The sequence below is a fragment of the Phasianus colchicus genome, chromosome 20 (genome assembly GCF_987193195.1).
Source record: "Phasianus colchicus chromosome 20, bPhaCol1.hap1.1, whole genome shotgun sequence".
Classification (NCBI taxonomy): Eukaryota; Metazoa; Chordata; class Aves; order Galliformes; family Phasianidae; genus Phasianus; species Phasianus colchicus.
In genome coordinates, this window is record NC_143455.1 from 2,916,269 (window position 1) to 3,017,476 (window position 101,208).

Here is a 101,208-nt window from a genome sequence, read left to right on the forward strand (position 1 = left end):
AAATGGGTGTCTGAGGGCAGTCTGTTGCTCTGCATGTAGGATGTGGCTCTGCAGTAGGATGGCTCAGTTCTTTGGACAGGCTCTTTAGTAGGGTCTGCTGTGACAGGACAAGGGGAAATGGTTTCAAACCCCATCAGGTTTCCTCATTCCTGCAGGAACAAAGTCACCAGTGAGGCTGCTTTATGGGATGCCCATCACATGGGGTTACCACAGGCACAGCGTGGATCCATGCAACAGCCTGGCTGCTTGAAGCAGAGGCAGTCACACAGCTGAGCATTTCCCTTCCTCCTGCCAGGCAGGCATTGTTCCAAGATTAAATGATTTGCTGAAGATCAGCACAAGGAGCAGAAGCTGTAAGAGGCAGCCATCGTAATGCTACTCAAACACCAGCACATCCTTAAGGGCTGTAGGAGATAATGGGAAAGGGACTGACAGAAACGTGAGCTCGTCCAGCCAGGCAAAATATCATCATCCCCATTTTACAGATAGACTGCATTTCTTAAGCAGAGATCTGGAAAGAATGAAGATTGCTCGAACCTCCGGGCTACTGCTTCATCCACAAAACCATGCTTGGAGTCATACAAAAGGTTTAAAGAGCAAACCGAAGCAAGCTGCACCTCAAGCCACTGGCCCAGATCCTTCTGTAAGCTTCAGCACAAGCTTCTGGACGTGCAGTGCTGACAGTGAGGGATTTCCTTTGCAGAATGCTGTAACAGCATCACCCAGATGGACCATCATTGCAGCTACCAGCAGCACTGCAGTTCTGAGTCTTTACGTAACCAACATTTCAGCTGGGCAAAGTTTTCATTTCTAAAGTATACGCAGCAGAATATACACTGAGCATTTTCTTCAAGTCCCCCCTCCAAAAAGAGGGTATTTTTACCTTCAAATTGCAGATTCACTCATTCTAGCAACAGGCCCTCCCTGCAGGCCGTGCTGCACGGGCGATGGTGATGGTGCAATTCTGTGACCTGCATTTTGCAGACACTCAGCAATGATTACAAAGCTCTCGTCTGGCCTCAAACCTGTGAATGTTACACATTTTGGCCCAAGAAAAGAAGATGGCCACTCTTCAAAACCGAACCACAGGCACGTCCTCAGGCCCTTTAATCACAGCCGAGCCTGGCAGGACAGCACTCCAACCTCACAGGCCATCCCGAGGCTGGGCTGACCATGACCTAGGAGAAAACCACAGCTTCAGCCCCACTTTCTGCCTCTGGCAGCCAAATCCATGGCTTCTGTGAGTTGTCTGCTATTTTCAGGTTCCTCTCTCAGCTAAAGGTTCACCAAATTCTTTGGCTTTGCACAAACTCTTTCCACTCACACACAACCTGCTTTCAGTGTGCTTTTTGCACAACAAACCACCATTTTGCAAGCTGTCCTCGCCCTTAAGGATCAAGAAGAATACTGTTGCAGGGAGAAATGCCACAAAACTATTGTAAAATACCTCTGTGATGAACAGCACCAGAGCTTCAATTATACACAAACTCTTTAAAACAAACAACTTCCAAGCACTCCTCTCTTCCTGTACAGTATGCACTTTATTGCAGAGAAGACCTGATGCATTTTTAAAACGAATGAAGTAGCTGCACAGTTGTACAGTATTGAGATATTCCCACAAAGTGTTCCACCCAGTGACTCAGAACAACGGAGCTGCACAGAGACAGGGAACTCAATCCCAATGCCTGTAGAACAGGTGGCCCTGCTATGCCAGCACCTCTGCCAGCAGTACAGGGGTTAAATGTGCCCTCTGGATTTAAACCAATATAACAGAGTAGAAGTTGGGTGCTTGGCATCCAGGCACACTGAGGTCTGGCACAGCCCTGGATGGGCAGCACAACCACATCAAATCATGTCCAGAAATACATTTTATCTGTCAGCTAATGAAGATGATGCGTTTTCCTAACAAGACCATCCCCATGAGTTTCTTTGGAGAGACACCAGCTGCATCAACAATGTGAATATTATGATATTAGGTACAAATCCTATCGGTTTTTTTTCTGTAAAGTGTTTCCTTCCTGATGACAAACCCCAAGTGAGACCTCTGTGAACCACAGAGGGGTGATACCAAACACAGTTCCAACTGTTGATGCCCAGAGCTCACCTGGAGACACAGCCTGAATGGGCAGCACAAGGCACATCAGCAGAGAAAAGCCTTATAAAGACCAGATTCTGGGGCCTGGCCCTCACATTTTCCAATACCTTTCCAAAGCAATGGTAGTTTTCTTTGTTAGCTGAAGCTCTGCCACATAGGGCTCAAACCTTAGTGATGGGAATGTGCTGTGATGGACATACAGTGAAATGGCTATGGGAGTGTTCCAGTGTGTGCTACGGAACAGTGATCATTGGGAGGCTGTGTAAATGCTGATGTAGCGTGCTGAAAGGCAGCTCTCCTAACTCGTTTAGCATTGTGAAAGCCTCGTGAAAACGATATGAAAGCTACAAATCTACTGGGGTGAATGATAACCTTGGGAAAAGCAACTGATAGAGAAAAGCCTCAGAAGATGAAGGCTTCTGTGTAACAACAGAGCAGGGACAGCAGGGAACAAGACAAAACCAGCTCACCTAACCCACCGTGAGCCTTAAAGCCTAATCTAAGAAGGGTGCTTGGGACAGGGGTGGCAAATCATTCATTTGTCGCTTCCTGACTTCTTTGCCAAGTGTGTGTGCGCTTGTGACATGTCACAGGAGGACCCAGGACCCACAGGGATCTTGGAAGGCCATCTGAAAGCGATGTGCTTCTTGCACAGGCTGCACTGGAATCTGTGAGAGTGAATGGGCCTGTGGCAAATGAAAGCCTGAAACTCTCGTGTCTATTCCCTTTAAGAAGAAAGTAGAAAATTATCATGTGAAGTGGTCACTAGGCACAAATGATTCTTCTTCTAACAGATCCCACAGGTTTCCCCCTTGTAATTACTAAAATATACTATCTGATGTGTCACGAGGATGACAAGTAATTGACATTTAAGGCAATCTAATTTCCATAGCCCTCCCATGACTTCCACTGAGTGCATCACCTTGCTCTTCCTTCTCCAGGAGAGACTTCTTGCAGGAGAACATGACCAGCAGCAGCAGGGGCAAATGCCAGAGGCTGCAGAAGAAGAGCTTCCTGGAGCTGCTGCGGTCTGCATCCCTGTAGAACCGAAAGCCGAGGTAGGAGATGTACAGGTTAAGGGGGAGTGAAATGATGGGGAAAGTCCACGTGGTGATGTCGAGGATGGGAGCCACCGTGCAGAGTCCAATTAAGGCCACGCAGTGACGCAGAGCCACCCGCCTGCACAGCGCCGGGTGGGTCACAGACATCATGCAGTATCCTCCACGTGAGTAATCCTCCCGCAGCCCCCAGCTCAGCGCGTTGAAATGAGGGAACTGCCAGGAATAGAGGATACCTCCCAGCAGCAAAGCACCTGCAGTGGGAAAGAGAGAAGGAAAGAGGCGTTAGAGGGTCCAGCTGGGCCACTGGAAGTGGAGCACCAAGAACTCAGCAGCATGGGGTTCATTTGTCAAAAAAGCAGGGCTACAAACCTGCTGCACTGCTCTGTGCAGAAGACAAGGCTTGCTCTGCCAAACAAGGCATGCTCTGCTTTGAGCAGCTCGTACATAGGGCTGCAGATGGTGGCTCTTCTACTTTTTAAATATTTAATTTGCTCCTTCCTAATGAACTACTGCTAATTGTCTCTACCTGAAAAGGTCAGTGAAACAAAGCTGGGCAAGAGACTTTTGGCAGCCCCTTGCTTCCAATGCCATGCTCCCAAGCTGGGCATTTAGAGAAAGCCAACGGGCAGAGCACTGTGTCCCACCTGTAACAGTGACCAGAAACAGGGCCCTGTTTAAGGAAAGCAGGGATGTCCTGCAGGGAACTGGGGAACCAGCAGCACCCTGGCTGTCCGTTTGTCCATCGCACGAGGGGAAGAGATTGGTTGCTCAAGGACCTCAGGGCCAGCAGAACTGACACAAGTAATCTGACAGCAGATGGAAAACTTTCCTTCAAACCAATTTCAATGTCTTCTAAGCAATTTGATGATCCACCTTTTGTGTTTAAAAAGAAGCAACGACATTTCCCACATTGTCCCAGCTCTCCTCAGGACACAGGGCTCAATAAGCACAGGGCTGATGGAGGCAACAACAGTTCATGCCGACTTCAGTGAGCTTCAGGGAGGCCCTCAGAGCAAACTGCTCACTATTTTTGTCTGCAGATGCAAAAATCCCCCACAACTGATGCACATTAGGAGCATTTCTGGATTTTCTTTTTGTTTCCCAGTTCCCAAGCACTCCATTCCAGCATTAACACTTCCGTTGCATCTTCCTGCCTCCCTGAGTTCACTCTAGGGAAATTACCTCCCCGTTAAAGCCAAGAATCTACCATTTTCTTAATACTTTGACAAAAATAGCAACATTTATCTCTTATTAATGTCCTTCACCTCTTCCCAAAACACTCACTTCTTCCCCAGCATCCGCTTGGGTTGTAACAAGACTGAGCACCACCTCCTCTGATCTGTTCTGCGCTTCATGTCTGCTACCCTGCTGTTCTGGCTTCCTTGGGGCTGGGCACACAGATGTCATCCTAAACTTCCTGAACCACGGCCCCAAAGATGTGCAAATTCTGCTTAAAGCCTTACTTTCAGGGGATGGACGCTCAGCAACTTCTCTATATCAGAACTTTGTACCGTGGTTCAGAATCACACACCCAAAAATTACCTGAATTTTTCACTTCAGAAGATTATGGCCAGTGGCAACAAGAGTAATTCAGTCCCTGAGAAAACAGGGCTTAACTCAGTTCCACTGAAACCGAATGGAGTAGGCTCCATTCCGATCAATGGAAATACAACTTAACCAAGGTTTTCATAGCACCGGGAACAGCAAGTCACAATTATCCACCAGTAGAGGAAATGCAAGTGGCTGGAGCTGGGGCCAGGACTCACAGCAGGGCTGCCCCTGCTTCCCACGGCCGTGGCCCTGCCTGCTTTCTGCCTGGCACGAGCAGCTTCGCTTGTTCCGTTGTTCAGACGTTGTCTGCAGCCAAGCTCCAAACACACCCTAAACCTCAAACACACACAAAAACCTTTAACAGTTCTCAAATTGTAACGCCATTAGAAAAAAAAATAATAAAACAGTCATCTGGAGAAACTTTTAAACACAAACAGACCGACTGAACTACTTGAGGCTGGGTTCCCATTTACAAAGCTCTGGTTTTCACATGCAAGCCTTTGGAATGTAATTGCTTTGATTACATTACAACCATTGAGATAATTGATATTTTACAGAGAAGCTGAACAGTAAAACAATTTAATAGCCCATTATGAGAACTGTAACTGGCCTGGTTCTTTGTTATTTCCCACATGCCCTGGACATCCTGCCATCTCCCTGCCCGGCTGGGATTGCCAGGTTGTTGAAGATTTTCAAGTGTCACATAAGGCCGATAACTTGCAAAGCACAGCACATGGTGAGGGATGATCCAGCACCAAATGAGCCCCAGGAAGGAGTCCTGTCAAGCTCAGAGCAGACACTATAATACCGGCTAATTACTAGATGCATGTTAACTATGTCATAATTAGGTCAGCGGTGTTTTTAAGCAATACTACAGACGTACTCTGGAGAATCACCTGGTTCCAAGCACTGCAGTCTGCTCTGTTTATTCTGTGTAGTTCCCAACAGCTTGAAAGTCAGTTTAATCAATGCAAATCTTTTTCTTCACACAGTTTATAATTAAGTGAAGAACAGATGAGGTCGTTCCCAAGCGATACACAAGGAGCTGGGAAAAACTCAGCTCTGCATTTCTACCGAGAGTTTGCATCCTTGAGCTCCACGGGCTCCTTCATGGCACGTGAAGCACCTGTGCTCCCTCACACCAGTCAGCATGGAACACAAGGAGCATCTTTCAGCTCTTCACAAAGTGTTTATACACTATAGGAATACAAGTGCCTGGCTCTCGGATGACTTCTTGGCCACATTTTGAATAGTGTCGCTTCCAAACTCTTTGCTTCTCCAAGTGAGAGCCTGGGATTGCTGCAAGCAGGCACCGATAAATCCTGGTCACTTGGCAGAGGTGTCCTGTTTGATCTCTGAAAACAAATCAAGTCTATTTAAGGAAACAGGACCCAGCTCTCCAGTATTCTTTCACTGCTGGGTGCAGAATAGTCATTAAGTGTTTTCACATTGAGTTCCTATTGCTGAATTGCTTCGTACCAGCTTAAATCATCTCAGAAGTCAGTCCTGCAGAGAACCAGGCATGTCCCTATACCATATGCAGCGTCAAGGAACAGACTTTACCATTCATCATGAATGTTAAGGTTAAGCTAAATAGTAATAATAGATCTTTTTTTTTTTTTTTAATAAACAAGAACAAGCTGAGATTTTTATTTTAATATCTAAGATAAAGCCAAAATGTCAGCTGGAGTTGAAGAAGGTGGAAAACGGTTATTTCTCTCTGTAAATATATTTTTATCTAGCAAAATACTGGAGCTCTATAAATTGCACTTTTTTCCTAAAACAAACAAAGACACTAAATTCCACAGACATTCGGAAACTGCTTGGCAAGACATTTTAAGGTTCAACAAATCTGAGTAAGCCTTGGAAATAACAGGGAGATGAGACTTCCAAAAGCAACCAGTGATGCTGGGCTTTTGGACCAAAGCAGCTGGCGGTCTGATTTGTAAAATTACAGAAGCAAGAAGCAGCCCCCTCTGAAGTTATGCTTTTCATGGTGTCAAGGCCCTTCAGTACCTCTAAACTCTGATTCAAATCCCATGTCATATTCCTTTGGAAGCAGTTCATGATGACCTCATGTGCTGGATGTCCCCAACTATGCATGTCCTGTAAAGGATACACTGTCCAGTCAAGTCTACACATTGTCTGTTCAAGATACAGCAAACTTTTTTGCCCATTGAGCTAACAGTGCCAAGAGGAATCTTGCTGGAAAAATGCTCTGCATAAACTGTTTCATTCACATAACACAACCTGAGGACTGGAAACCTATTTCCTCATCCACTCCGGGGCAGAAGTAACACCTGGTTACTGTGTGAGCATCCGATGCTGAGGATGCCACTCTCCTGAGTGAAACAAGGCTCCTTCGTGCTGCTGATGCCTTCCAGCCAATGCATGGAGCAGCAGTGATGATTTCACCCACAGCTGAATTAGTTCCATTTGCTACTATAAATAAAGCACAATCCCATTGAAATTCTCCACAGCTTTTTGAAGGTGAATTGTTGCAGGGCAGGAGAGGTCCAGAGCCAAATAGGGTGAGAGGTTGCAGTCTGGTGCCCAGCCCTTTGGGCACACGGCAGTGTGTCTGCCTGCACAAGTGGAACAAACACAGCCAAGGTTATCTGCAAGGCTGCTGCTGCGCTGACATCGTGTTCCTAAAAGCACCAGGGACCACCAGCTGATTGCCTTCTTATCCTTCCTGCTGCTCCATGGAGCACGCACAGTGCGTTCCCTTACGATCTGCACAGCTCTGCTATCGCTTGCAAGCTCTAGACAAGACAAACATCCAGATCCTTCATCAGTAAAACAAAACAAAGCAAAACAAAGCAAAAATAAAGAATGGGAGAGCTGATGCAGAGCATCCATTCAGGAATGGACTCGCCCTTCTGTCTTTTCCTCAGTGCAGTGCATGTAGGACTGGGAAGTGGCCAACCCGGCATTAAAATAAACACAGAATGGTTAAAATATCAGCTCCAAAACAGATGTTGAAATCTTACTGCATTTCCCAAAGCTGGTGTTTACTGCCTTGGCAACCTAAGAATGCTGTTTTGCTTAAAGCACAATTTTAGTAATTCTTCTGCCTTGAATAATGTGAAGGAATTTTAAAATTATTTCCAGACCTCGGTAGCTGCCTTATTAGAGGGAAGCACCGGCCTTTTGTCCCGGGAAGCTGCTCGGGTTTGGCTCCTGTCAGCAGGGGAAGCTCTGGGAGCTTCGCCTCTAAATGGACCGTAGGCAGGAAACAGCCACACACCATCGAGAGCACCCAACTGGTGCTCCTCTGTTAAAGGACGTCGAACAAATTGCTGCTCTTTAATCCAGACAAGGTAGATTAGAGCTCCGAGGCTTGAAGTGGCCCAGCTGTATCCACCTGCTCATGGTAAGCACGCTGTCTCCAACTGTGTTTTTCACCTTTTCTACAGGAAATTTAATGTAACCAGTGCAAAATGTTTCTCTGTGGCCCTGCCTGACTTTTACAGGATGTTACACGAGCAAAAAACATTACCTGACACATCCCCAAAGCTCTTATTTTCTGTCTTTTGTGCATGTTCACAACAGGTCTAGCACAGCAGCCCTCCCTGGAGATCTCTAACTATGCAGCAATTACGGGTGTAAAGGAAAGCTTTGAAGTCTCAACACGACCTCACTGCACATGGCAGATGCCATGCCACGTTAAACACCCAAAGGGCTCTTTGGGGCACTCTGTGCCAATGCTCAGCCTGGTTTGGAGCGTGCAGCAACACTGCCCTGCTGCACAAAGACAGCCTGACAACACAGGGGTTGCAATCTCCGCTTGTGCAGCAGGGTTGGAACTTGTGGTAATTAGGTTCTTTCTTTCAACTTGTTTCAGTGACGGGAAATAACCACTAGGGTAAACCAATTGGCCTCAGATTACACGCATTCAAGATGCTGCCCTGATAAAATCTCCCCGAGGAAACACGTTACCTGCTATTTCATTCTTACCGTTGTCTTTGAGAGCAGCAGTGAGATTAGCAATATAAAATTTACATCTTAATTTGTGATTATGAAGCATTCTCAAAAACAAAGACATTCGGGAATTATCTGCTCACCAACCTTAACAAAACCAATAGAAATTCCCCTGTGTTTTACCACTGCGGAATTTCCTACATTAGCAGCAGAGCAAGACAACGATTGGCACTTCTGCCTCCCCAGGAAAATAAAGCATATGTTACTGCTTGTGTGGGGTGACACGTGAGTGGCTTGGCAGCCTTGAGAAGAAAAAAGGATCAAAGCATTGCTAGGAAAGCCTCGCCCAAGGTCCCTGTGCTGCTGACAATGGCACTCGGTGTGGCTATGGGCACTGCGCTCCTGCCCGGCATTGTGTGCCGCCAAGGTTGTGCACGGGGAACACATTGCAGTGCTGAAAGGCTCATGGTCATGGGTTTGTATAGCTGCTTCTTCGGAAGGATGGCACAAAGGATGCGTGGAACGGGACGGTCGCAGAGCTGCAATGGACTTCTCCATTGGAGCATTTAAAGGGGAGGGATGGTGGGTGTGCACACTGTGAGCAGAACAAAAAGAGCATCCTGGTGCCCACCACTAAGAGGGAATGGGGTTCCTCACCCCTTGGAATGCTCCTGGCTTTAGTGGAAGGAAATCAGGTGACCTCAGGTGTGCTGCCACAAGAAAAAGAGCTGCTTGCATGCCGGTACTGCACCGGCACAAGACACAGGCATTGCATGCAGATGCACACAGACACGCATGCCTTTTGTGCAGCACAAACACATAAGAACAGGTTATGACTGCTGACAGCATTACAGGGAAACGCCTTCCATTATACAGCCACGGTTGCGAAAAGCAACGCTGCAGTGCATAACTTGTCTCTGCTACCCCAGCAACACACATCATAAAACATGTGGGCCTGTTGGGTAAGATGAAATTACCAGAGCGCTCATTTCTGCAGATATGTTCAAGAAGTATTCACCAAAGGACCATGTGCAGCAGAGGATGGAAAACTTCATGGATGCACAGGGGCTCCTGTGTGTCACCCAGGGCTCCAGTGTGGGTATACCTGTGGGTACCACGTGTCCCCCGTGTCCCCAGGCTGGCCATGCAGTCCAGTCACCCCAGCTGCCCCAGGCACAGCACACAGGGCTGGGATGCAGCACTGGGATGCAGTATTGGTGCACTGCCTCTGAACTCTTGGGGCTGCTTCCCCAGGTGTCCCACTGCTGGAGCTGCCACTTCTTTTGTTTCTTTTGAAGATGGAGAGAGGGGGAAAAAAAAAACAAAAAAAACCCCCAGCTCCCTAGCTTTTGTACTAAATTCAGACCAGCTGCTATGCGGCATTGTCCCTCCACCCCACTTTTTGCAGTTTTTACCCACACAAAGCACACTCCTGGGCCCCAGCTTCCAAATCTCAGATGTCGATGACATGAATATCTCTGCTTCCTCCGGAGCAGACCGCAAATCCTGTCGTCTTTCATCTGAGAAGCAAAACCTCGGTGAGCTGCAGGGGGGGGCTGAGGGCTGGAGTTGGGGGCTGCAAACACAGCTCAGAGAGAAGGGACGGGACAGCGAGCTCTCCGAGTTATTTTGCATGCAATTAAGCTGTTGCTTTCCTTTCTTCCTGGCAGACAAGTGGAAGGTATGAGGGACCCCGGCCACTGACAGGTTGGACCAAGGCCCCCCCCTCTCCTATTTTCCTTTTCTTTTTGTGCCTGAAACTATCCATCTGCCAAATGTCACCAGCTGATAAGAACTGCCCATTTCAAATCCCCATTTGTAAATAGATGTTGGCTGACATAATTAATGTCTACCATACAACATAATTTGAATTACAAAGTAAAGGCAATTTAAAAATCAGCCTCCACATGATTACAATTGATACGCAGCCTATAAATTCCATAGCCTCGGGAATTATTTAAATTTCTCAAAATGAATGAAAATCAGTACAAGATGTCTTTCAGGAAAACGAGACCAGAAGTGGAGCATCTGAGATAAACTAAATGGTCTCTTGAGATAAACACTCTTTGGTGCAGTAATACCTATGGCTCCAGGCCACCGCGGGTCTGTAATGTCTGCTGTACTGTCAAGGCTGCTATCTGCTATGCCACCGCCACCTACTCAGAATAAATCCCCTTAACTGATAAGCACATTATGTGGAGGACCCCTGCTTGTCACTTCCATCTATCTGGGTGGCTTACGTGACCGTGGTGGCACTGAGCTCTGCCACAAGGCACTACGCTGCAGGCTGGGATCAGCCATCAGGGATGGCGAGCAGAAGCACAAAATGTACACGGCAAGATATGGGCTGTGGCACTTGGAAACGCTTCCTGCAGATTTGTTCATTTGCTAACTGAAAATAACAAGTTAAGATGAACAACAAATGCTGCTAAGAAGCAAGCAGCAGAATTAGGCTGGGGAGGATGAACAGCAACACGAGAGCAGCTTACAGCATGCAGACGTGTGCCTGCTTGCATGCCAAAATAAATAGCTCTGCTACTTCCTAAAGACATCTGCACTACCAAACACGCCCAGGCTCAATAGCAGCATGGCACAGAGAGCAGTGCTGGGAGCACAGACCTTGCACACACCAGCACTGCTGAGCTATGTCTCTTTCCCCTGTCTTTACACCACAACTTCAGGCTTTAAGAGAATGGCACTGTTTTCCTGCACGGCATTCCTTTGTAAAACGGGGAGAACTGACTTGAGAGAGAGACTCGATTTAACAGAAAAACAAATATCTTTGTAAATAAATCGTGCCACAGAGGAGCGATGAAGCCTGCTTTCAAGGAAGCAAACGTGTTACTGCAGCTCGCAGGCGGGCAGTCAAGTTCTGCATAAACACACCAGAGATGTGGCAGTGATATCTGTGTGATAAATGACGCTTATCACACACCTCTGACCATCTCACCTGCACTCAGCGAGGAAATGTGAACATTCCTGATCTTTCATCGGTTTCAAACAGCTGCCATAAAAAAAAAAAAAAAAAAAAAAAGAAAGCCCACTCCAAACCCACAACAAAGAATTCCCAGAGATAACCTTATCTTTCTCTTTTGAAATGTGAGGTTTTCCCTAAATAGCATCTCCATGAAATCCAGAGTTGGAGGCAGGATGCTCAATCAGACTTAAGAGCACACAATTAAAGACCTATAAGGGAAACAAATGGAAGCAATCACGACTGGGAACCACCATAAGAGGTGCAAATCTGTAGCATAAGAGATATAAACATGTATTCGTATCGTTGGAAATAGAAGGTCACAGATTTTTATCTGCAAAGATGCAATTTTTTTGCTTATCTGTCAAGGAATTACTCTTTGGGATAAGAGAGTTATAAATGAAATGAAGACAAATGACAAGCGAGTGCAGCTCAAATCAGAGATATTTCCTTGTTATGTCTCAAATTAGAAACTGGGAATCACCTTCATCTCTACCAGCTGAGTGAGGGCATCTCATGGCACTACGAACCCGCTGGCAGCATGTCCACAGCATTAGGGGCAAATAAGGGAAGCTTGGCACATAAATACTACAACCAGCAGCATGTACAACAGTGTGACTGCTGTGAGATTGCAGGAAGAGAATATCCATCATAAAATGTCAACTGGAAAGGGCCCAGTAATGTGTTGAGAGCTTTCCTTCTCCCAGTTACATGGTGCGAGCCTTCTTCTCAGTTTTCTAACTCCCTTCTTCCACCTTCCTCTTTGTTACTGAGTTGAATAATCTTTTTTTTTCTTTTTATTTTTTTTTAAACGAGGTCCAAATGCATTTTCAAACCTACAACTAAAATGAGATTAAGGCTCCGAGTTAATTACCCTTTATTAATGAGCTCGACAATGGTGTGTTGGCCTGCACATCACACATGCACATGATGATGCACATTTGTGCTCCAGGTGGGATGGATTCTTCCAACTGCTAAATTCTTTTTTAGTAGCAAAATGCTTAACACTCCAAATTGTTTACAGTGCAGCTTTTTTTCCCCTTAATTCTTTTTTTTAATATATATATTGAAATGCACTAAAATATGACATTCAGGTCACCATTTTCAAGACAGTTCCCAGATCTGCTTCATTACAAAGATGTGCATCAACTCAGAAGTTCTTCTAGCATTGTCAGACAAGCTGCCCTGCCCTGCTGGCACCCACTGGGAGATGGCTGTGGAATGTTTCAGCTACCCAGAACAGCCACAGTAGCAGCAGTTATGCACCAGCACAGTGGTCTGGCAAAGTCTGCTTTGGTGTATGTCATCTTCCACCGACTGCATCCCTGCCAGAGCTGGCAGAGGGAAGTGTGCCCACATGTCTAAAATTAATTGCAAATTAGATAGGAAGAGATAGAAGATAGAAAGACACGGACTCTCTGCAGCCTGTATACAGGGACAGTGCAGCTCGTCGAGAAATAGGTCTGGAAGAGGAATTTATAACTTGATGATAGAAGATCATTAAAGATAATGAGAACCAATGCCCGTCTCCTTTAATGTGGTGGGCTCCGGCTGCAGTTTAGCTGCTGTTTCAAAAGGGATATGGCAATTTGAACTCTGACAGCCTTTCCAGCAGTGCCCCATGGAAAGCTGCCCAGGGCAGCTCCCCGTGATGCAGCTGAAGCATCCTAAAGCATCAGCCCCACAGCATCAGGCCAACCCTTCGGACTGAGACTCTAAGCCATGGCAGCCACAATGTCTGAGTTCTTCAACGTAAACATGTACTTGGTGATTCTGAATCATTCACTTTGTAGAAATACAAAGCTTCTAGTGATGTTTGTTATGCACTCTTTAACATGAGACACTATGTATGCACATCCATATCACTTAGGCTAAATATATATGTCTAAATATATATACTGTGTCCCTCAGGACCACATCTAAACGTTTCTTGAACACCTCCAGGAGTGGTGGACTCACCAACAGTCAACAAACATTTCGATGTTGTCCTGAAGGACATAGTTTAGTAGAGAACATTGGTGATAGGGGGATGGTTGGACTGGATCCCCTTGGAGGTCTTTCCCAACCTTGGTGACTCTATCAGTCTATTAAACTCCACCTTCAGAGGCAAATGTTTGTATAGAAGTGACATACAACTGAAAAAAAAACAAACAAAACCCTTCATCCCAGCTCTAGATTCAATCAGTACCAGGAGACTTGTAGCCAAAGCCTGCTCAGTCTGACATATATACCAAGTGTGCAGTGTGAATGAAGAATGGAGTGCTACGGATTTTGCACAGATAACTTCTGGGTAAAAGCTGTGTTGGAAGAATTATTCAATGCCACGCTGTGGGATGAAAAAAAAACTCTTAACAAACCTACTAATTGAACTTATCACAGAATCATAGAATCACAAGGTTGGAAATGACCTATAAGATCATCTAGTCCAACCGTCTTCACATTACGACTGCTACCACAAGCACTAACCCAGATCTCACAGCTCCTCATCCAGACGCCTCCTGAACACTGCCAGGGACAGTGACTCCACCACCTCCCTGTGCAGTCATTGCAGTGCCTGACCACCCTCTGAGAGAAAAGTTCTTCCTTAAGTCTAACCTAAACCTCAACTTGCAGCCATTTCCCAAGGTCCTGTTTGTTGCCTGAAAGAAGAGGCCAAACCCCTCCTCACCACAGCATCCCTTCAGGAAGTTGTAGAGCACAATAAGGTCTCCTCTGAGTCTCCTCCAGACTGAACAATCCCAGCTCCCTCAGCCGCTCCTCATAAGACTTGTGCTCCAGACCCCTCACCAGTTCCATTGCACTTCTCTGGACACGCTCCAGGGCCTCAATGTCTTTATTGTAGTGAGGGGCCCAAAACTGAACACAGCACTCGAGGCGCGGCCTCACCAGTGCTGAGAACAGGGGGATGATCACTTCCAACTTACTGAGGGTGCACTCAATCCCCTCGTCTAGGTCATCAATAAAGATATTAAACAAGATGGTCCCAGTACTGACCCCTGGGGGACACCACTTGAAACAGGTCGCCAACTGGACTTCACTCCATTAACCACCACCTGTTGGCACAGCCCTCCAGCCAGTTCCTTACCCAAAGCAGTGTGTACCTGTCCAGGCCACAGGCAGCCAGTTTCCCCAGAAGCAGCCTGTGAGAGACCGTGTCAAAGGCTTTGCTGAAGTCTAGGCAGACTACATCAACAGCCTTTCCCTCATCTACCAGTCTGGTCACCCAGTTGTAGAACTTCATGAGGTTCTTCAGAATATAACTATGACTATGACTATGCCACTTTGACTCTTAAGTTCATAGCTGGCAGGACAAACAAGCCCTAATTGTGTCAGAGTTGCTGCTGAAGAGATCAGTGTTTTATGAGAGGCGTAAAAAAAGTTTCAGTTACTAAAATAGAAATTCTTGTTTGCTTTTCAAGGAGTGGGGGAAAGAAACATTAATAACTTAAAAGCCTAAAAGTGACCAATTAAAAAAAAACATCAATAAATTAATTTCCTAGGATATCTTCTGGCTTGTGGAAAGACAGTAGTAAACACATCTGGGACTTTTCCATCTGAAAGCTCCCAACTCAAAAGTTAGATCTAACTCTATGGGTTTAATACTGAAATTATAACACAGAATCCCAGAACTGTAGAGGCTAGAAGGCCCCTCAGGTCACCCAGTGAAGCCCCACTAATGCAGGTTCCCTACTGCAGGTTGCACAGGAAGGCATGAGCAAACAGCCTGCAGTGCTGTGAGCACCTGGTACAGAAAGGAACCCAGACAAAGACATTGCCAGCACTTGGTACTGCATGAGAACCAGAACAGGACAAAAAGTGTGTCTCAAAAATAAATACACGGAAGAAGGATTTGCGTGGAGATAGGAAAGGTGTGCAACCTTTATTTTCCCAGATCTATCACCATCACAAAGGGCAGTCACTGAATGATGAGGGTGATAATGATGTAGGCCCAGCCTGGTGCCCCACTGCACGCAGCCCTGCGCTGTGAGGTCACCGACCAAGGGGCTGTGACAGCAGCGGGAGACGGCTGTGACCTCACTGAGCCTCCCTGCAGAAACTGGGGCGCGGCAGAGCCCAGCATCACTCGTGCCTGGACTCCGGTTGAGCGCAGCAGCGAGACTTGGAGGCGTGAACGAGAGTTGGTTTGGGCCGTGCTGTGGGGCTGCCGGCAGCAGTTCCTGGTGCTCAGCCCGCGGCATCGCCAGCGTTCCCCCGGCCCTGCCTGGCTCAGGCAGCCGGGGCCCCGCGGGGTGCGCTTGCAGCAGCGGAGGTGAGCGGTGCGGGGACACGGCCCCGGGGCGGGCGGCGGGGAGCAGGGCCGGGGCTCGGTGCTGAGGGACCGGGGCATCGCTGCTGCCGCTGCCCCGGGGACAGCGAGTGACCGCGGCCTCTTCTCTTTTGCAGCTGCCGACAGCTCCAGCCCGCTGCAGCGCCACTCAGGGGAGCGGCTTTCCCACCTCGGCTCTCCCCAGCCCACCGCACACCCGGGGCCATGCAGCTGCCCTCGGACTGGACCTGCCCCGTCTGTGGGCAGAACCGGGACGAGGCGGCCTACGTGATGCCCTGCCTGCACCAGCTCTGCTTGGGCTGTGTGCTGCGGTGGGCAAAGCAGCAGCCCACCTGTGCTGTGTGCAAGAAGAGCATCGAGGCCATCCGGTACTCGGTGTGGGCAGAGGAGGATTACCTGGAGTGCCCCATCCCGCAGCCTGCAGAGCACTCCGAGGAGGAGCAGGAGCAGCAGCAGGGCACTGCAGAGCCGCAGCTCGAGGCTCCCGAGCACGGCTTCCCACCCCAGGTCAGGGCGGACTTCTTCCAAGGACATCCGGGAGACCTCGAACCACTGCTCCGGTGGCTCCAGCAGGAGCTCGAGATCATCACCGGAGATGAGTGGTGGGAGGTGATTGCAGCGCGGACCGCTGTCATGAACCTCCTGTGGACATACGGGCTGGACGAGGATGCCCTGATCCTGATGTGCGAGTCACATCTGGGAGACCGCACAGAGCAGTTTGTGGCGGGGCTCATCGACACCGTGACGGCCCTGTACGGCCCAGAGCTCCGCCCGCGGCAGGACAGCCAGGCTGCCCGTGAAGCAGGAGGGCAGGACGGCCCCGCGGCCACCCCCAGCCCCGCCGCCTCCCAGCAGGAGCCTCCCGCCTCCGGCCCGGGCCGCTCCGCCAGCCCTGCGGGCCCCGGCGCTGAGCAGCTCCCCGGCGTCCCTCATGGGGGGCCCGAGCCCCAACCCGCCGCCCCCGTGTCCCCGCAGGAGCCGCAGGAGCAGCCGGGGCAGGCGGCGGCAGCGGGCCCCTCCGCCCAGGGCACGGACCGCTCGCCTGGGGGGCCCCGACGCCCCCCGAAGAGGAGGGCCAGCAGCTGCCCCCCGGATTCGCCCCCGTCCCCCAAGAGGCGGCGCTAGGCCGGCACCCACTGCGCTGCTGAGCACGGCTCGGGGGGTGGGGGAGAACAACAGCGATCTTGGTATATTTTTAAAGATGATATATTTTATTCCTTTATTTTAAGGAAAAGTCTCTGTGTTATTGATGACACTGCTGCAGTTGCTGTCCCTATCAATGTAGGTTTCTCCTGGCCGTGGGAGAGGCCACAGAATCCTAAGTTGATTTCCATTATCAGAAATCATACTCCATACTGGAGCATACTCCAGTTTGGGCACCACATTGAGATGGATGAATGAGATTGGTATTTTCTTCCGCGTGAACCACACTCCTCTCTTAATATTCTTTTGAATATGTTCTAAACACATACTGTTTAGGACATATTCTTTTACTATCTCATGTATGCTCTTAAATGCCCCCATAAGAGGACTGATACCATCATGCCTATTTGTTCAATCGTCATGCTACTGTGACGTAACAATATTTTCTCATGCTTTTACCATAATAGCTGTACTTCTGAAGCACTACCAGGCCAACAAGCAGAAAGAGCAGAGCTTAAGAAAAACCATTACACACTGCCTTTTGTTCTGGTATTTTTAGCTGTCCCAAAGGCAAAACTAACAACCGATTCCCCGAGATGTCAACATGGATTTTCCACTTACCAGCATCAAGGCTTCCAGTCGCTGCCGTCCAGCCCATGACAGGGGGAATGGCTCCGACGACAGCTCCCACCCAAGTGTTGGCGATGCTCATTCTCTTCATGGGTGTGTAACAGCAGGTGTACAGGAATATGTTGAACGCTCCAAGAGCACCGGTGAGGGGGTTGACCCCCATGGTCAGCAGGGCAATGCCTGGCACACCGCAAGATGCTGCAAAGCATACAGCAAGCAGGGGGCTGCGGGAGGAGAGCAGGGGTTGCATTAGAGGATGATGACTGCATCTCTCCCTTTGCACTTCTTCCTACTCCCCTAGAAAGCTAACATTGGATTTTTGTTATTTTTTACGGATTTTTGTTACTTGAGATTCTCACATCTGGCTCCATTGTAGGGCATGCCTTTCTAAAATACTATCTTTGTAGTGTCACAGAATCATAGAATGGTTGGGTTGGAGGGGACCTGAAAGCCCACCCAGTTCCAACCCTCTGCCCTGTGCTGGTTGCCCCCCGCTAGACTAGGCAGCCACAGATTTGCCATGAGAGGTTATTCTCATACTCCTCACTGCTGTGTTTGCCAAATAAGTTTAAGCTATGGAGGTCAACGCAATCGGTGCTTTCCAGCAGATCATTTTCTTTTATTGTAATCTTAGTAAATTTTGACCTCTGGAAATGGCACTCAGTGTTCAGAGCCAGGATTGTAACTGATTGCAATTTTCCAAGGGGCTCTTTGGCTGAAATACAACAGAGTTAGACACAAAATGAGGAAGCATTTAAGAGGAAAGGAGCACATTCAATCATTTTGAAATTATGCTAACAGAAACAAAGTAATTTTTGGCTTTACTGAAAATGACTGAATTCTTTGCGTTGCCATTTAGCTTACAGACTGTGCTAGGCAGTGGTAGCACAGCAAAGCCACTCTGGTAACAAAACCAAAATTAAATCTTATCTTCTAAGTGTGGAATTAACCAAAGATATTTCAGGCTTGCCTGAAAGAACCAAACAGAAAAAAGATGCTAATTATTTCTGTTGATGCAAGAGCTCTACAAGCTCAGGGAAAGTTGGAAACTGTTAAAATGTGTAAGAAAGTGGTTGAAGCTGTGTAAACTTCTGCTAATAAGTTCCACAATAAACATCCAAACACAATGAACAAGGATTTTTTGTTTGGCTACCAAAACCACATTCGCGGGCAGCAAGCACCATGATGAAACACAGAGGAAGCTTTATTTGTGTTCCTTTGCATCAGGTCAACACATTTGCTGCTGGTGGAGATCTCTTTGCATGCACTTGTTCAGGGGTATCTGGTAAAGTGGGATGAGAACTAAATGCCACTGAGAGAAATAATTATGGAATCACAGAACGGTTGGAGTTGGAAGAGACTCTTAAAAGCCATTTGGTCCCAACCCCTGCACTGAGCAGGGACACCCACAGCTCCATCAGTGCTCACAGCCCATCCCCTGACCTTGGCTGCCTGCAGGGATGGGGCATCACTGCCTCTCTGGGCAACCTGTGCCACTGCCTCACCACCCATAGTGTATATCCAACCTAAATGAAACCATTTCCCTTTGTCCTGTCACATCAGACCGTGCTTAAGAGTCTGTCCCCTTCTTTCTTACAGCCTCCCTTTAGATACTGAAAAGTGTGGGAGACCTCTGGAAGGGAGAAAAATGCCATTAACTGAGCTGCATTAAATACACACTTTCAGTCATACATATAAGAGCAGAAAATAAATGCTGGCAGCAAATGTCTGCGTGTGAACTTTAGCTTTACACATTTGTCTCATTTAAAACTATGTAGCCTTTGTATTCTACCATCACTCTACCCTCTGGTCAAATCTTTAACCCTAAAATATGTGTTGCAAACACTGCTCCAGCCTCATAAGGAGAGTTTGTTGGTGGGGATGAATTTTATGGGAGTTTTATCAACCAAAAAAACCTACTTTTTTAAAACCTTCATCAAACCAGTACTGTATGAAAATCCTAAATAACCACAAGAACTACAGCAAGCAAATCTCACACCAAAAATCTGCCTCTGATTCAAATTAAATTGACTGAGCCAATACATCCCAACACAGGTAATAGGGCACATGTACACCCTGGTGCTGGCTGCGGGCAGGTTCCAGGCAGGAACAGATGGAGCAGGGTGCTGCCTGGCTGCCCAACAACAAATCAAGGCCTACAGTTTGAGAACATACTGCAAAGGGAGCCAGGAGGTGCTGTGCCCTTTGGGTTTGCAGCTAGCAGTGCTCTGCTATGCAAAGGCAGCACAACACAATCTGCACGGTGAGGTGTCTCAGCACTGACTACAAACACGGCTCCTTCTGCGTGTTGCCCCTCTATAGTGAAAGCCTGACTGGTTTTGGTTAAACAAATCCATCCTGACTGATTGCTGAATAAAATAGAGCCAGACGTACAGCTGAGCACCAGACTGGCACAATGCATGCACTGGAGGTGACAAAAGACCAGCGGGACCCTCAGAACTGGGCACTCCCATGGGGTGCATGTCCTCAATGAGGACTCGGTTTGACCCAACGCAGTGAGCTCTCTTCTCACTAATCGAGAGTGAAGACTCGGCTGCGTTCCTCCAGATGAAAGGCCCAGCGTGCATCCAGAGCTGGTGATGAAGGGCTGACACCAGAATTTAATCACGGAACCACAGAATCACAGAATGGTTGGGTTGGAAGGGACCTTAAGGATCATCCAGTTCCACCCCCTGCCGTGGGCTGGTTACCCCATACCAGATGAGGCTGCCCAGAGCCCATCCAGCCTGGCCTTGGGCAACTGCAGGGATGGGGAACCCACAGCATTTGATAAGAAATTCAGTATTTCCTTCATCCCTTGCTCAGGAGATGGGAGCAGAAGCAGGGAGCACCAAGCCATGCTCACCTCAAGCACTGCTTCCCTGCAGCACCAGCAGCTCCGCAGGATCTGACTGACAGAGCAGGAAAATACAAGATGTGGCTTTAGCAGAATGGGAAGGTGAAATGACAAGATTCCAAAGAAGTTGTTCACCTCCTTGTAAACAAACCTCCTTTTTGTTTCTCATTTCTTTAATTTTTGCTTCTTTTCAAAAGGAGGTTCCTGAAGGCAGTTTGATTTTTTTGTTCAATGTCTGTACATTGCTCATGATCTCAGAGGAGGGCATCAAGTCAACAATGGCCGTTCTTCACATGCAGTTTTAGACACCTTGAAAGCATCCTATTTTCTACTTCTCTCCAGTGTTTCCTTAAAACCAAGGAACTGTAAAATCCTTCTCAAAGAGTAATTGTCTGACTGACAAGGGCCTGCACCATGAAACTCCAACTGAGATCAGAAACTCCAGCTGTGATCTGATGATTCAGCTTTGTTATTTCTGCCCCATAAAATGCCTCGGCATTACAAAGACAACACACTCAGAAATTAGGACCTTGCTTTCTTGGTGATACATGAGGCAGAATTCAGCTCACTCTCCCATAAATACATCGTACTGATAAGGACTGGGAGATGTAGAAGCAACGCCTCATGGGGAAAGAGGCAATATTTGAGGAAAAGGCAGAGAGTTTTCAATTATTGGAGCAGTTCTTACTTTTGTGTCTGAGAAGACTTTAAGAAGGAACACTTGACCAACTTTAAGTCACAGCAGTTTAAGGGCACCCTGATTTCTAACAGTTGATGGTCTCCTAGGGACCATGATACATCTCCTTGCTCACATAAGATCTGTCAGAACTCCCATATGAGGTATGATGCTCACTGGTTTGGCACACAGTTCCTTGCCTGCACCTCACTGAGACAGCACAGGGGATGAGGATCCCAGCGTGCAGAAGGAGGAGGGCTGTGATGCTGAGCTGTCACCAGCTCTGTCACCACGTAAGGTCCACAAAGTCCTCCTAGGAACGCAGGTACAGGGGACTCCAGCACCAGGAAATTCTCATGCAGCATTGAGAATGGGCTACGGGGTCTCTGCTGGTTTCCTTCATCCCTAAACCAACCCCTCCAGTAAGTGCAAGCTGATGACAGACGCTGGTACATAAGCCTCATTTCACTTGGGCGTTCACTTATGCTGAGGGAATCACTCCCATGGGAAAAAAAAAAGGCAATCTTCCATTGGAAAATTGGCCAAGCAGCTAGCTGGGAAAGCAAACATATTGAGTAAGAAACTGGGTTTTATGATGGATTCTTGGGAGGAGTTGGTTTCAGTTATTTGACTGATTAAAATCAGACTCTGGAAAAATACTGCAAGTGCCAAATGAGTTCTCTGCACATTTCAACGCTAAAATACCCACGTATGTCACCACATACGACACCTCCTCCAGGAAAACCAAAAACCGGTGGTTCTGCCTCATCCCTCTTCTCTCCTTCATTGAGAATGCAAATGTCCAATAATACTGCTCACAGACACTGACATTCAGCTAAAAGCTCCTGAGAGAACTTCAGCTTGAGCACCGAACAGCCAAACCCCACCGGGTCCAAGGAAAATTTGCTGAGATCTCTCCTGCTCAGCTCACCCACAATGAACCCATCCCAGTAACGGTGCCCAGGAGAGGACCCCCACCCATCGCACTGCTGATGGTGACGTGGGCAGCACAGCAGCCTGCTGTGATCCATGAGCAATAGCAGCATCTTTGGATGTAGGTGACACTTACAGATGAGCTGGTTGCACGTATCAAATGATCTCACACACGTGTGTGTGAAGCATGATTATTTAATAGGCTCCAGAGTCATGGCTAACAGTACTTATTGACTCTCAGTGTTACTTGGAAAAATGAAAAGGGGAAAACAAATTAAAGCATTTGCCCATCTATAAAATTAACGTATTATCTTACCTATTTCACAGCAGCATTAGCAAGCTTAATGTGTACAAGATCAATAGCTTCACTACTGTGCATGCTCTCCCATGCTGCCTTTGGCAAAGCATTTTGGGAAGATGGTCATCAAAGTACTGATAGGACCACAAATTAAAAAAGCAAAATAACAAATTTAAAAACAGTGGTGTTAAAAACCACAAACTACGTAAAATTTCCTCTCAAAACATATCAGCCTTCAGAAATATGACAAATTCCAGTATCAGCATCTAACACTTGGACGTGGCTCTGTGAATACACTGACACTCAGACACAGCACAGCCATACCACGCATTCTGAATAGGTGCTTTCAAGCAATCAGCAGTTGCATGCAATTCATGTTCAGATGTTGTGTAAATACATAAGAAACTTAATTTGTGACCTTGCGTTAATGGGAAATTGGGCACGCAGAATGTATTTACATTAAAGTGAAAGCTTGAGTCTAAGTGTCCATTTAAGACCGCCTGCATATTTTTCAGGTGAAGCAGAAGTGCTTATGTTCGAAAATTAGATTCAAAGCCTAATACAGAAAGTAATAAAACAAATCCTCTCTTCTCCCTGTCTGTCAAAAACCTTTTATGGAAACATCATCCACTTCCAAAATAGCAAAGTGGGAAAAAAAAAACCAAAACAGATCAAACAAAACAACAGTGCCCTTTTGTTTAGTGCAGCATGCACAGAACACCTCAGCAGACTGAAATGTTTACATTCTCAGTTGAGTATTTTGTATTAGACCTTATTACAAGGCCATTCTGTCCAATGCAGGATGAAGACCCAAAACCAGTAGGAGGAGGGGATGGTGAGAAATGGGATGCAGGGAACAAATGCCCCACTGACATTTCGCATCACCCTCCATCAGGACAGGGAAAGGAGGCAGTAAAGGTGAGATTGATGCCTCAGACCAACCTCAATATTGTTACTCTGGATGAAGATTTCAGTTGCAAAGAGTGTCAAAACAATCTGCTGCAATAAGAAGAGGAACAGCCGCAACCAGGTTGGGCTGAAAATAGTGGGGCTCTAAGGGAGCCACTGGCAGAGCAATACCAGCCCGGTCCGCATCCCAGAGGCTCCATTCTGCCATCTTGGTCTGAGACAGAAGTCCAGTGCAAGAATGCTGCTCCAAAGCCATAATTAAAATCAGATTTGGGGAGTAAGCATCATAAGCTACTTATTATTTCTGGAATGGGTAGGTACTAAAAATGTGCCCAGACTCCTTGCCAGCCCGGCTGACAGAGGAAGCCCCTCTTCCCAACTTTTTCCAGGTCAGCAAGAAGCTATTCAGGCTTCTGAAGCCAATTACAAGCTCAGACAAAAGCATCGGGCTGAGGTTTTTGCATTTTCCAACAGAAACAAGAGGTTATACAAACTGAAGTCTCGTCCCTTTGGCCATTCCTACAGCCATGAAAGCTGACTCCATGAGAGAGGATCCACAGAACTCCCCACTCCCAATCTACCTGGCTCCATTCAGAAAACCACCACCTCTGCACTTCTGCTCGTCTCTTGGCATCTTCTCAGCTCCTGTGGCCAGACAACATGAAGGACTGCCAAAAACCAGTCCAAAAAACCAGTGCCAGGGTGGGATCATCACAACTGCCATAAGGAGCTCAGCTATGTCTGGGCCACCTCCTTCAGCCTGCAGATTCTTACTTTTTATTTATTTCTTGAAGGATCAGAACTGCTGAACCCTCCTTGAAAACTCTTTGAGACCCACCAAGAGGATTCAGGAAGGCCTCTGAGCCTCGCAGCTACAAGCAATCCCACCTCACTTGGAAGGAAAGCAAGGAGCCGAGGACGTTACGCACTGCAACAACATATGACCGTATAGAAGCCTTCCTGCTCCTCTGACTTAGGTAATGGGGAGGGAAGTCCGTCTTTTTCCAGCACACATCTGGACTGCGTTTGCACAGTTTCCAGCCCTGCTTCCCCAGATGCCTGCAGCCAGAAGCGGGGCAGCCTTCTGGCACTCAGCTGATGGCAAAAAAACGAGCCAGAAAGCTGCAAAAGGCAAATTTTGCCCCGAATAGCAACGGTAGCTTCCCTGAGATGATTGTGATGGGAGGTTAAAAAAACCACTCCGACAGCTTCGAAGCTCAAAGCAAGGAGCAGATCTTTCAAACCCAATTAGTAATCATGGCAGACAACTGAATGATGGCAATCTACCAACAGCGAAATTGAATTTTAACTTTCCACACAAATCCTTTCAGGCTGCATATTTATATATTTAGTAATAAAAACCATATTCACGACCATTGTCAGCTGTAAAAGTTATATAGTAATAACAACAAAGCTAATGGAAACTGAAACTGGAACAACGCTGCCTGGCTCAGTAGCTTCATCATGAATGAATGAGTGGTGATTTTTCTAAAATGATTTTAATTTCTCTGCAAAAGGTATTAAATTCCAGAAGAGCCCTTCGGATAGACGGGGGGATGCACCTGATAGAAAAAACATCCACACTCGGACCTGAGAGCCTAAATCAAAGTAGTGCAGCGTGACCCCAATCAGTGCAGCCTTGAGACAGCACATCTTTATTTCATACGGTGCTTGAAGCATGACTAACACAATATTTTTATATGCAGCGATAGCTTTCAATTACCGATTTGATTCGTTTCGCGGAATGGTATTTTTTTCCAACTAAAAAATAGCTTTACACTGATCTCTTGCTAGACTCCTTTCTTCTTTCATGTAGATTTGATTCAGCATCAGCTTCACTGAACACCCGTGACCTGCTCTCCCCTTCCCAAACCACCCTCCATGGCTACGCTGTGGCTGAACAGCATGAAAAGCGTCCAGACCTCCTGATGGAGGTGCTCATATGTACCCATTTGTCCTCTCTCAGTCATGGAAGAAAGTTTGTGACTCATGACGAGGGCTGGAGGATGATTTATTTTAAAATTAAAACATGAAACTTTTTAATTGGGAATTTGATTTTTTTTTCCTCTCGGCTCCAAGCACCAGAATATGGACTTGTCTATCATTTACCACCAGTGATTGACAAGATGTCCTTTAGGAGGAGCAAATGAATGGGGCATTGTCAAATCTCAATTTTCATTCCCTTAATGAATTACTCAATGTTAAACCTTAACTAGCAGAGAAAAGAAATCTTCATTCTGCCAGTGATTCAACCTCTGGTCTGCATTGTGAGCAAATTCCCAGCAGGCATCTCATCCAAAAAGCTGTGTTTCTGCAGCACACCACATTCTGCATGCACTGCAAGAAGTGCATTTTATATCAATTTATGACATTACCACAATTGTCAAGATAGTGGGAAGCCACTCGTTGCAATTCTGCCTGCTGATGTTTTTGTGACTGGCTTTTTGCAATGCAGTTTCTAGGGGTAATGATAAGAGAGATGCTGATAACCTCCTGTTGGACTGTATTGTTCCCCACATCTAAATAAATAAATAAACATACATATATATGAAACTTTCTAAGAATGACTTCTAATGCAAAATCTGAGCTGAAGAAGAACCAGTCTGAGAGGGGGTGCTTCCAAAAGCCTGATGAGCTGGGTTTGGGGCAGCCCTATGTCAGGGGCTCTGACTGCCATCAAGCACTGTCTCTTGCTGGAGGGTTTACAGCCCTAAACTTCACACACAGTGCCTTACGGTGCACATCTCTTTGACGAGAGCTGCCCATCCAAAGGCACTGAGACCTGACTTTGTCATCGTGGAGGTGGTTTGCAGGACACTGGGAAGAGCAGCAGGGCCATGGGGCAGACCCAGCACTGAGCCATCTCTGGATATCCCCAGGAATGCCAGAAAGTGAGAACTTTGGCACTCACAGAGCTGAGTGATGGATGAACAGCATTGCTGGCTGGGTGCTGTTGGGGAGCTGCTTTCAGGAGTTTGGGCACTAAACTGCCAAGCAAGCTCTGGCTTTGCTATCCAATATACTTGTTCAGAAGCTTACTTAGTGTAAATAAATAAAATGAGGATAAAATATCCCATGTCTATGTCAATTCGTTTCTCTCCCAGTGAAGAAACAACCCATGCATGGAGCCCAAGCCTCACTGTCAAGGCTGTGTATCACTGTTGTTTAAAGGAGTAATTGACACTGTATTTTAACCAAATTGGAGGCAATTAGTTTCCCTCGCTCCTCAAGAATCTGAGCTGCAGATGTTCTGTCTCCCTTGCCAATGTCGGGGACTTTAAAACTATCATAAACAAACAGGGCTAATTTAAAAGAATCATTTCATCTTGAAGGACACATCCCTCTTTTTTACGCTCGCATAAATCAAAACCGGTTCAATTGATTTCACTGGAAGTTTCCACGAAGATGCTACGTTCATGCTAACGAGAGGGCGTTCAGCTCAGCTTAAAATAAGAAAAACTGGAGTTCCACCCTCAGCATGGGGCCTTCTGAGCATCTCCTGCCCGTTCCACCAGCCAGCTCCATGGAAGTGATGCTGGGATCTGCTCCTCCATTGCTCCAATGTTTGAGACTCAGCTGAAGGATGGAACCATAGCAGCCCAGCTGTGGGATGAGACAGCCTAACACAGCCTGGGAACACTTGCAGTTTATTAACGGCGCGGTCAGACAGAAATAAAACTTTTTATGCTGCCCTTTGGTATTAAGCAGAAACACCAATTGGGCTCCATCACTTCCCTCAAGGTAAAAAAAAAAAATAAAAATGAAAAGAAGCCCTACTTCTCCAATGTTTATGCTCTCATTACGTTTGCTATACACAGCAGAACACTAACCATAACAACCCTGAGCAACCCCGCCGAGCGTCAGCACGCTCCTTGTTATATGTCTCTGTTAGGTAGGAGTGAAGGGGTGAATAATAATATTCACAGCTTCCCTGCAGTCACAAAAATGTAAATATTTTGTTAAAGTGCTTACAAGACAAACCCACAGTAAATTTGAAAAATGTCCCCCATAATATTTAAACTAAATCCTCCTCTTTAACCTAACAAACCTAACCTTACAGCATGGCAGTTAAGTGATCCATTCATTTTATTTCAAAATCTCAGTTCTCTCTCTGTGTAAGAACCAGAGGCCAGCTGACAAACAGACTGGATAATATGTTCTCTCCAGAAACATTTTTCTGTGATTTAGAGTGATTAAATCTAACACATGCTGCTGCTTAGCCCGCAGCCAATGCTTAGAAAGCAGCGAGTAAAGAAGTCTCAGGTCAGCTCTCCATCTCATTGAGATGGAAAAAAATTGAAGTTCTAGAGTATGAATCAACACGGTCTTCAAAAAAGGATCACTGACTCTAAACATGTTCCAGGGAGCAATGAAAATGAAGGAAAGAAGTTATTCAGCACATCCAGAGACATCTGGGACGATGGATGGCAGCAGGAGGAGGATCCATGCTGCAGACATCATTATGTGGAAGAGTAAGTGAGCAGTTGAGATCATCAAATTGCAGTTTTAAGATCCTACCTTCCTATCTGCAACTCTATGAGCATGCAGTTGGTATCTTGGATCACTTTAAGTGTTTGCTCCGTATCCCCTGACAGGTGAAATTTCTTCTGTGGAAATAGGAATATTTTCTTCTGTGCAAATAGAAATATTGTGCAAGAGTAGAAATTATCCTAAGAGAGAGATGTCCACAGCACTAAATGCTGTAGAAAATCCAGGGAAGGTTACTGCAAAACATTCATGAGGAAGATCCAGAGGGTAAATGATCAGCAGAAAAACCATAGAATCATAGAATGGCGGAAGTTGGAGGGGACCTTAAGGATCACCGAGCTGCAAACAGCCATGGGCAGGGCTGCCAACCACTAGGTCAGATGGCCATGATGGACAAAGATGAACAAACAACATGTGCTCAAGCAGGGCAAATTATGTTAAGAGTTTTTTCATCGTATTTTTCTATTTCACTGCATGCTAAACGCCATGGTTCTGACATACCATCGCCAAGCACTTCCACCTTCAGCACTGTCAAATACAGCTCTCACATCATCCCTGAACGTGCCAATAAAACTGCTTGGTTATGTTCAAACATAGTAACTTAACTCCATAGATTTAACAGCAGCATAAAGAAAAGTCCAGCAGATGATAGGATATAGGGAGGACTAAGCACAGAACATGCTCCTAAACCACACCTGGGTGCAGCTGCCTCTCTACAGGCTTTGTTCTACCACTTTGGGTTCAACAGTGCCCTCTAAAACCAGCCTTTTCTTTTTTTTTTTTTTAGCTATCTTTGACACTGAGAGCAGAGAACAAAGAACCTGTTCTTGCAAATAAAAAAAATAAACCCCAAGAACACCCAGTCTCAGCAGAAGGTGCCATGAACACGAACACTGCAGAGTCTGCAAGCCACTGCTACAATGGAGAACTATTTTCCAAGTTACTAATTCAGTTTTTCAAAAGCCAAACCTGTAGTTACCTTTCCAAGCTACCCGTTCTTTGCTAGTTATAATCTAGATATGCTTGTATTCTTAACCTAATCTGAAATTCTGCTAGGATCGATGGCACTGAGAATGTAAAAGATAGCAGCAAAAAGTGTCTCAATGGTCCACGAGAAAAAGGTGTATAATACACTGTAAGAGAACTGAAATGAGTGACTGAGGTGGCAGGCACCAACAGAAAGGAGCACAAATGAAGTCTGCAAGAGTGCTGGGAACACTGGGCACGATGCACTGATGGTGCTTCAGGGCAGGTGAAAGAGCCCCAAGGTTATCCACCGAGAACAGAACCCTCAGAGCCTTCATTTCTGCTGCTTAGCAAGCTCAGAGGTAGGGCTCCTCTTCCCTGCAGTACAACTGCACGCATAATGCTGTTGGGAAAAGAACCTTAAGCCAAAATCTCAACTATAGAAGAAAGCTGAACCAGAAGTAGAGGCAGCCTACAAGCATCTTCTCAACAAGGAACTACCAGGCACCACGGCAAAGCTGCTGCTTTCCATGGGAGAAGGAATGGGAATGATCACGTTTTGGGATTCCTGCATTATTATTTTGGCATCTGGAGTTAGATTTTACAAACATTCAGATAAAATCAACTTACACCCCTATACACCCCCAGAGAGCACAAAGGTAATACTGTCACACACAGGCAGCACTGTGAGTCACTGTGGCTCATATTCCTTTACAGCATGATTTAGAATACAAAAATCCTGTGATTCCAGGACCCTAGCAAAAAAGTTTAAATAAAACAAATCAAAGAAGTTCCCTGCATTATCTTAACCTCAGGAATGGCACTTTTCTGGTAATAAGGACTAAAGAGCAAGCATCTGTGCTAGAGAAGCTAATTAAATTGTAAGAAAAACCTCTTTTATATCTGGCTTGCAAAGTCGATAACATGTAAATTATAACTTGTGTAAGACATGATAAACTCTGTCCTTCACAGAAGGAAATGCACTTCTAACACGACTTACTGTAAACAGATCTCAGGGTATAGCAGCTCCTAATCAGAGGCAGCTCTGTAATGGACTTGTTGAGCAGTGACATTTCCTCCGACACTTGGCACCACGTGAATAATGATGCTGTTGTGGTTAAACCAGATAAGGTTTAATACTAATAGACGGAACAAAGTGCGGGGATTCTGACTGCATTAAGCCAAAATTTACAAAAATGAACCTGAAATGTTTGACAGCCACGAGGAAAAAACTGTGAATGAGTCAGAGATAGGATCCTGAGGCTTTAAACTTCATTTTGCTTTGTTTGTGCGGCGTAAGAGGAAACATTTTAACATCGCCTCCGAAGAAAACCACTCCTCACACATTCCTCACAAAAGGAAAAGTAAAAATCAATGGCTCCAAGCGTTGTCCTTCGGCCATCCCAGCGGACAGCAGGGGCACAAAGCAGGGCTCTGCCCCTCAGCGAGGAGCTGACACGGGGGGATAAGACATCTCCATTAGCAGCGCTCCCTGTGAGCAGATGGAGCAGCTATTTAGCCAAATGCACCGTGACTCCTGGTTTATACATGAGCATCTGGGATGCTTCCTAACGGGAGGCAGGGCACAATGTCTGCCGATTTATCAACTGTTCCGCGCGCAATTAAGGATTCTGATAAATAATTTGGTCGGTGAAGGCCCCTCAGCTGAACTGAAAGGCAGCAAGGCGTGAGGGGTCAAGTGTTTCCGCGGGATTTATATTGAGCAAACGGAGCTGCCTACAAAGGAATGCCCGCACTGAGAGCTGCAGGGCTGCTGGGGCACAGGATTGCACCAGGAGCTGGCGGGTCCTTCGCTGCAGCTGAAACGAATCCGAACGCGATGTTTGTTATTGAAACCACCCTCCTCATTGCCTTAAGAAACAAAACAGAGATGTAGTTAGAGCCATATAATTTCCTGCTAATACACATTTTGATCTAAGGATAATGTGTGGTATCACCACTTTCCCGCGAGCTCTACAAAAGGACTCTAATACCTCAGAACCATTTAATCAACATCCTATGCAGGCAGTGAATAGATAATTGAAATATAAGTACTGTCATCCATATCCCCCTTGGGAAAGTGACACAGTAAGCATTATATCATTCCATTAGTCCACCCTTTGATGTGGCTTCTATTCTCATCAAACTGTGTTTTAGCCTCGAGGTTTCTCCCCCCACCTCTCCGTGATGTGGCCACGCCAGAAATGAAGAGAATACCACGCTGTTCAAAACACACCGTGTACACTTCTACAAGGACTTGGACATGTCACAAGCACAAAGCTGCCTTTTTCATTTCTTGTTTACCAAATCCAGTCAATGACAGCTTCTGGAAAACAGGATGAAAATAAACAAGGCAGCCAGGAGGGTGGCGGTGGCAATGGAATGCATTTACTTGTTTCCAAATAAAAAAGGTTGAACTACACGCAGGATAAAAAATGCTTGGAAAGGCTGCTGTGACGGTGTCTGCTTTGAATCGTGCCCTGTTTAAACAAGAGGAAAGCCTCCCACTGCAAAAAGAAACATTTTTATCATTCGGAACCATCTCAGGGCAGTCCCTTTAAAACGAGGTATTTTCTAAACAAAATATCGGAATGTTTCCCTGCGGGGAATGAGCATCCGAGCTCTTACAGCCATTTCCCTTGAAGAACTGTAGATTTATGGAGTTTTTGTTTTATTTGTTTTAACTCAAATACGAGGAAAACCTGTCTGAAATGACCACCCAAGGGAGCAGCCCAAGCAGCTCAGCAGGGGCTGATCTCTAAATGGGAACCAAAGTCGTGCTGAAAGCCTCGGGGAGATTTCAAACCACTGCTTTAAACCCCAGGGCTGTCTGTGTGCTGCGTGCAGGTCTCAGCACAGCGCTCATGGATTTCCTCTCACTTACATCAGTGGAACTCCACCAGTTCCAGCGGAGACGTTCCTGATTTGCATTCGTGTTAGCAAACAAAGAAATCAAGCTAATTACCCCGAATTACCAACAGTGATCATAGGAGATTTTTTTTCTATTCTTTTTAATGCACTTTCTCAGCACGGAGTGCTTTTGCTGTAGCAGCAGTAGGTCTGCTCCACGCGATGGAAGGAGAACTCAGCCTCATGCGCTGCCAGACAGCAGGCTCAATGAGTTTCTGAGTCAATAGGAAAGCCTGACATGCTGCAATTTCCTATCAGATAATGAAGCTTCAAGTTGTATTTGCAGTTGTCACCAGAGCTCATAAACATAAGCCATCAGCAAGAAATATTACTGACTTTGGAGCTCTTTTTGGTCTGATTCTTCAGGAGTTTATCTTAGAGTTAAACTGACCAAAGTCAACACTGCACTCAGAAATGTCAACAAGTGGGAAAAGCATTAAAGTCTCCATTAATTGCTGTAATAATTAAGAGAGGCCATAAGAACTGAGAAGCTCGTATTCAGAACACAGCTCCTTGTTCATTGCTTAGTGAGGGAGTTAATGGGATTTCAGGACGAAAATATTTACCAAACAACATGAAGATTTATTTCTTTTGAAGCATCCAAGGCATTATCTGTGTTGTGCCTTCTGCCAAGTTAATAGACTTAAGCTTCTTAATTGCACAAGGAAAAGCAACTTGAGAGAGCAAATATTTTGCATAAGAGAATACAGTTAAATACCACAGCATGTTAGTCACATATTGAAAAAGGCAACCTCCCAGCTGCCCCTGTAGGAAGCAGGGAATGGGACTCCTGGGAACAGGAGGCTGTGGATGCCCCATCCCTGCAGGCATTCAAGGCCAGGCTGGATGTGGCTCTGGGCAGCCTGGGCTGCTGGTTGGCGACCCTGCACACAGCAGGAGGTTGGGACTGGATGATCACTGTGCTCCTTTTCAACACAGGCCATTCTATCATTCTGTGACTCCGCTCTCCTGAAGCCCCTGCAGCCTGAACCACTCTGATGCTGCCAGCACAGCCTGGGTGACACCAGCCCAGAGGTGAACCAAGAGAGAAATCATGGCCTCAGTCCCAAGGAAAGGCTGTAGGAATGGGTTTGGGAATAGCTGCAAAATGCTGCAGGGGCAGAACGGAGCGGCGTTGACACGGCTGTGAATTAGTCAGCTATTTAGAACACGCTGTTTGATGCTGGATATGGAAATTTCCCCCCTGTTATTTTTTTTCTTTTTGTTTTTAAGATGAAAAACTATTCCTGTACAACTATTAAGTTTTTATGAGTGCTTAGTGCAGCAGATCCAGCAGCACTGTAAGTTCATAAAAACAGATGCTTTTTAACAAGTGTGCATGCAGCTCCGTGTCAAACTGCAATCAAAACTGTCATTCTGTACAATGTAATGGAGCAGGACACTTGTCATAGTAGAGGCTAAGCTCACTCAGCTACTGCAGCTAATACTGGAGATTTATTTAAATTAATCTGCAGGAAAATTAAATCCATTACTGTAAGAGGCAAGGGAATAAATCATACCCAACAGGAAACTAGAAAAAGCTGCTGCCATTTCAGTCCAATCTAAGGTTGCGTGAGCACAGCGACTTCTTTCTCGTCAAGAGCATAAAAACAACCCATAGCAGGAAAAATAATATCAGCTGTTGTTCTAATGCAAAACACAAATACTATGCCCGATGAGTTTAACACTGCGGCCAAAGTAGGAGGAACATCTGAAGCTGTCTGCATTTCCAAACAAGACTCAAGGGTCAGAGGAGGGGAGGGGACGTGTGGGCAGGCTGGAATGATGGATGGCGTTTAGTGGCATGCTGTGTTTGGGTCTACCCGTGTTATTTTTGCAACAGGATGTCTCTGATTATTCTCTGAATAGAGAATAAGGACGGTTACGTCTCATTGCTCAGAGGGGCATTTTTTCAGAGCCCTACCAATTAAATAGGATGCTGGAAAGCAAGAAGTCAATGAATTATTAGGTGCTGTTTGTCACAGACCTAGCAAGAGTGTCAGAATTTTCCCAAGGGGCACTGGCAGTGGATTTGGGGTGGGCAGAAAGGTGTGTGCCCTCCTCCCAAATGTACAGGAGACCCCAGCTCTGCAAGGCCCATTGGCAGCCCTGCCTGGATGCTTTGCCTGATGTCAGAGCCAGGCCAAAGCATTTTATAGCAGGGACACACTGAGTGCCTGGGTAACTATTTCAGCCATAAAGTTGATGCAATATATATAGGGGGCTTCATAAAGGACAGAAAACAATTACTTTCCCAAGCTGCATCCTTCCTGAGAACTTTGCAGAACCTGCTCCTGGCTTGCAGGGTGCTGCTGCCTGGTGTGACAGTTCAGCTAAAGCTGCCTGATAGAAATGCCCCCTGAACCTCAGAGGCTGTGGTGACACAGACACCCTGCAGCACAGCCCTGCTTCCTTGAAGCATGCTCAGGTTCCTCAGTGATGCTGAAGGACCCCACCAGCCCTCAGCAAATTGCAAAAGAGGATCAGCTGTGGAACCTTTGAACTCCATGAATATGTATGCAAGTAAAATGAGCACCAAAAAGTGTTGCCAAGGTAGGTTTGGTTTGGTTTGGTTTCTCAACTAAAGGCTTTAGACAGAAACGGAAGGAAGAAACTTTACAAGGCAGGAGCACAAGTCTTATGAGGAGTGGCTGAGGGAACTGGGGCTGTTCCCAATGGTCTGCAGAAGAGAAGGCTCAAGGGAGACCTCACTGCTCTCTCCAGCTCCCTGACAGGAGGTTCTGATGAGGTAGGGATCGGCCTCTGCTCCCAGATAACAGCAATAGGATGAGAGGTGATGGCCTCAAGTTGTGCCATGGGTTCAGGTTGGATATTGGGAAAAAATTATTCTCTGAAAGAGCAGTGATGCGGTGGCACAGCTGCCCAAGGTGGTGGTGGATTCACCATCCTTGGAGGTGCTCAAAAGCCATAGAGATGCTGCACTGAGGGATGTGGTCACTGGGCAATATTGGTGGGGATGGGCTGACAGTAGGACATGATGATCTTAGTGGTCTTTTCCAACTGTAATGGCTCTATGGTTTAGTTATATGGCAGCTCTCTTAAACCTAACTAAGCCCATTTAATCTTTGCTGAAGCTGCAAGTGAGGGCCGCAAAGCCAAACACATGGGAGCAATTTCCCTGCTACAGAATGACACATCTAATGAGCCAGTTCCATGAGTTAGCTTAGTGGAAAGGAAGAAACGAGCTCATCCAAGGGCTGGATGACTCAGGGACACTGAGGTCCTCATGCTAAGGGTTGATTTTTGGCCCAAGTTCTGAAAATCTGAGAGTTGCCTACAAAAGAAGCCCCTGGTTCCAGTGCAGCTTCTCACTGGGCATAGGCTCACACCAAAACCACCACTGGAAGCCTTTCCAAAGAGGTGCAATGAATCAGAACTAGGCAGAGTGAAGGACTCCTCACTATTCAAAAGGGGTCTCAGGCTCAGCACTGGACTGCACAAAAACTGGCATGACCCTGCTACCCATCCTGCACCAGCTCTATAACAAGACCTGTGAGAACTAAACAACTAAATAAAAGTAGAGAAAGAAGGGAAGAATGAAAAATTAAGGCCATTACATTTTATTTATGAGCAGTGAAAATGAGCGTGGAATGTAAAATGATGCCTCGTTTGCACTGCATATCACAGATATGAGTTTAAAAGGTACCAAACACCTCATGATATGAAACAGAGAAGAAAATATCAAAACTCAAATGACAGACACATTTTGGACAAGAACTCTGTGTGTACCCCAAGCTCATCGAGTTCTTTCCCCAAGGTGAGATATCATTCTCTTACCTACAATTTATCCATCTCTGTCCAGTCTGTTCTTGACTTATATAAGGATAATCATTTAAGGGTCTTATTTAACCAGCCAGAAATGAAGGAGTTCAAGGAGCACCAGGGAATACGTGGCAAAAAATAACAAGCTTACATCACTTGCACTGGATTACTCTCCTCTGGCACACCGCAGAAGAAATAACACCAGTCATGGTCTGCATGCTCAGAAGTCTCCAGGGAATTAGGTCGGCATTATTCAAGGTAAGTGACACTTTAAAGAACTTTAAATTAGCTGTTGACAGTCAGGTAGATAGATTGACGAGTGATTACATGAAGTCCCCAGCATTGCCATTTTGTGGTGAAAGTAAATATGAAAGGGAGGAAAGCAGAAAATATGTTAAGTATGGTTTTGTCAATCTGTGATGCAGCTGGGAGACAGCAAAGTTCATCTAAAGATGCTGGAAACTTCTACAACTAATTGCTTTCTCTAAATCAAGAGTTGTCAGAAGGTTTCCTGGCAGAATCACCACAAGCAATGCAAGTACACAATGTCCCCAAAAAAGGGAAAAAATGAAAGGAAAAGTATTCCTCCATCACCTTTCTCCCTAAGTGAGAAAGCATCCCTGCAGGCATTCAAGGCCAGGCTGGATGTGGCTCTGGGCAGCCTGGGCTGCTGGTTGGCGACCCTGCACATAGCAGGAGGTTGAAACTAGATGATCGTTGTGGTCCTTTTCAACCCAGGCCATTCTAAGATTCTGTGATTCTAAGTGGCTGCAGGGGAAGCCAGCGCTCCGCCTGGTGCTGCATGGAGCAGTGCCCCTGAGCTGCACAGCTGAGGAGGACACTGCATGCACAACAGATGTCCTCACTGCAGTCGTCCCTAAAATATGTTTTTAAATAAAATTAAATCAGCTCAGGCATCTGTAATTAGCACCATCTTCGAGAACAAACCAGAACGAGTTTATTGAAGCTCTCTAACTATTTACAGTGAGAGCGAATTTACCCTCAAGGTTCACTTTACTATTTTGTCTCAATTTTCTTGTAATTTCATCCATCACAATTTTTTTCAGTCTTCCAAAGGTGATGGATAAAACACAGAAATAAATAGGACCAACTGTTCGCAGAAGCCTAAGGGAAAACAGAATTTTGTTATAAATAATCCTTGGCACAAATCATGGAAACGCAATACTAAAATTGTTTGTTGAATCATTTATGAATTGGGCCCTCAGTTTTAGTTTGCAAATAAGTTACAGTTTTTGTTGACGTTCTTTTTCACTTTGCTTTTTTAGCTGGGAAACGGCCTTTGAGAAGCTGAACTGATACATAATGCAGAACAGAGTGACTGAAGGATCTTTTTAAGGGAAGCACTACGCAAATACAGCACTCCTGGATTTAGATACAGGTGATGAGAAGCTAAACGATGACACTTGTACAAGACTTTCTTAGATAACACCAATCTGAGTCTCATTCCAGCTTTACATGTAGAAAAGGCAACGACAGCACAGTGCACTATAAAACCACTGAAAAAAAAAGGAAGATTTTTATGCAAGTAATTTTTAGCAGCACCTCTATGGGATGGTTTCTAGAACTGCTTGGGAAATGACATCCCAGGAGACTCAGGCAAATGCATGTGGTCTAACAGATAAAGTGGAGGGATAGGAACAGCACACCATCTCATGTTCCTTCCAAGATGGGAAGTTTTGAATATTTTTTGTTATAATCCAGTGCAAACCTTCAAGGGAATGTAATGACACCCTGCTGCACTGCCTGGAGTCTGGTCACACGAGCAGGAGCACACAACAGGAGTGGAAGGTTTGCTTTCTTGAGGAATTTGGGATTGCAGAGGACAGCTGATTACCCAAACACCTCACATGAAAGTCACAAACATGAAATAGTATCAAAGAACAGAGAGATGCATTTCTTTTGTCTGCAAATTGCTATTTTTCCTCATCTGAAGAGAGCAAGAGAGACACTTGGAGACAGATAAAAGCAATATTAAGACCCAATGCTCATTAGCTGGAGCAGGTGTGTGCAGCCTTACCTGATCTGTCCTCGCACCAGGGGTCTGTTTTTTGTCCTGTTCATATTCGAGTCAAACGGAACCTCAAAGAACTGTAATGAAAAAAAAAGAAAGGGAAGAATCAAAATGAAAGGATGCCGGAAACCGTGCCACGCGTGGAATGCCGTGTCTGCATCTGCACGTGCTTTCATCTCTCGTTTTTGAAGGTTCAGAAATGCAACTAAAATGGCAAACTCCTTTTATGGAGCTTTGATAGTCTGCAGTAATACTTCTGGCATCCCTTTAGAAAGAAAATCACCTGGAGGACAAAAATAGTTTGCAGAAGTCCCCAAAAGTTCCTTATTTGAAGCAGAGGCTGATTCCAAGCTCTCGACAGGTTTGACAGAGCCTTTGTGCACACTGTTAAATACACACATACACAACACGCAGCTCTTCCCCCGGATTTATAACAAGACAAACAGCCCTCACCAATGTCGTGCTTCTGATATTTTAAAGACAGATGCCTTTTTTCAAGATCTAACATCCGAGAACCTATAACCCACCCCAAAACCCATCCTGTGAAATGCAACCCCAAACTGCACTGAGCTCCTCTCTTGGGCAGCAGGCAGCGAGCACAGCTGTTACTTAACAGCACAACCCAATCTGACTTTAAACACTGGCTATGGGAACATCGAGGCAGCACTATCAGCACACTGCAAATTCCTGCAGGCTTCTGTAGAGCCGCTTCACAGAAAATGGCACTGGAAAAGCTGAGTGCGGTTTTGGTGCAGCAGCATAAAGCCGTTTCATTTTACATGGACAAAACAGCAATAAAAACTGAAATATATATATATATATAAACCCCACCATACTTCAGAGATTCACCAAAAGCTATTTATAGGCAGCGCAATATGTATTTATAGAAAGGATATCTTCTACTGACGTTATGTCTGAGGTTTTGGGGAAGGAACCCAATTACATGAATGTGTAGGAAAAGCAGCACAACAGATCAGGATTTCAAGCCACCAGAACGACGACATGTTGAGCAGTCAGACTGCAGATGGATTTAAGGTGACTGCTGTATAAGATCTACGTCACTTCATCAAGCTGATGCATCCTTTCACAAGACAAAAGACAAAGTTTGCAAACGTCCTGGCTCTGACAGTGCCAAAATCAGTGCAAAAAATGAAATACTCATGGATTTTGTTTCATTCGTATATCACAAAATTCAAAGCATCTCCCACATTTATCCACACAAAAAAGTATTGCTGTGAAGAAATGATGGGATTAAAGGAAATCATAAAGGTTTTTGTAAGGGCAGTGCTGAAAGAGAGATCTTCAGCTGTATTCCTGACAGCTCTGCCATTCCCAACACTGAGGTTATAGGAAAATCCTGCTGTGTGTGTTCAAGCCCACATGCTACAGTTTTTCAGCTTGAACACAACTTGCCAACAGCGTGCCCTAAAGCCAAAGAGTTCAGCAGTGGGCATCGCCTTCGTATTTTGAGATGCTCCTAAAAGTGCCCAAATTTGGGAACAGATGAGGTGGAGAAAAGAAGAGGAGGAGGCGAGGTGATATCACTGGCATCCCTTGGCCATGAAAGTCCCAGAACATCCCTGCTGTGAGCTGCCCAGCCCAGCAGCACCGAGCCCCAAGGCACCAATGCACAGCAGCTCTGAGGTGTGGGTTGGCTTTGCATCACTGCAGCAGCGCGGTGTGAGTGCTGGGGGTCTCACAAAGACCCTCTGTACAAAATGGCAACAAGTACACCCAGGGAAGTGAAAGCATTCTGTTTGGATTGGAAGGCAGTGATTGCTTCTGACAGCTCAGCATTTTGCTAATGGGTTGTTTCACTGTTACATTTCAGACACAATTATGCTAAATGAAGAAAAAATATCATCTGACATCAGACTAGTAGAGCAATGCAAGGGAAAATTCTATAGAGTGAAAGTCTTTTCTTTCTCTTCCGAAAATATTTTGGGCTGTGTGCAGTTTTGTTTCCTTTTGTTGGCACAAACCTCCCTTATTTGTATTTGCACTGACCGCCCAGAGCTGACGTCCAGCTGAAACCTGGGCACACACAGAGATCCTGGCTCTTAAACACTCACAGCTGAAGGTGTTCAGTGTGCAAGAGGTAAAACTACAACAGTGTGTAAGTTTTAAACTCCAACTGAAACATAAGAAGGCAGAAATGAAGAACAGTTGGATGCTCAAGACTGTTGAGAGAATTGAAAGATGTGCATTTGGTATGATGTGACAATACTGTATCAGCTTATGACATATTGCTGTATATTTTATATAGTAGTTGACCCCTGAATAGAACATATTTAGAACAAGAAACTTCCCTCTGAGTGAGGCAGTCCCAAAGCATCAGTCCCTGCTGTACACAGACATCTCTGCTCCCAGAACTAAGATTACTGCATGGCTTAGGTCTGAGCTCCTTTGCTTTTCTAAATCTGACAATCTGAACAATCTGTTATGTCAACTACACGCAAAAAATTACACATCTCATTGAACAGCAGCTAAGAAAAATCCTTTTATTTGTAATGGCCCGGATTCTTTCACTGAGCAAGTTGTGATTGCATGTCAGCAAGATGCCATGTATCAAACTTGCTACATTTTGTTCCCAGATGTTTGACAAAATTCCCTCACCGCTTGGAATTATTTCCCCTGATATTCCAGGAAGATGAAGAAGATGTGCATCTAAAACATCACGCCGCAGGAATGAAAGAGTGAACTCAAACACACTACGTCATGCCAGGCCAGCACAGCACTGCCTGCTTTCGCAAACAGTGAACTCAGCAGCACGAATCCTGGATAAATAAATATTTCAGAAGCTCTCAAGATGCTTTTTCCTTGGAAGCCCGAACACATCAGCCCAGACAGACAAGGCAGAATTCTCTCCCATAGGTATTTGGGAAGGCAGCCACCAAAGGGCAGCCGGAGGGTTAAACCTACAGCATCTACAATCCCTGAGTGACAAAACTTGGCAATGGTTTTCCAGCCCCCATCCTAAATTTTTATCAGTGTGTATGAACATTCAAGACAAAACGTCGGAAAAAAATAAATCAGCTACACTTTGTGGTTTATTTCTCTGGCAGCCTCATCAGACTCTCTGTGTAGATCTCATCTAGTTAATATACAGTAATTATATCTTAAACATCTAACAAATCTTAGATTAGCTGTCACACTACTGCTTATTTACAGCCGTGCTTTTTGTCCTTAGCTGCTTCATATTGGTTTCCTCTATGTTTCTAAGTGAAACCTTGCAGACTGCTTCATTTCTTCAGGCTCCCTCCTGGCAATAGCAGCCTGCAGCACTGACTGGGACACGCATTAATTACATAATTTAGACTCGAGCAGGACTCCCAAGCTCACTCCTTCCGCACCATCTCCGAGCACTTGATTTGCAGTTAAATACAGCCACCACCTATTAAGTTCTCAGATTGAGTGGCCTGACTATTCGCAATTAATTAGGGATGGAAAAGTCTGAGCACGAGCTGTTTGCCTTCTGTGGTCATTCCTGCGGGAACAATTTCAGCTCCTGAATTATGACAATTCAATACCCTGATTCCTGTTAACACACAAACATAAATAGAGCACATTACGAGGAACAACATGTCATATAGTTTATCAAATGGATGGCTCACATGGAGGCCAGTGAGCTTTTCCCATCCACTCTGCTGGAATCTGAGCACCCAGAGCCAGCTCTGAGCTGGGCCATGTACTGGAACAGCAGATGCTGGATGGGCAACTGGCCTCCATGTATTGACATCACATTTCCCTCTAACTCTAAGCACACGTTGACATCAGAACCGATAATCTCATGAGTCTAAAGCCAGATTATAACCTTGCTATTAAAAAACAGTTTAATTTGTGGCAACGTGGGGATCTCCCCGCTGCAATACCAATGCCAGGGCTGGGCAGGACCCAGTGAGCCCCTCAGTGCCAGCCATCACCCTGCCCTCCCACTCCATCCACAGGCTCCTGACCAACCCAGACCCCCAGAGGAGCTCCTCTTTAAGGCCCTGTGCTCTCATGGAGCACAAAACCTTCACCCTGATTCTAAGCACTCCAAATGATGTGCTGCTCCCAAGGTCTCACCCCAGATCTACCGAATGCAAACAACTTATAGATACACTGCAATTAAAGCAAGGCAGATTGAGTTTCAGTGCAAGCAGGTGGACTTAGAGTCATCCCACTTGACTCTGGGGACTTAAGTGAGGCACCAGGCAAGGCGTGCTTCGCCCCTGGCTCCTCGTACCTTTAATCAGAGCAGCCTGCAGGTGGCTCAGCAGCAAAACAGCTCTCAGGACGGATTTCTTCCTCTCCCAAGCCCTCAAGACAGCACAAGGCAGTTTGGGTGAAGTGGTGGCACAGCAGGGGAGCAGAACATGGGGTTATCACCGCAGGGACACCACCTCCTGCTCCACAGTGCAAACCCACTCGTTTCCAAACCCATGACCTGCAGGGTGAGACGGAGATACGGAGACAGCGGTGGCAAAACCTCTCCTCAGCAGAACATCTTGTTCCAGCTCCTCCTTTGAGCCCTCTTCCCCTCCGTACTATCTGGTTATTTCTACTCTGCGTGTTTCCAGTGATTTATCTCATCTTGTGATAAAGTAACATATAATTACATAAAAAGCAAAGAAAAACATAACATATAATTTACAGTAAATAAGATCAAAGTCGAGATTATTATTATAGGTTTTCTCCCGGTTTCTTTTCAATCACTTTTATATGAAAACAACAAAGAATAATTAAAGTATATTACAAAGGACTTTTTATTCAATTGTACACAGATGTGCCTAAAAAAAAACACGCAAGGGAAGGATTTTCAAAAGCACTCATGCACTGATCTAACACTATTCTCACTGAAGTCAATGGCAGTTTGACTTCAATGAGAGCACAGACAGACCAATACTGAGTGATTCTGAAAATCCCACCCTAATTGTACAAACAAGGGAAGGCTTTAGAGATTGCTGGCTTGGAGATTGTATATTTGAGAATCATAAAGGGCACGCAGCACCTGTTTGTCTTCAAGATATGAAAATAAAGCAAGCCAAATATTTTAAGGATTAGAAATGGCTTTTTTCTTTCTTTTTGTCTTTTTTTTTTAAAGCAGTATCTGAAAACCCTCTGGCTCTGCACTTCCCAGCCTCGCTATAGACCTGCTTTAATATTTTCCATTTCAAAGAGGATTCTAATTAAAAACGAGACTGATGCAAGCCTGAACAACGTTACCTACAGGTAGAGAAGGACAGCTAAACCTCACTGTCACTCTCCAGTGAAGCCAAGGAAAGCTGCTAGGTAAAGCAGCTGCCACGCTGCGCTTGTTTTGAAGACGTGTTCCTCATAGCTGCCCACTGCTATCTGCAGGAAAGAGGACAGGAGGTAATTGCACAGAAAGTGTTGAGATCTGTCACTTCAGAAACATATTTTCAAGGCTGAGAATGCAAAGACTCACAGACTTCAATTAGCACTTATTTGTCCTGGAAGATTAATGACATGCTGTGCAGGCTCAGCTTTTAGGTGCTCAGGGAAGGACGGGCTGCTATTTCTCTGGCCACTTACAGGCACGGGACTTTCTGAGGGTCCTCAGGGACATGTGTCCCCTGCCCTGAGAAATATAATAGGTTTTTGTGCTTAAACACTGAGTACACTGAGCCAGAAAGTGTCATGAGTCCCCACGGTATGCCGGGAACTTGTTTCAGTGCCCATGAGGTGACTTGAGATGCCAGCCCAGCCGCCCCAGGCACCGTGCTCTGAAACAAAGGGAAACCCCAAACCCACCCAAAGTGCCTCCAGCAGTGACATCTATCTTCCACCCAGCTTCCAGTGACCAGGCAGCAGGGAGACGTGTCCACTCTGTTGTCAGCTCATCCAAACCCCATTAGAGACCAAGAAAACAAGGAGTCATTAAAGGCTTGTGGCTTGACGGCCTCTTCATCAACACTTTTGCCAAACAAAGTCCTCTGGTGCTATCACAAGTGCTGTTACAAGGAGCTGGAATGGAGCGTGGCTGTGCTAACACTCAGGAGTGTCAGTGACATGGTCCAGACAGCAGTGTGCCTCATTGCCCATGCAGTCCACAGATCCCATTGCAACGGCCAAGGATTGGCACAGTCGTGACCATGAAGTAGGAAAACATAATTAAGGGCTACATGCAGTCCTTAGTTGTATGAATAACTTCAGACTTGTCTGTCACCAACCCTGGGCTCCCTGAGCCAAAAGCAGCAATTTCCAGGTGCAATGAATGCCTTCCCACTCCATCCTTTAGGCACGGACTTGGGCACCATTGTGCTCTTCCTCTGCACCTTAAAACCAAATGGCTACAAACGTGTCTCACAGGTCTGACCTCCACCCCAGAATCACAGAATGGCCAGGGTTGGAAGGGACCTCAAGGATGATGAATCTCCAACCCCCCACCACACACAGGGCCACCAACCTCCACATTTAATACTAGACCAGGTCGCCCAGGGCCCCATCCAATCTGGCTTTGAACACCTCCTGGGATGGATGGGGCATCCACAGCCTCTCTGGGCAGCTGTTCCAGCACCTCACCACTCTCATAGTAAAGAACTTCCCCCTGACATCCAACCTAAATCTTTCCTCCACCTCATGTCCTTCCCTTGTACTGATCCAACAGTGACCCAACCTGCGCACATTTCCTTTCCTGTTCCTTTTTGCCTGGATCGTTTCTTGATCCTTTCCAGTGGATTTGGGCACTCTAGGCATTCTCTCCTCTTTAGGATTTACACAGTCCTCTCTACCCAGGCTTGGGATAAGGCAATAAAGCAGCATATACACTGCATTTCCCTGGAATAATGAGATAAAACAACGTATTCGTACAAAATTCAACAGGACTGCAGTCACCCAAAGTCAACCACCTACCCATGCAGGATTTGTGTATGATCATAAATGATGAACTACAAGTTGATGCCTACTTGAAGTAGAGATACACGTTTTCTGATCTTCAAGAACGATTTTATTGCTATGTATTTTAGGAACAACTGCAAAGTTGAAGAAAAACACCACTTTTGTGCTTACCAAAACAGACCCCAAATCCCTTTGCAACGCCACGCTCTCAAAGAGATTCCTTTCCATTAAATCACGTTTGTCATGACACCAGCATGCCACGAGGACAACATGTAATTTAAAAAACAAACACAACTGCATACAACAATGTCTTTGCTGAAGATAGGAATTGCACAAGGTCGGTATCTGGTTTAAGTTACTCTGTGTCCTAAAATACACCAGACCAGGTCCTCTGGACACAGTGCAGCTGCTTTGAGCAATACTGCAGATAAAACCCGATACTGAAAACGGCTTAGACAAATTCCTGTGGTAGAAGAAAGCCGTTACTCAGGAACTCTTAGGGCAGTATTTCTGCTGCCCAATGCAAGTGGGAGATGTGCATAACACTCAGCCGGGAGGCACAAGCATCCTCCAGATGGCAACTGAGAGCCAACAGGCAGCAGCTTCCCCAGCGTCTGGCTGAGATGCAAAGCCTTCGCTGCTCTCTAGGAACCAACCACAGGGATCCTGAGCCCTCCACAACATCGCTGTCAGCCACTTTTTGTCCCCTGGGACTACTACAGAGAGCTATAAAACAAAGTAGCGTCGCTGCTGCTCTCTTTTTTTCCCAGGAGATTAGAGCATAGGAGTGTAAAGGTGAGGTTTAAATCATTCCCACACATCTCCCATTGCCTACCCATGTGTCCAGGATCCAGGTCATTTTAATCAGCTCTTTATAATTTGTCACTCTGACGATAAGAATACTAATCCACCACAGTGTGCTTCCTGCCAGGCACCCGAATATTAATCCATAAACCGGGCTCTTACATCACGCGTCGATGCATTCATTTTCACTGCTCATGGCTTTCTTTCTTACCATACAGACAAAAGTAACACTGTACACAAGCAGCAGGCTTGCCTGCTTTGGGCCACAGAAAGGTTATGTATTTATTTGCATACATGCAGTTTAATTACTCTTAAACACTTCTTAAGGTTTGGAAATACAAAATTACTTTCTTCCTTGCACTTGCTGACACCTGAGAAAAACTAATTTGCTTTGGTTTGTCTGCATTTGGCAGAAGAGCCTTCAGCTCCTTCTGGAAAAAAAGCCTTGAAAGCCCACCAGTATTAAGAAAGGAAAATAGAAAAACCAAAAAATCCCACACCAAAAAACAAGGAACAAAATCTGGGCTCAAGATTCTAAGTGTGAACAAGGGTGTAAAACGGCATTAACATTGACAACAGAACAGCGTGATAACTTTGCCCAACTGTCACAGAAGCGATCTGCTGGACGTACCAGCAGCTCAGACCTCTTAATATTAATTAAATCATCCTCCGAGATTTAATTCAGTGAGGTACTGAAGAGCTGCTGATGTCAGGGAGAGCTGAGAAGGGGAAGAGCTGCAAGTCACGTTCTTACACATGGCGCATTTAGGCAATCTTCTGAGCTATAGGAGATAGAAGTATCACTTTTACACTAAAAGAAATTAAACAACTTTGGCCGTTGTTCAGATGCCTGGGGAAAAAAAAAAAAAAAAAAAAAAACAAGAAATATCTGCAAGGGATTTGAAGATTTACATTTAGCTGGCAAGAGAGCTCCGCTCCAAAAGGCGCTCATTTCTTTGATTAGGAAGAGCTGTGAATGTTGAAAGACCGTATCAGAGGCACACTGATGGGTGCTACACTACCTACATTTGTATGGCACTGGTTTTATTTAAAAGCAGCCTGGCAATAAAGCAAATTAAGACAAATAGCCGTCCCCTCTCCCATCTGCAGGGAACTTAACAGGGAGCTATCAGTATCCCTATTAAACCCATTATTTCCTTCTGATTTCCCAGAGCACGGGCTCCTTCACAAAGCCATCCCAGTTCTGCTGATCAAAAAGCACTGAGAGCTGCCTACAAAACTAGATGGAGTTTCTGTTCAAGCTGAGGGGTTTTACCTAGAGCAAAGTAGTTTGGTAAAGGTTCTATCTTCAAAACACCACGTTTTTGTGCAGAACATGCACAACTGCCACATATAGCAACAATCAAATAACAGATGTACAAGATGCATTTAATTAGCTCCAGTTTTGCAGGTTAAATGCAGTAGTTTTTTCTTTTTTAAAACATCATGCACAAGCCAGGACCGTTAAATGAGGGTGGCCATCATTATGCTCTTCTGTTAAGGGCTGGATGACAAACCTCTGCATGGAGAATCCAAGTTACAAAGACATCCCAGACCAATAAATAGGTCTCACCTTTTCTTCCCCTTCATTAAGATGGAAAGTGAAGCAACAGCCCCACCAGGACCCATCAGAAAGCACAAACAGCCCAACCTGTTGCAGGGCATCACATCATCCATCTTTCTAAAGCTGTCAAGAAATGTTTGTCATTCCAATACTGCTTGCATCTCCCAAACGCTAAGATAACATGCCCATCAATCTCAACCAGAGTTAAAAGAGGAGTTGAAAAATAAATAGTTCTGAGTCATGTTACTAAGAGGGATTCCACACACTATTAATTTTAGCTTGGAAACCAATTAAGACACCAAATCAGCATTACCTCCCGCGGCTTTTTAAGGCATAATGACCTATTTGTTTGCTTAAATTTATTTATTTTATGACAGCAAGCCTTTGAAATGCTGTAGGAGTTTAAACAAAAATAGGGTAGCATGGTCCCCTCTCTTTCAGTTGGCCACTCTTTACACAAAAGAACAACAATAAGGACTGCAATGGCACAGAAACGTCACTGTGGCAGAATGAATGGGGTTCATGGAAAACCATCTGTCAATCCTTTGGCAAAATGGTGACCAAAGGACAGCTTCCTGCCTGCCCAACAGCCTTGCACACACTGTGGGTGTCACCACGGATGTCACCATGCACTTGGAGCACCTTTTTAAATACTGACATGCAATGCTGCTCGTGGCAGTTTTGTCTTCCAGGTGCTTCCAGTGTGACACATGTTTGTTAAGTGTTAGTTCATATGACGTTTCCTGACTGCTACAGAAGAAAGAAATCAGCCCTGTGCCTCATTCCCTGGGGTGCATGCAGTCACAGCAGAACTGATGAGGTCTTCACATAGGGTTAAAGTTGGGCTCTGCCTCGTGGACACTTTTATTTTCCGTGGAACTAAACCCAGAAGCATGGGAAGTCTTTGTGTGATAACAGAAGCACATCACAGTGTCTGATCTTCCAGCAAAACCAAGAAAGTAGGAACATATACATGAGAAGACAAAAGATAGATCCAACACAAGGTCCAGCTTCCACTGCTGGCAAATGTAAGATAAAGAACTTCACTTGCTTGTCCCAGAGCCCAGGGATGATCAGGTATGGTGCCATCCACCCAAGAGTACCTATGGGCAAGCATAAAAACATTAAAAACCACAGAAAGTCACCAAGAATTCTCACGAGAAGACTGCAGAATCAAAATTGCATCTCTCGTGGAAACTCTCAAAATCTAAAATAAATCATTACAAACTGGAACTAAAACGAACACTGTAGTATTACTATGACAAAGATAATATATATAATCTGTTGAAACTTCTGCTTTTGGACTCCATTCAAAATTCTTCTGGGGAGAAAACATCTCTACTGGACACACACCAACTCTGCCACTCAAAACCAAATTTGCAACAAGTTCTCATTGCAAAATAAAAGTAGTGATAAAAAAAAAAAAATTCTGAGGAAAATAAATCTGCTTTAAAATTGACATCCTACTAAAATCCAAACGGATTTCCCTAGGTAGCCCTGTCCTTAAATGCATGCCACCATTTCATCACAGCGCAGTTCCTGCACTGACAGCTCCCAAGATGTGCTTATGTGATCATCGTTAAACACGAAGTGCTGAAATGAATTGCAACATTTAGTAATGCCTCTTATGAACAAAGATTTATAGAGGAAGCATGAAATGAAACTAAAAAAAGCACACGGTTACAATGCCTTGTGCTGTACTGGACAAAAAAAAAAAAGACGGATATGAAAACAAAAATTGAAAAGCACGGATAGCTGAGCACAGGCATCCCACCAAGAGTTCTGCTGCAGAAGGTGATACTCAGCCCATCTACTCATTTAAGCCATGTAACAGGAGTTGTGGCCTTCCAATAGATGAGGGGAGCATATATATAGGAAAGGGAATGGCTGTTTACAAGGGTGGATGGTGATAGGACAAGGGGGAATGGTTTTAAACTGAGACAGGGGAGGTTTAGGTTGGATATCAGGAGGAAGTTTTTCAGCCAGAGGGTGGTGAGGCACTGGAACAGGTTGCCCAAGGAGGCTGTGGATGCCCCATCCCTGCAGGCATTCAAGGCCAGGCTGGATGTGGCTCTGGGCAGCCTGGGCTGCTGGTTGGGGACCCTGCACACAGCAGGGGGTTGGAACTGGATGAGCATTGTGGTCCTTTTCAACTCAGGCCATTCTATGATTCTATGAGTATTAACAACTAAATGAAATCTAATTGGGTTTTACAATTTACTTAAACACACAAGCTGTGTTATTTAGTAAATAGCATTTTTGCTTCGCTCTGTGTCTCAGTTCTTGTTTAAACAGGGCGGTGGAAAGTTCAGGTGGAGCCCTCAGTTTCACTGTATAAAAAATGGACAAAGAAAACCATTTTGCAAAACAATCACGTATACGTGGCTGCAGAAATAAGTGCAAAACATATCACATGTGCTCCCAGCCAAAAAATAAAAATAAATATAAAAACAGTAATCAGGTGAAAGAAACTGAATGCAAATGCCTTGCTGCAGAGAGAAGCAGCTGTGCATCACCTCCTTGGTGCACCTTGGCAACTCCTGTCTAAACATCCACTCATACAAATAAAACTTGGAGAGGTATTTTCTGCACTGAAACATACACAAAACAGGTTTGGAGAATTGCTCACATGGTTGGAAGCACTTCGTTTCCACACAAGCATATGCATTTACTATATAAATATTTATAGTTTGGCAGTTCGTCCTCCAAAGCTGCATGGGTTTTCTCCATTGGGTTGAACCAGCAAGATTTCCTCTGAATTTCCACATTTCCAGATGCTTTGCTCAAGCAGCCTTGATGGAGAACAGTTGTGCCTATTAGCAGACAAGCTGCTGACAACTGAGTGCAGCTTCTCAAAGCTGGCAGAGAGATAATCTGGCACCGTGATCTGATAAGCTACAGAAAAGAGGCACGGAGGCCTGCAAACAGTGCAAAGTCAGGGGAAAACCTGGTCAGCTCCGAGCTCATCCTTGGGGTGTTGCCATGGAATTTGGAGGAATTAACAACAAATATATTTAAAATAGTGTTTTTTCCCTGTGTTAGTTGTTTAAAATGTGATGAAGCCAAAAAAAAACAATCTGATAACTGTATTTTGCTATGTCCCCCTGCCTTTTCTTCCCATAAATAAAAAGCAAAAATTTCTTCATTTTACAAAAGGCATTATTCTATGGTGAGGATGAACAGAAAACACATCGGGAAGGCTCAAGATGCTGCCAGCATTCTTATCTTCTCTGCAGCTCTGCAACCATCACACACTGCTGCACTGCTGCTATCACCCGGCATCGGTACCAAAGGACATGAGCAGAACAAGGGAAAACCAACAAAGAATCACAGAACAGCCTGAGTTGAAAAGGACCACAGTGCTCACCCAGTTCCAACCCCCTGCTATGTGCAGGTCACCAACCAGCAGACCAGGCTGCCCAGAGCCACATCCAGCCTGGCCTTGAATGCCTGCAGGGATGGGGCATCCACAGCCTCCTTGGGCAACCTGTTCCAGTGCCTCACCACCCTCTGGGTGAAAAACTTCCTCCTGATATCCAACCTAAACCTCCCCTGTCTCAGTTTAAAACCGTTCCCCTTGTCCTATCACCATCCACCCTTGTAAACAGCCGTTCCCCCTCCTGTTTATACGCTCCCTTCAAGAACTGGAAGGCCACAATGAGGTCTGCCTGGAGCCTTTTCTTCTCCAAGCAAAACAAGCCCAATTCCTTCAACTTTTCCTCATAGGAGAGCTGCTCCAGCCCTCTGATCATCTTAGTGCCCTCCTCTGGACCTGTTCCAAGAGCTCTGTGTCTTTCTTGTGCTGGGGGCCCCAGGCCTGGATGCAGTACTCAAATGGAACCAGCAAGATTAGCAATGTATCTCCATCTCAGCTGCTCACTTTCTAGACTCCTTTCTCATATGGCTTTAGAGCAGTCTGGAGCCACCTTACACAGCACCATCCACAGCAATGCCATCCAGGAAAAGCAGTTACTGCACTTCACCCCCTTGGTTTGCATTTCCATCGTGCCACGACCACCTATTTCTATGGGGATGGCAGTGGTGAGGAGATCTGGGTCTCACCCTGCTTGGTCTGGAGCACCACGCTGGGGCTGCTCAGCCCAGGCAGGACAGTTCCACCCATCCCAGCAGCAGGGCCATCCTGGTTTCCAAGCGTGATCCTCAGTGAGACCTTGCACTGTGCCAGACCAGACAGCAGTAGCGTTCAGGCAGCACTGGAGTCATTCCTGGGTAGATAAAATCTGTGGCTTTTTTTTCCATGCAAAGAACAAGATAAAAAAAAAAAACAACAACCAACCCATAAAAAATATAAAACCTCATTTATACTCTTCCACTCCTCCTCAGGCAATCGGTTTTGGCCACTGTTGAGAGACAGGATTTCTTTGTTTTGACCCAGAATGACTTTCCCAATGCATTTTCCAGGCGAAGGGAATTCCCTCCTTCTCCCTGCCGCCCTCCCACCCGCTCCTTAATTAAAGTCGGTACAGAAACCCTGCTGCAGACTGGAAATGTTCGACGAATGTGTAGGTTGGGGAAAACACTCTGTTAGCCATTATTTTAGAGTTTATCATCTTTGAGCTGATTCAAAACAGATAACGAGGAGGATTATTGAAATTAACAAAGAGGAGGAAAAAAACAGAAGATGCATCCAAAAGCAGAAGGAAACACGTCCATCATTTTCTGATCCACTGCCAGGGAACGGGGATCTCTTTAAGAGTGTAATTAAAGAATAACTTTAATAAAGTGGCATGGCAAAGGGAAGGGATGTTTGAGTAGAGCTGTCAGAGCTCAGAGCCGCAGCCCCAGCAGCCAGGCTGTGGTTGGGAGCACACAGGGGCTCCCAGCTCCCAGACATCAAGGCACTCGCACGGAGCCGAGCTGCCTCCGCAGTCAGGTTCACCCAAATACCTTTTCCATGAACTAATCAAATAGGCATTTATCAGCCAAAAGAGGAACACGTAAAGCAAAGGGGCTTATGGAGGAGTTTTTCCCCTTCATAAAGAGTCCCGAAACTTTCAGCCCAGAAGGTCTGAGATTATCAGGGCAGAGCCAGCTCAGCACAAAGCATCCTTGATGTCTAGACCAAATGAAAAGATTAGCAGGTCTGTGGCAGCGCTGATTACACCAGGCCCATGCTATTTTTCCAGCGGATGCTTTCATAATTAAATATCAAGTAACAGGAGGCACTTTCACATTTATGTCATCCTCACCTTGGAAAATAATAAAAAAGTTTTTCGCATTGAGAAATAGAAAGGATTAAAAATCACTCTGTGGTTATAGCAGCAGCCTGTCAGGCTGCAGAGAGAAATGCAGATTTCAGAGAAGTGTCCCCTGGGAAAGGGACACTGTGTGCGTGTCAGCACAGCAGAATGCCCAGCACATCACACCTATAACTATCACAGACAACATGGAATGAGAAATAAAAGCCAGCAGAAAGCTCTAGTTCTGAGTAATGATCATAAACTAAGAGGCTGCGATTGCAATTAAAAACGTGGTGGCACCAGCAAGTGAGCAGAGCCCTCGCAGCAGCAGAGGAGCCACAGTGCAGCTGTCAGAGCAGGAGCCCAGCTTTGAGGTTCCTTGCATTTAGCAGTGGGGTTCTCCTGGAAGAAGAGCACGGCTGCACCAGCAGAGAACAGGTCTCAGGGCAACTCTGCCAGCTCCCCATTGCCTTTATAAGGGAACAGACCGGGCCCAGGCACGGCCATCGGCTCTTTAGGATGCAGAAAGGTGACAGGTTGCTGATGGCTGGAGAAGCTGTTGCTCTGCACAATGCAAATATGTCACATTTTCAATTCAGACAGAGCCTTCCGTAGGAAAAAAAGAAAATAAGATTCCAAATGGAATGAAAAATTATTGAAGAAACAAGCAAAGAAAAAACTGTTAAATGACACTCATAGTTTCATCAAAATACAAGGACAAGGGTCAGGGCTTTAAAGGCATTTTTTGCTCTAAACACAGTGCAAACCTGGAAAAGTCCCCCTTGCTGAAGGAATTCCCTCTGTGCAGTTGGGGCTGAGCTGCCTCTGACATGTAGGCAACCACACTGTAGAAAAGGGATTACCCTCCTATTAATTGCTAGAAGCTTACAATGGTTGAAAACATCCATCTAATTTCCACCTTACACTTACTCACAGCTGATTTATGCCCATTTCTTTATTTCCCAGCACTGTTCTCAGGTTTAAATGCATGCTCTCCTCCCTGCATTCACCCCTGCCACGGCACAGAGCAGTACTGCGCAGCTGCCGTGCATTGGCCTTCTTCACACTACTGCACAGTCATGCTCTGATTAAGAAAACATGTCTTTTTTTTTTTTTTTTTTAACCATTCCAGCTCTTTCTACCTGAGAAGCCTTCAGGCTTGATTCAAGAGTAGATAACATGCAGAATAGAATGAGAAAACAAAACCTGGCTGTTAACCCAGGTCAGGTCCTAACAGCCCACGATGCTGCAGAGGTCACCTAATGTCCCCACATTCTTTCCTTGGTTCCCACACTCAACTCTTTAAATCCAAAAGTCGTTCAGGACAAGAAAACTGCCATCTAAATTCAGTGCCTCTCAAAGATCCTGCTTGTGGCTGGAAATCCTCCATGCCTCCCAGTTTGGAAGGCTTCATGAGAGACTCTAATTCTCATGACTTGTCACCATTGGGGCAGACCCACATGCAAATACCCACGTGTAAATGCACACACACAGAGGTGGGATGTGACTGTGCGTGCAAATCAAAGGCCAGCTGCTGACAGTGCACTGAATCACGGTCAATCTGAAGGCATTTCCAGCAACTTGCAACTTTGCAATTCCTTTTGTGAATGCTCCCATAAACGTCCATTGCTGAGCGATCTTTGGGGAAGCTGCGACGGGTGTGAAATTTACTGAAAATGAGAAGCAAAGTGGGATTGAGGGAGACATAAATTCTGTGGGCAATTTGCAATGTGTGCTGTAAAACCAGCCCGGGGGGGCAGCATGGGTTAGAATTACTCCAGTCTCACAGCCTTACCCCCCCTCCTATAAACATGGGATCGTGGACTGAAGATGTATCTTCAAGCATTTATCTATAAACTATAGAAACTGACAGGCAGGGCTAGCAATTCTCACAGAGAAATATGAAAAAATTGAGAAAAATTGTCCGTGCTAGGATGAAAGCTCTTCTCTAAAGGAGTTCTCAGCAGAGGAAAGCAATCCTTCCAGACCTGTCCCAGGGAAGTGAGCGCCGAGCACTGCCATTAACAAACCCTCCCATTTATCAGAGGTGAACCACACACTACTGGCAGCATCCAGGCAGGAGCTGAACATCTCCTGCTGGGTGACTGGCTGAGCTGCTTTAACAGGTTTCAACCTGCAGACACAAAAAGCCAAAATTCGGCTGACTGCAAACCAAACTGTGTCTCCACCAAAGGCAGCCACTATCACTTCTAATTAAAAACCTAACAGTGTAAGCTATATAACTCTATTAAACACAATTACTTCTGATTTTAGAAATATTGTTCTAGAGCTCAAAGAGCATTTAGGCACTGCTCTCAGGCATGGGGTTTGGGTTTGAGTGGTGCTGTGTGGGGCCAGGGGTTGGACCCAATGACCCGTATTGGGATCCTGCTTGGGATGCTCTATGCTTCTGTGAAAACAACACTGGATGTCCCCTGTGGAAGACACCAGTAGGTGTTATCCAGTAGGATAACTCAAGGTAAATGGACAAAAAAAAAGCTCAGCCAGCCTGTGGATAGCAATGCAGGCCCTGTGCCCCTGGGGACCATGGAGATGTGGTTCTGAGGGATGCAGGCAGTGAGCACCATGGGGTGGGTTGGGGCTGGGCTTGATGGTCTTAGTGCTCTCTTCCAACCTTCACGATTCTACGACTCTACGAAATGCATGGATATCAGTGCTGTGGATAACATTTCTAATGGCAAAACACAGCAGGGCACTTCTACCTCGTTTTGTATTAATTGGAGAACAGTGCATCGTACCACACCGAGCCCTCTGTGACAGAAACCCAGCCTTTTCCTCAAGAAACACAACAGCCATAAAACACTGCACTGTGAATATCAGCAATGCTGTAAGGAAATTATTTTTACTCCCCATTATATAGAAGATTACCTGAGAGGTTATTATTATTAACTGCAATTAGCATCGCACAGCAACACGTATTTCCCAAACCCAGACACATGCATTAGCAAAATGTTTGCCAGCAGAAAGCCGTGCCTGTTCCCATTGCGTGGGAAACAAATGACAGAATTTGAACAATTTGTGTCTTTACAATTGAGATGGGAAGCTGGTACAAGACTTATCATGCAAATGGTACATTGGGGAGAGTCTCAGCAGCTTACAAATTATTCCGAGGCTCTCTGAGTCACTCACAGACAAAATATCCCTCTGAACTCTCCTACAGGCAGACTTTAATATGGGGGAAGCAAAGCTTAAGAAACCGCTGCGAAGCAAACACCAATAAAATTTTATAAAGAAAAAAAAATCACTTGTAAAACCATCATTATTCAGAATTATATTTGGACTCCAGGCTGAGAACTCAGCTGATGTAAATCTATCCTAATGCCATTTAATTGAGTTATAGAGATGTAAACCGCCAAAGAATTCACTCCCAAGCCTACCAGGAAAACAATTTCTGCTCACATTCTTTGCAAACGTTGGTCACTATAAATACCTGATAAACATTCAAGGACAAGCCACACACACAGGGGGTTGGATAGAGGAATATTATGTACTCCTGAAGAGCTTAACAGTGGACACATGATGCTCGGAGAGAAGGATGCATTTCCACCTCATGGCAGACCAACCATGCCTTCGAGTCCCACCCTGACCTCTCTGCTGCTCTGGGGGCTTCAGGAAGGGTTTGGAGGTGGAACAGAGCAGGGATGCCCAAATCCCTGCAAGAAGGCAAGCTGGCAGCATTGCCCTTGTAGATCCATGAGGATCTTGGCTGGGATTTTTGGGCTCCCCAGCACCAGCAGCACAGGCTGAGCTTTGTGCCAGAGAAACATCTGCAGCAACCACCGTGTCTTTCATCCAAAGCACCCTCACATGTGCTTCTTCCATGCCTGAAAGCAGTGGGCTACAGGGGAGCTGGGGAAGGGGTTGTTTCAACCTTAATGTATCAAAATACTTCCAGTAAGTGACAAGTTAAACAATACTTCTCAGACAGAATCCAAACATCTGATATTTTGTCTCCTCGAATCACCACCAAAAAGCTGAATTTTGGAGTACGGCAGAGTTACGAAGCTCAGAATTGAAGAATAATAAGAAAAAAAGTGGGCACCGAGGGATTTCTCAGCAAAAGAGCGATATACTAGACAAAAATAAAAGGATATACCATATGTCGAGTAATAAAATTGGCAAACCTACTGAGGTTCAAATACTCCTATTATACACATCTGGGCAAAATGGGGGAAGAAAAAAAAAATCATTAAGCAATCTGAGAACCCCCAAACAAAGAAACTGTAAAATTCTGAACTGTAAAGCAAAGGAAACGCACTTAATCCCCCAGGAGTTGAAGTATGTATTTCAACTGGGCTATTCCATCCCTGTTGTGGCCGTGGAAGCACACCAAAACCTATGGACACAATGCAGCCACTGTGTGCTGCAGGCAGGCGGCCAACTGGCCCCGTACCCGGCAGCCCGGGCACCTGTTGGGTTTATCATCAGCAACTGCCGTGCCTCTTTGGGGCACGCAGGGAGGAAAAATATTCTCTGAAGTGCCCGTTTGCTAGTGAAAGCGCATGACTGTGCACTGGGAACGTTTTAAATTGAGATTTCCATCTGCAAGATGAGCCTCCTTCAAGGCTGGAGGAGTTGGGGCTTTTGTGTTCCGCTGCGATGGGCAGGGATCAGCAGCAGGCTGATCAGCCAGCCCTGTCCTCATAGAGCTCCGTGTTATCTGCAGGCAGCCATCCCCAGCCTGGCCTTCCCGGAGGCTAGCAGAGCCATGAACGCTCCCATTAAAAATAGGACTGCTTGCATAGGAGCTCACTTCCCATTGGAAGGGAGGCAGGATGAATGCGTCTTAAGGAATAGATGTCCTATGGCAGGACAGCTCTTAATGCAACGTTAATGCAAGCTGCATTTTCTTTTCCCTTTGTTTTTTCTTAAGTTTCTTGGCAGCATGGAAGGCGGTGCTAGCAGTGCCCCGATAGCACTGCAATGAGCAGGCAGTGCTGGGGGTGCAGTCACTCAGAACAGGAATATAAGAAAAGGGCCTGCAGGGGAGTCAGAGGGAGAAGGGGGAAAGGGAGAGAACGTGGCAGGCTATGGGAATGGGGAAACTTCCCAGAACACAAGGGATGAAACGTGATCAAAACTAAAAATAAAAAAATGCTAGAGCAAAATGCAAAGGGAAACGCTTTGAAAATGAAGAAGGCTTTGAGCAACAGTGAGGCATGAGCGGAGGAAATCGAACTGAGATGCTTTTGAATGCTGAGCCCGCATGGAAGGAAAATCTCTGCCATGCTTTTCATCCTGCACAGAGCAAAATAAACCCGCAAAGAACAACAAAACAGCAACAAACGCCTAGTCCAAAACCCCTATTTTCTGCTCCGTTGGTAATTGACTGCTTTAAAACCAACATCCAAATCAACTCTAAAAGTCAAGAATGCCAGACATCACCTGAGCTTTGGGCTTCGCCTCCACTGAGGATCCCAGCAACATTGGTGCAGCAGCACAAAGCTTCTCTGGTAGTCATCATAGTGGGTTAGGAAGGAAAAACTTAAAAACAACAAAAACCCGAATCCAGTCTTTGGGAGGTGGGGGGGGAGCTGCTGCAATTACATTTCACATTTACTTAAACAAATCCCGACAGCCTGAAGCCATCGGGTGCAGTTCTCTTCCTGCCATTCCCGAAGCGAAACAAAGAAAGATCTGAAGGCAGAGGGCACTGCTTTTTCCACTCGAGGTTCCAGCTATTGCCTCCAATGGTATTTTAAACAGTGCTCAGACACAACGCAGCTCCCATGCAGCGCGCCCCATAGCACGTCTGGTTGCAAACACTGCATGCAGCAGCCAGCAGCAGCACAGCTCCACGCTGGGAACCCTTCTGCACACCACCAGCACGGAAACCAGGGGTTTTTAAACCAAATGAAGCCCTCAAATACAATTAAATCTGAAAAAGCTAAGAGGAAGTGATTCCGCACTGAGTAGTGACGCTTGTGTTTATAAGCAGTGGGAAAAATCCCTCGGGAGAAAACATATAAAGTCCTACACGTTCATGTAACAAAGTATAGAAACTCGTCAGTGAGTTACACTTCAATGTCACGCCGTTACCAAAAGCAACATTTGGGATCTCAGCTCTCCTGCTCCATAGGAGCAGTAGGTCAGTGCCGGGGGGACGTAGGCAGGAGGTTTGCAATGTTAAAATAATACAAATAAATGGGGATTAGGTGAGCTACTGCTCAAAGGGCTGAAAATTTAACCACAAAGTGGTGAGAAATAGAAGCAAACCGGTCGTGATTCTAGACAGCAGTAGGTTTTTTATGATGCAGAAGGAAAAGACGGATGGAATACACAATTACCTTTTTGTGACATCTCATCCCTTCAGAAAATCATATTATATATGATTTGATATTGCTTATTATTGTTATTCCACAATAAAGCATATCTTTTGTCTGTAATATAGCACTATACAGTCCTATATGCATGGAAACTGAACTCAGTTTCAGGGCAGTGTATGTTGCATTCAACCACTTAAAGTGTAATTAATGACATTCAGGGACAGCCTCACCCACTGCTCAGTCAAAATGAGGATTCCTTTTGCTCTTATTTCCTAACATCCCTCCTCTGAGACACTCTGGTCTGAGCAATGTTATCCATCTCCAAAGGCTTCCCCAGAAGTGACGCTTCACTCCCGGAGGTAATCTCAAAGTAGAACATCAAAGTTCGTATTACTTCTCTTCACGTATTTTTTCAACATTTTCTTCTTCTTCTTTTTTTTTTTTTTTTTTTTTTTTTTACTTTTTCTAATTTTGGAAGACTTTCTAAAAGCCAAAGAGAGCACGATCTTAAGCAACGTGAATCTTCTAAGGACTGCTAAAATATCTGATGACTGCATCCAGAAGCTAAATAATGGGAATTCAGCACATTAAATACTTCCAGCATATTCACTGCAGAAATTATACCCGGGGAAGAGCACCGTGGTCTGATTGAAATGCAGAAGATGGCTGAAAGCAGAGCGCCGTGCGTCTTTAAAGACCATAATAAAACACCGCTATTAGCGTGCTCATCAGATCCCTGATTTCCAACTGCGATGAAGAAAACCTCATAGATTTCCAATATCTCACGCTAAGAAATCTCACAGATAAGGACTATTTATTTTCATCCCACCATGTTTTTTAAGGACGCCGCAGCCACGTCTCTCCGTGTTTCTGCAACAGCACGAGGGGCAGGAAACAAAGATTTGCGGATAAGGAGGGAGAGCAAATCTTAACCAAATCCCCACGGTGTTTTCCCAAATGAGGAGCATGTGAGAACTAATAGAGAATCTGGTCGGCTGAGAACCTGGAGCTGCAGAGTGCCATGTGAGAGCACACAGGAACAAACCACGGTTATCTGATGGCTCCGAACAGGAAAGTGGAGGAGGAGGGAAGGACGCGGGCTGCCCTGCGCACAACTTTGGCAATCGGAGTCGGAGAGACCATGAAAGGAAATATTGCAGCTCTGTGGGTCCCCGCAGGGCTGTAAATCTTTGGGCTCTTGGGAGCAGGTAAAAAAAAAAAAAAAAAAAAAAAAAAAAAAAAGCATTTCAATCATTAAATAATAAAGAGCGGTGCTGAAACCTTCCTGGTGATAGCATGTGCAATCAGGTGTTGGCCAGACGGGCTGCAAGTGATTTACAGCACGGGCTGCACAGGGAGAGCTCTCTGTGAATACAAAAAGATGGATCTAATTTACTGGTATTAAAAATCAACATGTAGATTTGGATAAATTCTCTAATCTCACAATGAATTTTATCACGGGGGAGTTCTCAGCCAACTCTTTGTGGTTTCTGAAATAGCTTTACGAGCCAAGGGAAAAGGATGAATGAAATTTTTCATTTGTAGGCACCGTATTAACGTAAAACCTTGGGCTTCCAACTAAAAGCAATTAGGTTAAGCGTGGAACAACCCCACAAAAAGATCCGATGGCTGCAATAAATATCAGACAACAACAGCAGCATCTTCACTGAGGAGCCGATTCCTTTAGTAACCAGCTATGGATCACCAGTGGAACGATGCACAGCAAGGAACAGGAGCAGTGTTTTACCTTCTATAAGGAACTCAGAGTCAAAAGGACTCGAGCAGAAGACTCCTGTGGGCTCCTTGTGATTGGGATACCACTACAAACCTGGAAACCACCTCCCCAGCTCAGCCCCACATCGCACCTCCCCAGCGCAGCCCACTGCATCCAACTGCTGCAGGGAAATAAAAATACACAGATAGAATCCATTATTTATAACACAGCAGAACATGCGCAGCGTTAAGTGGCAGATGTTAACAGGAACAGGAGATTTTCACATTTTTTTTTTTTTTTTCATAAAACGCTGCGAGCTGCTGACAGAGAAGAGACAGAGCAAAATTAGCTAATTGAATTCCCAGAGCTCTTTCTAAACAGGATGGGGTTGGTTTACTTAAAAGATCGCCAGCATTTCACAAGTGCGGTTAATTTTTTTCTTCATGTGTGCATATACTTTAATGCACCGATAATGAATGATAATTTAGATCCAATTATTTATCATTCTAATTAAATTACGCAGCAATATAGGATTTCAGATATTGATTTAACTAATCTAAAGCTACATGATGAACGATTCAACTGCAGGAAACAAAAACTCTAATGTTGCTCTAAAGAGGCTTTATAAATTGTAAGGACCCAAATCTTGCAATTAAATTGCTCCCAGCTTTTAATCACTGTTTTAAAGAAAGAGCTGCAGTGATTTTCCTCCCAGTTAAAAGTTTTGCTTGTCGCTCGATCATTTCTCTGCACTCAATTGCTTTTATTTTTCCAAGATCCATTAGCACAAGAGCACAGTACGAGCACCCATGCATTCTCCCTAAAATTTCTTAAGCGGTGTCCTGAGTGCAGCAGCAACACAGACCAAGGGGAGAGCACTGCTGAGTGACTCTGCTGGAGGCTTTGCTCTGAGATACATAAATTAAAACCCAAAAGCGTCCTGCTGAGACCACCTCCCAACTGCTTGGATGGGGAAGGTAGATTTAGCCATATTTTTGTTATCCCATTTCTTACACGAGTTTTCAGTATCCACCCCACGCTGAGTGGACTCGGTAATTGAGGGATGGGCTGACGTGGAGGCTGTGTGCAAAGCATTCCAAACACAAACAGCCCCAAATCCACCACCCAACCATTTCTATGAAACCGCTGCGTTTCCATCAAATCTCCTCTTAGATTTATTTTGCTGTAATCCAGCTGGCTTGCAAAACGTTAACGCAGCCTTGCTCTGTATCAATTAGTGCTGTTACAGAGGGGGTGACCCCTCACCCTCCCAGGCAGTGATTAAGGGTTAGAAATTGTATTGATTTTGCTGTTAGCTCGATTCCCTTTGGCCACCCTGCTGCTTAGAGCACACTTACTGCTACTTGCTCTGCTTACTGCCCACAGAGCTGCACCTCATCCACGAATCCTGACTGCCCACACAGTGCAAAGCAGCACCAACATCACTGCTTGACCAAAGCTCAGCAATGACTGGGTGCCATTCACCCAGCAGCAGTTTATTATTATAAGAATGAGCACCAGCCCCGTGCCAATGCTGTGCAGTGAGAGCTCCCCAGACTACAGCCACACTTTGGGAAGGAGTGGGACAGCACGGAGCGAGTGTTAAAGCTGATGGTCAAAACAGACGTAAAAAGCAGGGTTGAGTCATGCTAACACAGTGCTTCAAATGTGGGAGATCTTCAGCAAACAATAGCCGATGCACCATCCCCCAAAATTTAGAGTCCCAACAATGTGTGTAACACTATTAAGGAGCTGATTTGGTGCACAGCAACCAGCCCACGGCACGGCTGGAGCCTGTGAGCTTTCAGCTCCCTTCCAACCCAAGCCTTGCTATGATTCTATGATTCTACCATGGCTTTTTGTGGTATCTTCTCACTGAGAACAATTCCTCACCAGTCGGGCAGCAGATTTCACTGCGCATACAGCGATTGCACCTCTCTGCCAGCAATCACAGCCTCAGGAAAAGGACAGCAGAGCTTACAGGGCCACCAAACACCTCCCAGAATCTGCCATCAGACTGGCAGAGATGGACAAAAGGACGTGTAAAAGAAACTGCTCCGCTGTGCTGAACAAGGTCAGCCTCCAGGAAAGGCAAAGTGGGGGGAGAGCAAGCAAAACTATGGAACTAACACCAGCAACAGAACTACTCGTGTTTTAAACCAGCCCTGTTACATGTTTTCCCAAAGGAAAGCAAGAGAAAGCAAAACAAAGAAAAAGCAAAGCAAGGGAAGCAAGAGGGAGGAAAAATACGAAAAGTTGTGTCAGCCAGATTAATGCAAGCATTGGGCAAAATGTGGAAAACCGACAACAGATGGAAAACTTTCCCTTACACCAATTCACCTTTATTTAAAAAATATACTGAAAACATTGTGCGTTACAAAATGCACTCACTGGACCTCCTCTCACAGGGACACATTTCTCTTTGTCTGTCAAGCTCCATTTTTCCTACTGAATCTAGATCCTGAGTAAGCCAAATATTTCTTTTCCAAGTTATCTCTCGCCTGCCTACATAAATACATTACTATCTGGAAAGACCCCTAATGTTCTTATGAGGGCAAAGATGCTGAATAAACACCAGCTCGGTTTTTATTTATATTCACGTTTGAAATAGCTTTTAAAACATTCTAGGGAAGATGATTTTTATTTATAGCTCAGATTTTTGTGTGTCACATTTTTAAACAAAGGAGAGAGGGAAGAGAGGCTGTGCCGCGCACATTAGGTGTCAAGCAGGCATCGGGAAGGTGCACAACAGCAGAAATGGAAAGTCCAAATTATAAAAATAATGCCATGCTTGCTTACGTTACCCACTTGTCTCCTTACTATTCAAGCTGAAATTCTGAACTGCAGTGCATGTTTCTCAGAGCAGTACAAAAGTGCTGAGAAATCTGCCCAAAAGCTTCGCGGCATCGCTGCAGCCTTGAGAAGGAAGCATTAGAAATGGTGACATTTGACAGGCAGCGGATAACAAGGTGCAAAAACTGCAAAGTTGCTGGAGGTAGAACGAAAGCAAAGCAACGTAGTGGAAGAAAACATTCCTGACAGCTCTGACACACGGGACCTATTTTTCTCCTTGATGCACACGTAGTTCTCTCTCCTGTGAGCAGGATGAGTTGTGTGCATACAAGGAAAACATCACACCATGCAGCAAACCAGCCGCCTTTACGAATGTGACGTCGAAACAGAAATGTTTTGGTAACTTTTGAGGCAACAAACCTGCTTGCAAAAGCTTTAGGTCTCTTCAAAGGAGCCGTAGGAAAAGGCAAATGTTCATAGCAGCTCAGCGAATGCCTAATGCCCCAAATCAATCACCTGTCTGCACAGGAGATAAGTCCTGAGATTCAGGTCCCGAAGTAACAGCTCCATCAATCCAGCAGAAAGCAAAGGATAAGAGGATTGATTGTAAAGAGCCAGATTTCGGTGATTAACAAATATTGTTGAATAGCTGAATTACTCGAATGCCTCCACTGAATGTCATCTGTGAATTACTGCAAGAAGGGGCCAATAAACCCTCGTTAGGGCAGAGCAGGAGAGCAGCTGGAGGACAAAGGCAAAGCAGCTGTGGTTAAAGCACTCAGACCTGAGACGGCGCAGAGGTGCATTGTTGTGGAGGAGGAGGAGGAGGAGAACACATCTGGGGTCAAACCACACTGTGATGCTGTGATCCCCATCTTCTGTGCTCTTGGCATGCTTTAGGTTAAAACATCAATTCTTAACAACTTTCATCACAAGGCTGCAGAGCTGCCCCTCCTGGCGCAGGGCAGGCTCTTCAAATGAATGTTCTGCAGATCATAAGGGAGCAGGACTCACTGCTATCACTCTTTATTTTAAAGATATCAAAACGCAAAGTCCCAATACAGGTTTGTAAATTACCAGATGCACCTTTCATATTAATTGAAATGTGACCGTGTCACCCTTTTAAAGAAGTAATGCATATCCACACCTTTCTTTTCTTCTGTGAAGTTAATTCTTAGGAACATTTGTTCCTAACATGCAATTTCATTCTTAATACACAAAGCTATCCAAAAAACAGGAAAAGAAAAAAAAAAAGCCATTAAGGGGAAAGAAAACCCTCTGTGGAGCAATGCAGCCTTGCCAAGAAGTGAGCTTTGTTTGAAAGTTCTTTGCATTTTAAAGGAAATTCATTCTTGAAAAAAATAAAAAAATAAAAAGGTAATTAACCTTAACCTCACTGTTCCATACGGAGCTTCTCAGGAATGTTCTCCTATAACCTGGTTCACTTAGCAGCACTGCAGCACAGCAGACAAAGGGGTTTCTGCCCCTTGGGTGCAGGATCTGCAAGACATGTCCCTTCCCTTCCCTCTGCCTGCAGAGCCCACAGCTGGGTGCAGGAACCCTCCTGGAACCAACCTGCTCTAAGGGAGCATGCCAGAGGCCATCCCAGAGACATCAGGCAACAGGTGAAATGAGGAGAAAAAAGAAGGAAGAAACAAACCTTTGGTAATGGCTACTTTAAACTGCAAAGTAGTCAATGAGGTCTGTTTTCAAGGCATCCTTTGGCTGGACCAGGCTCTGAACAACCTGACCGAGCTGCAACGTCCCTGTTCAGAGCAGAGACCAGATGGCCCTAAGGGTCCCTTCCAACTCAAATCACTCTATGACCTGAAATAAGAACAAAGCCATTTGGTGCTCCCTACCTTATGAGCCACACAGAGAAGCAGGGATGGGCCATGGGGCAGAGATCCACCCTCAGCACACACACAAACAGATCCACACGTAAATCCCCCTTCAACCATTTACAGAGTTCCTCATCTGTTCTTCAGTGACTGAACCCCTAAATATTGGCAAATTAAAACTCCTAAGGACTTAACAAAATAGACAGATATTAGAAAAGCGCTTAATAAGGATACAAACAAAGCAGTCTTCTGTCCTGCACCACTGACGTTGTACAGAAACATGAAGGGGTGACCCAGATGCCATGTGAATAACTGTGATCCCAGTGAGCACCTGACAGTACCCCACAAATACTGAGGTATTTGCAATGAAACACTTTTTCTCTCTAAGGAAAGCAGACTTCATAATGAATCAGCACATGGATCTTTCTCTCTTTACGCTGATAATTGGTGGTGCTAATTTTAAGTTGTGCACTTCATCCTGCATTGCAGCTACCAATTATTTAAAGTTTTGCAGCTTTATTCCCTCCCAGCAGACTGCAAACCACACGCTAACAGTGCTCAAAGTTAACCAAAGCTGGCACAGAAATCCCACCTAAATTGCTGGCTCTCAAGAAAAGTACAGACTGCTACGTAATGCACAATATCCTGTTTAATATAACAGTCAAAACTTAGGAAAATGAGAAAATGTTACCATGTGTGAGGATGGGTGCTTCTATAAATTAGAAAGAACGCAATTTTAAGAATATATCTTGCAAGCAACACATGCTGGTGCAGTATGATGTTGGAAATGCCATGCGGGGCTGCTGCTGCCTTGCACTATGGGCTGACACTGACCACCTCTGTGCTCGGAGGCTGCAGTGCAGCACTGGAGGGCACAGAGCAGCTCTGCCCAGCACCATCAGCTGGAGGCTCAGCTCTGCCCTGCAGAGCCCAAGTGCAAAGGCAGTGCTGGAATAGGCAGCACAAGGAAAAGCAGCGTCTCATAACATCCTATTAAGCGCGACTTCCAAAGTACTCGAGAAATCATTCCTCACACTACCACTTTTCACAATCTAGATCTTGATCCTAAGTTATTTTGACAGAATCCTTTTAACGTTCTCCATAGCAGAAAGGGGGGAAGCCGGGCAGATTTACATGCAGGAACTGCAAAATCTGGGCTGTGGGCTTTTTGTCTTTGCAGTTTGCTGCCATAATTTAAAACCCACACACGGCGCTGAAGTCTGAGCCCACCATTAGAAAAGCAACTTCGGGATAAATTAAGAACACTCGTGGGAAGGAGGAGAGAACTTTCATGTGGCTTCCTGCAAGCTGTTCTGGCACTGCAAGCACTACACTACACAGTAGTGCATTGGTAACAAAGCACTGCTGCCAGGCACGCCGTGGTGTGGGCAGAGCACACATGCAAGGCTGCAGCCCTGTGCGTGCTGCATTCCTGCTGCAATAGGAGCATCCCTGTATATGCACAAAGGAGCTCACAGGAAGAGGGAGATGTCTGTGCTCCAGGAATGAGGCTGGAAGGGTTTTTCCAAGCAGCTCTTCCATTTGCTGTCCTCAGTCAATAACTGCGTTAAAGAGAAGTGCTTATTTTACAGGACCCTGTGTTGTCAACATTCAATGCATCGTCACTCTGATAATAAATGGGGGGGGCTGTGCAAAACAAATAGTAAATTTGTGAGATAAAGCCGAACTGCTCGGGTCCTCAAAACAAGGAGGAGCCTGGCATTCAGCAGGCGTAAAAACATGCACTACAAAATGCTTTTTTAAAAAAATATATATATAATTAAAAGCTCCATATCTAGCAATTACCACAGAATTTCCTCAAGTTTTCCATCCTCTTGAACAATGATTTAATTCATGTTTTAATTACGTTACAGGGAGATTATAATTCTGCAGCAGATAAATAACATTAAGTCAGCTACAAGTTATTCTGGGCATGACAAAGTTACAGCAAAAGTCCCATATGCAGCATCCTGTGCCCTGCAGCATGGCTCCCTGTTGGAAGATTCTTAAAAAGAAAGATGCAGTGGTACAGCTGCCCACGGAGGTGGTGGAGTCACAGTCCCTGTGTTTGAGAATCATTTAGATGCTGTACTGAGGGATGTGGGTTAGTGGGAAGTAAAGGTGGTAGGTGGATGTTCAGATTGGGTGACCTTGGAGGTCTTTCCCAACCTTGGTTATTCTATGAGTCTATGAAATAGTCAAATAATGCTTTCTCTATTTTATTAACATTTGTATTTTGCTTATTAATCAAAGGAGCTCATTAACTCCCTCCTCTCCCCAATCCACAGCTGATGCCACAATTTACCTTCCCAGGCAAACTAACCCTGGCCCCCAAACGCTCCCATTTCTCAGCAGAAAGCCACGGAGCAGTGAAACTCCACTGCTGGAGGCACAGGGAGAACAGCATGGGGAGAACAGCACGGGGAGAGCACTGCTCATAGAGCACAGCATCCCCCGAGAGGACCAGGAAAATGCACTCCAAGGGCGCACAGCACAGCGCAGCCCCACCGCCAGCCCAGATGTACAGCTAAAAGGCCAATTAAGGGAACATTAACCTTTAACCAAAAATATAACAGTAGTTTAAATTAGTCGGGAAAGTCAGAACAGAATGTTATTTCAAACTCCTTTTCCTACGCAGGCTTCTTTAAAGCGTTATCCATTCATTTTTGTTTTATGAGGGCAACGCTACCCATAAAACTAACATTTTTGAGGTTAACACATGGCTAACTTAGAGAAACAATGTTTTCACAGGAATGTGGGGGGGGGGGGGGGAAGGGAAAAGCCAGACTGGTCCCTGCGTCTGCACTGCACATCGCATAGGCTGGGAAAGCGGCGGTGGCTCAGCAATGGGACCCCATGTGTCACTGAGGTCTGTACAGATTGATTTCGCAAAGTTTGCATCACATTTCTATGCCTTGTCAAACGTAAATCCGCAGAGAAAAAAAAATTTAAAATGGAATTCTGGAGACAAAAGAATTCTATAGAGGGAGGAGCACAGGGTTACAGCGGGATGGAGTTCTTGCTGCACAAACCAAAGGATCTACAATAGGGAACCAGTGAAACACATCCTGGTTGTTTCCCCTCGTACTGTTTGCTTCATTTGCCTGGGATTTTATTTTATCTTTTGCTTTACTATTACCAGAAACATTTCTTTTTTTCCTGTATTTTTGACTTGCGTCAAAAATATTTTGCATTTCAGGGTCTGTTCAGCTTTGCCTAGCCCCAAAATGCCATATAATACATTTTCTCCTAACTTTCCAAGTTAGTTCTCTGAAAAAATACTTTAATAACAGCAATCAACATTTGTTTATCATACTGTATAGAGGAACGAACGAACTGGTTGTTCAATAAACGATTTGAAATAAGAAACAGGTTAAAAAAACACTCAGAATTTGCCTTGAAAATTATTTTGACAGTATTTTGGGATTTAATAGCATGCTCCATACCAGGGCTATTTCAAGTATCTGTCAAAGGGACATTTTTTCCCCACGCACCTCCACGTGAGCCACTGCCAAGCAGACTCCACAGATAAAGCTGGATGTTAATTAAGGTTAGCTTACAAAAAACAAATCCTACCAACGTCTCAAGAGTCAATTTATCATCTGATTTCTGAAGCCGTGCTCTGCGGAAATGGAGGCCACTGGTACAACTGCTGAACTTGAAATTAAGCTTCAAAGGGAAAACATGACACTCCAAATTGCTTTAGTACGAAACAAGTAAAAGCTTCCGCGGTTGGTTTTGGAATTTGGGGGCAGGATGCTGCACCCCATGCTACCCCATGAGAGCGATGTGTGGCACCGAGGGGGTGCATGCACCACCCAGTAAGGAGCCTGTGGGGCAGCTCTGCCCCAAGTCTGAAGAATCAAACACTCACCATCAAGCTGAAGTGGATATCCCCAAGGACGAGGCACACAGGGATGCTCACTGCTCAGCTGTGACGTCGGTGTCGCTGGATGCTGCACCAGTCCTCCAGCAAAGCTTTCTCTGTCCTTGTTCAAGTGCTCTTTGGTAAAACTGTTATTCCAGAATATGAAAGGAATTGCAGTTCACATGGATAAAACCATTTCCTAGGACAGCAGTAAAGCTGCTCTCTAGTTGCTCTATATTTTCAAATGTGTTTGGCTTGGCCAAAGCAGAAAAATGCTATATGCTGAGCATTTCCATTCTCTCTGCTTTGTTTTCACTGCATCTGTTTTTCAGACATCACAAGAGATACGGTGCTGAAAGCTGCCCACCAGCCCTGCTCCCTGCATCCACACTCAGGGTACTCCTCCAACCCAGGCTGCTGCAGAAGCATCTTTAAACCTCCTCGGCTCCACAAACATTCCCTACTCTTTAGGGCACAGGGGCAAGCACACCGCCCTGCAATCTCCCAAACTGACCCTCATGCACTTGTACCACCTGCAGCTGTTATTTTGAAGGGGGAAAGATTAAAATCCAGCAACTGGGCATTTCCCACATCCCGCTGCCGGGTGCTGCAGGAGCCTGATCCACAAAGGCTCCGCTGGCGGCTGCCTGGGTAGTGCAGGAAAAGTAGCCATGGCCCCATATGGTTTGACTTAATATGAACTGATTAAAGGTATTTTGACTAGTTCAGCAGTCAAATTACATGCACCTGTTACACGCATTAGTAGCACCTACATCCTACAGCAAGCACAAGGACACTGGCTGGGGGGATGGAGGACTCCAGGAGATTACATTTCAATGTTTAGCACTGGAACAGAGTAGATTTATTCATCAATTTCACAGTTCCCTTGAAATAAACCATTTGCATTAAAATAATTCCACCTAATATGCCATAAAAGTAACATATAAATACTCTAATTTATACCTTTTAATATAAATTGTTCTATTATTTTTACGATCTTTGCAAAAATAACTTTATCGCATCTTGTTTGTATTATGTATTTCCATGTTTTCCAGTATACAGATCACAGGGAAAAACATCCCTGCCAGGCTACTAGCTTTAATTTCAGTAATTAACCTCAGCAAACAAAGCCGGCCTATTGAACCTGTGTAACCTTTTGGATGCATTTGTTATTTTGGCTCTGACAACCTTCAGCCAGCCACCAATGGATGCTTCCTCCCCACAGAGCGGCTGCTCCTTTGGTTCACCAGAGCAGTGACACCAAGGAGATTCAGCTTGGATTTTAGGTCCATTTGGGTAAAACAGAAAGAGAAGGGGCTATTGTGAATACGAACATGCCAAATGACATCACGTGGGTACATCAGCACAGCAGAGTGTAGCCATGCTGTATTTCTAAACTTCCTTTCTTTTCTAAATTTCTTGTCTGCTTTAGTGACCCCTAAGGGAAAACATTTGCTAGGAGACAGAATGCGTTTTATTGGAGCAAATGATATATTCTGGGGGGGGGTTGAAAATGACATGCTTCTGAGCACCCCAGTGAGCCTCTAGATCTGAAACAGATGCCACTGCTGGGCCATGCAGGGGAAGGAGTCACTTCTGCTCCTCGAAGGTAAATGAGAAAAAGCTCAGTGACAATGCAGGAATACTCAGTTCCAGCTCGAGGTCCCTGCAGATCAGAGCTCTGAGCAATGTTACTACACCAGGAATGTGGGGTAGCTTCGTGTCAACTCCCACCTAACTTTAAAATACAAGGTTCCTAATGCAAAAACCACAGGCATGCACAGCCTTCCTAAATGCTGTGCAACACATCTGGAATTCAAGGCCCTCCAAAGGAGGTTCCCAACCTGCCCAGTTGGGACCCACATGAAAAAAAAAAATCATTGGAAAGGCTGAAAACAGAGCCTTTACCAAGCAACCTGTCCAGCAGGTTGACAAGGAACAGGGCAGCAAGCTGTCAGCACTCCTGTCCTGGGTGACACAGCTGTGGCATCCCTTGCAATAGATGCTCCTTGCTTTTTCTCAGCAGTGAGCTCTAAGCCATCTTCCCTCATAAATAACACAGCATGGCAGTAACAGACAGCTCTGTGAAAGTCAGCCCCTATTCAGGAATTGTTTTTAAAAGAAAATAAAAGCTAGAGACAGCGTACCAGAGAGAGCTGATTGCTGTGATTGATTACTGTCCCAAGAGCTCTCATCTAATTTTAATTACATTAAGGACTCGATTAATCAAATTTGCTGTTCCCAGTCCTACCCACCAGCAGTGTGTGCATGCAGGTACATGCACGTGCCTGCTGAAGAAGGGATGCTGACCTGCATGCACACTGTTGCTGTGCAAGTCCCTACCTATACCCGCAGTGCACAATGAAAGTTGGGTCTTTTTTCTCAAGAAGCTCCCAAGCCTGGCTAAAAAAAGCACAAAGGCAGTCAGAAGTACAGAGCAGCTTCCACACTGGAGCAGCTTTACTCAACCTGGATAGTGAGAGATGTCTATAAAACAAGCAGCGTGGAAAAGCAACAGGGAAATTGACCAGTCGTTGCCAGTGCTGAAATTGGAAATCAGCAGATGAAGTGGTCAGGTACAAAACAGACAAAAGGAGCAGCTTGTCTTGCAAGAATCCTTTTGTAGAGAACCCTTGTGTCTGACAGCCTCACCTGAGACGGCCACTCTTGTGTAAGACAGCCATACAAAGCTTGCTTTGGTTTAAAACAAGTAAGGAAGGCTTTTTTCCATTGCTTCTACCAGTGCTGTCCATACCCATCCCTGAGCAGGCACTCCGAAGCCTTCCCAAATCCTCCTTCAGGAACACTGAGCAAAACCCCACCGTATAACAGTTCAGCAGTCTGGAATCTATGTGCTGCGTGGTCTGCCCTCGAATGGAGAAACGGATTCGTAAATAAGTCAGAACCCATCACAATTAAGCTACTTTCAGTATTCAAGATCATAATCGAAATCAAAGAGATGATTTACTCTGAAGATTTCAGATGACATCTGCTGAAATATAAAAAATAGTTTGGAAAAAGACTGTAAAAAGATGACTACGTTATTACCAATAACTTTTACATCTGTCATTAATTTTCACTTGGTTTTATCTGCTCTCCTAGTCTGCATCCAATTTCACATTGACTTGTGTTTTATTACAATCCCAATGCGGATCCCATCAACTGAAAAGACTAATAATTGCCTATGAAATGCCTATGAAATGCAGCAAATAGTGGGGATATTGTTTCCCCATACAGAGCAAAACGAAAGGTCTTTAGGCGACTCGCAAAAAAGGAGTCAATAGTCTTTAAACTTCCCTTTCCCAAACATAAAAGAAGGCATGGATATGTATGTATAAAACAAATTTTTTTTTTCCTCTAAAACCTGCAAAGGGTTAATTAAGTTACACTTCTTGAACTGGTTAGTGAATGACGTTGAAATGGCACAGAGACATTTTCTGGCACGGTGGACCCAGACAAACTTCCCCCAGTGACCATAATTTAAGGCTACTTCTTAAAGAGCCTTTGAAAGCTCAGTGTTAGAGAGAACTGCTGGGCTTGTAATAGTATCTCTCTCGCCTTCATTCCCTGAAAATACACCCAACTCAAAAGTATACATTTAACACCCAAGGGTCCTACCTGTCTGTAAGGAATTTTTATAAAGTAGATGGTTACCTCAGGCTATTTAAGTACTTTGTAGTAAGACATCAATGGCATGTATAGAGATATTCCTTTGATCCTTACACTGATGGGAAAAAAAAAAAATAATGAAAAAAACAACCCCTAACTCTGCACTGTATAAATTTACACTTGGAACACAGCTACGTAAGCATCATCATACTACAAAACCACAAACAGCATTCAATTTATTCCCCGTGTTCTCACTACTGTGATTGCCTTTGATATTCCGGAGGATGAAAAATGAATACATTTTTACTACAAAGACGACTTGTGAACACAGCCCCTTTATACTGCAGTTTTCCACTGAAGAAAAAAAGAAAATCAAAAGTTAAAGGGTGGGATCAATAGCCAGGCCAATTATTAACCAGTGATTGCTGAATGCAATTGAGATTTTTCCCTTCTTTAATGCCTACCAACACGTTCTGTGCTGCATTGTTTTTCAGTTTGGAATTCAAATGAGGATCTGAGGCCGAATTTCAACTGCTTTCATTCCCTCTGCCTGCACTGAAGATACGCAGCCCTGTCTGCCTTGGGAAGCCTCAAACAAAACAACCTCAGCACGGTACAGAAGTTTTGTTTTAAAGACGGCTCTTGGAGAGCAAGAGGATGTGAACATCTGCAAAAAAACAAGTGCAGAAAGAAGAGCAAGTTAGGTAGATAAATCATTAGTTATATTAAGATACGAAACAGGCACTCAAAGAATGGCATAAAATGTAAATGAACTTTGGGATCTGGTCTCTTAATTTGACAGCTGTTTGACAACTGCAAAATGGAAAACTGACCTCAGACAACTGTGTATAAATGAGACTATTAAGGAGAAGAATTTCACATGGAATGATACAATATACACTGCAGTAACTCCTCACATGGGAATAGATAAATGCAGGCTGGAATTTTTATTGTCTTTGAAGGTGGTGATGTTAAAAAGAGTTGAATTTCACAAAGAAGAGCAGTATGCTACATTATCACAATTAATGGTGCTCGGAAATACACTGAGTGTCACGCACAGAGGTACAGTCACACTGAACCAGCATTTAAAAAATAATAAAGGTATCTGACGAAGCAGCTCTGGAAGCACAGAAGAAAATGTCTTCTGCTCTGGGGCTGCAAATCTGAAGCCAGAAGAAATAGACAGTGACTGGTGCCTGGGATAACATTTGCAGGGGCAGCCACACTTAGACATGGAAAAACGTGTACCTGCAGAGAACCAGCAGACATACAGGAATTGCTGCGTGGGGAGAACGGGTTAAGGAAACACCCTGCAACTGCTGCCCCGATGGAGGAACCTTCCTGGAGGCAGCTGGGAAAACTAAACGGAACACAAGGAGACAGCCTGCTTGGGATGCAGCAGCCATTAGGACTCAAAGTTCTGCTCCAGATCCTGGTGAAACAGAGCAGATCTGCCATCAGCATCCCCAAGCGCTACTTCTTCACGTTCCCTAGCAGTGCAAAGAGCTATTTGTGATAAACATATTTCAACCCAAAGCAGTTAAGAGCATTGCTGTTTCCTTTATTTCTCTCTTTGGGATAAATACTTAAAATCAGCCTTCCTTGCCTTTGTTTTTTAGCTACAAAAGTGGCAGATGTACAACCTGCAGCACACGAGGCGAAAAAACACACAAGCACTCGCAATGAAATCCAGACTCAAAACGAAAGATTACATCTCTCCAAGCACAAAAGGTTAGCAACAACAGCAGCAGAAGCAGAGCAGCTTTTGGAGGTCAACTGAAACCAAATGGTGGATTTTTGGACAAGAAAGTCATTTACTGTGCAGCTTCTTTAAGTTTCAGCAGTATTTTGTTAAAAATCTCACATTTGGTTGTATGTCTAAACGTCGTTCTGTTTGTAGCTAAAATGAAACAGGAAAAGAAACAAAGCAAATCCCAAGGATGTAAAAGAAATGAGGAGCAGCAGCAAAGCTTCCATCACCAAACTCCTGCAGCACAGAGTCCTGCAGTGAGGGAGCACTGGGTGAGGAGCTGGCTTCTTCTGCCCATTTCAAATGGCCTTCTGCTTGAAGCCCTCATCCTTGCTTTCAAGTGTTCAACTATTTCCTAAACGCCTCCTCCACTTCGATTGACCTTCATCACCTTCTGCCTCACTGCCACTTCCTTAATCCGAATTGGAAAGCAATGACAGCATTGATTTACCTTTACAAAATCCTGGCATAAATCCAGTTCTCAGAGTCCACTACCTGGTCTGTAGTTAACATGAGTTTCATAACCACTGCTGCATGATGGCTTGAAGAAAGTTTGTGCTTTATAGGTTATGCTTTTTCTCTAACTCCAGCAGCACTCCCAATAAAGTATTTTAACTCTGCCTACAAAAACTGCCCTGCTCCTAGACATCTGCATCACTTCTTGGCCCCACTTCAAAAGAAACTTTAGAAACACCCAAGTCAGGAGGGAGTTAAGTTGGCCATCCCCTCACGGAGGAGGCATGAATGGTTTCCACCAGGAGCAGTCCTTACCCTGCAGACTTTACTCAAGGATGAGGAATGTGAGTCTGACGCACAGACTGCAGCTCCAGGCTCCCACATTACAGGTGAAACTCTGCTAGATGATACTCTGCGTGTGTCCCTTCCAGACACTGCTCTGCTCCTTACCCACGAGCTAAGGGAAACATTCCTCAGGGTGAGAAAACCCTGCTCCCAAATGGGGATGGGGAGCAGGCAGGCAGCTGAGAAAGCTACCAAAAACGACCACAAAAACCTTAACTTCATCCCAACTTCTTCTGTTACTTGCTAAGACCGCCTCAGACAAACATTTTTACAAAGGATGCCCTTCAAAGATAATATTTTGGTTTTATTGCCCTTTAATAAACACAAGACATTCTTAGTCTTAATGCACCTTGTAAAAGATCATTATTTTAAAAAGCATCTAATTTCAGAACATAAAAACGAGTTTGAAGCTGAATCTACTCAACTTGCTTTCAAATGCCATCACCTTTACGACGCTCTCTGAAGTTAAAACGGATTGTCATGTCTCTGTTAGGAGCATCAGCATAAATCTTGACTGTAATAAGAAACAAGTCTTAAAAGGAAGATTATGGGGACAGATTTTCATCTTCGAGAAGTCTGTTTTCCTTCAAAAATTTACATAATCTACACAGATCCAGACAGAGTTAGCCTTCCCAGTGACCTGAGAATACCAAACCTCAGAGATCTGCCAGCGTGTTTGGTTTCAAGTCAAAGCTTATATTATTAAGCTGCTACAACTTTTATATTTCCACGCACGTGTCCCATTTTATTTCTCATCCTAGTTTAATGATGCTATCAACATGCCTCGTGCTTTTTAATCTGAATGATGCACCTAATGATTTTGGTATTGAAAACCAACCTCTCCCTTCAGTTTCCATACAGATGTCATAAAACCCAGAAGAAATGGATTACTGCCCAGAGCTGTGGTTTACTCCTTCATTAAACAGCTTACGCTTAGAATCCTCTTAAAAAGTCACTTAGTGGTAAATGGCTATTCGACACTACAAATAAAAATGTTTTAAAGAATTTACTACAGCTTTCTATTCATACCAGTGTTATAATCCCACTGGGGATACTGCTGATGGTTTTGGTGTCATGGGGACAGTCCCTTCCCAGCGGAGTCCCAGGCACCACAGAGCAGCAGAGATGCGAGGAACGTGTCAGATGCGCACCTACCTAAAAGCAGGAGAAATCTCAAAAGAAAAAAATCCTATCGTCAGCAATCGTGGGCGGAAAAGATCTTTCAGGATAACTGACAGACGCCCCAGGAGCTGGCAACATCAGTATGGCACATGCCACGTTAGCTCTTCCCATCATAAATTAGGCAGATGACAGATTGGAAACTTCTTGAATAGAGCAGGCAAGCTTCCAAGAAGCAAGTAACATACCTTGCTGGTGCCTAGAGCATTCTCCAACCCAACTTGTGAGCAGGGAAAAATTTAAAAGCATTCTAAGAATAAGAACTTATACCAGCTTAAATCAACTCTCAATGTCTCTTTCTTCTTTTAGGATGTGGCACGTGCTGCTTTCTAGCGAATTCTAGGTTGACAGTAGCAAATAGCTTGACCAACAAACAGGGGCTTTGCCAAATCCCAGTACTTCCACCACCCCTTCAAGGTTCAGTGCCACCACATACAAAAGGAAGACGGACGGGTCCTGAGTTCTAACATGCTTCCCTCAGCTTGTTTCTGCTCCAGATTACAACCCCTATGACAACAACCACCCTCTTTGATTTCTACAGGCCAATCAACTTACTCTCCAGCCTCTCCTGAAATGCTGAAGTTCATGACTCAGAGAAGTGGTTTCCTTTCTTAAAGGCAGGCACACACTTGTTCCTATTCTGCAGCAGGAAAGACTCAGACTGCAAACTCTGTAGGACACACATCATTATCTTAAGCTCCAAAACCGCTGGGGGCCCAAAAGATACCACTGCAATGAGAAAATAACAAAATGCTGTGCTACCACCAAGAACTTGCTAAGCACAGACGTGAAGTAAAGGATCATCTGTTAGTTGCATTTACCTTGACCTGCACGCTGCTTGCAAGAGCTGCTATGGGGCCTTCAGAAACAGAAATGCCACAGTAGTGACACAACAGCAGATGACTGCTATTGTATACGACAGGGAGTTCTCAGAAATGGAACCAAACGCATCTATTGGTGCCTCCCCTGTGAAGGAGTGAGCTTCAGAGACTCTTGTGACCTGCTACTCTGACAAACCTAGAGGTGCTTTTCCAACAAACCACCTATGGAGTTTGAAGGAAAAATCAAAAGAATTATGTCACTGTGGTAACTGTGCCAAGCTACCAGGAAAGTTAAACTTTCTATAAATCAAACAACACAAAAAAACTAATGTGAAAGGAAAGAAGTGAAATCATTAAGCATTTCATGCTACACAGCCTTCAGTCTTTCTGATACTAGTTACTGCATGGGTTGCAGAGACACTCACCCAAGCATGCCCTATGTAGGCTTACATTTACACCAGACCCCTACAGAAACTCAACCAGTTCCACGGGGAACACCCACAGCAACTGCTTCTTCACTGTCTGCTGGAAGAGGTACGTGCCAACATCCTCACCTACAAGAGGGAAAGAGATGGTTCCCTGAGGACACCCACTTGCCTGAAAAAAGAAAAAAAAAGACAAAACCCTCTGTTGAGCTCAGGCAGAATCAAGTTTGTTCAAAACTTTGTTTCAAAATCACAGTTTGGGAAAAAAAAGCAAGAGCCACATCAGGTAAATTAGTGCCTTGTAGCCTTATAAATGAGGATGCAGTGAGTGCTCACTGCAGCCCTACCTGCCCCTGCCAGTGCCAACTGCAAAGCGTGCCCTGCATCCTGCCCTGCTACCCCCAGCCAGGGGCTAAAGCAGGGCAGATGCTGCAATGTGCACAGAGCAAAACTTGGTGTGAGCAGCAGAAGGGGTCACTCAAAATTAAAGGAAAGGGACTTTTACTCTGTTTCGCTGGACAGAAATCAAATGCAACAGTATGAAGACAAAGTAGAATTCCCATTATTTACATAGTATTTCTCAAGCATAGAAATTTCAAGGAAAAAAGCCCAAATCATTCAAAAAGGAAAAGGATTGTCAGAATGCTCTGGGTTAGTGTTTCACCAAGCTGTTCCCTAAAGACATGGCACTGGTTGGCAAGCTCAGGGAACCAGGAAACAATTAGCCTTAACCCTTGTGAGCCATACCTCCCCGTGCACCCGCAGTGTTGCACAGCCACTGCTGGGCCTGGCAGCAGCCTGGTTCCAGGCAATAAGCAGGGCAAATACGCACCATTTAAATCATAAAAAGATGATGACATTTCAATAGTTATCTAACCAGGTTATAGAACTTAATAGTTGCATGACTAAAGAGACTTTTATTGATTTGGAAAATGTCAAAAACATATTTAATACAGATGAAAAAAATATTGACGAGTTATTTTCCCTTTTCTCTCTCTCCGCTTAGAAAGGCATTGCCCCTATGGATCAAAAAGCCAGATAAATCTTGTTAAGTACTACGCTTTCCCTTTTGTCTAGTGCTCTCTCCACATTCCATCATTTCAGCCCTTTGAAATTCCTTTGTTCTGCCTGCAATCAGAGTTTCCAGGGGATAGCTGGCATTGGATCTAAAGGGAACCCCACACCACTGAAGTACTCCTGACAATTAATCATTTGGCAAATTCTTTCTTTCCCCGTACCTCACTCACCTCCAGTATTTTCAGAGAGCGTTTTGGTACGGTGTTAATGAGACCAAACTTCCCATGGTCTCACAACACCTCAGGGATTCATTTATGCACAGAAGTGGCTTCTGCAGATATCCCCCTAATGCTCCCGTTATCAGGTGGGACAGGAGTTTTCCTTACATCCAACCCTTGCACCACACACATCACCAAAGCCTGCCGTAGGAAAAGAGCAAAGTCAGCCGAGGAGAAAGCAAACAGCAGGGCTGCTTCCTCACATGTGCAGCCCCATCACTGTGCTCACGGTTTCCCCTTTTTTTGATATACGTAAAATGGAAGGAGGAGAAGAACCCCAATGAAACATTTTCATTCAAACCTCCCCGATAATTTGAAGCTTTACACTAACACACAGAGGGAGGCAAAAGCAGTGAAAAACGAGGCTGGTTTATTTATTTTCATATGACCTTTAAGGGCCCCTTCCAACTCAAAGGACTCTGTGCAGCTTGAAGTGTCGCCTCTCCGGGGCCCTGGGAAGACATCCAGCTTCTTCCTAAACCTCTTCATGTGCCACACTCACGCAATCTGCATATGAGGAGAGAGAATTTCTTCCAACAATGGTATGCATTAATTTATAACATTTCCCCAAGATCCTTTATCAAGTTTCAGTTGTAGGTCAAATAATTTATGCTTTGGAAAGATAATCTCTGCGTTTAAAATTTATCGTTCTTTCAGAGGTTGGTTCTCATTAGTGCTCGTCATTTCCACTGCTCATGAAATACATCTCCACAAGCAGAGCCATTCCCACTCGATATCAAGGATCCCTCCACGCTAACTCGATCTAACTGTTGCAATTATGAATCATCTGACGGAGCCATAAGTTACGATCCTCGATGACCGCTAATGAAGGCTGTCTAGCAGTTAAAATATCAAAGCAGCATATATCAGCTCACTTTAGAGCGCAAGATAGACTTCCACTGTTGCACTTCTCCTGTATTTATTATATACTGTAAATTACATCCCAGCTGCCTCCAGCACGGCCAGCCCCGCACCCCGAGTCAGACACCGGGTTTTAATAACCACTGCTGACAATCTTTTGATCGCTGGGGGCGAGGGGGGGAATGTGCAGATGAAAGGCCCGGCCGCCTGCTGCAGGCAATCTGCTCAGTCAAAACAAAGGAAACTTCAGAGGGAGACAGAGATGCATCAGGTGCTAATCCCAAATGAACAGGGAGGGGTGCTGCTGATGGACTTCAGGCTAAAACCAGGGAGCGCCAGGGAACGGGCTCATCCAGGACACACCAAGAAGAGGAAGGTGCTAATAGCCAGGCAAGAAACGCTTTGATTTGGAAACTCAAAGCTTTGGAAAGCTTTTATAGGATCCTTCTACATTTCTTTAAACCGATCGTGCAACTACCTGATTTTTCAAACACGCTGTATGGAACTCATCTCTGGCATTGAGAACAAGTTCTCTGATTCAGAAATGGCCTCGTAATAATCTGCTAGAGGAAGATGCAAAATAAATTTGCAAAGCTTTGAAAAAAGTGGACAACATTGAAAAGAATGGGAAAAACCACCAACGTGGAGAGAGCTGATCTGCATCTATCAAAGGTCATCTCCTCTAACTTGGTTCTGATTGACAGCTTATTAATAATGCTAGTTTTGTCATAAATCCAAGTTCTCACTACCTGCCCTCAGACATTTAATAAAGCATGTGTTTGGTAGGAAAAGTTTAGGCACGATGGCACAACAACAAAGAAAACCTGGTTTGGGGGCTACAGAAAAAAAACTACTGCTGCTCCCTCCTTACTGTTCAATTTCTTCACAGGGAAATAAAGAGAGCGGGCCCTGGGGAATTGTCAGCCTTCTGCTATTTTTCTTTTCTTCAGTAATCCACGTGTCTAACCATCATTTTCTCTTCATCAGAATCATAGAATGGCTTGGGTTGGAAGGGACCTCAAGGATCATCAAGTTCCAACCCCCCTGCCATAGGGATTAGCTTAAACTTTGCTCTGCTTTCTTCTGTTGCTTCAGTCCTTTTAAGAGATTTCTCTGTAGATTTCTTCAGAAACCACAACAGCTCTGAAAGGAATACAACAAGTAACATCACATAGCTTCAAATCCCTTCTTACTGCCACAGGAAGCAAAGAGTTTACTTGGGGTCTTACAGTCCAACGTGAAACATTCTTACTTCCACACTCAAAAATCCTGCAATAAACATCTCTCAGATGGAGAAACTTTGAATCAAGAATATTTACAAAGCTCACATAAACAAAAGATGATGCAAGTGGAAAAGCCCAGCACTCACAGGGTCAGCCAGAGCCAACCACACAAACCTCCCAGGTGCCAAATGAAAGCTGTTTGATGGGGCTGGGGGGCAGCAGGGGAAAGAAGGGTTGAGTTAATACTCGCAACTTGTTTCAGACACTGTGTCTCATGCGCATAAAATGATAATTGTTACTGCTCGACAGCCCTGAAACAAAATGTGGAGTTGATAAGCAGAAGGCTCCTCTTCACCCTGGAAGCTGGCAGCACGTCTCCAGCCACCCTCCTCCTCTCGACAGCACAGGTGTTGGGATAACCAGTTCCTCGTGGGTGTTTTTCTGCCTTTAAAAATGAATTACATTTTCAACTGAGCAAGCAAGCTAACACAGCCAATCTGTCTTGAGAGAAGAACAAGGTGTTGGATTCCTGACAACCAGTGCTGTGCATTCTTTCATAAAATTTTATTCGAAGTTTAAAAAAAAAAACCCACCCCAACTTACTTCTTCTTACTCCTTGCATCTAGATTATGGATCTTAAATATCAGTTCAAAAAACTGCAAATGTACAACAAACATCAGTTTGCTGATTGAACAGTGGACTACGAGAGCATTATTATGACTCTGATGGATTACATTCCTCCTTGGCCATCAGGTTAAAAACTGATCCATGTCCAGTGAACAATTTGCCTGGCTTCTCCCCTGGGTTCCAAGTACTGCCGACTGACCCGTTTCTGTAAGAACAATTGTAACAATGCTGGCTTCAGACCATAACTACAGCAACGCACGGCATCACCTACATGAGTGGAGCAGGATTTCAGAGCATTGCTGTATTTGTACAACAGAATCCCAGCATGGCTGAGGTGGGAAGGGACCTCTGGAGGTGATCTGGTCCAGCCCTGCAGGCTGAGCCAGCCCTGCACATACCTGAACACATCCATTATGGACACCTCCTCCTCATACTCCCTCACAGAACTTGAGAAACGTACAAAATGACTATGAAGTATAACAAAAATAAAGAGTGTTTTCAGCAGGAATGGAAGTGACTTAACCAGCACCACATGATTTTACAATAAAAATATACTACATCCACTCACTTTGGTAAACTTTCTTTGGAAGAGATGGCAGCAATTGTTTATTTAAGTAGGCTTATTAATTTTCTAGTATTCATTAAGCTGCTCTGTGAGTAGTGGTCTATCAAGTCATTACAGAATAGTAAAATATCAAAGATCACAATTATTCCTCTGTCAGTGCACAGATAGAAAATGGATTAAAGACAGGAAAGAAGGCCACTCTAGTTTGGCTTTGGTCTAGTGCCCATCTCTAGCACCCAAACGTTCATGGCAGTTAATACAGAAGATGATACCCAGGGTCCAAAAGTGGCAGCCAACTCAAATCCTCAGTTTCTCCATTTTTTAACACCAAACTTTTCCTTCCCACCCACTGAGGCTGCACTTCTATGGGATCACAGCTGTCAGGAGAGGCTGACATCAAAAGCCAAAGGCAGCCATCAGATCAGACCCCGAAGGGACAGGGATGTGAACTGTCCCCACATTTGTTCTCTCATTCTGACGAGGTTCTTGCTTTTTGCTCTCCAGCTTCAGCTCAGACATCCAGCCCAGTCTGCTTCCTTTCCAAGGTGCTATCAGTCAAATCCAACCACATCATTTTATCTCTCAGTTACTAAATTCAAACCATTTTAAACATCCTGCTTTCATCTTTATAGCTCTCTCCCACTTTTTAACCATGCTGCAGTTACAGAAGAATGTAGTTGACATATAAAACGCGCGTGTGATTCTTTTAACATTTTAATGCCATGTATTGTGCTGTAAACATCTCTTCATGTTTTATCTCTTCTCCCATAAATCAGAGGCTAGTATCTTAGAAGTCTCAAAAGTGACATGTTTTCTCCACAATATAAATGTAAGGCTCTACTCCTTGAAACTTGAGTCAGATTTCAAAAATCATCAAAAAAAAGAACAACCCAGAGCTAAGAAGCAGCAGCAGATTATCAGCTAACTTGATATTCCTCTCTCCCACTCCATTTCAATGACAGCATGAGCAAAATACACAAAAATACACAGGATGAGGTAAGTGTTCACCAGGCTATCACAAAACCAACGTCTTGATTACTCTTTGTTGTCACTTCTGTGGAACAACGTTGAAGTGAAATAACCTCTTCTACATCTATACCAGTGTATGTACCTGAAAGAGTCAGGAAAGCAGATTTTTTTTTAAAAAAGTGAAAAGCTAGGAATAATTACTTGTTTTATTCATGATTAACATGCAGTGTTTACTAGATTAAATCCCAAGACATAATTCCATTTCCTTACTATAACTGCAATTAAGAAGTCTGGTCTCTTATAATGGGATTTTCCAGTGCGTTTGTCTGACTCTGTAGTGTTGGAATGAAAATGTGATGGAATGAAAATGTGTCTCAAGCTATTCCTTGGTAAATAAATTAGTATTTTATTTTTTAAATCAAAACCACTATAAAATACCATTTCTTTCAAAAAGAAAGAACACCAATAGGGAACACCTGTCCAAAATAATTTCCAGTTGCTTCTACACTGGAAAAAAGAAAGATTGCCATTAAAAAAAAAAAAAGGAAGAAGAGGAAAGCAGTTTGAGCAGGTGGGACTGAAACGTGGTGACATGTTGTAGTACAACAACGAAGGGCTGAAGGATATAACACAGTGTTGTGTGATGTGGAAGAAAACTGGGGACCACTGGATTAGCATGCCACTAAAATGCTAGATGAGGTGAGACGTACAGCTCTGAAGTATTGTGATGGAGAGAAGTGAGGCAGAGGCAGAACTGCTGGGAGAGGACAAGAGAAACAAAACACCATCTTTTCCTCAGCACCTCCAGCAGGAATCAACTCCCACATAAGCTCCGTGCTCAAGACCCAACACTGATTCCAGGACAACCAAAGGATCCTCTGATACGTACCCAGATCATCAGAATGCATCACATCTTCCACGAGCCCGTTTCACCCGTTGCCCAGTATGACTTACTGCAGGGTGCTCCTCTTGAAGTTTTGTAAACAAAGTTCTTGAGTGACTTTCATGTAGAACACACACCGTGCTTTCTGCTAACGCAAGCCCAAGCTCAAGTACTTTTTATCTGTATTTGCCAGGATAATTTCAAATAATTCTCTCTCTATCATTTGTAAAATGAAAATACATTTCTAAAATAATTATCCAGTGTCACACAAATGTCATAAAAACATATTACCTCTGCTTGCATCACAAACTACAGCCAGAAGTTATGGGTTGTGAAAGGAACTGAATGTAAATGCAGCCCTTGGTTGATAATTCCCCCAACCGGGCTTCTATTATTCTCCATTGTTACAGTGCCACCACTTCTTATTAGGACAGTGAAGTTGGGTTAAAAATCTTCATTCCAGCTTTTGTGGTTAGACAAGAAAAACACTGAAAGAATGGCACACACCAACCCCAAATCAAGACGGCAAGTGATAATTAAAAGATCATTTTAGAGTATTTCCTTAAAAAAAATACCCACAAACCATGACTTGTTGCTCTCTGTGCAGCCCCACTGCCCCCCAATCAGTCCCCATGCTTCCAACTTCAGCTCAGCCTGCAGGGCAGCCCCAGCTCCCACCACACCGCGCCGATGCGATCGAGAGAAGGAAAAAAGCAAAACAAAACCCAGAACTGGAACATTCGTAAGTTTGGAACTGAGCATCCATGAGTATGACGGAATCTCTATTGCATTTCCACAGGATCAAGTTCTTCACATCCTGTCCTAAATCACGGGCAGGAATCTGACATAATCAACGCGCTGCCTTCCCACGGCATATTTGGGGACTGTAAATTGTGAATGCAGATTTATCAGGGAAATGAGGGGTGGGAAAGACGAGTTGCCCTTAAAGATTCACAGATTTATAGCAGTGCGGGAAGCGGAAAGACGGTTATCATATAAAGAGGTCCTTGAGGGACACGAGGAGCGGCGAGGGAAACATGAGTCATGAGCTGCCAGGGAAGGGGATGTGAGCTGGGAGAAATGGACAGAGCAAAGTAGCAATAAAAAGGAAGTTCCAAGTCAAACGTGCTCCTTCCCAGAGGTCAAGACACATACCCCAGCTTACAGTACTTACTGAAAATTAAATTCCCGGCCCATTCAGACACAAACAGCACCAATAGCAACGTCAGGAAAGGGATAATAATCAACTGAAAGGATCTATTGATAGACAAGGTCATAAACCACAGCTGTTTTCTTTTGCTTTGTTACCAACTCTGCTTTGTTTTCCTTAGTAAGAGTAGCTGCCTTCAAGGCCTGCCTAAATGGCCAAGTAAGAAACTAAAAAAGGCAAGGGTGCAAATTTAAAACACTCAGCCCCAATTGTGCAAAGGAGTTTTACACTTTGGGAGGCTGCAGTAAGCCTCCCTACACAGGGCACACAGTTGCCCTTACAGCAGTTGCCCATACAGTGAGATGGCACTAAGTAGCAAATTATGGACCCAGCCACAAAACAATCACACTTCCACCTTTCCTTTCCCATCCCAAACTCCATATTACAGTGTGGGCTTCCTGGTACAAATACGCCAAGAGTTTGAAAAGCAAGAGGCTAAAAAGGAAAAACACATCATCAGCAATACGTGGAAGCCAAAGAGAAAGAACACCAGCTTTCTGTGCTGGAATATTGCCTGTAGGAAGATGCATCTGAATCTCAAGAATGACATTACACAAGAGTGTCTGAACAAGAAATAATTCCCTTTTGAGTCCAGCAGTATCCAGGGTCAAAAGTAAAAGTAAATATGACAGTAAATATTTCAAAGGATTGACAGGTCCCAAAACAAATCTTTAAATATTAAAAAACCTGCAGAAAGGGAGAAAAACTATTTTTTATCTATTTTACCAAAGCACTTCACCTAACAACAGCTTTTCTGTCCAGATCTTCCTGTGTGAAACATGCATGAATGCATCCTTCATAAAGCACAGTGCAGCAGTCTTAAAATTACTTTTCAAGGGTACTTAAGTGTTTTCACCTAAATATCTCCAGGGCACCAAAAAAATGCAGCACCTTTCCTATTTTGCAGAGTAAACAGACACAAGGCTGGTGGCCATCCCTAATTCTAAACCCTGACAAGCAGCACCACCTGCACTACCTGAGTCAGAATAAGAGGTGTATTACAAGTGCAACCCTAAAGAGCACACAGGTGTCTGCACCTGAGGTGTTATGAGGTTTAAGCATCAATGAGGTTAACCCATGAGGGGCGTCTGCAGAAGGCAGCTCATAGCAAAGCTCCACTCCATCACAGGAGTGGATCTCTGCTCCATCACAGGAGTCCCAGCACTCAAGCCCCCAGCTGACTGCAGAACCCACAAAGCGCTAGCAAAGGTGTCACTGCCATTTCTTTTGCAGGCCATATTTGTAACTCCACTCTGCACCACAAGTTCACTAGTTCAGCTTTCCTCTGGGGCTTCGGAGGAGCGTAACAGCAACTCTGCTTCCCAGCTGGGCTGCAGAAGAGCTGAGAGATGCCACACATGAAAGGAAGCCAAGCTCAGGCAGCTACAACATCTGCAGCATAACACAGCTACCCAATGCTGACACTTTCAATGTGTTTTAGAGATGCACAGGAGATACCCTGATTCCAAGCTATAATTCAATTTTCTGAACACGGGCACAAACCCCACCAACATCTCACTCAATGAACAAGCAGCTCTGAGCCTTCCTTTAGACAGATCCCACAAGGTCATGCAATGCAGCATCCAAGCCCATCAGTCTGGAGCCCTGCTGGCTATTCCGATACTCCAATTACACCATTCTTCCTGTGTCATTTGCAGTGATCCACGCACGGTATTATCAAGATAAACATTGTTATTGGGAGGCTTAAAACCTCATCAACTCAATTCTGAATAAACACACCGTGCCTAGCAACTTCACTTTAATTCACAGACACGTCGCCCTTTCGTGGTGTCAGTTTTAACAGCCCAGGGCTGGGGCTGCAGCTGAAGGCACAGCACACCCTGCCATTCACTCCCACCAGGCAGCATTCCCAAAGCTGGGACAAAGCAGCTCACAGAGGGGCCGTGGCACTGACCTGATTGATGGAGTTGGCAGCGCAGGAAGCCAGGCCAGTTCCCAGAGAGGCGAGCAGGAAACAAGGCAGGTCAAACGGGACGGGGGCCATGGCAAAGCCAGCAGATGCCGTGCTTACCACCAGAGCTGCAACACAAGCAAGAGCACAGGTCAGAGCATCAACAAGAAACCATCTCCTTTATGCACATCACTACTGGTAAAGTCCTGAGGTGTTCATGTCCTGAAAGAATCCCAGTGCAGATTCACTTTTTGCTTCTTTTTTGGATCGAAGTAGCTCCAAGAACAAAGTACTGTTAACGCCAATGCTGCTTATGTAAGGCAAAGATGGGAGGGAGAACAGTCAGGGATGACATGAGAAACCCAGACCCATCAGCATATAATTAGAAGTGAGAATAAAACCACTGTACTTTTTGCTGTATGGATTGATATAGGAGCGTATTGCCTCATAACACACAAGGTATGTTTTTTCCCCAGTAGCCCACATACCATTGCAAAGTCTAACAGGAAAGAAAACAGTATGGAAAACTGCAGGCTGAGATGCATTTTATATCAAATTATAGAAGCGACTTAAGCAGAGCATAAAACCAAAAAGTATACAGAGATATGCAAACAACACCTGGTGCTCTCAGTAACCTTGCTGCATGAGCACTTGCTATGCTGTTTCCATGGGACATGCCCACCTCAGGCAGAAGGTACAATCACATCACCACACAGAGTTAGCAACACCTAAAGAAGTCCAAATTCCAGTGGATTAACAGAAATCCAGATCAGTTTTGTCATCCAAAATTATAACTTCAGCGTAGCACTGCAAATCACATCTTTAAAGTTTCAGTCCTAATACTGTAATCACCTAAATAATAGGTCATACAAAACTTGCATTTGGTAAGAAGTGGTACAAAATGAAAAACTTCTTGTATTATAAAAGACAGCACTTATTGAATTTCTTGCTTATGACCTTGAAACTTACAATCTAAAATTAATACAGTTATCAAACAAAGCAGTTAAAAAACATTTTGCGTGTAACTATGTTCCAGTCCTCAAATTAAAGGTATGCATTAAAGAATCCAAACGTTCTCATCTTCCCAATTCCTACAAAGCCTCCTATTTATCCAAAGTTAAGTGACAAATAAATAACCTTTGCTGACTGAAAATACTGGGATTACTGCTGAGTAGTGTTACTTGAGATGAAAAAGTAAATGACATGGCAGGGATCTGTCAGCAAGGATGTACATGCAAAGCACTGCTTTCCAGAACTTTGCCTACATAAGAATATTAGGATTTAATCATAAAACGATGCTGAAGATGACTTGCTGCTCGTCAAAACTTTCCTCCAAATATTAAAATCCATCAGCAGCCGAATATTATGATAATAATGTATCTAATATTGTTATAAACATGACTTAGCCTCGTGACAGACTCACATGATGGCTGTTACACAAGCTGTCTGCAAGTGTGAGGCTTACAAGCAGCAAAGCCGATGGCTTTGCCTCCCCACACCAGCACCTGGCTCTCCCCTCTGCTCCTTTCAGCTGCTCCTAAGCCACCACGAACCTGTGATGAAGCCTCATCCCTCTGAGCAGCTGTGAAATCACAGAAGAGCCTGTAATCCCCAGGCAGACTAACAGACATACAGGACTGTTGTTTCTGAGTGCTGCACCCCAATTCTTCAGGAGTCAGAGGCACAGCATCCTGCTTCCACAGCTTCTAAACTCCCATCCTTCATAGCAGAGAGTACAAGAAAATATTAAACTCATTGGGTTTACAACCAATTTTAAAAAATACACCCCAAAGAGGAGAGTAAAACAGTAGCATTTGTATTACTAAGAGTGATTGCATTCATGTTTTGGCATAATAAATCACCCTTCCACTTCTAGACAAGAATTTAATTAAAACTTATCTTAGAGAGCACTTTACACCAATTTGTTATGGGAAAACACCAACTCATTTATTGAAGAGGAAAGGAGGAGCAGATTGGCAAACAGGCAGTGTAACATTACCATACACTGACCTCACAGAGATCCTCATACAGTACAGATACAGCGCTAATTAACGTCCCAATTGATTTCTCCAGATTAATTTCAGCCAGATATTTCAGTGCGACTTATCGCGATCCTGTTACAAAGAGGCTGCAGAACATCTTCACACACAGCCAGCTCCAACAGGTACTTTGGCTGGCCAGGCTGTGCTCTGAACACAAGGCTTACTGCTTGTCTCACGTCCTGCAGTTTGAATGCAACACATTGAGAGCAAATAAGAAAACGTTCCCTTTGCATGGAGAAGTTTATTTTCCTCTACTGTGAGAGCAATAATTTACTCTTCTACTTTCTTGGTAGAGGAAAAGTATATTTAACTGAGATCACATCAAGGGAATGAGGTCATTGACTGTTTGTTTTTTAATCTCTGTTAGTTTAGTGCTTTAGGGACCAAATTAACTTCACCTTATTATAGAATAGCTGAAATCGATCCTTTCAAGATTTGTTGATGAGAGCTGGCATTATCTTCAAAAAGCAGCCAGGATTTAAACTTATGATCTCAACCTAAACCTGACTTCACGTCTTTTAAACATCTTCACCAGCAATTAACAAGGCACATTTGTCTATGACTTCAATTTAAATGAAAACAAAAATGCTAATGCACTGGTGCAAAAAAAAAAAAAAGTGAATAATGGTGTTTCCAGCAATAACACATTCAAAAGTCTACAGTGCACTGTATTCTCTGCATTCCTTTTCAGTTTCGTTGTAGTGTAATCTGCCTTTATAACTCTGTATTTATAGCATGCAAATCACTGCACTATATTTTGTTTACCTCCTATTAAAAAGTAGCCAAGCCAAAATAAATGGGTAAGAAATCCAAAGCAAACCAATTCAGCTTTAGATTTCCCTTCTGTCCCTGCACTGATGACACACCAGCATACATGGAAGAACAAAAGCAAATGGATTTCTATTTTAAGACACAAGTTCCTTGTTGTATTACAAGAGTTTAGGTACTCCTATAAGGGACACTACCTGTAAAAGGAGCACCTTTCCAAGAGCTGATGGAATTCCTCAAGTGTCACACGTTGCTTTCAGGGAAGCTAAAGGCAGGAGAAAGCTTATCTACGTTTTGTTACAGACCCACAGACTACAGACAGCCCAGCTCTTGAAGCAAACAAATTTGGGACACTCATTTGAAACAAATCATCTCATATAAAATTCAAGTGCAATACCACAAGGCAAACAGCAATCAGCTCTCACTGTTGAGCAACTTTAAAATGCATGGAAAAACTGCAATAATAGTTTATTTTTCTTCCTTTAGTTTTCTTTGTAGTAACTGCTAGTAAAATATCACTATCAAGCTTTGTTTCTTTGATAGGATAATAGTTACTGCTTTAATAACCAGAGAATGAAAACTACTGTGACAGACTTGTAAGATATATTTCGGACTAAAAATACACATAGACTTCTAACAATCAATACAAGGAACACTGATAAATCTTTCTCAAAGTTTCTGGCTGTATTAAAGCCACAATTTAAAGAATAAATTTTGCTCTCGGTTGAAGCAGAAACATTCTGGAACTCCACTAAAGCAAATGGATTTTTTTTTTTTTTTTTACTAGGGCAGCTGCAAGCAGGCTTTCAGCCCATGCACACACAGACACCTTATTTAGTCATAGACACTCCACCACTTGGCAGCTCAGCAATGCTCAGAATCATTATGCAAAGCTGGATAACCATCATCTTCATTTTGCAGATAGGTGATGGATGCAGGGATGAAGCAGGGTGTTAATGAGCGCAGTGCCAGGCAGGAGCACATATCCCCAGTCCTCATTTCCACTTCAGGGTGTCTGTGCAGGGGGATCACTACTACTATACAGACAAATCCATACGTAAGCAATACATCTAATAAGCTCTGGTTGATTTCTAGTAAATAAAATAGGATTGTTCTCTTAAAGGAGGATGCAAAAAAGAATTGAGAACAAGAGCACAGATTCTTCCAACTCTCCTGTTACGAGGAATTTTGGCCCCTGACTTGGGAACATCCAGATCTTCCTTCCTGAGGAAGGAGCTACCAACAATTAGATAGCAGCAGAACAACCCATAAATCTCTGCCTTAAAAACAAACACCAAACAACTCCATGGGCTTCCTCAGAGCACTGATTCCACCAGCCCTGGAGTCAGCCCATAGCACACACAGCACCCAGGCAAGGACAAAGCACAACAGGTTCCATTCTGATCTGACTGTGGTAAACCCTGGAATGATTCTATTAAAGATGACAAATGACTCCAGAATTACCAAGGTATGAACACCCCAAGGCTTGCCTTTTTGAACTCTCTCCTAAGGTACAGATCATCATTCTTATGTAACATGAATAGGATTGTGGGTTGAACTCTCTGAGACACAACCAAACATCTCACATCCTCAGTGAGAGCAACACAGCAAAGCAGACTTTAGAAAGTTTCCAGATACCTTAGTGTTTGCAGAAATAGTAACATACTTCCATAGAAGCAAAAGAGGGTTTTTGTCAGATCCACAAAGAAGCTTTTCAGCAGAAAGGACGGGAGCAAAGCCAGTTATTACCCATCTCTGGGTGGTTTTTAGAACAGAACAACACGAATGATACACCTGAAGTTGGTCCTGCCCTGGGAAAAACCAGCTTAGGTGGCCTCCTAAAGTCACTCAGAGGCCTCTGTGACTCATGGATGCTGTGTACACAGAACCAAAGCAAGCAATCCAGCCCAGAATCCAGCCAGTGAGATATGAAACAAGGCTTCCGTAATCAGAATAGAAATAAAACATTCATCATATGTTAATGGATTAACTGTTAGCGTGTATTTTGGGGAAAAAAATACCAAATTTCTAAAATGATTTTGAAGAGTTAGGAAACAGAAGTGCTTTGCAACGTGACACTATAAAATCTGAAAACTTTAGGAGGAAGGACTCTGGGTAAAAAGCAAGCAGTTAAACCATAAATGTGTAAAACAGTCACTAGATGCAAATTTATGTGTTTAAGAGGTCAAATGAAAACGTTCGCTGTATATTAAAATATGGGATAAAGGTAATTAAACACCTGAAACATCAGAGTATTAGCATGTCTTTACCAAAAATTGCAGGTTGGTATCACAGTAGTAGGAGAAACAAGAGCCAGGACTCAACAATTCCAGGCACAGCCCAAGAGAAGCTGAAGACACAGCCCCACAATGAGCTTGCAATGTAGATAAAAACACCACAGCTGTTCAGAAATCTGCAATTCCGTTTACAGCTGGCTGATGATACACACCCACTCCTCAGACCTGCACTACACAAAATGCTGTAATGCCAACCAGTCATCATCACCAGGAGAGCAAAGTGCAAGGCAGCCCTCAGTACAGGAGCAACAACGAGGTTCACAAAGCACAGCTCACTAAGGACACTCACTGTTCTGCACACAGTGCCTTCGTCACACTTCCCCCACATTCAAAACCAAAGTTGAGCTTCCCTGCTCAGCTCACTTCAGCTTTCATCTGCAACCACAGGGGAAAACACTACATGAAGTTTAAGGGGATGAGAGAACCTGAAATTCTTAATGTGCTCACATTATGAATGATTAGAATTACTGCAGTGCCATACTTCTTTCTGCTTTTCTCAGCTCCACGTGAGCTTTGTGATAAAGCTGAAAACAATTAAATTTATAATTCTGAACACTTATCAGGCAGATGCACTCACTTCCCAAGTGCCAGGATGGTAAGAGACAGCTGTTCAGCCAGCAGAGAATGCAGGGATGGAAACCAAACCCAAGAAGGTAGATTACACGACGAGTAATTAAAAGTCCCCTAATCATTTCTTATGGCAAAGGAATACAAACAAGAAAAATCTTTCCCTGTTGGGAAGGCAGTTACTAATGGCAGAGTCCTATGAACTATAGTTTACATGAGGCAGGAGGGTATGGTAATAACTAAGCTCATTTCCTTTCAAAGGTGAATTACAGTTCAGAACACAAACAAACACGCTCTTTACTTCAGCAGCGGGAAAAGATGGGGGCACAAGGAAGTCCCATTTTAGCATAATGCACAGTTTGTTTTTTTGTTATTTTATACTCTAAAGAGTGTAAATAAAGAGCCCGCCAAAACCAACACACAGGATATGAGATCTATCAGAACTCCATGGGTGAAGGGAATTGGGTTGTGTGCCATTTGCAAAAATAAAAGTGACCTCAGAGAATCTATTTTCTTTTTTAATAAAAGAAATAAATAAACCAAAGACCTCCACCACCAGACTCTGTACAGAATATGGATTTGCCCACACGATAACACAACTCAGATAAAAAACTAAAACCATTTTCTAACTCCACACATTACACCCAATATTCTTCCTTCTTGCCTCCCACGCTACCCTACAACCCAAAGGCCAACAGAACTCTTCTCCTACAAACCCCTCTGCATCCAAATTCCAACTTACACTTTCATATTCCCTAATTTCTATAAAATCTCCCTGCCAAATACACGAAGATCACAACATAGAGAAATTAACTTTTTCTTGCATCTTTATACCTTCTTCACAGCTGCAAAGCTCATCCCCTTGGCTCCCTATGAAATGAATGAAATTTTGTAACCTTCACCTTCCCCAGCTTTCCAGTAACACCACACTTAAAAACAGAACAGCATTCCGTTGCCTGCAATGTTGTCTTCAGCATTTAAACAAGAACTACTAGAAGCTGTTCTGAAGTTTGGTAGCAACAGTGAGGTTATACAAAGAGAGTGCAGAAAAAAGACACTCTTTCACCCAAGAGCTGTTGTTGAAACTCCTGCTCTGAGAAGCACCAGTGTGACACAGAGCTTCCCTCTAAGGAATAACAGCAAATTTAAGAATGAATGTTTAAAGAATTTAAAACAAGAGCTGATTCTTCCTTTCCTCCTCAAAATTGGATGCTCTATCACAGAATTTTACCTTTTTATTCTGGACCTATTGAGGATTATTATTTTTTTCTAATTTAATCCTACTTCAATAACTAGCACAGGCTTCAAGCTCACATAAAACAGTCACTTGAACAAAATCACCACGTTGAAAAGGTGCCAAGAGCTAATTATTCACGTAGCCCTTATGTATTATCCGTGGTAAGCACTACAGAAACAAAACACTGCTAAAAATTTAACAGCACAGTAGGGAGAAGACAGATCAGTATCACACTGTAACAAGATGGAAAGTGCAGCAATGACAGCAGAGCAGCAAGGTCCTAGGCTGCAGCAAGTGGGGACTTGCTCAACTGCAGCAGCTGTGGGCACAGAAATAAAGGAAGAAAACTGCTTACCTTTGAAAGGCCCCAGGTACAGAGAGATCTCCAACAAGACCTCCTGACCTCCATTGTACTTAAATAAGGCCTGGGAAGGGCTGCATCCTGGTTCCACCCCTTCCAGTCACTCAGCTGCATTGCACACACCTGAGCTCCCCTGGGTTGGCTCTGCCTTCCCACCAGGTGCTCAATCACTGCTTCAAGCTGTGACTTAACATTTCCACTACACACACACAAAGAAGAGGCGACAATTTTGACTGCACATGTCACAAAGCTGCTGCAAAACCTGAAGTACGATAATCCTGAGAATTGATGAATGTGTCAGTAGGAGTTTTATATGCCTAAATCTGAAATCACCAAGGCTATTAATAAAGCTTAATCAGTTTAGTGAAGTCCAAAAGATGAGATGTCTCACCAACACTGAGAACTAGAAGGCTTCTTCAGCGGAGGAAAATTTAAATGGCCATTGTACACTGTATGTGGTCAGTACAATTTCACCATGAAAAACAGTGAAAACACATACAGCAGAACAAAAATGTTCAGAAAGTAAACTGAATTCAGGATTTTTGTCATAACAAATTGTTATGGCAAAGAATAACAGCTTTATTATCAAGAATCTATTTCAATCTCAGAAACAGCACCACAGTAGGGACTTAAGAATATTTCTGTTCTTGGCCTTGATAGAGATAAAATGCAAGGCTTTGGTCATATCATTACATATAACCCTACATATAACACTAGCACTTCTCAAAGAAATCATTTATAGCTATTGTGTATTACTATTGGAATAAATAAATGTAGTTAGACTACAAGGCAATTGCTAAAACTGCTGCTTTGAAGGTACAATTCCATTATGGACTACACAGATTAGTTTTGCCTTATTTCAGAAAACATAATTGATCATGCCCAAATTTTTTCCTTTTTAAACTATGAAATTTTTCAAATTGTCTTTTCTTCGTACTGCTAATATGATATGATATTAAATATGTAAATATGTAAATATTTAGCTGTACTAAAATAGAAGGTAAGTAAATAAGACAGGAGGATGGTAAACTTAAGAAAATCGGCCTTATCTTAATGCAGTGCAGATTACTTCCTAATCCAGTATTACATTATTTTTTTGTATCAACATTCGCCTATGATCCCAGAAAGCTAGCTAATGGTATAACACAAGCTCCTCCTCGATGTAAATAAATTTAACGGGCAAAGAATTATTTGCTCTAAATTATTTTTCCCTGCACACATTTGATGGAATTGACTCAGGTACTTTGTGTCACCCAAGTGGAAATTATCACAGAAAAACATACACAGTATCATTAACATAGTAGAGAACTCCAAATATCAAGGAGGATGTACAGAAGTGAAAAAATAACCAGTAGTACCTGTTAGCTTAATTTTGGACAAACGTGCCAGAATTCCTGGCAAATCATCCAGCCGTAGCTTCATTTCTCTCCATTGCCCTTCTTCTTTGGATTTTGCTGCTAGTGGCGTGGCTGGGTCTCCAATTTCTGCAGCTGACTTAATTTCTCTCAACTCAGACAAAGGTTGATGAACAGGTGAAATTGGCGTAATCTTGTGTATAACCTTTCTTTCTTGATCCAATTGACTCTCACGGAATGGAGACACAACTGAATCTGACTTCGGTTTCACTTGCTGGCTGAGGTCTTTGTTGTACTGTGTTACATACTAGATAGAATGATAAATTTTAACATGATTAATTAAGAAGATATTTTTGTCAACTTCACGTTGTTATCATCACCGATATTAGTGCTACATTATTCTTCTTAATGATTATTACTTCCTATGGTGACATGACTGAATTAGCCTGAATTTCACACCTATTTTGTGGACAAAAAAAGTTTCTTAGCTTGGACAAGATACAAAAGAGGCATCTTTCCATTTCACAACTATCTCAATGACATTTACTTAACTTTGAAGAACTTCTTCTAAACAAACTCCCTTTTTCCTTCTACTTTCAACAGCAAATTTTTCTTAACGCATTTTTAAAACCATTAGAGAGTATCATCTGATTCATGAATGATTAATTCAGGTATATGCAAAGAGGTACACATAGGTATGTAATAACTCCAGTCTCCCAAAATAAGTACTCAACTTTCTACATCTTTATAAGAAATGAATGATTGTCTTAACATAATTTTAACAAATAGAAAATGTAAAATTAATTCAATTTCCTGTTTCCCAGCAGAAGATGAGTACCACACTCCACAGGCACAAAGGCCCCCTGTCAGGAGAGGACATGGGGCAACATACAGCATTATCCTCACTGCAGCAGGCCTTCTCCAACTTCAGATGTTACAGATCTCAACTGCTTAGCCCTTCAATGCAGAAAAGGAGATGCTTGCCTGATCTGGCCAGATACGAGAAATATATTTTTTTTTCCTAAACCACTCTCCAATATTAACTCATCACATGAGACAAAACTTAACATAAGCCAGCAGTGTGCCCTTGCAGCTCAGAAAGCAAATGGTATCCTGGGCTCCATCAGAAGAGGGGTGGCAGCAGGGACAGGGAGGTGATTGTCCCTCTCTGCTCAGCCTTTGTGAGGCCCCATCTGGAGTACTGTGTCCAGGTCTGGGGCCCCCAGTACAAGACAGACAGGGAGCTTTTGGAGAGGGTCCAGAGGAAGGCCACAAAGATGATCAGAGAGCTGGAGCACCTCCCCTACGAGGACAGGCTGAGGGAGCTGGGCTTGTTCAGCCTGGAAAAGAGAAAGCTGCATACTGACCTCATTGCAGCCTTCCAGTACCTAAATAAAGCCTATGAACAGGAGGGGAGTCAACTCTTTACAAGGGTAGATAATGGCAGGACAAGGGGAAATGGTTTTAAGTTGAAGGAAGGAAGATTTAGGTTGGACATCAGGAGGAAGTTCTTCACAGAGAGAATGGTGAGCTGGAACACGCTGCCCAGAGAGGCTGTGGATGCCCTGTCCTTGGAGGTGTTCAAGGCCAGGATGGGGAGCTGGACAGCCTAGTCTAGTATTAAATGTGGAGGTTGGTGACCCTGCTGTGGCAGGGGGTTGTGAAGACTGATGATCTTTGAGGTTCCTTCTGACCCAAGCCATTCTATGATCCTATGATACTTAAAGAATAAGAAATATAGAATAAATACATTCCATGACTTACCATTCGTCTAAGAAAGTTAAAGTACTGAAATGTAATCAGTCTGTCATTAGGCGCTCGGCACAGGTGCACAAACTGACATGGGACTTGCCGAATTCCTGTTTTCTTCAAGTGCCAGACAAATATCCCTATTGAAAGGAATGAAGAGAACATCAGTTTCAGTTCCTCCTCTTACCTGTAACTCAGCTTGCAGCATGTCACCTGATGGGACACTGCATCACAAGAAATGAGAACCAGGCCACTCAAACAGGGGAGCGAGGAGTCCCGATGGGTGAGCTAAAAGCACAGGGCATGGGGCTTTACTTCCAAGTTTACCCACCCCGCACCGACACGCACTGCTAAACTTGTCTCCTTCCTCCTGCACTTCACAATCATCTCAAATACGAGCAGCTTTCAAAGAAAGCAGCAGGCACAAGGCAGGACGCTGACACCGAGACCTGTGCCCTGTACGTTAAAAGCCTGCGTTTAACTTCACAGAGATGAGGACGGGGTCAGTCAGGAACGCTACTAAACGACGCGACCCCGAAGGGCAGAATCAGCCCCGGCCGCTTCGCACTGAGACACCTCACAGGAGCCGGGACAGCCGGGGAACACACACCAACCAACTGCCCCCGGAGCTCCCACATCCCCGGCCCCCAGCTTTGCCCTCCCCGAGGTACCTGCCAGCGCCTGGGGCGGGCTGCAGCAGCGGGCAGCACTCATGACCGCGCCGCTGCTCCCGCCGCCCTCTCCTCTCACCGCCTGGGCGCCGCCATGTTGCCCGCTCTGACCTCTAAATAACTTCCGGGTCGGCACTTCCGGTGGGGGGGGGTCCGTGTCATACGTGAAAGAAAAACGGCAGAGTGAGGTGCGGTAAAAATGAACATGAATTGCAGCTGGGCTGCTGAGCACATTCTTGTTCACAACATCACCCCAGTGTTTAAAACGAAGAACCAGAACACGCTGGTATTTAGCTGCTGAAGGCATTTCGGGAAGTTGCAATCAGCTGCGTGTTGCACGAGGTGACATTTCAGGTCGCGTTGCAGGGGCTGATGCTCCCCAGTGCTGTCTGCCTTCACTTGCAGCAGAGCTGCTCCTTGCTGGGGCCGCTAAGCAGACTCATTTTGCTGACCTCAAGAGGAAAACACACTCGTTTTGCTCTTCGAGCCCACCCAGGGCAGGTCTGACAGGCTGAAAGCTGGTGCGAGGCACTGCGGAAGCATCCTCTGCTGCAGTCTGACCAGAAAGGGAGGGGAACAGCTCGGACTGCTCAAGCAGTAAAGCATAATCGCACCCACAGACAGCTTTAAAATGTTTTCTCTTAAGAGTTCAAGCTCAGGGGATGTGGGCTATAAGTCACTGAAATGTTTAAGAAAATGGTTCTCGATATTTTAACATGGAAATCTGCTTCAGAAATGTCTTCCCCCCAGGCTTTCATTTCTTTATAGTGCTTAAATTCATGCAAAAGTCATCTTAAATCATTATTAGGAAGATAAAATGAAAACACTCACTCTAATTCACTAAGAATATCCTACTTGGAAGCATTTATTTCCACTTCTAATCTATTTGGGGAGCTGGGGAGAAATTAGGACTTCACATTTCTTACAATTAATATCCTGTTTTACTCTGAGTTCTCATCACTCAGCATTTATCACTTCGCAGCTCTTGTTTGCATCCCAAGTTTTTGTAACTTTCAGACATTTGGTCTCAAGTTAAATTTACACCTGCGAAAATAAAATAAGCACCACATAGCAAACACACACAATGGCTACATAGAGGGCTGGGATGGCTGGTTGGTTTTGGGGCAGTTCGGGTCATGGAGGAAAAGGTTGAAGTAGGCAAGGGTTCTGTGTCAGGGCTGAGATTTAAGGTTTAATGATTTTCATTGCCTTTCACTTGGGCAATAAATTGCACCCCTGTAGAGAAGGGGTAAAACACTACTTTCCTAATTAAGGAGAATGTTATCCGTGGGCCTCAAGGCAGAGAAATGCCTCTTTATGAAACGATAACGATGATTTAAGGAACTCTGAATGTCACATACCCGTTTGGGTTTAACCACTAAAGCTAATCGTAGGGAAAAAAAAAATAATAAGATTTTTAGTGAACACAAGTATCCAAATGTCAGAGCTGTATTTCAGACTAAAGACACTGCACAAGCTTTGGGTCTTGTTAGCAAGAGTTTGGGTCTTAAATTCTGCAGTCTGCCTCCACGAGATACTGAACACTCCAGAAAGCACCAGGCACTGTGACTGATCATTAGAAAGCACAGACAGCCCTTCCAGCACCCATACTGGGCTCACTTTGTCCCACAGTCTCATCCCCCAGCAGCAGTGCTGCAGGATGACCAGAAGGCTGCAGGAGGAGAACCTGCCTCATCTCAGGGCGAGCTCTGGTTGGTGCAGTGATTCCCGAGGCATCTCTGACTTCTTTTTTTGGCTAGTTGCTAAGATGTCTTGGAATCTACTGCTGCTTCTATGAGGTTATAAAATAAACACTGCACCTACAAGTCCGTTTTCGGGGTGATGCACGGGGTGTTTAACCACGCGACTCCCATTAATGTTAATTACGGAGCACATATTAACAGCATTATACGATCCTTTTTCCTATTAGCACTATCATAAATCTGATTGGTGGGGCTTAATTAGATCTCAGCAGCAAAATTCAATAGTTTGATATACAAAAGGGCAAATTCATGGAGACAGCATACTATTATTATACCCTAATCTCAAAATCTCTCCTTCTCTTATTCATAACACCAACAAGGCTTCTTGTGAGATTGATTTGTTGTCAGAAATTGATTTAAAGACCAACTGTAAAAATATTATATTTTCCTTGCTTCATAGAATGCAGCATTGATGTTAGAGCTCCACAGAGACTCGATGTACTTTCAGATAGGGAACTTTAAAAGCCAAGTGCAAAATAAATAAGATGGCATCCTGCTGTTATTGTGGTAACCTTTACAGATCACTTCAGAGCTGTGGCTGTTGTGGAGTTCAGTACTACACCATGTGGGAAGCCGTAGCTAAGTGCAATTCTACCCCCATGAGCTTGAGCCCCACTGAATCTGCTTTTTTTTGGGTCCAGTTGCAGTATATAACATAAGAAATGGTATACAAAGTGAATGGCACTAAAATATATCAGGAACACAGAAATAAAGAATAAGAAGAACTCATGCAATGCTAAAGGCCAATCCCAATGCTTTGTAGCCGAAGCTTCCAAGAGCAAATGAAAAAGTCATCCTGGTAGATGAGGGCTCAGTAGTCTTTCCTAACAAGTGTGCCAGACTGGTTTATTTCCCAAAGTAGAGTTCAAATATACCATAGGAAATCAGCAGCTCAGAACTGCTGCCTCTTCCCAGCTGTCCAAGGCGGCCTCGTGCTGACCCTGTGGTATGCTGACTTTGGCAAGCCCTGCGTAGCCTGCTCACCACCTGCAATGGACTATGAGCTGTAATAGCTTCCTTTGAGGAAAAAAACTTCCAGCCTTTCCTTAGGTAGAGTTTTGCCGAGTGGTGTAAATTCAGCTGTGATACAATTTGGAGTTGACATCGAGTCTGGTGCAAATGAGTGGGTAATGGGAAGTAAGCAGCAAGGTGAATGGGGATGAACCGTGCTGAGGGAATTACTCCTTAAAACACAGTGAGACCTACAGAACATTGAGTAGTTCCATTGGAAGGGGCCTGCAAAGATCGTCCGACTGCCTGAACTCCTCAGGCTAACCAAAAGTTAAAGTATGTTATTAAGATAATTACCCAAAAGGGGATGGGAACAGGAATGGGGATCATCGACCCTGCCCACAGCAAGGGGGTTGAAACTAGATGATCTTTGAGGTTCTTTTCAACCCAGGCCATTATATGATTCTATCTATTATATGATCAACCACCTCTTTAGGAAGCCTGGCCCAGTGTCTGACCACCCTCACAGTAAAGAACTTCTTCCTAACATCCAGTCTGACTTTCCCTCATGTTTCTTCATTGACTTCTGTAGCAAAAACAAACCACGTGTTCACACAGGAGCTGCACGGCGCCCTGCAATCCCCCATCGTGTCAGCCACCCCTTCTTAACTCACCCAAACATTGCTGTTTCTGACAAGCAGTGATACCCCTTATCCTTTAAAAGTTCTCAGCCAGCATCAACAATGGATTTTTCCAGCAACTCTTTGCCCGGAAAATGACACTCTGAAGAAAAGAACCTGTGTCCTGTGCTCTTTCAGCTGAGAACTGCAGCCTGAATATCTCTAGACCTTGTTTCTTTTCTTTTTCTTTTTTTCCCATACCTC

General features: G+C 44.5%; 2 protein-coding genes across 2 annotated transcripts; one reads left to right on the forward strand and one right to left on the reverse strand.

Annotated features, from left to right (window-relative positions):
* Positions 1-1,498: 1,498 nt before the first annotated feature.
* COX10 (cytochrome c oxidase assembly factor heme A:farnesyltransferase COX10) lies at positions 1,499-97,731 on the reverse strand. Its single transcript, XM_031599182.2, has 7 exons — positions 97,611-97,731; positions 96,955-97,079; positions 95,194-95,497; positions 86,567-86,691; positions 37,525-37,595; positions 17,658-17,890; positions 1,499-3,407 (listed from the first exon to the last, which is right to left on the reverse strand). Exons 1-7 carry the CDS (start codon positions 97,651-97,653, stop codon positions 2,965-2,967), a joined length of 1,344 nt encoding a protein of 447 aa, XP_031455042.2. The 5' UTR covers positions 97,654-97,731; the 3' UTR covers positions 1,499-2,964.
* Positions 16,097-17,018, forward strand: LOC149915352 (uncharacterized). The gene has a single exon (XM_090122034.1). The coding sequence runs from the start codon at positions 16,098-16,100 to the stop codon at positions 17,016-17,018; it is 921 nt and encodes a 306-aa protein (XP_089978160.1). The 5' UTR covers position 16,097.
* Positions 97,732-101,208: the final 3,477 nt, after the last annotated feature.

What these genes read in the sequence shown, in the direction of transcription:
- COX10 (XM_031599182.2), bottom strand. Translation starts at nt 97,653, where the DNA reads ATGAGTGCTGCCCGCTGCTGCAGCCCGCCCCAGGCGCTGGCAG. An exon ending in CCCGCCCCAGGCGCTGGCAG is followed by an intron (nt 97,080 to 97,610) that starts GTACCTCGGGGA and finishes TCCTTTCAATAG; the next exon opens with GGATATTTGTCTGGCACTTG. An exon ending in GACTGGAAGCCTTGATGCTG is followed by an intron (nt 3,408 to 17,657) that starts GTAAGTGGAAAA and finishes TTCCCACTGCAG; the next exon opens with GTGCTTTGCTGCTGGGAGGT.
- LOC149915352 (XM_090122034.1), top strand. Translation starts at nt 16,098, where the DNA reads ATGCAGCTGCCCTCGGACTGGACCTGCCCCGTCTGTGGGCAGAACCGG.